Raw genomic sequence first — 144179 nt, 5'->3', positions numbered from 1 at the left:
TTCCTTACAAGGTCTCACTAGCGATAAGCACAGTTTATGTGAAAACATTTCAGGAAGTTTGGGGCCCTAAAAATGTAGGATATCTGAGATTCCTACTGTGACCCTTTAAAGTGCCCTTGAGCCATTTATTCCCAAGGGCCATGATCCCTTTGTGACTTGCCTCTATGCCACGTTTCCCATCCCGATGACACCTGCTTACTTGTTCCAGGGCCAAAAATATCTTTAAAAGGACCTGTTGTATTAATATAGTGTTTTCAAGTTTTGAAAACACTTTTACACATACCATTTCATTTAATCCTCATAATACCACTTTGAAATAGGCAGAGCAAATATTACTTATTATTATTTTAGGGATGAGGGAACTGAGGCTCAGAGTCCAGGAGTGTTTCCCTTCTTTTGACCTCTCCCAGCTCCCTAGCTTCTCTCTCTGCTTCTCCTGAAGTTCACATGTCATCCTCTGTGCCTTCCAGGTTAGCGCCTAGAAGCTTAGATTGGTCTCCCTCACTTCTCAAACACCCTCCTGCCCAAGACAGATGTACTCTCTTGCTCCTTTAGATCTCAGGTTTTCTACAATTCTTTATCTGGGAGAAAAAGAAAAATCCCAGTCTTTCTGCGAGCATATTTATTTCCTGCCTACCCTAGGCCAGGTACTCTGCCTATTCTCATCCTTCCTCCCTTCCTTGTTACTCTCTATCACTATGAAAATAATTTATTCAGCAAATATTCCCTGAGTTCCTACTTTTTTTCAGGCACTATTTAGATATTTAGTAGCGAAGGTAGCAGGTACATGCAAGATGCTCACAGTTGGTGGGGGCAACTGTATTTGCATTTTTAAGTGGTGTGTCTATTTTATGACTTCCCTGTGTTCCTCGACATTTGTATTTTCAGTCTTGGATTGTAAATTACATGAGGATGGGTCCCTGCATTTTGTTTCTTTTTTTAAAAAATTTTATTGAAGTATAGTTGATTTACAATGTTGTGTCAGTTTCTGTTATACAGCAAAGTGATTCAGTATTTTATATATATACACATATTCAGTTATATATATGTGTATATATTCTTTTTCATATTCTTTTCCATTATGGTTTATCACAGGATATTGAATATATTTCCCTGTGCTATACAATAGGACCTTGTTGTTTATCCATCCTATATATAACAATAGTTTGTTACTGCTGATCCCAAACTCCCAGTCTTTTCCTCTCCCACCCCACTTTCCCCTTGGCAACCACAAGTCTGTCCTCTATGTCTGTGAGTCAGTTTCCGTTTCATAAATGTGTTCATTTGTGTCATATTTTAGATTCCATGTATAAGTGATATCATATGGTATTTGTCTTTCTCTTTCTGACTTACTTTGTTTAGTATGATGATCTCTAGGTCCATCTGTGTTGCTGCAAATGGCATTATTTCATTCTTTTTTTATGGCTGAGTAATATTCCATTGTGTGTGTGTGTGTGTGTGTGTGTGTGTGTGTGTGTGTATATATTCCACATCTTCTTTATCCATTCATCTATTCATGGACATTTAGGTTGCTTCCATGTCCTGGCTATTGTAAATAGTACTGCAATGAACATTGGGATGCATGTATCTTTTCAAATTATGGTATTTTCTGGGTATATGCCCGGGAGTGGGATTGCTGGGTCATATGGTAGTTCTATTTTTCATTTTTTGAGTAACCTCCATACTGTTTTCCATAGTGGCTGCACCAATTTACATTCCCATCAACAGTGTAAGAGGGTTCCCTTTTCTCCACACCCTCTCCAATATTTGTTATTTGTAGACTTTTTAATGATGGCCATTCTGACCAATGTGAGGTGGTACCTCATTGCAGTTTTGATTTGCATCTTTAATAATTAGCGATGATGAGCATCTTTTCATGTGCCTGTTGGCCATCTGTATGCCTTCTTTGGAGAAATGTCTGTTTAGGTCTTCTGCCCATTTTTCAATTGGGTTGTTTATTTTTTTGTTATTGAATTGTAGGAGCTGCTTGTATACTTCAGAAATTAAGCCCTGTCTGTCGCATAGTTTACAAATATTTTCTCCCAGTCTGTAAGTTGTCGTTTCGTTTTGTTTATGGTTTCCTTTGCTGTGCAAAAGCTTATAAGTTTGATTAGGTCCCATTTGTTTATTTTTGCTTTTATTTCTATTGCCTCGGGAGACTGACTTAAGAAAACATTGGTACGATTTATGTCAAAGAATGTTTTGCCTATGTTCTCTTCTATGAGTTTTATGGTGTCATGTCTTATATCTGTGTGTTTAAGCCATTTTGAATTTATTTATTTATTTATTTATTTTTGCGGTACACGGGCCTCTCACTGTTGTGGCCTCTCCCGTTGCGGAGCACAGGCTCCAGACGCGCAGGCTCAGCGGCCATGGCTCACGGGCCTAGCCGCTCCGCGGCATGTGGGAACTTCCCAGACCGGGGCACGAACCTGTGTCCCCTGCATCGGCAGGTGGACTCTCAACCACTGCGCCACCAGGGAAGCCCTGAATTTATTTTTGAGTCGGGCATGAGGGCGGGTTCTAAGTTCACTGATTTACAGGCAGGTGTCCAGCTTTCCCAACACTACTTGCTGAAGAGACTGTCTTTTCCCTATTGTATATTCTTGCCTCCTTTGTCAAAGATCAATTGACCATAGTTGTGTGGCTTTATTTCAGGTCACTCTATTCTGTTCCATTGATCCATTTTGAACTTACCTCTATTTGATGTATGGAGAGAGATACTTCAACAGGGCATTTTTGTTTACTTCAGTGACTTCCACCAATACCAAAACTCAGGACTGGCAGAAACATGACAAAACAAAACAAAACAGTTTGTCCAAAAAGAAATAGCTGAAGAAATGGTGGCAAAAACAAGATCATTTTAATTATTGAATGGGGTACGTTCTTTAATCATTACTCGTAAGACTACAGAGATTCTCCTATACCCAGCTGCTGGGTTAATGGAAGTTTTCTATAAAGAACTAGCTATGTTTACAAATGCTTATTTGTGCATCTGCTACATGAACCCTGTAGTAAAGTGTAAGTTCAAAACCTTCTTAATTCATTAGTTGGTAACTTATTGATTCTGAAAGCTACAGACCCTGTGCCTTATCATCATTTTTGTAAAGCATTCGTCAGGGTGGTATTCACTGTAAAATATTGAGCTAATTAAGAATTTTGGGACCCCTGATTAACTTGCACAGCAAAAGCTATGTTAAGTAAATTAGGTCCCAAATAAATCTAAAATGATCGTGGAAAGCCATCAGCTAAATAAAGATGCCGACAGCTCACATAACAAGATGTGAAGCAATGGTAATTAAGAAAAATAATCACCTTTGCTGCTGAGAGGACAGGTTTGACCCCCAGTGAAGTAACTCGCAAGGCATCTGTTTGCTAAAAGAACTCTCGCTGTTTTGTTCTGCTGTGAAAGGCAAGAGGGGCAAGAGACACTCTTCTGTATTCCAATATTCACTACATACTCTAATGGAGAGAATTATGTTTAAGGAGTAATCCTGTTTGAGGCAGAAGGACAGAGTCACAGAATTACCCAACGTCTCTTTTAACCCGAGGTGTGGTAGACTCACAGCTCCCTTCTCCCTGCTCTCCTCTATTGAAGAGGCAAGAAAACTAAAACTTCACCTTTTACAGGTAGGAATTGTCATGTGACCCAGTTCAGCCACTGAAATGTGAATGGGAATTGCTGGATACATGTTCTGCGGAAGCTTTTCCAAAGGGACGGTTGTGACTGACTTGCCCATTCTGTCTTGTGCTCCCTTCCTCCTGCTTGGAAGGTGACCAGGATGCCCACCTGGAGTAACCGTGCTTGAAGGACGGCAGAAGAGGAAGCCAAAAGGAGCCCAGGTTGTTTACTCCTGGGCGCTTTCTCACTTGAGAGAACTCCTATCTGTTTAAGCCATTTTCAGCAGGACTTTTGTTGTTTGCAGTCAAGGTACATGCCTAATTTTAGGATCTTTCAGCTCAGAGGATAATTCCTCAGTGGTACTGTTGGGTTTAGTAGAAGTAAAACAACAACGATATTGTATTCATCAAGGTAACAATTTACGTTAGGAATTTTCAGACAATGACATGAACTCTGGAGAACTCAGGGCCAGACCCACAAATACAGGCCCGGTGAAAGCACTGTTCCCATGGGGCCCTTAAATCTCTCAATCTGGTGACAATACTCTTCCTATGAGATAAATTTCCATCAATTCCAGTGGACTCATTTGAAAAGCAGGATTATATCTTCCTTACTGACTTCTTGGAACATTGCATCTATGTTTGCTCTCTTAGGATCTAGTATTTAAACCCTTCCTGCTCCAAGGAATGCTTCTAAAGGTACAAAGATAAGGTGCGGTTTCCTGACTATATCACTCCACCTACCATACTTGAGTTCTTTCACATAATCCCAGAAAATGAAGCAATGAGGACAAAGACAAATTCAGACATAAAAGAGAGGAAAAAAGGGAGAATGGGAGGATGATGAGCATTAACTCCTATATAATATGATCTCCTAGGTCACGATCTGTTTGTCGTGCCCCTCCACATATACATTGGACACTCCTTGAACATTCAAGTAACAGGATGACAGTGGTCAACTGGTAAAGTGAATCATAATACTTCTGCTTGCTTCCTCTTTGTATTAGGTGTCTATACAGAAGAAATAGGATTAAGAGCCCACTTTTCTCCCTGCCAATAGCCTCGTTGTATATTGTATACATTTTAGGAGATTTTTTATACTTAATTAAGGGGCACACTGGGGATTTGGTTATATTCCTTCTTGAGATATTATTTCTTTACTTTCCTCAACAAATATTTATTGAACACTATATTAATTATCTATTACTCCATGACACAATATCCCCAAACTTAAAACAAAAAAATAAGCATTTATTATCTCACACAGTGTTTGAGTGTGAAGAATTCAGGAGCAACTTAGCCCAGTGATTACGGTTGTAGTCAAGATATCAATGGGGCTGCAGTCATCCAAAGGCTTGACTGAGGCTGAAGGATCCACTTCCAAGATTGCTCACTCACGTGACTATTGGCAGGAAGCCTCAGTTTGTCACAGGCTGTTCATAGGAGACCTCACTAGATAGTGCCATTCCTTCCCAGAATGATTCTCAGTGACTCTTAGCTCCACCCTCTGAGTCATCTTTCCTTTTCCATAAAAGGTAACTCATGTGAGCAGCTGTATAGTTTTCTCAGCTTGTTTCTTCGTGTAGAAGTTTGAGTCGAGAGGCTGCTTTTGCTCTTATACTATCTCTGTCTCTTTTACTGAAAGCTGGCTATGTTTTTGAAAATACAGTCTGTGGGTCTGATAAAACTTTGTAGGTTTGCAGTCTTATTGAGGTTCACTCCATTAGCAACATCCACAAATTGCTTCAAGATAAGCCCTTCTTTTTTTGAGCTTCTCTGAGACTGTAGAGGGACAACATCCTTAAACTTCTTAGAAGCCCTGTTGACTTAATAGTTCTCCAAGCACAACCTTGGATCTTTCTGAGATCTTAAAGAATTTAATAGTCAGTTCCTTGGCTTCATCTTTAGACCATATGTTTCTAAGAGTACCCTCAAAAGAGTTTCCTAGAAGGGCAAACCGGGAAACTTTAAATATAACACTTCCTGAGCTTTTTGTGTTTATCAGCCCTTCCTTTAGCTTATCTCTCTCCTCTTAAATTTTACCATAAGCAGCAAGAAGAAACCAGGTGGCAGCTTCAACACTCTGACTGGAAATCTCCTTAGATAGCCAGTTCATCAGATGTATTTTCTAATTTCTATTATGTTGCTGAACACTTTGCCACTTCATAAGAAGGATCAACTTTCCTCTAATTTCCAATAGCTTTTTACTTTCTTTCCTTTAAGCCTCGCCTGCAGCCTCCTCAAAGGCTATCAAGCTTCTACTGTCAGAACCTTCAGGGCTCTTCAGGCTTCTCTAATAGTTTTTTCTAAGTCCGTGCAACTTCTGCCTGCTTCCCTGTTTCAAAGCCATACCCATGTTTCAGATTTTTATTATAGCAGCACTATTGCACTTTTGGGTACTAAAATCTGAATTAACTATCGTTGTGTAACAATTACTCAAAAACTTAACATCTTAAAACAAAAAACATGTATTACACACAGTTTCTGTGGGTAGGAATTTGGTAACAGCTAGCTGGGAGGTAATGGTGCAGGTTCTCTCAATATTGCAGTCAAGATGTCAGCTAGGGCTGCAGTCATTGGAGGGCTTGACTGGAGCTGGAGGATCCATTTCTAAGAGAGCTCACTTGGCTGTTGGCAGGAGACTTCAGTCATAGGGCTGCTTGAGTATTCTCATGGCACGGCAGCAGGCTTCTCCTAGAGTGAATGATCTTGCAAGAGAAAGCAAGGCAAAGCCATAATGTCTTTCATGACCAAACCTCAAAAGTCACAAACCATAATTTCCTCAGTAACCTTTTGGTGGCATAGGTCAGCTCTATTCAATATGGGAAGAGACCGCACATGGGCACGACTACCAGAAGGTGAGGATCTCTGGGGCCGTTGCAGAAGCTGACTACCACAAACATTTATCAGGGCCAAGGGTCTATGCAGGGCACAACTGGGGACAGAAGAAAAGGTCCCTTTCCTCAAGGAACTTTTATTCTAACTTCGGTGATTAGACATATACACAAAATAATGTGAAAAAAATCATTGAATTTTATAACCAAATTTCTGGGACTGTAAGGAAAAAGCACTCACTTGATGCATTTCTGTACTTATTTCTTCTACTAGTTTATAAGTTCCTGGCAGGGCCTCACTCACCTTTATTCCCCACAGGGCTCAGCTCAGGGCCTTGCCAAATAGATGTTTAGTAAATAGTTCTTGAGTGAGCAAAACCCTATAGCCAGGTCAAGGAAAACTAAAAACTGAGAATAGGCCATTGGGTCTAATGATTAAATCTCTTTTGTTTTAATTATTTAGAAAAATGATTTCAGGAGGCAATTGGAATAAAATTGAGATTACAAGGAGTTAAGGAGGTGATGAGGATAGATCAAGTTTGGCAGTAAAAGGAAGGGTAGAGATGGGGTTTAGTTTGAAAGGAGTTGGCCAAAAGGTTATGTTCTAAGTTTAAGGGAAATTTGGGCATTTTTCTAGGCAAGAGAGGAGTCAGAAAGAAGAGAAGGGAAAATGGATGAGACAGGAACTTTGATAATTGATGGAACAATGTCCTAGGAAGGATTCACAAGCACAAACAGAAACTTGGAAAAGAAAAGGGACATTTCTTCCTTTGAAAAAGGGATAGATGATAAAGAGGCATTTTAGAGTGATGAAAAGGGAAGTTTTGTTAGGTCATGTTGAATGGCCTTGATTATTTTTCAGTGAAGTTGGGACACTGGAAGGGGGAAGAGCTGTTGGAAGGAGCTTGAGAAGGAGTGACCTCGATACTCCTGGATGGTAGTGAGCAGCCAGCTGAGGTTGGGTCATCTGGGTCTCTAGGAGAACCAGCGTGAATGGTGGCATGATGCCCTCTGGCTTCACTCAGCAGGCCGTGAGGAAAAGGGCAGGGAATGGATAGAAAATAACAGCTGTTGATAAAAATGGCCATGGTGGGGAATCTCGGGAGACCTGGTGCATCTGATTTCCACCCTGACTGATTGTTCCTGTTACATGGTGTGATTTCTTTCCTTTGAAAATCACTATAAACCTTAGGCTGAGAAGGAATGGCATAATCTGTCACTTAAATGTGTGATGTGTGATGGGGAAAATACGGAAAGGCTTTAAATCTTTTTAACAATTCTTAGCACGAGCAATTTAAGATTCAGTCACTGATTAGCAGTGCTTCAGATCAAGTAAATAATGTCAATATCCTCTTTATAATTCAGCCCCTAGGAAATAAACACTGAGTTTTCATGATCTTCCATAGGTCCTATAATGAAATACATAAAGCCAACTGCATTTTATGGAAAATATTCTCAAAGATATAGGAAATAGTACTGGACCAGGACTTAGAAGACCTGGGTTCCAGTCCAGCTCTGCCGCTATCTGTCTGACTCTGGGGAAGCCACTTAATCACTGCTGGGCCTTAATCCCTCAGTTGTAAAATAAGAAACTGGATTAGATGCTCTCTAATGCCTTCCAGCTCTAGCATTTCATGGTTCTATGGTTTCTAGCCCATCAAATCACCTAGATTTTCCTCTGTGAGTGCCATGAAAGTTGGACACTAGGGGTCACATTTAGATAACCACTCACACATTTGTCTGAGTCTGGTAAACATGCCCCATTTCCTTCAATAGATGGCTCTCAGCGGCTAGATGATGATTGGTCTCGTTTCTCACTTAAAATGTTCTTAAATGGGATTGTGTTGTCTCCCTTTCTGGGGGGCTGAGGATTCTGGGGGTAAGTGAGGAACTTTCTCGATTCAGGCCTTTCCCTTTGGGTTCATGCTATTTTTTTCTTTCACACAGGACCCCAAATTAGGCCTGTTTTTCATTCAGAGGGCAGATAAATTCTTCTTGAAGCTTTCATATTTTTCCTCATCAATACTCTTTCTTGGCAGGGTGGGTGGTACCCCCAAAGTAGTCACTTTTAAAAAATCAGAGTCGCCTTCATAGAAAACCATTTTTGAGAGCTCCTCATTGAATGATCCGAATTTCTTCCACAACCTGTTTTCATGATCTATTTTGCTTTCAGGAGAAGTCACCTAGAGATGGGCTTCTTCCCCAGTTTCTTTGCTAGAAGGTCTCTGCAATCTTTATTTATCATGTTCCAATTTCAGCATTCCTCTGTCCAGCCTAAGTCACATTTCCCCTACCTTAATGTTCAATTCTCAGGGAAGGTGGGGAATTAAAATTATTAGTCAACACAGGGAAGGAAAATGTTATAAACCATTCCCACACTTAATAGCAATGCTTCCTTGCATCACAGTTTTCCAAGTGTTTTTACATATATTAATTCCTTTGAGTATCACTTGTGTTCCTTACACACACACACACACACACACACACACACACACACACACACCCCTGTATCTCCTTTGCTAAGAAATAAAACCTAAGAAGGACACAGGAAGGAAGGTAAACCAGTAAAGGCAGCCAGCCTGGAAAAGTGGGCAAAACTGTAGTCTTGGCAACCTGGATTAAGTCCTGACTCTGTGCATCTCTGGGCGAGTCACGCTCACTCTCTGAGCCTGGATTTCCTCATCTGAAAATTATGGATATGAATCCTCCCACTCTACCCAGGGGCTCTGGGCTATCAGGAAGATGGTCATTTCTTACCTTCCTGCAACCAGTTTGCCCTGCTCAACTTCCTGAATGAGAGTTTAAAGGAAATGCCAGTCAGAGGTCTACTATTTACTCCTGGCTTCCCCCTCCCCCTAATCCTGGTACTCTGAGCTATGAAGACAACCTGGAAGAAAATCAGAAGGACCTTTCCTTCCTTCCTTCAGGCCTAGAGACAGCAGGGGGACAGGGATCCCTGCATCCTCTCCTTAAAGGACAAAGACAGTCCTCTCCTCTTTCCTCCTGCTCTTGTTCCCCCAAGAGCCTCAGTGCCTGCACGTTACCATCATCTCACTACTCCAAACTCCTCAGATCAGAGGACTCCGGGGGTGAAGCTTGGGTGCCACGACGGACCAAGACTTGCACACCCCTTGCTTTTTCCGCTAATGCTTTGCTCCTACTGCAGTTTTGTGGTAACTCTCCCAGGGTAGGAAGTTGTTTAATTTCCTCCACCTCTTTTCCAGACTTAGAACACTCTCCTTTATAGCAAAACATGCTGGAAAGTATTGGTGTTAGAGTCAGAAAGATCCACGTTCCCCGGGCAACTAGCTGGGCAGGTTATTTAACCTCCCTGAGCCCTGGTTTTCTGCCAGTGCAGGATATGGCACAGTATGGGAGCTTGGGATGCTGTGTGGGACTTTTCCTGTTGTCCCAGGATTTTGGAGAAAGCACAAGTGAGCACAGTAGGCACCAAGCACTCTGCATTTCAAGTTCCACGAACGGCCAGTATGCTTAGGAAGAAAAGAGAAGGAACCTCCACCCCATCTATGGGCTGGAAGGATGCGGAAGTGGATCCTTGTGTCCCTAAAGAGGAGCTCAGAGGGTAGTGGAGAGGCAGGAGGTGTGGGGCCGCCAGGTGGCCTCAGGGTTACGTGATGGGATGCCCAACCCAGCAGAAGTCCCAAGGGAGATACAGATGCCCCTCTGGGGAAAGAGGTTCAACAATGGAGGGGCTGGAGTGAAGCAGAACCCCACCCTAGGAAAACCTGGAGTGCCATCTGTGCGTAGAGCACCCCTTAGCAGAGGCCACCAGCAGTAGGCAAGAGTTTGGCCCAGAGTCAGAAAGGTGGAGAAGGAGAAGGTTCAAAAGCAGAAAAAGAGAGAAAACAGTGTGAAGAACAGATTTCATTTACTCTCATCCCAGAGCTGAGGGGAGAGGAAGAGCTGAGATTGGAATGAAGTTTTAAAGTAAGTAAGATTGAGACTTAAATATCAAACTGAGACGGCTGCAAACACTATAGGTGGTTAAGAGTGTTAGCAGAGAGAAGCTGGCAAAGGGGTATTTATGGACCAGTTACCATAAATAGGAAAGGAGGGTGTCCAGAGAGCCTATTTAGGAGTAATTAGGAAAACTAAAAAAAAAATAATAATAATTAATGTTCATGCCTCGGTGAGCTGAGTTCTCTCCTCAGCAGTCCAGTTATATCAGTAATTGGTAGTTTATTGTTTGGGTGGCACTTAAACCCTTTCTAGCTGCTGCTGCTTTCCCCATCAGAGAGATTCTCTTTTTAAAAATATTTTTTCATTATTTGCCTTTCTGTTTGGCTCCCTTTCAAATCTCTGTGCTCTCTTCTTCAGAATGCCCCATTTTGCCTAATGAGTTCTATTTCTTTTCTCATCTTGATGAATATTTTAAACATATTTGCTTGAAAATCACTTTCAGATTAATCTAATAGGTGTAGTTCTCTGGGTATAATTTCTCCTGTTTTTGCACTGTTGATTAGCTCTGAGCAGACTGCATTTCCTTATTTGCTTCAGCTTATGTACAGTGGAAATCATCTTCTTCAATGTCCTGTGCATACCTGAGTCATGGAGACAGCCCTTCAGCTCTGTTTTGTGATCACCTCTGACAGGGTCCTAAGATGTTTGCCAGTTTCTCAACTCTGTGCTTCTCTCTTTGTGTCTATGTCTGTCTCTCTCTGTGTGTGTGCAGGGAAAGGTCTGGCCATACAGCTGCACGCACAGCAGTCCGGGGGCTCTGGTTTTTCATGGCTGACTCTTCTACCAGTAACAGGGATTGGCAGTTGCTTCCAAGCCAAGCCTATGAACTGCAGACAAAGATTTCCTCAACCTCCAGCTTTGTCCAGGGAGTCAATTCAATTTCCCCACTTGCGCAGGGCCTGTGGCCTCTGTGATGGTTAATCTTATTTGTCAGCTTGGCTAGGCTGTGGTGCCCAAGCATTTCATCAAATACCAGTCCAGATGTTGCTCTGAAGGTATTTTTAAATGTGATTAACATTTAAATCAGTAGACTTTGTGTAAAGCAGATTCTCCATAATGTGGGTGGGCCTTATCCAATCAGTTGAAGGCCTTCAGAGCAAAGACCAAGGCTTCCTGAAGAAGAGGGAATGCCTCCAGATCGTAGCACAGAAATTCTGCCTGAGTTTCTAACTTTGGCCTCAAGACTGCAACATTACCTTTCTTTTCCCCCCCAATTTAAAAAATTGGAGTAAAATGAATATAACATAAAATTTACCATCTTAACCAGTTTAAGTGTACAGTTTAGTGGTATTAAATACACTCATAATGTTGTACAGCCATCACCACCATAGTATTACCACAACTCTTTTCATCTTGTAAAACTGAAACTCAGTACCCATTAAACAATAACTCTTAAGTGCCCCCTTCCCAGAGATCCTAGAAAACCCTTTCTATCTCTATGATTGTTGACTACTCTAAGTACTTCATATAAGTATTTGTCTTTTTTGTGACTGGCTTATTTCACTTAGCATAATGTCCTCAAGTTTCATCCATAGTTTACCACATGTCAGAATTTCCTTCCTTTTTAAGGCTGGATAATAGTCAATTGTATGTATATATTATGAATGTATATACCACATATTGATTATCCATTCATCCATCTATGGATTCTTGGGTTGCTTTCACATTTTAGCTATTTTGAATAACGCTGCTATGAGCATGTGCGTACAAAGATTTCTTTAAGACCCTGCTTTGAATTCCTTTGGATATATACCCAGAAATGCAATTGATAGATTGTATGGTAATTCAATTTTTAATTGTTTGATGAACCCAACATCCTGTTTTCCACAGTGACTGTACCTTTTTGCACAAAGGTTCTAAACTTTGCCAACACTTGTTATTTTCTGGTTTTGTTGTTGTTTGGGTGTTTTGTTTTGTTTTTTGTGGTACATGGGCCTCTCACTGTTGTGGCCTCTCCCGTTGCAGAGCACAGGCTCCGGACACGCAGGCTCAGCGGCCATGGCTCACGGGCCCGGCCGCTCCGCGCCATGTGGGATCTTCCCGGACCGGGACACGAACCCGTGTCCCCTGCATCGGCAGGCGGACTCTCAACCACTGCGCCACCAGGGAAGCCCTGTTTTGGTTTTTATAGTAGCCATCCTAATGGGTATGAGGTGGTGTTGGTGCTGACTTGCAATATGGATTTTGGACTTGCCAGTCCCTATAATCATGTGAGACAATTCTTTAAAATAAATATCTCTCTCTGTCTCTGTGTGTGTGTGTGTATATATATATATATATATATATATATATATTCTCCTATTGGTTCTGTTTCTCTGGAGAACCCTGGCTAATAATCCACACCCCGCCACCACCCCATGATGGTTCTCTCTAGAGAGCAGTCAAAGGGAGCTCCTTAAAATGAAAATCAGCAAGTCACTATTCTGATCAAAAAAATGCTCCAACAGCTTCCCATTTCAAACAGTGCAAAAGCCAAAGTATTTACAATGGCCTGCAAGGCCCTAGGAGCTCTGGCCTGCCTATTCCTTTTCTTTTTTTTTTAAAATAAATTTATTTTATTTATTTATTTATTTTTGGCGGACTTGGCTCTTCATTGCTGCATGTGGGCTTTCTCTAGTTGCAGTGAGCGGGGGCTACTCTTCGTTGCGGTGCACGGGCTTCTCATTGCAGTAGCTTCTCTTGTTGCGGATCGTGGGCTCTAGGCGTGCGGGCTTCGGTAGTTGTGGCTCGTGGGCTCTAGAGCACAGGCTCAGTAGTTGTGGTGCACGGGTTTAGTTGCTTTGCAGCATGTGGGATCTTCCCGGACCAGGGATCGAACCCGCGTCCCCTGCACTGGCAGGCGGATTCTTAATCATGGCCCCACCAGGGAAGCCCCCTGCCTATTCCTTTTCTAATGTCGTCTCCTTCTATTCTCCCTTTCAGGCTGGTTCAAGTTAAAGAGTGTTGTTGTAAAGATAAAGTGGGTAATACTGTGGACATACGTGGACAATACAAAGACAGGAAACAAATGACATGTCAGAGATCTAACGGAGTCAGAACTGGGAACTGGTAAATTGAGGATCAAGGCTACTGTTCTGTCTACCAGGGGTTCATAGTCTCTCTTTGCTCTGCTCCACACACCCGCTCCACCCATGTGTGTTCCTTTCTCTGCCCTCTGTTCACTCATCTTGCACACGGCCTCCAAGTGCCCCAAGTCATCCTAACATGTAGCAGGCACTTATCTAGGCCCTCTGGACAAAGCAGTGAGGAAACTAACAAAAGTGATGGTCTTTCTAGAGCTTATGTTCTAGTGGGGTGGAGCAGGGGTAGGGGATAGGGGAAAAATATAAAATAAGATGTATATACAAAGTGTATGTTACACCACAGGGCTAAAAGTGCTGAAACACCACAGGAAAGAAGAATACAGAAAATTGGAGAGGTGTGATGCTAAACAAGGTGGTAGGGGAAAGGATCATTGAGGTGATGATTAGAAAAATCTGTGGGAAGTAAGGAACCAGGCAGAGAGAGGGGTGGATGGGGAGAGCAGGAGTGAGGTCAGATTGCTGCGGGGTAGAATGCCGATTAGGAAGAGCCCTGAAGACCACGAAGGTTTTGGCTTTTACTTTGGGTGAGATGGGGAATTTTGAGTAGAGGAATTCTCTGATCTGGCTCCTATTTTAACAAGATCACTCTGACTGCTATGTTGAGACTAGACTGTAGGGAGACAAGGAAAGAAGAAGGGAATCCCTTTAAAAGGTTATTCCAGTGATCTGGGAGAGTGATCTGGTAGCTTGGACCTGAGTGGAAGCAGCTAGAGCCTTTTACTACCCTGGTATGGTTTGGGGTCAATTCTTTTTAAAGGGCTAGCGGGATGGATGGGGCAGAGACCAAAACACGATCAAAAATGATTAAAGTCCCCTTTTAATAATCCTACAGATGGTTGCCACACCATCTGTGAGCAGATAATCACCAAATTTGATCACCAAAGCCTCATTTGTCACTCCCCTTGCCATCTCCTTGAGGTGTTGGATAGCACTTGTTCTAAATGTGGAAACTACATTTTAAGAAAATTTGTTCAGTGAATAATTTAATTAGAAAGGAGCCTTTGCATATTTCACAGGCTTTTATCTCTATTCTGAGATTAGTTGATAACTCCTTCCTGGAGACCTGTAGTCATCCCGTTGATATTAAACAGATCACAATTGCCCTGATGGGATTCCAGAGCAAGATTATGCTACAAGGTATTAACCTCTGCAGACCTCACCATTTATCTAGTTGGTGCATAGGGCCTTGAAGTAATTTTAAAACTTTTTTCCATCTCATCTTAAGAAGATAAATGAAATGAATTGAAGCACTGGGAAACTTATTAAGATAGTTTGAGGATCACTCTAAGTGGAAAAGTCAGATTACATCCAGAAATCTCACTTTGGAGGACTCATTCCTTCCCTTAACTCAGGGGGCCACCTCCTTTTGTGCACAGTGGGCCCTCCAGGGACAGAGGGAGGGAGAAGCTCTCCCAGGTAACATATTTCTTTCTGGTCTTCAATGGTGACTGTGCGACTTCTGCTCAGGGTCCATAAAGAATGGAAGGAACCAGGCATGGCCCCGAACCCAGATGTCCTGGAAGCCTGTACCTGATTCTCAAAGTCTCCCCCAATATGCCTCAGAGTTTGGAGTTTCCGAGAAGGAAGACAAGGCCCGAACAGGGGCTTGGGAACCATGTGAGATCTAGCTTTGTCATCCCCGGGCACAGGCCAGCGATGGGCAATATGCAGGGAGAAAGTGGCCCATTGTCTTTTCCATAGTGCCCACAGTGCCTTTCAGAATGAAAGATCTGAATGTTGTCTCCATATCGCTGCTTCTCAGACTTATGAATATTAACATTTGGTGTCTAAAAGGCCATGGCGGGGCTTCCCTGGTGGCGCAGTGGTTAAGAATCCACCTGCCAATGCAGGGGACGTGGGTTCGAGCCCTGGCCCATGAAGAGCCCACATGCTGCGGAGCAACTAAGCCTGTGCACCACAGCTACTGAGCCTGTGCTCTAGAGCCCGTGAGCCACAACTACTGAGCCCGCAAGCCACAACTACTGAAGCCCGCATGCCTAGAGCCCATGCTTGGCAACAAGAGAAGCCACCTCAATGAGAAGCCCGTGCACCGCATCGAAGAGCAGCCCCCACTCGCCGCAACTAGAGGAAAGCCCATGTGCAGCAACAAAGACCCAATGCAGCCAAAAATAAATAAATTAATAAATACATAAATGTAAATAAAAATATGTTTAAAAAAAGAATCCCGTGGCAAATTTCCTTTGGCTTTATCCTATTCATTAAAGAAACTAAGTTGAAAGAATACACACCCCGACAGGAATCCATGAAGCCATGCTCACTTTGAATGAAATAGAGGGTAGGTTGTAAAGATATACTATAACTTTCCTGAACTGAACTTTGAACAAAAAACTATTGCTCACCCTGGGCTGAAACAAAGGCCCTGAAGATGAGTAAGGAGATTCATGACAGCCCAGGGCTGACGTGGGGCATAAGGCTGCCTGCCTGTCTTGGGCGTCTGTCTGTGGCAGGGAGGGTGCCCAGGCCCATCTCTGGTCTAGATGGGGGGCTGGTTGAGATTCCAGTTTCATCTTCAATGACGGCTTGTGTACACTGTGTGTAAAATGACTGTCAGCTGAGCTGAAGGGACTCTGCCATGGTGATGTGTCCTACACGAAGAGATGTCAAACCTAAAGGCCTTAGATGACTAGGAAAGGAGTATTGGAGACCACTGGGGCAGTGTTTACCACAACTGGTGGCAACCTCCTGGTTTGGGTGAGAAAGATAGAAAATGGGAAGGAGAACTCCAGGCTGGGTTCAAGCCCTGTGGCCCCAACCCCAGCTTTCCCTTTTGGGGTGAATAGCCAGGCTGAGCCTAAGAGGAGGAGGAGAAAAGCTTGACTTTCTCCTGCAGTGGGTTAGGAGGCCAAGGTTTGGTGACCACAGTAAGTCCCCAGGATGCTCTGGAACTGATAATAAGGCTACAGATCAAATTATTCATGCCTCTGTCACCCTCAAGGAGAGATTTCCTTTCCCTGAAGACACAGGCAGAAGCCACCTCTGGTTCTGGGGGCTGTCTTCTGAAAGGTATCTGGTCTGCCTCAGCAGAAAGAAGCCAGAATGTCCCAAGGTGGCTGTGGTTCCTGGCGCTTGAGAGACCTTTCTGGCACTGTGTTAGAGTTGGAATCCTGGGGCCAGGCCCAGAGGAGTACATTTGGACAAATTCAGAGCAAGCAGACCTGAGGCGTGTATGGGAGCAAGCTGGAGATGTCCAAAACCTGGAGGAGGCAAGAGCAAAAAGTGTGAGCAGGCAGGTGCGGCAGGTACTGGGCCAGCAGGCAGGTGCAGCAAGTTCCCAAGAGCCCAGCTAAGTGTGCAGGCAGTCTGGTTAAAAACCTGGGACCAAACGAACAGAGAGCTCTTATTCCTCACACAGTAGAGTGAGGTGTTGAGAAGCCTTACCAGTCTCAGTGTCTCTTTACTCACCCCCTCAGGAAAGCGAGGCCAGTACCATGTTTCTAAAGTCTGAAAGGCCCTCACATAACAGCCTGTGCCGAAAAACACCCCCCTACGCCCCCAGCTCCCCCCCCACCCCAGCCCAACATACACATATACCTCTGGGATGGGAAGTAAAGAGCTTTCATGTTTTCAGGCCCCTTGAGGAAGTTTAAACTGGGTACTCCCTCTGGAGGAGTTAAGGTTGATAGAGGATAGGTCTTGAGTCAGGGATGTAGAAGTGGCTGGACCCAAAAGGGATTGCTGAGGGAATTCCCTGAGCCTGGGAAGATGGAGAAGAAGCAGACAGGGGACCACAGCATGAGAAAGTGGACTGGATTTGCACTTGATCACGTGATCAGCCAGCCAGCCCTCCTCCCCTTACCGAGGCGTCCACATTCCATTCCTCAATAACCTTTCTCTGACCTCTCACCCAGTATTCTGTCTCCTCAATTCAGAACTTAGTGAAATGGCCATGATCTCAGGAACACAGAGGCTTAAAACAATCTTCTAACCATTGCTTTGTCCAGACTATGCAAATTCTGCTTTGGCATCTAAGTGTCAAGACCCAAGAACCCTTTTAAAAGGTAGCCATCCTTTGGAATTAAACCTCTCTTAACTTTTTAAATTGAAGATAGATTCCAGGGTCAACATAAAAAACAACCAGAGGGGCTTCCCTGGTGGCGCAGTGGTTGAGAGTCCGCCTGCCGATGCAGGGGACACGGGTTCGCGCCCCGGTCCGGGAAGATCCCACATGCCACAGAGCGGCTGGGCCCGTGAGCCATGGCCGCTGAGCCTGCACGTCCGGAGCCTGTGCTCCGCAACGGGAGAGGCCACAGCAGTGAGAGGCCCGCGTACCGCAAAAAAAAAAAAAACAACCAGAGAAAAGCCTAATCCCCATTGTTTAGCATTTTTCCAAAGTTCTCTTCCTTTTTTTGCCTTTGCACTATATATGTGTGTTTATGTACCCAGAAATAGTCTACATTAAATTATGGATTAAGTTTGTTTTCAGCAATAATGCAAATGTCTGAAAGTCTTCAGACTCTCCAACAGCTAACGTCTTTCTTTTTGCTATTCATACATAAAAAAGTAAATTTTACTTAATGCTGTTTTGAGTCCTCATCATAAGAACTGTGCTCTCAGTTGATGGGCTAAGGTGGAAAACTAAATGTTTGTTGATTTTCAAAACAAGGTTTTGAGTTCGCTTTGTTCACATGTGATCCCTTGCTTGCTGTGTACTTATATCCAAAAAGAAAATCTCTACTCATTGGATTAACTCTAAAAGATAATGTGTAGCCATAGTAACCTCCTAGACATCACTTTATTAGCCACAAAGCTTAGAATAATTGTTTCTGCATCTATTTATTAAGTGTACACCTCTACTTCCACAAAGGATCTGAAGCAGCCCATTGGAATATCAATAAACATCTATCTCCAGGTCACACATATAACAATAGCTCACAGTAGTACTTATATGTTTTCATTTTTAAAATATTTAAATGATTTTGTCAAAAGCTTAAAAATAATATATTTTTATATTTTTTATATTATTTAAGATAACTGTAATTTTGTACATTTCCGTGTTCCTGAATAATGTAACCCTATGGAACTTGAAATTCACGTTATCACGAACAAGTCAACCGTGGCTCAGTTATTACGTGAAGGCCAGCCAGAAGACCCAAGGTCCCCACACTTCTCCCTGTTGTCTTGAACCAGCAGCAGGTGCCATACTGGTTCTCACTCATCAGTATCAAGTATTGGGGAGAATCTTATCAGTTCTCTTTTTACTCAGCTAGTTGGCATGATTCCTTCTTTAATTGAAACTCCATTATTGCATATTCTGTAAACCACCTTTCTTTCTTATCCCCCTTCCCTTTCTTGGGTATCTGCCTCAAACTTATCTTTAGCCCAACTATCTCTTTCTGTGACAAAAATGAAATTTTGTCACAGTTTTCCACCGTAGCTTCCAAGGTCATTTGAAACCTGGGTGCTAGTAACAATTACCAGTCTGCTGTCATGCTAGAGCAAAGGCAGAAATTGTAATTCATTTTATACTGGCTTTTCTCAAACTATATTCCACAGAACACTAGTTCATCCAAATGTCAACGTACGTTATGAGAAAAGGCTCCATGGTGGGTATGGTTTGTGAAACACTGGTGGTTATAACACACATTAGCATTTTAAAGACTCCAAGAAGTCCTACAGTCAAGAAATTTGCTTAATTTGACTCTTCCCACATTTACTTGCCACAGACACCCCCACTAATACCACTTTTGTGAAATACAATTTGGGACGTAAATACTCACGGTTCTTACAGACTACCAGGGTAGACAGTAATTATCCAGATGACGCAGAGGAAGATATATTTACAAACTGAGATAATTACTCTTAAGACCCTGACTTAGGCTGGAGGTTGGAGAATATCTTTTCAAGGATGTCACTCTTTGCTCAAGACCTGATTGGTGAGTAGGAGCTAGCGAGGAGCCTTCCTCAGGTCATGTGGTCCATTCGTCTGTCTCAGTGGAATGACTCTTAGGCTTCTAGGTCAGCTCAGAAGACACAGGCTGGGAAAAGATATTTCATTCTCTGTGACATGTGGCCATCCATTTTAGTCCCTGATTGAGATTTAGTTGAGATTCCCTTAGAGAGGGAAAGGGAAAGAACAGAGAAGCCACAGAAGCTTTTTGGGGAAACAAGAACCCTCATAGGATTAGGAGACAGCTGGGATGTGGGAGTGGTAGCTGGAGGGAGGAAAGAGGGAGATGCCAAAGATAGCATCCATTTTTATAAGACTTAAGTTATTTTTACAAATGATCGTACAGACCGTTCAACTGTGGTCTGTGAAACATAGACTGTCACTCGTCAGTAGTTACAGGATATTGTGTAGTACAAACCTCAAGTGTTTAGCATATTTTCCATTGTACACTTGTTACTTGAATGCTGAAATTATCCACCTTTACTGACAAATGGACTAAATTTAGTATTTAAAGGATTGAGACCAAGTGCAGGAGGCATTCACAATTAGGGAAGCAATTATGGGTTTATTTAAAGACCATAAAGTTGAGAATTCTTTCTTTGATTTTTTTTTTTCCAGGGAAGATGATCTGAACATTCTGCTCCCTCTGACAGGGTATCTAGTTTTGAGAAATTTGATATTCACCTACTTCTAGTCTCCCCTAAATGCAATACAGTACAGTAAGGCAGACCTTAGTGCAACGTTAAACAGATAGATGGTGGTGGCCTGTCAGGAGTAATGAGGTTCTTGATGACTGACCAACAGAGGACTATTGATACATGATTTACCTTAGCAGGTAAGTTCTGGCCTGGGAGATCAGATGGTCAGAAATCCAGGAATCTAGCAGAGAGTGACAGAGAGAAAGAGAGAGAGAGAATGAGAAGAAACAAAACACTTAGACCAAATAGGGAGTGCAAGTAGGACAGATTTTCATGAAAGGATAGGGTCTCCAAGGGGTGAAGCTTAGGGGAGGGGCAAGAAACTAAGAGTGTTAGGAAGGGACTGTATTGCTCTCAAGCAGTACAAACCTACTGTGCAACATGAGATTTAAGCCTGCCTCAATGGTGCACACTCAGTGTTGTGAGAACTCCTCTTCTGGCAGCAAATCCAGAGCTACTAGACTGGCCCTGAGGGTTTAGGGAACAGAATCAGAACAGAACAGGGTAAAGAGTTGTGGTGCCAGAGGCAGCCCTTAGAAATGAACTCTTCCAGCCGCATTTTGATTTTTGGGTTGGTGGCATTGTAAAGTTAGCATGTGGCTGTGGGTAGTAAAAACACAAAGTGAGAAGCCCTCTCTACAAGCTTCCTCTGGAGGAAACCTCACCAGTTTGTAGTTGAAGTCCAGAGAAATCTGTCTGTCATTTAATTGTCAATGTTATGTGTTCTTCAGAGTGTGGGTTCTGGAATCAAACGGACTGAACCTCAAATCCTCACTTAGCCACTCAGTAACTGCTGTATCAGTCAGGGTCCCTTCAGGAAAACAGAGCCGTGCCAGTTACCAGATGAGACTTAATACAGAAAACAAATTACAAATGGAATGAAAGAAATAAAAAGCTAAACAGGAGACAATGAGAACACCCAAAGAACAGCAAAAGTAGGAGCCTAAAGAGTCAAAGGGATGATGGGAGCTGGGAACACGGAAGAAAGGCACTCTTGTGGGATCTGGGACATGAAGAAGTTGCAGTTATTGCCAGAGATGCTACCCAAAGCACGGGGGGAAAATATCCTGGCTTCTCCTTTCCTTCAGCTCTTCAATTTCTTGCCAGTGAACCTCTTTGTGAGCCAGAAGCCAGTTGGTAAGGGAACCTAGGAAATACAGTTGCACAGCCAGCAAAGCAGAGGAAGGCCAGGAAATAAGTATGAGAGCAAACAGGCAAATGACCAGCCCAGGAGCTATGTGATCCATCTGCTTAATGTTTATAGCCTCAGTTTCCTCATTTGTAAAATGGGAATATTATTCCTACCTCTTACGGTGTTGGGGTGATTACATGACTTAACATATGTTTCGGTTGAGTTTTCTTGGTTGTAAGGAATAGTCTCACACACAGAACTTCAAGTAGTTGGAGGGACAGAAGGGAGACAGCTGAAAGCTATGCATGAAAGCAGGGAAGTAGAGGTCCAAGCCCGGGGCCAAGCTTCATAGTAACCAAGGTGGAGCCAAAGAAGCAGCCTCTGGGAGAAAGGGCAGAAATGACTGCAGAGCTGTGTCTCCTGGAGGCTGAAATCAGAAAGACCTTGGCAATCGCCAGCACTCCTCTGGATCTCTGTGGTGCGAGTTGTAGAATTTTGCTTTCTTTCCTACATTATCATGACTCCAAATTTCTCTATGGGTTTGGTCTCCTCTTTCAGCTATCAAGTTGCATCTTCATCTTCCACTCTAAAGCTTGTAAGTTTTGTGATCGCAGGGTTTCTACTTCCTTATGATTTTGGCTTGATTGTGATCCATCAGAGCCCTTTTGTCTCCTCTCTGTCTCAGGATCTTTCAGCTTTAGTTCGCACTGAAAATTGTTTACCTCTTCACGTATTTCCCAATTTAACTTCATTGGATCAAGAATCTTATAGGGCCAGTTCCTTTTCGTTTTGTGAAACTTTTCATTCCATGGCCCCTCATAGGAGCCCTATGGCTTGGATGCCTTTGGGTAAGGAGCCCACCATTGGTCCAGTCAGCAGTTTTGGAGGGAGGAGGGCAGGGTGATATGGTCCAAAATACGGCTTCCTAGCACTGTCCCTTTAGAAGGGGCTGTGGATTGGTAACCAGCAGGGGGCCTCGCTTCTGTCCCTGTGTTCTCGGGTATTTTGGTTCCTGTTATCCCACAGGAGCTAGAACTCCTGACCACTTCTGCTCACTTATGGTTCAGACCTCAGTGGTCCCACTTTCCACTTTTTCTCCTCTGATTATAGCTCATAGAGATAATTATCTTGTTTGGAACATGGCCACGCTTTTTTTTTTTTTTTAATTAATTAATTATTTATTTATGGCTGCGTTGGGTCTTCGTTGCCGCACACTGGCTTTCTCTAGTTGCGTTGAGCAGGGGCAGCGCATGGGTTTCTCATCAGCGTGGCTTCTGTTGTTGTGGAGCACGGGCTCTAGGCGCGAGGGCTTCAGTAGCTGCAGCACGTGGGCTCAGTAGTTGTAGATTGTGGACTTAGTTGCTCTGCGGCATGTGGGATCTTTCTGGACCAGGGCTTGAACCGTGTCCCCTGCATTGGCAGGCGGATTCTTAACCACTGTGCCACCAGGGAAGTCCCGGCCATGCTTTTCTATTTCCTTTTTTTCTATTTTATGTATCACAACAATGCCTTTGGAGCAAAACAAAGCCTCAGATTTTGAACTTACAACACCATCTTGACAGAGTTCATGCCAATAATTTCTAAAATTTATGACTAATACAAAGCTGGAAGTTATCAAAATTAAGTTCTTATGAGAAACTCTTTTAAGAAGAATGGGTGACCAAGTGGAGAAAAGAAGAAAGAGATAAAGATAATCTTAGCTCACAGATTGAGGGAACACAATGTTGATACCAGTGAAGGTACCTAAAAAACTAGAGTATTGTGAAGAATATAACTTCAGGCATAGGCAGTTTTGGAGACTGAGGTCTCCTTATCTTAAAATCAGTAACTCTCTTACATTAACAAAACAAAAACAAAAACCCATAAACAACAATAAAATCAACAAACAACAGAAAGACTGGTATTGGTGAGTGGATGACTCCAGTGATAAAGGGAAAATGAGCTCAAAGACAATTTTAGAGATTGAGATGAGGGTGAGACACTTTGTCTTAAAAGTCATCAAATCCTCCTTGCCTCCTCCCAACACACTGGCCCAAAATCCCAAACCAACCAATAAAAAATCAAGAATAGACTGGGACTAGACAATATATGAAACCATGTGAAAAAAGTGAATGGCCCATGGGGTTTGTTGTTGAGTGAACAGAGTTTCTAGGGAGAAAAGGACTATAGCAAAGGATTTCTCAGCCCATCTCAGTTTCTGCCATACAGGTGGACAGAAAGGAGGGGAAGGCAGAACTAACCAGTTCAACTCTGTCCGCCAAACTCCAGGGTCTGTGTGGGTCCAGGGCACTGCCCCAGACTGGCTGTGAATGAGGACTCTGTCTTTCCTCAACTTCTGTATGGCCTGTCAGGACCTACACCTATTGTTTTCTTCACCAAAGCATTTGGGGGAGTCCTCTCACCTTCTGGAGTCGGGGGTAGGGCAAAAGAGGACTAAGAATGTTCTGGCCTTGGCATCTCAGGGAGAGAAAAGCAAGGCTTTCTGAGGATCAGGATGTACACTGTGGGGCTTTTCACTGCCTTTCAGACTTACAGAGTGAACCCAGGTTGATTAAGGAGTGAAAGAACTGTCTTCAGAGATGGGACACTTCCTGGTTGGAAATTTTCTGGCTGGACTTACTGATTGGAGAAAGGAAGGCTCATTTAGTGCTGCCAGAAAAGAAAGGTCTGGCTGACAACTGCGGGGTTGTTCTTGTCTTCAGAGTACACTGGATATTGACTAGCTGCCTCCTGGATGATTGTATTGGGGCTGAAAAGTGGATCAAGCCCTGGAGAGTCAGAGGGGGTAAGTCCAAAGTGAGATGAATCTGACATGGAGGAGTGGAGGGTTAGCAGGGGAGTCGAGCGACCTGAGACCCCTTCTGGTTCCTGAGACCCTCTCACAGTGTCGTCTGGACTTTTCTTTCCTCTTCAACAAAAAGGAGGATTGCACAAGATTATTTTCAAAGTCCCTCCAGCTCTAATACTCATTCATATAGGTTGGGTAGGGGGATGAGGGCACACAGGGCATAGAGAATGGTTCAGTTGGAAGCCGAGGGTACAGTTTGCCTTTAAACATCAAAATGGCAAAAATGGTAAAGAGAAGAAAGGACCCAGTTTCTCTCCTCTCAGAAAGATCAGGAGATTTTAGATTTGATTTCATCGAAGTTTTTTCTTTTTTCTCTAAAAAAAAAAAAGATCATACTGTATTTTACACATAATCCCTTCTAATGACTTCAGTACTTCACGAGCCTCTGTGTAGCTACTGGTTTTCACATTTAAGGTGGGAGATCTTCATTTAAGGATCTTAAAAGTTTGGATATGAAGCTCACTCATGGCCACACTCTGGGAAATTACAGAGGTTGTGTCTAATGTTTTTGTTCCTTTACTGTTTATTCAGGTCCATCCCTCACCTTTTCTTCCAGATAGAAGAGTCCAGAGGAAATGCGTCTTTAGATTCATTCACTATTTATCCAATATTTGTTGAGAGCTGCTAGGTGTTGAGACCTAGCCCTGAGATAGATGCTGGTGACAAAGGATGAAACAAGACAGATGTGATCCCTGGCTTCTTGGTAGCTTCAGACAGGTGTGCATGTGGAGGGGCACAGCCTGGAAACAAGAAAGCAGAAAATAAGTTATGTGATTATGTACTGTGATGAGAGCTATGAAGTACACAAAGGGCTGAGGGAGGGGAAATGGTCGGGTGAAGGTGAAGCCATCTGGGTGTGGGGCAGGGGTAAGAGGAACTCTTCTGTATGGGCAGAGGTGTCTTTGCAGAGGTTACATTTCCTCTAAAAGTTGATAAGGAAAAGCAGTTGTGCCAAGAATGCAGACCTGATTCTGGGCAGAGCAAAACTGTAGTGGCCTCTGGCACGCAAGAGTGACTAGTGAAAGGAATTGATGGATCCCCAGAGCACTGGGAAGTGAATGCACTTGCTCTTTTCTACACACTATCATATATGGAATTTTAATTTGTAAGGTTTAGTTTAGCTATCAAGAATACCTTCGTAAGTTTACATGTATGAAACCCTGGCAAAGGCTCTTTAAGATGAGTCTGGAACTGCTCAGCAGGCCTGAACTTCTTCAGCACAGGACCTGTCAGAAGTGGGCTCAGCATGTTGTCACTTTCCGTGTGAAGACCAAACAGGGATACTTGTTTGCAAAGTTTGGGAGTGGAAAAATCTCCACTTTTTTTTTCTTTTAAATTGTTCCATCAGTGGAAGCCCAAAGAAAGGAAAATGAATTCAAATGATAATAGTTAACCTTGGGCTTCCCTGGTGGCGCAGTGGTTGAGGGTCCGCCTGCCGGTGCAGGGGACGCGGGTTTGTGCCCCGGTCCAGGAAGACCCCACATGCACGCGGAGTGGCTGGGCCCGTGAGCCATGGCCGCTGGGCCTGCGCGTCCGGAGCCTGTGCTCCGCAACGGGAGAGGCCACAACAGCGAGAGGCCCGCATACCGCAAAAAAAAAAAAAAAAAAATAGTTAACCTTTATTGAACCTAATCTTTGCCAAACTCTTAGTAATTGTCTTACATGTTTATTTTAAGCTTCATCTTTATGAGGTAAGAGTTATCATTATCCCAGTTTTACACATAAAGGCAAGTACAAAGAGGTCCATCTGACCGAAGACCCCAAGGCAGTAGGACTCCAGACCCTACTCCCTTAACCATTAGGCCACACTGCTCGAGGCGTCAGTTTCCCATAAGGAATTTGGCTTACACAACATTAGAAAGGAGGTGTGGAGTTTCTCTCTGTTTCTAGAGTTCTTTAAAAGAATGTCAGTTTTCCATCCAAGAGTGAGATTTGTGGAACTCAGGAATTTGTGCTTTTAGATTGTTGTCTAGTTGATTCTAAATGCTATCGGCTAATGTTTGAAAAGCACACACAGGGACATTCACAAGTATGGAGCCAAGATGCTGGATGGACTCTGAATTCCTTCAATAATAACAGTAACAGTAATAATAGTAGTAGCATTAAGCAGTAGTAGTAGTAGTAGTAGTAGTAGTAGTAGTAGTAGTAGTAATGTCATTTCTTGAGTGCCTTCTCTGGGCCAGACATTATATGTGTTTCCATGTGTGATTTTATTTAATCTTGATAACTCTGCAAGGAGCATATGATTTTACAAATGAGGAAATCAACTCAGAGACAAGTAACTTGTCTAAAGCCATGCAGACAGTGAGTTGCAAAACTGATGTTCAAACCCCATCTGCCTGTTCATGTTCCACAACATCATACTTGGTATCTATCATTCTGTAGGGTCATTTTTAGAATCCTGGGTGGCCAGATCAATCTCATTTTTTTTCTTGTCTCATCTCAAAGCATAGCCAAATAATTAAATGAAATCTTTCTAGATACCTGGCCTTTGGCAAATTGTTTAGCCTCTGATTACCTTATTTGCAAAATGGGAAACAAAAATGTAGTGCCTGCCTCATATATTTGTTGTAAGGATTAAATGAGATAGTCTATGTAAAGCATTTAAAGAAGTACCCAGCATTCAGTAAACACTTGATGAATATAAGCTACTATTACTATTACTGCCATTATACCGACCAGATCTTCCTCAAATGAATTTGTACAGTTGTCCCATGATCAGAATTTCTGACAACCAAGATTGATTGCTGGTTTCCTCTTGGCCCTCGTGAACCAGCAAAAATCAGCCTACTCCTTAAAAAGCAAAAGCAAAGAGTCCTCAGATGTCTTTGACCATCCCTCACAAGATATAAATCATGGCATAACATTTCTCAGCTCAGTACCCTCCAATGGAACTGGAGCTCTAGTTGTGCCTCTGCAAGTTCATCTTCTCGTTCCTGCTGCTTTCCCTTTGTCAGGTAAACTTATACTTTTCACTAATCATTAACATCCTCATTAACATCCATCCATCCATCCATCCGCCAACCCATCCATCCATCCATCTAGCAAATAATTGTTGAGGACCCAATCTACACCATGCACTCACTCTTCCAGGCACTGTAGATGCCGCAGTGAACAAAACAAAGATCCCTGCCGTCTTGGAGCTTACACTCTAGTGGGGGCTGAGAGATTAACATAAACAAATAAGGCAAGTATAAAATATGATAGAAGCTGATAAGTTCTATGGAGGAAACTAAAGCAGGGAAAGGGTATAAGGAATGCCAGGGGGTGCAGTTGCTTTTTGAAGAGTGTTTTCAAGGAAGTCTTCACCAAGAAGGCATATTTCAGCAAAGGCTTAAAGGAGATGAGGGAGTGAGTCATGTGGATTTCTGGGGGAAGAACTTTCCAGGGAGAATTTCAGCAAGTGAACAGTCCTTGAGGCAAGCATATTTGAGTGGGAGAGACCGTAATGACAGTATAGTCAGAGGGGCCACGTAGAACATTTTAGGCCACTCTAAGTCTTTGGCTTTTACTCTGAGTGACAGGGGATGCCACTGGAGGGTTCTGAGCTGAGAAATATTATGGTTGACGTTTTCATGAGAACTCTAGCTCCTCCATTGAGAATAGGTTACAGAGGGGCAAGGATTGAGGTAGAGTGGCAATTACATGACTGCAGTAATGTAAGGTCATTTAAGGAAAAAGAAAAATTTTATTAAAAGAATATTGGGTAGCTTATCAAATATCTGAGAGGTCTAAAAGCCAGCTCTGTCATAGTGTAGAACTGGCCCTGTGATGTCTCTCCACCGCCAGCACTGCAGCCTCAATGTTGTAGCCTGTGCTTCAAATGCCATTGAGGCTGGACCCGTCTTCTAAAAACCACTGCCTGATGTCATCATATGTCACTTCTGATCACTGGGCTTCTAATTCTAGGTCTGGAGGTTACCTGTGATTGGTGGGGCCTGGGTCAGGTAGCTATGCCCATGCTCTAGCTACAAGGGCAGGAAGCAAAATAAGAGTCTGACACTCTCAACTTCTATAGTGGGAGATGGCTGATTCCCAACCACAGGGACACGGATTTAAAATGTTAATTGGCCATAAACGAATGACAAGGATCCACAACTGGTGGGTTCCTTCTGTTCCTTAGCCCTTGCACTTCTGCCTGGTTGTGTGCCCAACGGCAGTTTGAGGTAAGTCTTCTCATGGTTTTTCCACAACCGCAGCAGCAGTAGAATACAATTGTTCTCATAGTTATCCACGCAGCTATCCACACCGCACCTTCACAATGTTGGTGATTCAGGTACCCGATGTGAGTCATGCTGAGACGTTGCTTCCGTTGTTCTATAGCATTTTACCTCTTCCCTCATTGAAGGCATATTGATCCCCTCCTCCTGCTCCCTTCATACCACTGTAATTGACAGTTCAGCCTGGTGAATACACAGGGAAATCTATCGAAAAGAGATATGTGAAGTCAGGGATGAGTAATGAACACTCTGGTATCCTCACAGCTGTCAAGATATTTGTCTCAATCACTTTGTCAAAAGGTGGCTTGAGGGCCTCGCTGGTGGCGCAGTGGTTGAGAGTCCGCTTGCTGATGCAGGGAACACGGGTCCGTGCCCCGGTCCGGGAAGATCCCACATGCTGCGGAGCGGCTGGGCCCGTGAGCCATGGCCTCTGGGCCTGCATGTCCTGAGCCTGTGCTCCGCAACGGGAGAGGCCACAACAGTGAGAGGCCCGCGTACTGCAAAAAAAAAAAAACGTGGCTTCTTATTGAATGAACCAAACATTTGAGATAAACAGAATTTACAATCTGCCATTCCTCACTTATCTTAGACTAGACAACCAGGCATTGTGTCACATCCTGTAAAAAGACTCCTTCTCTCCCCCTGCCCATTTTCTATTTAAATTCAATATTAATAGGTACACAACGACCAAGAAGAATTCACATTTCAAACCCAGAAGCTGAAATTGTCCCTACTTGCAAAATTGTTAACTCAAATGTTAATATTTGTTAGTTGTTAGAGACTGGGAGTATATTACCCTCTTCCACTCTTGTTTGATCTTATGCTTTCAATTTTTACTCCTTGCTTAAAACTTTCAGTGTTATTAAGTAAAACCTTGACGGGATTTTAGAAGACAGTTCCCCTGCTGAAGTAAACTGGGGAGCTGTTAAAAATGCCTATATCTGGGCTCACTCATGACTAATTAAATCAGACTCTCCAAGGCCCAGCCTCCCACCCTCCTTCATTCTGTAGACAGCAGCTGAAAACCACTGGTCTAGGCCTTGGAAGCATTTGAATTTGAATCAAAGAACATCCAGGTGGTGGCCCAGCTGGTAACAGAACTTGACTCAGACTAGACAAGGCAGTGTAGCAGGTAGTCTAAAGATAGTGTAGGCTTTATAACAGGGAGGGATAAGGTACTAACTTAGGGCTGTGAGGGGGTAAAGTGGTGAGGTTGCAGGAAAAACTGGTGCTTCCTGCCAAGGTCACACTGTTCTATTCTTGAAGAATTTGAATTTCATCCAAGGGTAGAATCAGCCTTAACAACAAGATGGAGGAAAATGGGTTGGAGAGGGTGGGCCTTGCCAGGACCAGAGAGAGATCTTCAGGAATGATAACAGAGGGAACAAGAGACTTTGGTTTGGAAGGCATGGCTGCAGCAAAGGCGGTATCCTGAAAAGTGTAGCTCTCAGAAGCAGCGAGGTCAGAAGCCTTAATGAGGCACTGCAGGCTTCGGACTAGTCAAGCAATGGGGCTTGGGCATCTCCCGGGAGCACTGGTAGTGTTATTTGGGAAGCCTTCCCGGTTTCATTGCCTCCAGGCCTTCCTAGAGATTGTGGTCCCTCTGCATGTCTTAATAAACTGCTGCTGTGATTAAGGCAACTGGGGTAAGCCCGTGTTTCAATGAAGAACTCTGAATGATACACAAACATGCTTACTTAAGATTCGCTCAAATCAACAAGACAGAAGATATTATTCCTACTGAATAGAAAGAAAGTGGGAATCAGAGAAGTTAAGAAGCTTCTCCAAGGCCAGACAGCCAAAAAAAGAGCAAAACTGAAGTCAAGTTCCCATGTGATTATCGCAGAGCCATGCCTTGTGCTCTGTGCATAGCCTGGAAAGGGGCCACATAGGCTGTTGGGGGGAAGTTTGAGTATCTTTGGCTTGGCATCCTTCTTCTTCATGGTTCAGCTGAGGGCAATGACATGGGGCTCAAGGTTGCCTAAAGTTTGCTAACAATTGTTTGGCTTCTATCAAAGTTATTCAAAGAATGTGGGCTCTGACTGGATGCTTCCATGGTTTTGTGTTTTTGTACCTCATGATTTCCTAGCAAAAAGCCTTTCTGAAAAATTTCTTCCTTTTCAGCATAGAACTTACAGGAGAAGGGATTTTTCCTACCCCCTCCGTCAGTATCAAAGGGTCTCATGCGTATGGCCTGGGGACCGCATTTTAGAAGAGCTGGGTAGGTAGTGAGTGGCCAGGAGAGAAGAAGCCAGGAGTCACTGTGGGTTCCTCTTCCTGGTGGCCACTCACAGATGCCACCCACCCGTAACCTCCAGAAACCAAACATTTGGACCCCAAACCACTGTAGCCAGAGCAGCTCTATCTGGTAAACCAACTCTAGTTCTCCTTGGGAAGTCCATGAATTTAAAAGCTGGAAGGGACCTTAAAAATCTCATTTTGCACATGAGAAAACCATTCCAGAAGGATTTTCCTGCAGTCACACAATTAGAGGCCTGTGAGGGCCATTGCTTTGGGTTGAGCACAACAGGAACTAGAGAAGCACTTTATAATCGGAAAAAAAGAAAGCTTAAGAAAAAAAGAGCATATGGCTGTTTATGTGTTTTATAATTTAACTGGGGAGACATATAACATACTGAGAGATGAATGACCGTGTGAACTGTGAAAACGCTGCAGGAATTCAGGGACGGGGGAGCCACGAAGGGCGGGGTGGGCAGACCAGCGTATGCGGAGGGGCCGCCGGGGTGAGCAAGGCAGCCGGCCAGCCGGCCGAGGCACGGAGAAGGGCGGAGAGCGCAGCGGCGCCTCTGCGGCCGGGTCCAGCCAGGGGAGCCCGCGCCCCCATCCAGCCCGCTCTAGCGCCCTGGGTCCCGGAGCAAAACTGGGAAAAGCCTCGGAGACGCCTCTGCAGAGTGAGTCCTCGCCTTGCCAGCGAGGGCAGAGAGCCCTCGGGTAGTGAGCGGCTTTGCCATCCCCGGCTCCCCGCGGCCTCTCCATCCGCTTCCTTGGTCGCCTGCTGCCGCTTTAAGCCGCGACGACCCACCGCGGGCGGCACAGCACACCCGGCCTTTTCCAGCTAACTGGGGTGGGGACACGTGCGGAGCCGGCGCTCCCCTCTTCTCCCCCCTCCGCCCCCTGCCTCTGCCCTCGCCCTGCACTCCGAGGCCTGGGACCACATCCCTGCGCGCAGCCCCACCAGCCTCCGCTCTGCAATCCGTCCTCTTAAGAACGAGACCCTGCAACTGAAGGTGCAGCTTTCAAATCCCGGTTTCAATATATTTGTGTTTCCCGTCTACCGAATCCCACTAACTGCTAGTCATGCTTCGCGGGGTGGGGGGGGCGTTTCTTCAATGTATTTCTTCAATGTATTTATTCACAGTAGCCATGATGTGGAAAGAACAGGCACGCAGTATAAAATCCAGGAATAGGGCTGTCAAGAGAATGGGAGCAAGACAAGCAGGTAACACAGCCACTATTCCAGAAAGCGGGAAAGACCTTGCCCTCCCTTCGCTGCCTTGACCTCCTCTGCAAGGGAGAAGGGGAGAGGGGCTGCGGGACACCCTCCTCCACCCCATCTTTGCTTTCCTGTTTGCAAGAAAGAGTCGCAGTCAGTTGTCCAAGTTTTGGTTGATTTTGCTTTTTGGAGCCCTCGCTAAGGGCCACAAGGTCCTTCCAGGATCGATAGAAAGCTTTTTCCTCTGAAGTTTTCATTCATTCATTCCACAAATATTTACTGAGTGCCTAATACGTGCCAGGCACGGCCCCAATGAACAAACCTAACACCTTTGCCCTCATAAGAATTTACATTCTCATGGAGGAAAAAGAAAATAAAGAACATACCTAATAAATAAGTGAATTACATGTTAGAAGATATTTTAAAAACGTAAATCACAGGGGGGAATCAGAGTGTGATAGGTTCCTATATAAAATCAAGTGGCCTAGGTAAGCCTGGGTAGGACCACACGATGGAAAGGTGCCAGGAAGGAATGAGGCCATCTGCAGATTAGTTACCCCTGCCCCAGGGCAGTCCCTTAGGAGTGCTTCTTTGTGTCCACAGATTTGCATTGAGCAAGACCCTTGAAGTGGGGGGCTGTCTTTCACTTCTAGAATAGGATGGGAGGTGAAGCATCAATAATTCATATTTTAATAGAGCATTATAGCTCTGACTTCCCCAGCTTCCATTCCTAACCTCTGGAGAACTGGGAAAAGGGTTGTGATTCTTGAAAACAGGTAGGAAGCTGGGGGAGGGGAAAGATAATAAAATCCAAGGAGTTTTGTGCTCCGAGTCCTGGCAACAGGAGTCCTGTGGTTGGCTTCTGAGAAAGCTAGTGCAAGGTGGTTCCAGCTTTAGGGTAGGAAACAGCTATACATGGCATGAAGTCAAAGGCCATATTTTAATAATAATGACAATAATTAAAATAGCTGGTGTTTATTGAGAGCTTACTATGGCATTGTGCACAGGTTTCACAGGTAGCCTCTTAGTCTCTGTCTTTTCTTCAACTGGGATGTCTTCAACTCTGCTGCGGGCCTTACAGTGAGATGCCGTGGAGGTTTTAGGCCCTTTATATTCTTCAGAGAGTGGCAAACATAATGATATACCTTTTTATTCTTATAGTTAACTGTTCTGCAAATGACTCTAGGCCTTCTTAGAGTGCTTTTTCTTCTCTTTACCATGCTTACCACGGGTAGGGGAAGAAAAGGTGAAACAGAAACTGTGCCCCCTTAAGAAACAGAAACTGATGGTGAAGAGGAATCCTTGAGCTTGTCTTGCAGAGCAACAGATAGGGGAACAGTTTGTTGAAACCCCTCTGCTTGTAACCTGATTAAGCTCACTTAAGTTATTTTGTTTTTCTTTCTCTTCTCTTTAACTGCATTCCCTCCCAGCTTCACATAGACCAGTAGTTTTACAGGAATACGGAATCAGCTCCTGCCCAGTGTGAGCTGGCTAAGGCTGCTTGGGGCCACCCACCCTCAAACTGGGCCTGTACAGGTGTCCAGGTGAATGGCCTTTTGACGTCAGAGGGCTGGAAAACTCCACCCTCAGATCGTGCTAAGCGTCTCCATTGTGAATAAACGGAGCGTGTAACCCAGAGGTGCCTGCGCAGAACACCGATGACTGCACTTTTTCCCTACCTCCCTACCTGCCCTGCTTATCCCATAAATACCCCAGCCCTCTGACCTTCGCGGAGGTGGATCTGAGACCTATTCTCTCATCTTCTTGCTTGGCTGCCTTGTGGGTAAACTCATTTTTGGCTGTAAACCTCAGCTTCTCAGCATTTGGCAAGCTGCTCATCTGGCAAACAGACCAGGTTTGGTTAACAAAGGGAGAGGATGGAGGGGAAAGAAAACCTTATCTTGCCATTTATCCATTACCTCATTTAGTTCTTACAACACCTATTTTACAGAAGAAGAACTGAGACAAGTACAGTAGTTGCCAAGGCCTTATGGCAAGTTAATGCCAAGGAGCTTTGGACTCCAGAGCTGTGCCCTTAACCTGTCACAGTAGCTGGGAGGACAGAGAACACATGTCATTATTTGGATTGTCTCCACTGTCCTGCTTACCCCACCTCCAGGGGTAGGGCAGTATTTAGGGCAGTTTCCTTGCTCTTTAAGGGACTCTTGAAAAGCATGCCAAATCCTTTAACAATTAATTCAAAGCAAGAGACTATGTTATTTTATTTCTTGGAACCAACAGTGAACTGGGTTGAGTTCACTATTACTTATGCTTGGCTCAGTGCTTGAAGAGTATTCGGCCTCCTCAAGATAACTTAGGAGCAGGGTTTATGTTATCACCTTTGGCCTGTTTACCTCCTCTGAGGTTGTCAAGGAACAAGGGTCCATTAATACCTGTTATGTACTTGGTGCTAAGCAAGTCACTGAGTGGGGAGCAGCGGGAAGGATGAACATTGCAGCAGAAATCCTCCTACCCAATCTGACTGTAGTGATGCTTGACAGTTACTGTGGAAAATAATTAAAAAATGATACTACCGAAAATTTTTTATTTTAATTGTATGTATACATGTAAATTAGTAGATGCACACATGAATTCATATAAATACCTATAAATGTAAATTCACTTGCCATCTTTTCATGTAAAGCTAAGACCTTTGCTTTGATTATGGATTGGCTGATTGGAGTTCTGTATTGTCTTTCTGGAATAAATGACACCCATGGTGAGTCATCTACCATTTCCAGTTTGGGTTTCTTTCAAGTGAATCAACAACCTAAAGACAATTTTCAAGTAAGCTGAGTACAGAACACTTCTAGATTTTTGGGATATTTCTCTCTAAACTTTTTTTTTTTTTGAGGTATGCGGGCCTCTCACCGTTGTGGCCTCTCCCGTTGTGGAGCACAGGCTCCGGACACGCAGGCTCAGCGGCCATGGCTCACGGGCCCAGCCACTCCGCGGCATGTGGGATCTTCCCGGACCGGGGCACAAACCCGTGTCCCCTGTATCGGCAGGCAGACTCTCAACCACTGCGCCACTAGGGAAGCCCCTCCCTAATCTTTTAGACTTGTCTTTATCACAATCTAATTTGATAGCGAGGTTTCTGTGTGTGTGAGATTCAACTTTATGAGTCTTTTCAAAGCATTCAAATTAGTTTTTGTAGAAACAGTTCTTTTTTTTTCTTTTTACATTCCTTGAGTTTACCTATCAATTAATTAAATTATGTAATTATAATAATAACGCTCCTGGTATAGACGGATATGGGAACAGACATATACTTGGCAGGCTGATCTTTGGCAAACTGAGTGACATAAACGTTGGGGCTGAAGACTCCATGAAGGTCTGTAAGTAAGCTCAGCTATAAGGAAGCAGTAACCATGAAGAAGCAGATAAAAGGTTAACTGAGGGAGGGTTAAGGAGCCTATATGCAGAGAGAAGCAGGGTCTCTGGGGATACTGTGATCCAGGAAGAGCGGGGAATAGCCAACTGCTTGAGCCATCTTACTTCCTGATGGCATTCCGGTTCTAAATTGGATTGTTTCAGTACCTTCCTTTTTTTCTGGGCTCATCAGTGGATCTCTGTTCCTTGAAGCTCAAAGGACAGAAATGGAGCAAGGACCCTGACTGAATATTATGTACAGGCCCTGATGGCAGGGGGGCCAACACTGAAGGTTTCCAGTCTGCTCGGCTCTTTGGGCTGCTACTGTTTTTCCTATGTTGTCTTCTGGGTTTCCCTAAGTCCCTTCTCCTCACCCTTGGGGACTCTCTTTCTTCCTGAATCATCAACATTTCTAGCTTTGCTCTGGCTTCTCTTTTTTGCCACTTGCTTCTCATTTTTCATCACGTTTTTCTGCTAATTCTGTTTTGCTCCCACTTCTGTTTTTCTCCCACTTAACTCTCCTGGGCTTTTGAGTTTTGACATTTCCGTGGCTGACTTTTATAACCTTCAGAGGTCCTTGTCTCCTGGGTGTGCTCTATTGTCTGGGGGAAGAACTGATTGTCTTATGTCTTCTGTAACCTTCAAGGTTTGAATCTTCCCAGAGTGCTCACTCCCAGAGGCTTTTGGAAATATTTTCAGGTTTGCAGCTGTAGTGGAGAATAGGGGGTGCCAGATGTCAGAGTAATATCAGTTGGCTCAATGCATTATTATTATTATTATTATTATTATTATTATTATTAGCAGCAGCAAAGTCTTCCCTTTGGAGTCCTTTGCTTATTTTAAAGTTAGTTTGCATTCCACTGGCTCAAACTAGTTGAGCACCGGAGGGCAAATGAGCCAAGGTTTTTGTTGTGCTAAATTTCAGGAAAACATCAACCTGAATTAAAAACTGACCTCGGTAATGAACGCAATAAATATTGTTATATAATTAAGAACTGATGATACTGCTGATTTTAATACTATCTAGAAAACACCTGAACATAGTAAGCAAATATCCTATCAGGAAACCTCTGAGTCCATTTTCTTAAGAGATTGGAAAACCTATCCTTTGACTAGTTTGTGAAGTCCCATGGGTCTTTTACGTCTCCGATAAAGCTGGAAATAGGGATCACAGCTTGGCCTAATACCAAGAGAAAGTAAAATGATCCACCATCTTTAAAACACCACTTTCTCCTCTGCATGATTATAGAAAGAAAATACGAAACAAATTGGTTCAGAGCACAGCTTTCCCCCTTTCCCTTGTCCCACTTTAAAGGGTAGAAAAACAGATTTCTCATCCACCCTGGACCTTACTGTGGAGCATTATTACCCTGGAGTGTAAAAGCCTTCTGAGCACCAAACAAATAAACATCCAATAATGCATCCCTTCTGAGAGAGTCACATGAAAGCAAAGCAAAGGGAGCTTTGGGAGGAAATACTGAAGATGTGGCACTTTGTTTCATTCAGGGGAAAAGGTCATGGTGAGTTTCCAAGGCTCCACCCATGCCTTCATCCCTCCCTCCACCCCTCCCTCCACCCCTCCCTCCATCCATCCGTACATGTAGTTTAGGATTAAAGTTTAGATGTAATTTTTGCCAAGGGATGTGTGTTAACATATTTATTTGAAATGATAAAAATTTAAAAATACAGAAAGCCATATCTGAATGAAAGTAAATCTGACTTTGCTAATTAATTTTGAATGAAGACAGCTTTGCCAATTATGTAACATGGTGGACCATTTTCTATAAATTGTATGAGCTAAGCTTGTAGTTTTTTTTTTTTTTTTGGCAGAACAACCTGTTTATTGACAATAATGATTCTTCCAGGGAATATATTGGAATAACTAAGGTTCAAGGCAGTATTCCACACATTCTAGAATGAATTCCATGGAGGAATAAATTGCATCTCACTGACTCAGAACCTATAAATATTTTTCAAGTAATATCTACACAGGACATTGATTACAAAGAACTTTTGAAAACCACTAATCATTCACATTCTTCCCCAAATGTCACAGAGTAAAACTGACGGATCTTTTGTGACCTGATGACATTTGTCTCCATTTCTGTAGGTATTATAATGGAAATGTAATCTTCTATCATCCTGCTACAGTTGGTTTAAATCCACTAGATACTTTTTGTTTCCTGCATTTTATTTATTTTAAGCTTGTAGTTTTAAAATTTTAAAAAGTTAAAATATTGATTTAAAACATGGTGGAAATTCTACTCTTTACATTTATTTAAACTGATGATAAATTTTTTAGATGCCAGCTTAAAAATGTGTGAATGGGTATAGAGTTTTCCAAAAATATTTTACCCGGGGGATATCAAAGCCAAAGAAGAGAGTACAATTGCTGTAGAGAATTGTTAAGGGAGCAATGATATTTTAGTTAGAGAAGATGAAGAGAGGCGAGAATTGCTGCTGGTGTGTGTGGGGGGGGATTGTTCTCAAAGAATTCAGTGCAGTTGAACAAATGTTGTAGTGACTTGCCCTGCGCAGGACAAGGTGCAATGGGCACACAGAAGTGAGTAAATGCTGATGACATTGCTATGTCCTTAAACTAGGTTAATTCTTATTTTAAAAATTCTATACAGTACACCATTTGGGGAGGAAGTAGATGCCCTAATGAAATAAAAATAGGGTATCATAACTCCAAAAATGTTGTGAATCTTGAGAGTGAACCATCTTCCTGGTAGAAAGGGTCAGAGCAACAGTAGGCAGCACTGCATCAAACTTTTAAAATATGATCTGGCATGTGCAGGATGTTCATGGCAACACTCTGCATGCCATGGCAAACCTGACTAAGTCAAATGTCCTCTCCCGTAGACTGGATATACGCATCCTGTACGTTTAAGCAACCGAATACTTTTACAACAACCATCGAAAAAGTCAACAAACTACAACTACACACAGCAAGATCGAATCTCACAAACACAAGGTTGAGTAACAAAAATGACAATGAAGAGGATGCAGTGTATGACTCTTAAGTCCAGAAAAAGGCAAAATGAAGCCTCATGGTCAGAAGTCAGTCAGGGTCATGGTTATCCCTGAGGAGGCAGTTGCTGAAAGGGACTTGAGGAGGCTTCTGGGTGCGGACCATGTTCTATCTCTGGACCTGGCTGGGTATAAAAGCTGACTACTTATGATCTGGGTGTTTTTGTGTATAAATGTTAGGCTTAAAAAATTAGATAAACAAACAAGAAACAATAGTAGTCTGGTGTTAAATCAGTCTTGGATTGAATGGCCAGGCTTGCTAGTCTGAAAAATTGGACCTGAAATAGGAAATAGAAATAAAGTTACCCCAGATGGTGGGCAGCCATTTGAATGAGTTTAGGATTTGGGGGTGCACATTCAGAGTTCTGCTGGTACTGCTTCCACCCCATCAATTGTGAACCATAGTCCTTCTCCTCCTTACTGCATCCCAGCTCAAGGCTCTCAGACCTCTGGCTCTTATTTAAACTGTAAATCGCACACAACGTGGAGCTCACCTGCTAGGTCAGAGGCCCGGCCATAGTCCAATTCTACACAAGCCTTTCCTCAGTTGTCTGCAGTACAAACATCCATTCCCTTCACTTTCCTTCAGAATCTGAATAAATCATGAGATGGCTGGAGAGGAAGCTTCACCAGCCTGAGTGACCTGATGAGAAATCTCTCCCGTGAAACCCAATGGGAGGGACTTAGGAATTTCAGCTTCTAGACACCCAGTGGGTGATTTTACAAGTAGTAGGGGATCATCTTCGTATGATTGGCAGAGCAGGGAAAGAGGGAGAAGCCCGTTCTATGAATCTCACAGGAGGGTTACAACGAGCTATATGAATGGAACAGCTGGGCACAGGCAGGGCTGAGAATCCCTTTTGAAAAACCGTGGCTGACTTACCTAAGACCCATGCTGCTTCCCAGTATTTTGAAAACACTAGAAATCACCTTCCAGCTTTTCCAGAGGTGAAGTCACAAGCTCCCAGCTGGATGCAGCTCCACGACATCAAAGCCGTCCAGCTCGGATGGCACATGTCCCCATCCAGGCTGTCCTTGGGCGGGTCAGCTGGCTTGGAGAAAACAACACGCTTCAACGTGACAGTCCCCACATTCTGCAGACTTGAAAGGGAAATCCTCTGGATTCTGACTGGGCTCCTGGGGCTCAGCCCTGGCTCTGCCCCGAGGCTGCAAGAGGAATATGAACAAGGAAAGGGCTGCGTGTTGCTGTCATCGCTTCTCCAGGTGATCAGAGACATATGCAGCCCGAGCTTCTTTGGTCGTCACGTCCCCTCTTTGCCTCCGCTGACTGGTGCCTCAGACACCCAGCCCAGCATTTCCCCCCTTCTCCTCACTCACCCTCACCTCCCTCCCACCTACTTCCACTTTTTATTGTACATTTCAGCAGAGCGCTTCTTAAACCTCACAGTTACTCAAAGGTTTGCCCCCAGTGTCGCTGTTGCTCTACAAGAATCGATTCCTATCCCTCCCCCATGCCATTCTTTCATGGCGTTCGCTTGCTTTCGCAGATTTTCATTTTCGTGTTCTTTTCCATTTCTACAAAGGCAGGATATAGAGGAAGGCCAGCAGAGGGCAAAGAGCACTGGAGCTGAATCAGGAGACAGATGAGCATTCTGGTTTTAGTCGCTGTGTGTGTGACTTCGGGCAAACAGTACAGAGCCTTCTCTGGGCGTTAGTTTTTTCATCTGTAGGTGGGGTTGGATCACCCATGGCAGAAATCCAATGCCATGTGTTGTGTCAGTATTGGTGCCACGGGGATGCAAAGAATAAAACTCTGTCCTGGCTCTTACAAACTTACTGAATAGCATTACATTTTTTCTGATACACACACACACACACACACACACACACACACACAGCTAGAGACTGAATCATAGTAGCTCCTTGCTGTCAGGTGTAACTTAACACCACATTTTATTTTTCAAACTTTGGTGAAATGGAGACAATTCAAGGCTGGTTTACTTTTGCTGCCACAGATGTCCACATCATTGCTGAATCCTCTTAGTGGAGAAAATGGTCTTTGTCCTTACTCAAGGCAGACAAGGACATGACAGCCAAATCCAGAGAGATGGAGTAGACAAAGCAAATCACAGCTTTGTAGAGCGGAGTCTGGCAGAACCAGAAATAGAATTATACTAGGGAATAGCACTGGGTTATATCTGAATTTTTGCAGAATCCACTTAACCCACTTCCTACTTGATTCCTTATAGCTTCCACTAACCCTTGTCCTCAAAGGGGCAATCTTCTTTTGATTAACCAAACCCAGATTCTTCCTGTATTTGCACCGACTCTGATAATGATGTGAACATATTTTGATTACCTTCGAATATCAAGGATTAATTAGAATAAATATTTCTCACTTTCTAAACAATTTACATGGAGATGGGGTTTTGTTTGGGACTAGGGAATGAATGTACACGGGGATTTCTCTATGAATACTCAAAACCTAAGCCAAAGAGACTGTCAAGTTTATTCTGGACTCAATACTGCTATATGACCTAAGGATTAAATTTCTATCAGAATATGAAACATGTTGCTTTCCATTAGGAAGGAGAAGAAAATAAATATATCTCAGTGCCTGCTGTGTGCTAGGCACTTTATATTGATATATGTTAATTTATTTGATCCTGACCATAAATCTCCAAGGAGATATTTTATTCTCTTTTACAAATGAATAAACTTGAAGAGCACACACAGCAGCTATAGAGCCAAAGCCAGAATTGTAACCCACAGTCCAAAGCCACTGTTCCATGTGGTCTTGTCAAATCACATCTCTGCTATCTTCTTTCACCACATTCAATTTAGTTTTAATTCATTTTGTTCCCGGTACTTTGCTAGTGGTGTGGCAAATACAATAGAACAAGATGAACCCTTTTTTGGAGAGGTTACTAATTTGAGAGAAATTAGAGCCACAGAAATGAAGTGATTAGAGCATATTATGTATATAATCAACTTGTAGGAAGATGTTGCGTTAATGAGTAAATGAAATTCAACCGAGTGAAAGTAGATGGATGTTAAATGAGGTCCTATTAGGGAATCCATCCTAGAAGAGATATAAAAGGTGTCATGGGAGAGGTGGCACTAGGCACTGAAAGATAAAGTTGACAAGATGAGCAAGGAGGTGTGGGCTTACTGGTTTGGGTTAAGAAATTCAATCCTCTGCCGTGTTGTGTAAGTTGTTTTTTCCTTTGGCTAGACTGTCAGAGATTGAAAGCAAGAATTGAGGCATCTTCTGGTAATTACCATAGTCCAGCACTGGTCACACAGTAAGAATAATTGAATACTAGTTAGTTGGTTCACTCATGCAATGTATGAAAGTATATATACACCTGCAGGTCCTTTAAACTTAAATAAGAACTCGAAGAAGGAAACGTAAGTCGCAGGTCATCTCCACCATGACTTTCTCGCTTACTCAGATGATTTTGCAACCGTGTCAGGCTGTATAGTTTATAAAGCATCCTCAAATGTGATGCTTATTTCATCCTCACAGTAGACTTTTGAGTATAGAAGGCAGGGATTAGATCTCCATTTCACAGCCGAGGAAACCAAGGGAAAGGAATTTCCACATGGTTATAGGGTAGCATGTTGTGGAGCCAGAACTAGAGCGTAAGCCTTTCAAATCAATTTTCTTCCATAAAGATCTTACTACATCCAGTGCTGTGTATAAAACTGGAGTTTGGTTTAAAGTAAATTTAACATATATTCTTGAGCATTATCACCTTCCACTTTTATGACCAGCCTTAAATAAGCCCGGCAAAGTTGGCAATGTTAGCTTCTTTTCCTTAATGCTTTAGATACTGTTGTCAGCCTGCCCAGACCTCACCACTGAAGCTCTATAAGTTTCAGTTTGCCCAACTCTAAGATTGAGATAATAATTATACCTACCTCATAAGCTCTTTGCCAAGGTCGAATGAGGAAACATATAGCAAAGAATGAGCATAGTGCCTCTTTAAATATTAGCAGTAGTACTTCACTACTCCTTTGTAATTTTTTCTTTTTGCCTTTCTTGGAAATCATTTGCTAGTTTTGAAACTTTATTGGTTTAACTCTTTTTTTAAAAAAAACTTTATTGAGATATAATTTACATATAATAAAATGTACCCGCCAGCAAGATGTCAGAGTTTTAGCTGCTCCATATCCTTACCAATCCTCCTCCTCTTCATTTTAGCTGTTCTAGAGGTTTTGTAATTATATCTCATTGTGGCATTTCCCTGATGATCAGTGATGTTGAGCATCTTTTCCTGTGCTTTTTTGCCATTTGTATGTCTTTTGTGAAGTGAATGCCCAAATCTGTCTATTTTTAATTGATTACTTGTCTTATTATTGAGTTGTAAGAGTTCTCTATATATTCTGGTACTCCATCAGATATATGTATCATGAATATTTTTTCCCAGTCTGTGTCTTGTCTTTTCATTTTCTTAATGGTATTTTCCAAGGAATTTAAAGTTTTAATTTTGATGAAGTCCAATTTGATAAATTTTTCCTTTATGGTTTGTGTTTTTGTGTCCTATCTAAGGAATCTTTACTTACTCCAAGGTCGCAAAGGCTTTTGCCTAGGGATATCCAATTGTTTCACTGACATTTATGGAAAAGATTATCCTTTCCTCATCAAACTGCTGTGGCACCTTTTATTTTTTAAACTTTTTACTTTATATTGGAGTACAGCCGATTAACAATGTTGTGATAGTTTCAGGTGCACAGCAAAGGGACTCAGCCATACATATACATGTATCCGTTCTCCCTCAAACTCCCCTCCCATCCAGCTGTGGCACCTTTTACAAAAAATCTACTGTCTATATGTGTGGGCCTATTTCTGGACTCTCCATTGATCTCTACATATGCTTATTGTTCCACTGATACCAGACAGTCTTGATTACTCTAGTGTTATAGTAAATCTTGAAATAAGGCAGTGTAAATCCTCCAGCTGTGTTCTTTTTCAAAATTCTTTCGGTTCATCTAGGTTCTTTGTATTCTCATATACGTTACAGAACCAGCTTGTCAATTTCTATCAAAAAAAAAGCCTGCTGAAAGTTTGAAAGGACTTGCATTGAATCTATATATCAATTTGGGGAGAATTCACATCTTAATATCTAGTTTCTCAATATAGAGTAGAGCATATTGCTACATTTATTTAGGTCTTTAATTTTTCTCAGCAATATTTTCTAGATTTCAGTGTAGGAGTATTGCAAAAACTTCGTTAAATTTACCCCATTTCGTGTTTTTAGATGAACTTATAAATTGAATTTTTAAAATTTAATTAGCTAATTCTTAATTGTAATATATGAGTACAGATGATTTTTTTTTACCTTATATGGCCTTGCTAAATTCACTTATTAATTTGTAGATTTCTTAGGAATTTCCGTTTACAGCTATGTTTTCTGCAAATGAAGCCAAATTTACTTTTCCCTTTCCAATCATTTATTTATTTATTTATTTTTGCGGTACGCGGGCCTCTCACTGTTGTGGCCTCTCCCGTTGCGGAGTACAGGCTCCGGACGCGCAGGCTCAGCGGCCATGGCTCACGGGCCCAGCCGCTCCGCGGCATGTGGGATCTTCCCAGACCGGGGCACGAACCCGTGTCCCCTGCATCGGCAGGCGGACTCTCAACCACTGCGCCACCAGGGAAGCCACAATCATTTATTTTTATTGTGCGTATTTGTTTGTGTATTATGTATTGTGTAGTTTGTTCCTTTTGTTGTTGAGTATTCTATTGTATGGAAATACCTCAAGTTTTTCATCCAGTTACCTAGTAATTGATATTTGGGTTATTTTCAGTTTTGAGGTATTACAAATAAAGCTACTATGATCATTTGTTTACAATTCTCAGTGTGGAAATGGGCTTTAATTTCTCTTTGGTAAATACCAAGGAGTAGAATGGCTGGCTCATGTTATAGGTATACACTTACCTTTGTGAGAAAATGCCAGACTACTTTCCAAAGTAATTGTACTATTTTACATTTTCACTAGCAGAAAATTCTATGAATTTCTTTATTGGTATGTGTTTCCTGTCTGGCAAGCTAAGACTCAGCTCTCATTTTGTCACTTTATGTAACGGACATTTTCTTCCTTTTAATACATTACGTCTTTAAATGCCTCTCTATGCTCCAGCCACATGGTCCCCTCTAAGGGGCTTAAACACATAGAACTACTTCCTGCCTTATAACCTCTGTACAAGTTGCTTCCTCTCCTTTGAACACTCGTCCTTTGGCTCTTCATGCATGGTCAATTTCTTGTTGTTGAGGTCTCATGTTGTCTATCACTGCCTCTGAGAGACCTTTCCTAACTGCTCTATCTAGTTAGCCTCCCATCCCACACCATTCGTCTCTATTGCTTCTTTTTTTGTAGCACTACTTGAAATTATATTATTATTTGTTTATTTACCTGGTTGTGTCTGCTTCTCTCACTAAATAATAAGTTCAGTGAGAGCAGTCTTATCTATCATATATTTGCTAGTGCTTAGATTAGAATGTAGTAAGTGCTCAATTAATGTTTGTCAAGTGAATAAATGAGCTCCTCCCCTGGGAGAACCTCAGAGTCCTTGCCATATCCATGGCCTCTGTTCTACACTTGATTGACAGGCTTTTGCCGCCTGCCACCCTTGTTGACTCACAATGCACACTCCCATGTTGAAGGCTCTGAAAGGCCTTGGCAGAAAAAACAGATCTGTTTAACTCGGTATTTCTCAAAAGTATCTAATCATTAAACCCTTTCTTTGTGACTTATGTTTTGACCTCCTATACAAAGTGTACTCTAGAATCTTTATTTGGGAAATGCTAGTTAAATTCATAGTTAAGACCCAACTCAGTTAAGCAGAATTGAGTATATGGAATAATGGTCATCACAACTGACTTAAAAAGTTACCCTCAAAAGTTAGCTCTAGGAAAATGCCGTTAAATCTGCCATATCTCTGAGGCTTTCTAGTTTTAACTGGGGAGATGGTTTAAAGAAGATGGAACTCTTTCACTATTTCTACTCCAAGTACTTGTTTTCCTTTATAATAATTAGTGGCATATGGTTTTATTAAAAAGGATTGAAACTGCGCACATCACAAATAAGACTCAGTAATGGTTAATACTGGGATGCATACATGGCGTTTTGATATGGCCTAGAGAAAAAGATTAAACTTTCAGCTTTAAAAATAATTCAGGTAATTTGTTCATTTGTCTCCAGTTTTATTCCTGAATTAATAATTAAGCTTTCTATGCTTTTTAAACCATTTTTAAAAATTAAGTCTAGTTAATTTACAGTGTTGTGTAGTTTCAGGTATACAGCAAAGTGATTCAGATATATGTGTGTGTGTGTATATATATATATATATATATATATATATATATATATATGACTCTCCTATTAATGATTGCTGGAAGACAGTTGTTTGAAAACACAGTTTAACTCTGTGAACAGGATTAAACAAGGAAGGTTCTTATATTTCTATAAAAAAGAAGCTTAGAGAGTTTAGGAAAGGCAATCCAGTTAGAAGATTGATGCCAGGGGGGCGTGTCTTAAAGCTGCACTTGCCAGAGAGTTGACTGATTTAGGGGGATCTTAGGGAGGTGACAATGGAGATTATGCAGATGCTAAAAAAATCCTCAACTTTCATCAGTGCCCCATATTCCCTTAATTTTCCACCCTTCTCTGGAAAAGATAGCTCTTTTTAAAAAAAATTTTATTGAGGTATAGTTAATATATTGCAATGTTGTGTTAGTTTCAAGTGTACAGCAAACTGATTCAGTTATACATATATATGTGTATATATATATGTTCAGTTATACATATACATATATATGTATAACTATATGTATATAAATATATGAATGTTCTTTTTCAAGTTCTTTTCCATTATAGGTTATTACAAAATATTGAATATAGTTCTCTGTGCTATACAGTAGGTCCTTGTTTTTTATCTATTTTATATATAGTAGTGTGAATATGTTAATCCCAAACTCCTAATTTATCTCTCCCTCCAACCTCCCACCATCCCAGTGCTGCAATTTATGTCAAAGAGTGTTCTTCCTATGTTTTCCTCTAAGAGTTTTATAGTGTCTGGTCTTACATTTAGGTCTCTAATCCATTTTGAGTTTATTTTTGTATATGGTGTTAGGGAGTGTTCTAATTTCATTCTTTTACATGTAGCTGTCCAATTTTCCCAGCATCACTTATTGAAGACATTTTCTTTTCTCCATTATATATACTTGCCTCTTTGTCATAGATTAGTTGACCATAGGTGCGTGGGTTTATCTCTGGGCTTTCTATCCTGTTCCATTGATCTATATCTCTGTTTTTGTGCCAGTACCATACAGTTTTGATTACTGTAGCTTTGTAGTATAGTCTGAAGTCCGGGAGTCTGATTCCTCCAACTCCATTTTTTTCCCCCAAGGTTACTTTGGCTATTCGGGGTCTTTTGTGTCTCCATACAAATTTTAAGATTTTTTGTTCTAGTTCTGTAAAAAAATGCCATTGGTAATTTGATAGGGATTGCATTGCATCTGTAGATTGCTTTGGGTAGTATAATCATTTTCACAATATTGATTCTTCCAATCCAAGAACATGGTATATCTCTCCATCTGTTTGTATCATCTTTAATTTCTTTTATCAGTGTCTTATAGTTTTCTGCATACAGATCTTTTGTCTCCCTAGGTAGGTTTATTCCTAGGTATTTTATTCTTTTTGTTGCAGTGGTAAATGGGAGTGTTTCCTTAATTTCTCTTTCATATTTTTCATCATTAGTGTATAGGAATGCAAGAGATTTCTGTGCATTAATTTTGTATCCTGCTACTTTACCAAATTCATTGATTAGCTCTAGTGGTTTTCTGGTAGCATCTTTAGGATTCTCTATGTATAGTATCATGTCACCTGCAAACAGTGACAGCTTTACTTCTTCTTTTCCAATTTGTATTCCTTTTATTTCTTTTTCTTCTCTGATTGCCGTGGCTAGGACTTCCAAAACTATGTTGAATAATAGGGGTGAGAGTGGACATCCTTGTCTCGTTCCTGATCTTAGAGGAAATGCTTTCAGTTTTTCACCATTGAGAAGGATGTTTGCTGTGGGTTTGTTGTATATGGCCTTTATTATATTGAGGTAGGTTCCCTCTGTGCTCACTTTCTGGAGAGTTTTTATCATTAATGCGTGTTGAATTTTGTCAAAAGTTTTTCTGCATCTATTGAGATGATCATATGGTTTTTCTTCTTCAATTTGTTAATATGGTGTATCACATTGATTGATTTGCGTATAGTGAAGAATCCTTGCATCCCTGGGATAAATCCCACTTGATCATGGTGTATGATCCTTTTAATGTGTTTTTGGATTCTGTTTGCTAGTATTTTGTTGAGGATTTTTGCATCTATATTCATCAGTGATATCAGTCTGTAACTTTCTTTTTTTTGTGATATCGTTGTCTGGCTTTGGTATCAGGGTGATGGTCGCCTCATACAATGAGTTTGGGAGTATTCTTTCCTCTGCAAATTTTTGGACGAGTTTGAGAAGGATGGGTGTTAGGTCTTCTCTAAATGTTTGATAGAATTCACCTGTGAAGCCATCTGGTCCTGGACTTTTGTTTGTTGGAAGATTTTTAATCACAGTCTCAATTTCATTACTTGTGATTGGCCTGTTCATATTTTCTATTTCTTCCTGGTTCACTGTTGGAAGGTTATACCTTTCTAAGAATCTGTCCATTTCTTACAGGCTGTCCATTTTATTGGCATACAGTTGTTTGTAGTAGTCTCTTAGGATGCTTTGTATTTCTGCAGTGTCTGTTGTAACTGCTCCTTTTTCATTTCTAATTTTATTGATTTGAGTCCTCTCCCTCTTTTTCTTGATGAGTCTGGCTAATGGTTTATCTATTTTGTTTATCTTCTCAAAGAACCAGCTTTTAGTTTTATTGATCTTTGCTCTTGTTTTCTTTGTTTCTATTTCATTTATTTCTGCTCTGATCTTTATGATTTCTTTCCTTCTGCTAACTTTGGGTTTAGTTTGTTCTTCTTTCTCTAGTTTCTTTAGGTGTAAGGTTAGATTGTTTACTTGTGATTTTTCTTGTTTCTTGAGGTAGGCTTTTATTGCTATAAACTTCCCTCTTAGAACTGCTTTTGCTGCATCCCATAGGTTTTGGATCGTTTTGTTTTCACTGTAATTTGTCTCTAGGTATCTTTTGATTTCCTCTTTGATTTCTTCAGTGATCTCTTGGTTATTTAGTAACATATTGTTTAGCCTCCATGTGTTTGTGTTTTTCACGGTTTTTTCCCTGTAATTGATTCTAATCTCATAGCGTTGTTGTCAGAAAAGATACTTGATATGATTTCAATTTTCTTAAATTTACCAAGGCTTGATTTGTGAGCCAAGGTGTGATCTATCCTGGAGAATGTTCCTTGTGCACTTGAGAAGAAAGTGTAATCTGCTGGTTTTGGATAGAATGTCCTATAAATATCAATTAAATCTATCTGGTCTATTGTGTCATTTAAAGCTTGTGTTTCCTTATTAATTTTCTGTCTGGATGATCTGTCCATTGGTGTAAGTGAGGTGTTAAAGTCCCCCACTATCACTGTGTTACTGTTGATTTCCTCTTTTATAGCTGTTAGCAGTTGCCTTAGGTATTGAGGTGCTCCTATGTTGTGTGCATATATACTTATAATAGTTATATCTTCTTCTTGGATTGATCTCTTGATCATTATGTAGTGTCCTGCCTTGTCTCTTGTAACATTCTTTATTTTGAAATCTATTTTTTCTGATATGAGTATTGCTACTCCAGCTTTCTTTTGATTTCCATTTGCATGGAATATCTTTTTCCATCCCCTCACTTTCAGTCTGTATGTGTCCCTAGGTCTGAAATGAGTCTCTTGTAGACAACATATATATGGATCTTGTTTTTGTATCCATTCAGTGAGCCTGTGTCTTTTGGTTGGAGCATTTAATCCATTCACATTTAAGGTAATTACTGATATGTATATTCATATGACCATTTCCTTAATTTTTGGGGCTTTGTTTTTGTAGGTCCTTTTCTTCTCTTGTGTTTCTCACTTAGAGAAGTTCCTTTAGCATTTGTTGTAGAGCTGGTTTGGTGGTGCTGAATTCTCTTAGCTTTTGCTTGTCTGTAAAGCTTTTGATTTCTCCATTGAATCTGAATGAGATCCTTGCTGGGTAGAGTAATCTTGGTTGTAGGTTCTTCCCTTTCATCACTTTAAATATATCCTGCCACTCCCTTCTGGCTTGTAGAGTTTCTGCTGAGAAATCAACTGTTAGCCTTATGGGAGTTCCCTTGTATGTTATTTGTCATTTCTCCCTTGTTTCTTTCAATAATATTTTCTTTGTCTTTAATTTTTGTCAGTTTGATTACTATGTGTCTCGGCATATTTCTCCTTGGATTTATCCTGCCTGGGACTCTCTGTGCTTCCTGGACTTGGGTGGGTATTTCCTTTCCTGTGTTAGGAAAGTTTTGGACTATAATTTCTTCAAATACTTTCTCACGTCCTTTCTCTCTCTCTTGTCCTTCTGGGACACCTATAATGTGAATGTTGTTGCATTTAATGTTGTCCCAGAGGTCTCTTAAGCTGTCTTTATTTCTTTTCATTCTTTTTTCTTTATTCTGTTCCGTGGCAGTGAATTCCACTATTCTGTCTTCCAGGTCACTTATCCATTCCTCTGCCTCAGTTATTCTGCTATTGATTCCTTCTAGTGTATTTTTCATTTCAGTTATTGTATTGTTCACCTCTATTTGTTTGTTCTTTAATTCTTCTAGGTGTTTGTTCTTTAATTCTTCTAGGTCTTTGTTAAACATTTCTTGCATCTTTTTGATCTTTGCTTCCATTCTTTATCTGAGGTCCTGGATCATCTTCACTATCATTATTCTGAATTCTTTTTCTGGACGGTTTCCTATCTCCACTTCATTTAGTTGTTTTTCTTGGGTTTTAGCTTGTTCCTTCATCTGGTACATAGCCCTCTGCCTTTTCATCTTGTCTGTCTTTCTTTGAATGTGGTTTTTGTTCCATGGGCTGCAGGATTGTAGTTCTTCTTGCTTCTGCTGTCTGCCTTCTGGTGGATGAGGCTATCTAGGAGGCTTGTGCAAGTTTCCTGATGGGAGGGACTTGTGGTGGGTAGAACTGGGTGTTGCTCTGGTGAACAGAGCTCAGTAAAACTTTAATCTGCTTGTCTGCTGATCTGTGGGGCTGGGTTCCCTCCCTGTTGGTTGTTTGGCCTGGGGTGACTCAACACTGGAGCCTACCTGGCTCTTTGGTGGGGCTAATGGCGGACTCTGGGAGGGCTCACTCCAAGGAGTACTTCCTAGAACTTCTGCTGCCAGCATCCTTGTCTTCACACTGAGACACAACCACCCCCTGCCTCTTCAGGAGACCCTCCAACACTAGCAGGTAGGTCTGGTTCCGTCTCCTATGGGGTCACTGCTCCTTCCCCTGGGTCCCCATGCCCACACTACTTTGTGTGTGCCCTCCAAGAGTGGAGTCTCTGTTTCCCCCAGTCCTGTCGAAATCCTGCAATCAAATCCCACTAGCCTTCAAAGTCTGATTCTCTAGTAATTCCTCCTCCCGTTGCCAGACCCCCAGGTTGGGAAGCCTGACGTGGGGCTCAGAACTTTCATGCCAGTGGGTGGACTTCTGTGGTATAAGTGTTCTCCAGTTTGTGAGTCACCCACCCAGCAGTTATGGGAATTGATTTTATTGTGATTGCCCCCCTCCTACCGTCTCACTGTGGCTTCTCCTTTGTCTTTGGATGTGGGGTACCTTCTTTGGTGAGTTCCAGTGTCTTCCTGTCGATGATTGTTCAGCAGTTAGTTGTGATTCTGGTGCTCTTGCAATAGGGAGTGAGCACACATCCTTCTACTCTGCCATCTTGAACTAATTTCATGTGAAATAATTTTTTATCCTATCCTTGACATTATGAGCAAATGTTATAGGGAATCTTGATTCTGTTATGTTTCTCCAAAGAGCATAGATTTTTTTTTTTTAAGCAGGAAGAACCCGAGTCTAAAACATCAGTTCAGTGCTTTAGTCTTAGCAGCTGGGCTGCTTGGAGTTGGCCCTGCACATGAACAATTCAGAGGTCAGCCAGAAACGTAAGCAGAGTTTATAAGCAGTTTATAAGGGCTTCTCTTCTCTGACTCTGTCTCTGGAATTTCTCCTCTCCCTTTCAAGATGCTACAGTTGCCCTGAACTCGGCCCCCTGGTTCTTCAAGCATAAGATTACAGGTTTCTATGAGCTGCAGATTGGGGACTGGGTCTGCCCTCAGGCTAAAATTTGTAAAACAAAACAAAACAAAACAAAAGGGACTTCCCTCGTGGCTCAGTGGTTAAGAATCCGCCTGCCAGTGCAGGGAATATGGGTTCGAGCTCTGGTCCAGGAAGATCCCACATGCCACAGAGCAACTAAGCCTGTGCACCACAACTACTGAGCCGGTTCTCTTCAACAAGAGAAACCACTGCAACAAGAAGCACGCACACCGCAACGAAGAGTAGCCCCTGCTCGCCGTAGCTAGAGAAAGCCCGCATGCAGCAATGAAGATCCAGCACAGCCAAAAATAAAAATAACTAAATTAATTAATTAAAAATCAAGACAAAACGAAAAATAGGATGCTCACCCAGTGGCCTTCCCTTCTTCCAGATTTTATACCCTCTCCAACATCTGCCTGCTTTTTCTTACTCTTCAATGCTTTTAGGTAGTGGGTTCTTAATACCCTGTTACGCGTTTATAGTTATTATTTTCAGGGAGGTTGATTCAATAAGAGTGCCTCAGATATTGCTGGAAGTGAGCCCTGTCCTTGTGGGAGGTGTCCAGTTCCTATAACAATTCAAAGAAGATCAAAGAGGAGAAGAGATATAAATATAGGCTTTCTTATAGATCATATGATAACTTGTGGTAACTCATGTATATGTGAGTCTCTAGAATGGCTTTCCCTGGGTTTTTTTTTTTTTTTTTTTTTGTAAGACTGCCTTACATTTAAACAAGTTAAAGTTAATTTCCTCTCAGAGCCATTTGCCAGGACTTCTTGCCTACTTGCAGGAGAGTGCTCACAGAATCCTCCCACAGGCTAGGACTGGGTATGGAGAGTCAGCCTCCAGAACAACAGTCCTTTAGAAATGTGTCCCCGGAGGCAAACACAGACCAGGGACCTGCCTCCTCTATGTGCTGGACTGGACTCTCCAGTGGCTGCCCCGCTCCCCGGGAATCCTGCCTCTCTGGGCACATTTTGAGTGACTGATAATTGGTTCACCCAGCATCCGAAGTCACTCCGAGTGGCAGGAGTTCAAAACAGCTCTCCTGCTCAAGGAATGTTACCAGGCATCACAGACCCAGATAGGGACAGGAAGGACAAAGCGAATAGAGCCAATAGTGCTACTCCCTAGGAGCACATGTTTTTCTCAGAACCCTGTACACAACTTGGTGACTGGTTCTTATGCACAATATCATTAGACTGGAAAGAACCCTACTGGCATCTTTCCACCCACACTGAACAGTGTAACACTTTCTTCTCCCCACCTTCTCCTCTGTTCTGCTGCAGGAGTATTACTTGGTTTTTCCAAAGGTCAGGCCTCAGCAAGTACACGGAGGGATGTTATCCCCATTCCCAGCATGTAATCCCCAATCCTTCCACCCCTACCACAAAGGAAAGACCCATCATGATTTACTCTTTGAAGCACAGGGCCAAAATGAGGGTTCTATTGGAAAACAAGAAGTGGGAAGAATTGTTGAGCAAACAGTCAACAGCACCAACTTCACCTGGATATTTTGTATTAAACCTATTTAATGTTTTGAAGTCGTTGTTAAAAGGGACACCATGAATTTCATAATTTACTTGTTCTCAAACCTCACCGCACAAAGCGATCACGTAAGGGAGCTTTAGAAAATGCGATGCCAGGGTCCTTCCTCCAGAGATTCTGGGTTAATTGGTCTGGGGCACAGCCTGGGCATGGGAATTTTTAAAAGCTCTCCAGGTGATTCTAAAAACAGGAAAATCTGAGAAACATCATCGTAGTACATCATTATTTTACACATTCTACATAAAAAACAGAACTAGATATGTAGTTGAAGTAAAAAGCTAATGTCAATAACTACAGACGGTCAATATCTGGTGTTTCTTATCTGCTGTAATTGTATGGATTGCCATGTGTATAAACAAGGTTAAAACTCAATTTTAGTGTTCAGAATAATCATGTGAGCCTCCCCACACCACCCCCCAACCAGCACTAATTCATAGGAAACCCTACATCCCTCTCTAGACCTCCCCCTCATTCTGACCTTGGAATTGTCCAAGAAAACCTCTGCAGCTTACTCAGTCCAAAGGGCCATTCTGATTCTAAGCATCTCACAGAGAAAGAGATGTAGAATTTGTTCCCTTCTCCAGCAGGTCCTCTATCTTTTCCTGCCGTTACTTCTGTTACTGCCACGTGACACCCATTATTTAAGATAGGTTGATGCACTATCTTTGGCTACCTTTGCTGGAAGCAACCAGCTATAGCTCTTCAACTATTAGAAAAATAATAAAGTTACACTTCATCAGGCACCTACTGTGTCTATTTATCTACACTTCCAAATCTCTAACTGAAAGAAAACATGAAAGGTTTTTTTGTTTGTTTTTTCAGTTTTGTTTTGTTAGCTGCTTAGATGGAACTTGAGCAGAAATGCTTCCTTTTAAAAGTAGCTACTGATTTCTTTGCCTGCCTGGGACTTAAGTGTCCCCTCTCAATTATCCAAACATAAGATGAATTGGGACTTAATGCCCTGGAAGGTAAAATGACATTTATGGCCTAAAAAACAAGTTTCTGCCCACCCCAGTGGCCTAAAAAACAAGTTTCTGCCCACCCCAGTGGCCCTTGTTATGAAGAGGTGGCCCATAAAGAGTTAAAAAAAAATTGTAAGGAGGGAGATGAAGAAACTTACTGGGAAGAGAGATGTAAGATCTCTTCTGTTTTGAAGTCCAGTGTGATCCTGACTGAAGTACACACCAGCAGGAAAAGACATCGAGGGCTCTCTCAGGAAAGCCCACAGGGAAGGAGGAGGGTCTGGTTGGTGACCTGGGCTGAGTATCAGGCCTGGATGTCCTTGTGAAGAGACCTGGTCCAGGTCAGCACGTGGTTGAAGTTAGAACACATCCCCAACTTCCCAGGTATAATGGACTCAACCAAAATGCTTATCTCGGGAGCCCCAGCAGGGGTCCCCACTTAGTCCATTTCCAATCCTGAATGCCCCAGTGAGAGAGTCAACCCAGTCCCCAGCGCAGCCTGCTGGAGAACCTAGATCAGCAGCCACTAGTCACACATGGCTTTTTTTTTTTTTTTAATTTATTCTATTGAAGTATAGCTGATTTACAATGTTGTATTTCTTCTGCACAGCAAAGTGATTCAGTTATGCCTCTATACATTCTTTTTCATATTCTTTTCCATTATGATGGCTTTTGAACTCTTAAAATGTGGGTAGTCTGAATAAAGATATGTGCTATAAGTGTAAAATGCAAACTGGATTTTGAAGACAATACAAAAAAAGATTGTAAGATATCTCAATAATTTTTATGTTGACTACATGCAGAAATGATAAATTTTTACATACATTAGGTTAAAAATACATTATTGAAGTTAATTTCATCCTAATGTGGCCACTAAAAAATGTTCAATGACATACATGGCCCATACTTGTGGCTTGCATTGTATTCAATGTTTCTATTGGGCAGTGCTTGTCTAGATGATCCTGTTCTCAAGGCTGGAGCCATTTGGAAGCAGAGATTATCAGTTAGGATGCTTCAGTGTTCAAGTAGTAGCAACCTCAACTCAAAGTGATGTAAATAATAATGAGAAAACAGTCCGGGGCTGGGAAGCGCTGGGGTTGATTGTTGTTTTTCTTTTTCCTAAATTTATTTATTTTTATTTTTGGCTGCGTTGGGCCTTCGTTGCTGTGCGCGGGCTTTCTCTAGTTGCAGCGAGTGGGGGCTACTCTTCATTGCAGTGCACGGGCTTCTCACCACCATGGCTCCTCTTGTTGCAGAGCACGGGCTCTAGGCATGCGGGCTTCAGTAGTTGTAGCACGTGAGCTCAGCAGTTGTGGCTCACAGGCTCTAGAGCGCAGGCTTAGTAGTTGTGGCGCACAGGCTTAGTTGCTCCGCGGCATGTGGGATCTTTCTGGACCAGGGCTTGAACCCGTGTCCCCTGCATTGGCAGGTGGATTCTTAACCACTGTGCCGCCAGGGAAGCCCCAGCACTGGGATTGCTAACACAGTAGCTCAGTGGCATCATTAGGACCTGGTGCTTCTCACTTTTCCACTTTACTCTGATCTGGCTCAGCTCAAGGGGAATATATCTATGGAAGTCCCAAAAGTCACATGCAGACATTTTTAATGTCCAGAGGAAGCAAAAGGGGAGGGGGGTGGTTACCTGTCTTAACTCTCTTCTTAGGAGTGAGGAAGTCTTCTCCAGATGTGCCCTCCCTTCCCACCTCCCCCCTTGCCCTCTTATCTAATGGGCCAGAATTGGGTCACATAGTTCAGCTAAGCCACTCACCAGCTCAGTAATCGGATACTGCATGGCTTGAAGTAATCTGGAGTGAGACATCTGTTGGAAAGAGAACCAGGACCATGACAGGAAGAATGGCTATTTTGGACTAAACAACCCCTGACATTCTTGGACAATTCAGGGAGAGGGCACATGTCTCACAAGGGTCATTACACATTCTGCTATCCCAGCTGAGCTGATTTAGCTTGAAATACAATAGAACTGCTATTTTATTTGATCCCCAGGCTACTGAAGCTTAATAAATATGTTTACGTAAATAGACCAACAAAGCAAATAAAATCCCATAGCTCAATGTGGTGGAAAGGAGAGAGCACTGTATCCTAATCAAGAGACCTGACTTTAGAAAGAAAAAGACAAATACCGTATGCTAACACATATATATGGAATTTAAGGGGAAAAAAAATGTCATGAAGAACCTAGGGGTAAGACAGGAATAAAGACGCAGACCTACTGGAGAACGGACTTGAGGATATGGGGAGGGGGAGGGGTGAGCTTTGACAGGGCGAGAGAGAGTCATGGACATATACACACTAACAAACGTAGTAAGGTAGATAGCTAGGGGGAAGCAGCCGCAAGGCACAGGGATATTAGCTCGGTGCTTTGTGACAGCCTGGAGGGGTGGGATAGGGAGAGTGGGAGGGAGGGAGACGCAAGAGGGAAGACATATGGGAACATATGTATATGTATAACTGATTCACTTTGTTATAAAGCAGAAACTAACACACCATTTAAAGCAATTATACCCCAATAAAGATGTTTAAAAAAAACAAAAACAAAAACAAAAACAAACAAAAAAAAAATTAAAGTTTTTCATCTTAAAAAAAAAAAAAAAAAAAAAAAAGAGACCTGACTTTAATAACACCTTGCTGTGGCACCTGTGAAAGCTCAACAACCCTGTCTGGGCTTCAGCTTGTTAACCTTCCAAATCAATGTTCAAAGATTTTGAGTCAAGATAGCAAAATAATCACATGAATATTTCTCCCTACTTTAATACATAGGAATGGTGATATAAATGGAATACAAAACATTAAAAAATATGTCATACCAGAACATTCAGGACCCAATTTTAATGTGGAGGGGGACACAGGGGATGGTTTCCACACACCACCAGGCAGTTTTGGGGACACCAGCTTAGTGTCCTGCACTCAATTCTGACACTGTGTACCTGAAGATAGCGTCAGATCCCGCCAGTTAAGGGCTCAGTCCCACAAGACTGTCCACACCCCACTCGTGTCAGACACCACCTGAAAGTCCGAGTTGTCACCTGCGCTTCTGACCAAACTGCTAAGGCTCAGAGGTTCCCACCACTCCCTATTCAGGTTCCACTGATTTGCTAGAGTGACTCACAGAACTCAGGAAACCAGTTTACTTACTAGATTACCGGTTTATTATAAAAGGGCCTAAATCAGGAACAGCCAGATGGAAGAGACACATAGGACAAAGGTATGGGAAAAGTTTGAGGAGCTTCCCTGAATCTCAATGTGCTCCTCAACTCGGAAGCTCTCCAAACCCTGGACTTCTGGGTTTTTATGGAGGCTTTATTACATAGGTATGATTGTTTAAGTCATTGGCCATTGGTGACTGATTCAACCTCCAGTGTCTTCCCTCCCTGGGAATGGGACTGAAAGTTCCAGCCCTCTAACCACATGGTTGGCTTTACTGGCAACCAGCCCCCATCCTTAGGTGCCTCCAAAAGTCAAATCCTTAACATAACAAAAGACACCTTTCCGCTCACACCACTTCAGAAATTCCAAGGGTTTTAGGAGCTCTGTGTCAGAAACAGTGGAGGAAGACCAAATATACATATTCCTTATTACAAATCACAATATCACTCATACTCAGAAACTAAAGGAAAAATCTCATTTTAAAATTAAAAATAGCAAATGTTTGGAAAGTTGAAGTCATGGAGCACGTGGAAAGTAGGTTCTGTCAGAGTTCCGCTGGAAATGGGGCTAAGTGGACTGTATGCATCATGGTGGACCAGGTTTTCTGAGTTAAGCTGGGTGCTGAGACAGCACATCCACAAGGGAACTGGGACTGAAATAACCGTGCCTGACCACCCAGCAATGGCTAGACATGTTCCACTTGCCTAGAGGACCCAGACTGGAACTGGAGTCTCTGTGTGGCTTCAGAGCCACTACACCACAGTGCTCACCCCTTCTGGTCGAAGGACCTGTGGCTACTCAGTTCCCAGGTAGCCCTAGGATTCATGTCATTCTCAAGGTCAGCCCCAGGGATCTGGGTTTTAACTAGCCCTGGGGTCTCCAGATTTCTCTGTGTAGTGCCCACTCCCTACCCCCACCCCACCTCCAAAATGTCTGTTTACTAATTATACACACAAGCAATCATATTAGCTTAGTATAAAACAAATGCAAAAGAAAGTTTAAAAGGATGGGAAAAATTGTAATAAATCATACTTTAAGGTTTCCTGCTCACTGCAGTGGCCCTGTTCGATCATGAGCGGCTATCAGCTGATATTAGTTGAGGTTTCTTTATTGACGTAAGGTATAAATCTGTATTTCAAAAAGCTTTCTTGATAGTATTTTCAGCAGGCCTCTTTGCAGATCTGAATAATTATTTTGTTTTTACTTTGTAATGTGGATGAAGGCGCAGGAAAAAGGTCAGCTCTGCCATTTTCTTGCTCTTTGCTTAAGCTTGTACTATTAATATTCTATTCAGTTTGTAATTTTTTTGGCAGGAATATTTTTAAGCCAATTGTTCAAATTGTTAGTTGGCAACATACAAGCTGTATTATGTTACAATACACCGAAAGCCGATGAAGGAATGATGGTATTCGGGTGAACCCCTTTCCGTTGTGGATTTCCCAGTTTTCCTCAGGATAACTCCAGCTCTGTTTGTGACCTGTGACAATCTTACATATGAACCAAGTGAGGGCACCAGTGTGATTAGGTATACTAAATGTTGATAAATCTAAATTTCTTATGGAGGAGGATGAATATAAGTTTCTTTGGGAGTTCTGCCCAGCCTTCTTTAGAGACCAATGAGTTGCATCGTTCATTTGCTAACTCAAGTTGGAGATTCTGGCAAGAGTATGAACAGTCATTTAAAGGGTGTTTAAATATACCATTTCCGTATGCCATCTCAGATATCTTCTTGCCCAGTAGCTGACAAGGACTTAAGAGAATTCAATTTTATCTCAGCAGAGGGCGTCCCTTCCTTCTAGGAATGTAGCAAGCCCTTAGCAACAGGAGGCTGTCTTAAGACCTAGGACCTATGAAAAGGTCATGAGAGCAGTCTCTACATCTGTAAGGGCTGAATGAAGCTCACTCTCTATTCATTATTCATTTCTTGGGAGAACCGAAGTCCAGAGAACTGCTCAGAATTCCATGGCTAGCTGATAACTAAACCAGCACCTGAATTCAAGCTTCCCACACTCTGCCCAGTGCACTCTCTAATATTCTTCACAGCCCTCTTATGTGTACTTGTTAAGCAATAGTAATGCCAGCCCATTTTCATTTAATGTAATTACTGATATATTTGAGTTTTAATCTATCATCTTATTTCATGATTTCACTATGTCCAACCTCTTCTATGATTCTCTGTCTTTTGTTTTCTGACTCCTTTTGGATTGACTAAGATTTATTATTATTTTTTCTTATTTACTATTTTGGAAGATTTACACTAGTTACCTCTTCTTTCAGTGTTAAAAGCTTAGAAACTACTTTTTTAATATTTATTATTTTATTTTTAACCTTGCATTGTTAACTTATAGTATAGTTAAATATTGATCTTTATCACTGGCCTATACAATTCAGAAACATAAGCACACTTTAACCCCATTTACCCACATCCCAACTCATTTGCTATTGTTGTCAAAATTTTAAATTCTATATAATTTTAAACTCCATAGATACTTTAATTGTTTTTTTGTTCTTCGTATTTTTCTGTATCCCAAACTTTCCATCTGGATCATTTTTTAGAATTCTAACATACATCTTTTAGAATTTCCCAAACTCTCTCTTTTAAAAAAGTCTTCATTCATCTTTATTATTGAGTGCTCCCTCTCTCTCTCTCTCTCTCTCTCTCTCTCTCTCTCTATATATATATATATATATATATATGAAATAGAATGCTAAGCAGGCTATTGTTTTCTTTCTGCCTGTTGATGATTCCATTTTACTATCTTGTGACTTCCATTATTGATTTTCAGAAGTCAGCTGTCAATTTAACTTTACATCTTTGAAGGCATTATGTCCTTTTCGCTATGGCTACTTTTAATGTATGGTATATATACAGTTCCGTTTCTTTGGCTTGCTATGGTTTTACTCTGATGTGTCTGGAAGTGCTGAGTGGATACAATGTGTAGAAACAATTAGGCTTCTTGAATCTATGGATTGATGTCTTTCATCAGTTCTGAATATTCTCAGTTATTATATCTTAAAAAATTATTACCTTTGGCTCTCTCTCTTCCTCAAGCATAAAACCTTCTTTAAACAAAAGTCTCCCTCTTGCTCTCTTCTTCAAACATAGCAAGGTGGTTTTATAGTTTGTGGCTAATGATTTCAACAGATATTAACTCCAGTGCTTATGAGCCTATTTTAATTTCCTGTTGTTTCTGCTGGTTCTTGCTCAATGTATTTTGTTTCCCTGTATGACTATTGATTTTTGATAGTGGTTGGACCTTGTACTTCAAAAAACATTTGTAAGAATAATTTGAGGCTTAGTATTATAGCACCTTCTTCCAAAGAGGATTTTCATTTGCCTCTGCCAGACACCTGAGGTCCTACCAGTCTGGATACATCTCAAACCAAGTTCAAGGCTTGAGGTTCCTTGGACCACCCAGATAACATGAAGCCAGAAGGAAATTATGTGCAAGGATTGGTTTACTCATGATTCACCTTACCTGAAGCTGCAACTCTTTGGGACCCCAGTTTAAAGTGGAGGTAGTTTATTAGAATTTCTACCTCTGGTAGGTTGCATGTCTTGCCTTTTGCTCCCTGGCCCCAGAAATTTGTCAAAAGTATAGCTCAGTTTTGCAGCTGTTTCTTTAGGACTGGCAAATGCTCTTAGGGAGAAATTAGATTTGAATATCAGTCCTGTTCTCTGAGTTCTTAACTTCCAGATTTTGCCTTTTAAGCTCCGCACTACTTGGTTAACATTTTGATGCTTTTAAGTAAACATTTTTTATACTTTATACAGTATTTTAGGTTTCCTTAGAGGGAGGGTTGGTCTAAATTTCCTAGTCATCAATTATAGGGAGTAAAAGTTACAATTTATATATTCATCAGAGGAAAGAAAAATTTTCATAGTCTTCTATCTCTACTTCATGCTTACCAATTTGTTAGTTCCTATAAAGCACTTTACACATGCCAAGGATGTAATATATTCTGTAGAACCAAAATTACAATGTAGGACTCATCAAATCCTTTAAAAGAACCCAATCTGGTATGAAATAAAATCGTTCATAAAACAATTTGACTACTTCTGGCCTTTGAAATTCTGTATGATAAACTTGTGCCCCACCAACTCATAAGAATATAATGGAAGATCCAGTGATCCATATATAACATATGCACAAAATATATACTTATTGAGGGCACTTGATCTTCCCACTGAATGAAAATCTTTCCCCCTTACCTTGCCTCTTTCAGATATTTCCTCTATCCTCACCTTCTCAATGAAGCCTTCCCTAAACATCTCATTTGAAATTGCAAACTCCCCCCATTCCCACACTTCTTTTTTTTAAATATAAATTTATTTATTTATTTTTGGCTGTGTTGGGTCTTTGTTGCTGCGCGTGGGCTTTCTTTAGTTGTTGCAAAGGGGGCTACTCTTTCGTTGCAGTGGGTGGGCTTCTCATTGCGGTGGTTTCTCTTGTTGTGGAGCACAGGCTCCAGGTGTGTGGGCTTCAGTAGTTGTGGCACGCGGGCTCAGTAGTTGTGGTGCACGGGCTTAGTTGCTCTGCGGCATGTGGGATCTTTCCAGACCAGGGCTCGAACCTGCGTCCCCTGCAATGGCAGGCAGATTCTTAACCACTGTGCCACCAGGGAAGTCCCTATTCCCACCCTTCTTAATCTCTTCCTGTCCTATTCTTCTCTCTATCACCCTCCACCATATTACATACTATATATTATATATCCTGGCTCTATTTATCACTGCCTCTACAATCTTGATAAATCTGCTTAACCTCTCAATTCTTTGATTTTTATAGATGTAAAATTGAACTAAGAAAATTATCTCACCATTCTTCATATGGATGTTTCACAGATGAGTATGGTGATAGATCAGAAAATGATTCTTAAAAAAGTATTTAAAAAAATGAAAATTCTAGAACTGAAAATTGCAATATCCAAAATAAAAATTTACTGGTTGTGCTTAACAGTAAATTAGAGAGAAAAGAAAAAAAATCAGTGCACTTTAAAAATAGTTCAATAGAAATGATCCAATATGAAGAACAGACAGAAGAGAGATTAAAAAAAAAAAGAGCAGATCCACAGGGACCTGTGGACAGTATCAAAAGGTCTAATATATGTGCAATTGGAGTCTCTGAGGGAGAACAGAAAAAAAATGGTACAGCAAAGAATATTTAAAAAAAAAAGAATAGATAAAAAATGTACAAATTTGGAGAACGAGATGAATTTATGGACTTAGGAAGGAGAGCAGACTCCTCACAGGATAGATTTAAAAACACACACACACATGCCCAGGCCTATCAGAGTCAAACTGCTAAAAACCAAAGTTTAGGAGAAAAATCTTGAAGAACCCAAAGGATTTTGTTACACACTCATTCCACACCAAGTAAAATACTGCAGCTAAAGTTTAGTGGACTTGGAGTACTGAGGGTAATATTTCAGGGGAGGAGAAATTGCTGCTTTTCTCTACAGCACATCCTTTATGTGAGAAGTTCATTGACGATGAGTGCCAGGTAGGATGGAGGTTGGTGGCTGGAAAAGAGATTAGCAGCCCTTCATTTCGATTTTGGTTGGGTAAAGTCTTCTGGAGGGAGCAGGATGCTGCAAGCTCTCTGGAAGACATAAAGATTTTGACCCAAATGACTCTAAAATCAGGGAAAGAGAAGTGAGATCCTCATGGTAAACTTGTGAATGGTCTGAACAGAAAGCCTAGAGCTTCTTGGAGCCAGGGGAATTTTTGAAGTGGAATCAGAGAAAAGAAATTTGGGGGAAATGGGAAAGACCCAGAAGATTTTGATTATTTGACAGCATTTGTTCCCTTAGCATGATTTTCTTCCTTTCTCTCACAATTTAGTCTAACCCTTCTTGGGGCGGGTAGGTCTCATGAGCAAGCGCTTTGAAAATACAAAGGCAGATTCTTTCCCTTCCCTTTCACAAATAAATCATGCAGTTCTGGAGGTAGCTGTAGAGAAATCAGTTTTCTGGGGCAGAATTTTGGCCCTGTTTTGGCAAATGTGACCTCTTTAGTTCATGAAGGATGACTTTAATGACTGAAAACAAATAAGACCCCCAAATGTAAACCCAAGGTTTGCTGCTTGTTATAATTGTATTTTCCATACTAGACTGGAAATAAAGTCATGGTGTTTTTGTTTGTAATGTAAGCCTCTTTTTCTCTTTTTGTTCCCCTTTTCCGGTCCTATCGGCCATCCCTCACTGTCTCTGTGCTTTAGGATCAATATCTGAGGGAAGGGAGGAATAGGCGACGTTCAAGAAATAGCTGAAGGCGGGTTGCCTGATGTGGAGGCAAGGACCCAGTGTCGGTCCCGGGGCTGTGCATGGCGGGGAAGGTGCATCTCCGCAGCATCGTGGCAAGTCTTCCAGACCTGTCTGCAGCTCTTCCTGTAACCAAGAGGCCTTTTCCTGTGTTTGAACTCACCACCAATGGCTGTCCTACCAAAGGTAAACAGCTGCTCTTTTTCCAAAAGAAAGCTTTTAACTTTTCTTCTGGAGGAGACAGAAGGGGGTTGTTTGAGGACTGGGCGGAGGAGGAGCATGGGGCGGGGAGGCGGGGGCGGTGGTGAGACCAGAGGAAGCCCAAGTGACCCCAAGCCCTGCCCTGCCTGTTTTTCTTTGTTTCTTCCTTTCTTTCTTCCTCCCTTTCTTTCTTTCTTTCTCTCTCTCTCTTTCTTTCTTTCTTTCTTTCTCTTTCTTTCCTTCTTTCTTTCTTTCTTTCTTTCTCTCTCTTTCTTTCTTTCTCTCTCTCTCTTTCTTTCTTTCTTTCTCTCCCCTCTCTCTGTCTCTCTCTCTCTCTTTCTTTCTTTCTCTCTCTCTCTCTCTCGCTCTCTTTCTTTCTTTCTCTTTCTTTCCTTCTTTCCTTCTTTCTTTTTTCTCTTCACCTCCCTCATTATTTTTGGCTAGCTCCTTTGTGCAGGCCGCCTTCTGTTCACCGACAGCTGCTTTGAACGTCAGTCAGAGCAGCTCATCTGCCAAGCTGTGCGCCTCTGGTCACATCGCTCTGAGGCCTCCTGTTTGTCAGCTTCAAAGTGCCTCACAAGTGGTGACTTGCCTCCTTCTGGGTGAATGTTAAAAGAAGGGGAAGCCTGGACATACTCATGACACCGCTGGAATTAAGGCTGGAAGCTTCTATCTCATTTTGCAGAAGAAGCAATCAGGACCAAAGAAGAGCGGTTGAAAACCACTGCCGGGCCTTGTGGCCAGTAAGTGGAAGAACGGGGGGCCCAGGTCTGCTCGCGTTTAGTTCCAAGGGGCTCTTGCCAGGCCTCACATTTAGAACTGTGTTTCTCAGGCAGTCAGCCTGCCTCAAAAGCGCCTCAGTGATGGTAACGTTTGAGAGGGGATGGGGGAAGGGAGGAGAATACTTACTGGATGGAACTACACCCTCCTCCTTCAATGGAGTCTCTTCTCTTTGGTCTCATCCACTCATTCACTCATTCATTCATTTAACAAATGTCTGTTGAGCAGCTTCCATGTGCCAGAGACTTCCAGACACTGGAGATACAGCAAGGAACCAGCAAAGCCTGGGTTCCCACGAAACTTATATTCTGTTTTCTGTATTAGTTTCTAAGTAAGATTACTTTTTGGTCAAAGTGTTCTGTCCATTTTTTTTTTCTTTTAAAGCAAATAAAATCTTTCCAATATCTAGCTTTCAAAGCATTAACTGGGACCTATCAAACACTCACAACATTAAGTAGAGATTTTGCCACTACATAAAACAAATCAGCTGCTCATCTTCCAGACTCTGACAGCTTAAACTCTACCAAGAAAAGACACCTAAAAAGAAAACTTGCCCAGACAGTATCACTCACTGACAAATGTGAGAGTGAAACAAAGAAACAAACTGATGGTATAGATGTTGAGCTGAACTCTCATAGTCCATTATATTGGTACCAGGGGTCACTAGTACATTCTCTTCTCAGGAATTCCATGTAGAATAGGATAAGCATATGATCCTTTAAAGTTGACCCCCTTTGTTTGGTGGTGAGTGGAGGCGGATGTAACAGTTAACAGCCTTGTTGAGTTTCAGAGTCAAACTGTGATTGCCACCAGCAAATATTCCTACCAGGGAGTTTTGGTTTGAAAAGATTAAGGCCAAAAGTCGTAAACTAAGCAGCTTCCTGATGTTAATGTATTCATTATCTTTTGGGGTATAACAAATTACTCCAAAGCCTAGTGGCTTAAAAAAACAAATGTGTATTATCTCACAGTTTCTATGGGTCAGGAGTTGAGGGACAGCTTAGCTGGGTGGTTTGGCTTAGGATCTCCGGTGAGGTTGCTGTCGGAATGTGGCAGGGCCTTCAGTCATCTGAAGGCTCGATTGGACTGGATGATCCATTGCTGAGATCACAGCAGGAGGCCTCAGTCCCTGTCCATGTGGCCCTTTCCACAGGTTGCTTAAGGGTCTTCATGGCATGGCAGCTGACCTCCCCCAGAGCAAGTAATCTGAGAGTGAGGGAAAAGAAAACCTTAGTGCCTTTTGTGCCCTGGTCTTCTAAGTCACTCCACACCACTTCTGCCTTATTCTAGTGTTGGGAACAAATCACGAAGTCTAAGTAGTTAGAATAAGACTCTGTCTTTCAAAGAGAAGAGTAAAGAATTTGTGGGCATAGTTTAAAACCGTCAAATTTAGACTCCCTTCAGATTTAAATTTTACTTTTTCATGTAGAGTCTTAAACAAATCACATTTCATTTGTGAATACTTCACTATATAGTTAAAAAGCAAGCCACCACACCATTATCACACCCCAAATGATGAATAATAATTCCTTAATTTCTTTTAAAAATAGTCTCTTTTCAATTCTAAAATTTTAAAATCAAGAAATTCCACGTTAGAAGTTCAGATGTTCAGCTTATTTTTTAAAAAATAAGATGGTCTGGGTCACACTAGGCCTATGTTCTCACATGGTCACAAACAACTCTAGGTGGGATATGAACTCTTCGATTTGCCTTGATCCCCACCACACCCTATTGCATTACACATGGGGCACTGGTTAAATGAACCTGCTTGGTTCATTTAACATTTGAGTTTACCCCTGGTCTAGGTCCAAGGAGGCTGAAACGTGTGGCAATGGGGTTGAAGAAGGGGGTAGCTTGACCCCTGGTGTGAGTTGGATCCCAGAAGATTAGGAAAGAAGACACGTTGCAGCAACCTTGGGTCTCATCTATGTAGGGCTGTAAAGATGACAAGGATAACCATAGAGATCTGGTCAATATGGCCTCGGAAGTTTGGGTGGACGTTCCTGTGACTGCACTTGGCACTGAGGGTGTAGAGGCACGAGCAGAGCCAGCCACCTCTGAGGGGACCATGAATCAGCCAACATGGATCAAGCCTCAGTGCTATTTTCTTAGGGCTGTGAAAGTCCTGGGTCTGGTACAACCTAAGGAAGAGTGTGAGAGTCATGAAAAATAATGGTATAGAACTGTTAGCCAACTTTACCAAGGAGGGGGAACTTTAATCACACTTCATGTAATGTATAAAAATAAAGTTATTTCTTGTCTCTTGTGTGTCACTGAAACATAGGATCTTAGGGTGCTTGGAGAGAGCCTGTAAGTAGAAGAAAAGGCCTTTATGACCACTCTGGAGGAAGACTGTGGAAAAATGAGCCCTACTGAATAATGGAAGTGAGTACTGGAGGAGGATGCTTGCTCACCTCTGGCCTGACAAGAAACCCACAGGTGCTTTTTAATACAACTACTGCCATTCCCCAACTTAAAAATCCTCATTTGCTTCTATCAGATACTTGGAGCTCAGAGTGCATTTTCCTGTAGAAACCATGTGTTCCTTGGTGATTAAGTCCACAGGCCAGTTCTTAAGATTTAGTCCTGTAACTAAATCATAACCCTATCCATCTACCAACCACATTTAACAGACTTTCCTTAGAGAATTTCAGCCCGGGTCCTAACATGGAATACCTAGAGTACATTTTCCCCAACCCTACTAGTTCAAACCCTGAGTTCTGCTCTATCCCTCAGACTCATCCCTCCTGGGCCAGCTTTGAGAACGCTACCAGCTTTTCAGGAGCAGCATGGGTGTGTGCTGGAGAAAAGGGAGCTCTGTTGGGTGAATATTAAGAAATGCAGGCACAGGATACGCGTGAGGACAGTGACAGTAAGGCAAGCCGACCAAGAGGCTAGGGTGGAGCAAAGGCGGGTAGGTACTCAGGTTTGGAATCTCTGGAGATTGGGGGTGGGGGTGGGTACATGGTAGAAGGTGCTGCTGTTCAAAAGTGTGAATCTTTCATGAACCAGCTGTTTGCGTGCCAGGCACTGCCTATATTCACTCTCCAGTAAACCCTTGCCACACAGTGTATGAGGGTGGCACTCAGACTTTACCACCCACGACCTCTCTAGGCACCAACACGTCCACGTGCAGCTCCTGACGGCCCTTCTCGACACAACCAGATTTAGGCTAGACTTTACAACTCTTCATCTGCTTCCACTCTTGCCCCTCCACAAGCCATTCTTTGCACAGTGACCAACACAGTCTTTCTGAAATGCAAATCTGATCATGTCCTTCTTCTGTGTAAAATCTTTAATGATTTCCCAACCGTCTTAGGATCAAGTTCAGAATCTGAACTCGGACCCCCCAGCTGCCCGTTGCAGGAGCTGCTGCCTCCCCTCCTTGCCTGACACATGCCTGCTCATTCTTCAGGTCTCAGTTTATGTTTCATTTTCTTAAGAAGACTTTACCTGACCTTTTGTACAGATTTGGTACCTGACTACACGCTCTCCTAACTCTTAGGTTTCCTTCTCAGAGCAGTGACTGCAATTGTAATTGTTCAGATACCCAAGCATGATTTATTTAATTGAAAGTGTCTCTCTCTGCCAGGAAGTAAAATTCATAAGTGCATTGCCCACTCCTAGCATGGAGCCGTCTGGTCCATAAGACATGCTCACTAAATGGTTGCAGAATGCGCCTCTGTGCTGTACATTTTTACCTTTTATATTATACAACATGTTCTCCAATTCTAGGGACCAGTTTTTACTGTGTGACAGGCAGTGTTTGTTAGCTTTTGGTTGAAATAGAGCTCTGAGCCAGAATTCCCTTGGTTTGGCATCTTACTAATTGTGTGATACCGGGAAGTAGTGTAACGTCTCCATGCTTCAGTTTCCTCATCTATTAAAAAAGAGGAGGAGATAAAGGGCAACAAGAGCACCTACTTCAGAGGACTGTTGTGACATGTATTATGGTTACAACAGTGCCTCACACATGGTAAGTGTATGAAAGATTTTAGCTCCTCTTCTTCTTTACTCCTAAGAATATGAAAAATAGGTGTTATGTTATTATCCCCACTTGTCAGACGAGGAAACTAGATGCATAAAACAGGCTTTCTTTAGTAACTTGTTTATAATCCTTCATATCATTTTTTCATGCTTAAAAAAAAAAAACTAAAAAGAAAGAAAGAAATGAATGTTCTCACGTTTTGGGAGTTGGGACTTGGAGGATATTAGGGCCTGGCAAGATGAAGAGAATAAATCAAAGAAACAAAGGAAGTTTCAAAGCTGTTTCAGGCCCGGGACTTGGCCCTCTCCTCGCACGTTAGTCTAATGCGTGAGAAGCCTACACGAGGGAGGGGAGACCCAACTGGCACAGAGTCTGGAAGGGAGATGGCGAGTCCATGGAGAGTGACTCAGAGCAGCAGGGACCAGCATCTCCAGGTCATAGCAGGAAGTGAGAGCTGTGGCTCGCAATCCGTTCTGAAACGACTCAGGAACTCTGCCAGGGTCTCCAAAGGCATCACCATGTCCTCAAACCAAATCCACTTGAATTAAAGAAAAAAGAAACTATGCCATGCGTCCCATGTGAGAGGAAGTAGGTGCAAAGAAACCAAACAAAAGGTTGTGAATCACTGGAGTGGACAATCTTCCTGGAGAGAGGGGAGTCCTGCACCAGGCTTTAAAAAGACATCTGGCAGCGACAGGAATATTCCTGGCAGACTGTTGTTAATGGCCCCGAAATAGAAACAACCCAAATATCATCTTCAGCAGAGTGGATATGTAAATTGTGGTACAGTCACAGAATGAAGTATTCTCCAGCGATGACAGTGATTGAGCCATAAGTACACTCAACAGTAGGGGCGAATCTCACAAATATAACACAAAACAGAAAGTACAATTTGATGCCATTTGTTATGGAAACCAGGTAATATCATCTACGTCAGGTTTGAGAATTTAGGGCCACGTGACCCTTCAGGAGAGGTAGAAGGCTGGAGGGCCACAGGGTGTCTCCTCTTAGGTTTCTGTTATTCAGATGTGTTGGTTTTATAAAAATTCACTGACGTATACACTTACTTTTTTGTGCATTGCTCTGAACATATGTTAGATTTCAATTCATTCTTCACTTCCCCGCCCTCCATGGCCAGGGGTCAAATTAGTCCTGGGTGAACACATAGCCCTAGAGCTCTGGATATTCGGAAGTTGGAGACATACCAGTTAGGATGCTTCAGAAGTGGGAAGCGTTCTGAGTAGAGCTAATGTTTCTGCAGTGCTGGTTCTGAGTCTTGGGTCACTGCTTTTGCCTCACTGGATTTTAACCTTGGTGTTTCTCCTTGTCCCCTGATCTTGTAGCCCTCTCTTTCTAATCAAATGATCTCTATAATATCGAGTGCAATGTGGAGCTCACCTGTTGGGTCAGAGGCCCGGCCATAGTCCAATTCTACACGAGCCTTTCCTCAGTTGTCTGCAGTACAAACATCCATTCCCTTCACTTGCCTTCAGAATCTGAATAAATCATGAGATGGCTGGAGAGGAAGCTTCACCAGCCTGAGTGACCTGATGAGAAATCTCTCCCGTGAAACCCAATGGGAGGGACTTAGGAATTTCAGCTTCTAGACACCCAGTGGGTGATTTTACAAGTAGTAGGGGATCATCTTCGTATGATTGGCAGAGCAGGGAAAGAGGGAGAAGCCCGTTCTATGAGTCTCACAGGAGGGTTACAACGAGCTATATGAATGGAACAGCTGGGCACAGGCAGGGCTGAGAATCCCTTTTGAAAAACCGTGGCTGACTTACCTAAGACCCATGCTGCTTCCCAGTATTTTGAAAACACTAGAAATCACCTTCCAGCTTTTCCAGAGGTGAAGTCACAAGCTCCCAGCTGGATGCAGCTCCACGACATCAAAGCCGTCCAGCTCGGATGGCACATGTCCCCATCCAGGCTGTCCTTGGGCGGGTCAGCTGGCTTCGAGAAAACAACACGCCTCAACGTGACAGTCCCCACATTCTGCAGACTTGAAAGGGAAATCCTCTGGATTCTGACTGGGCTCCTGGGGCTCAGCCCTGGCTCTGCCCCGAGGCTGCAAGAGGAATACGAACAAGGAAAGGGCTGCGTGTTGCTGTCATCGCTTCTCCAGGTGATCAGACACGTTTGCAGCCCGATCTTCTTTGGTCTTCACGTCCCCTCTTTGACTCCGCTGACTGGTGCCTCAGACACCCAGCCCAGCATTTCCCCCCTTCTCCTCACTCACCCTCACCTCCCTCCCACCTACTTCCACTTTTTATTGTACATTTCAACAGAGCGCTTCTTAAACCTCGCAGTTACTCAAAGGTTTGCCCCCAGTATCGCTGTTGCTCTACAAGAATCGATTCCTATCCCTCCTCCACTCCATTCTTTCATGGTGTTCTCTTGCTTTCGCAGATTTTCATATTCGTGTTCTTTTCCATTTCTACAAAGGCAGGATATAGAGGAAGGCCAGCAGAGGGCAAAGAGCACCGGAGCTGAATCAGGAGACAGATGAGCATTTTGGTTTTAGTCACTGTGTGTGTGACTTCGGGCAAACAGTACAGAGTCTTCTCTGGACGTTAGTTTTTTCATCTGTAGATGGGGTTGGATCACCCATGGCAGAAATCCAATGCCATGTGTTGTGCCAGTATTGGTGCCACGGGAATGCAAAGAATAAGACTGTTCTGGCTCTTACAGACTTACCGAATGACATTATATTCTCTATGATACACACACAGACACATACATATGCATACACACACATATTCAGGTAGAGAGATAAATTGATAGATAACTACTGGTGGAAGAAAACTGGATAAATGAATGATCTTATAGTCCATTGAATACCATAACAGTCTTACAGAGAGACTGAATCAGAATCATTCTTTTCCCGAACTCCCTTGACTTGCACCTCGTGCTCAGGTGTGACTCTCCACCCCATTTCTTCATAATTGGTTGAAATAAGGAAGTACTTAAAGCTGTTTCTTCTTTTGCTGCAACAAAGATCTGCATAACTGCTGGTTCCTGTTCGTGGTGAAAAATGGTCTTAACCAGTTGAATGAAGGGCATAAGACACAACAACACAAATCAGAGAATTTTAAACCATGCTTATTCCTAAACGAAACAAACCCTAAACAGAGCTCATGCCTGCCCACTGAACTCCTAGGGCCCCTAACTTGGTAAAGGATATTCCCTCCATTTTCTAGCTCTTTGTATTCAGCCTCCCTATCCGTTTTCAAAAACTGTGGCTCATAGCACAGGGAGATCAGCTCGGTGCTTTGTGTCCACCTAGAGGGGTGGGATAGGGAGGGTGGGAGGGAGGGAGACGCAAGAGGGAGGAGATATGGAGATGTATGTATATGTATAGCTGATTCACTTTGTTATAAAGCAGAAACTAACTGTAAAGCAATTATACTCCAATAAAGATGTTAAAAAATAAATAAAAAAAAAAAATAAATGTTAAAAAATCTACATATTGCTGAAAAAACCCCACAAACTGTGGCTGACTTATCTAAGACCTGTGCAATATTTAGAAAACAAATTAGAAATCACCTTCCAGTTTTTCCAGAGGGGACCAAATCCAAGAAACATTAAGAATGTAAAGGATAGGACAATGTAAACAACAGTTCTGAGATAACTATGTCCAACAGCAGTGTGGCAAGTTTTTTGTTTTTTTTTTTTCTTTTTCATCCACCAGCAGAGATGGAAGCTTGTTTTAGTCTATTGTCTTGGTCCGTGGCAGGGACCAGTGCATAAATCTGTTATTTGATCTGGGAAGAACTATAAGGCTCTAGAGTCAGGCTGAAGAACTGCAGCAACGATGGTGTTTCAAAGAGCCTAGGAAGAGCCATGCATTCTGGCTGACCTGCACGCTGCCTGGCCTCACAGGCTGCCGCTTTGCCTCAGTTAGCATGACAGACCAAACTTTGCCTTGCTCAGAGTGGACAAGACATGATTTGTCCCCCTTTGGCTGTGTCAGTTCTGCAAACTAGATACCAGAGGCTGCAAGCTCAGGAGAGCCTGACTTTCTGGAACACCATTTGTTTGGACAGGCCAAGCCAGTAAGGCTTTTCATCTCTTTAAAGCTCCCAGGGCAGAGAGCATATTTGAGGAATTCCTTTTTTCAAAGTTTTTTTTTTTTTTTTTTTTTTGCCCCTTCCAACATTTTGTTTAAGAGAAAATGAGATGTCTATCTTCTGTTTCCTTATTTTTTTTCAGGAAAGCAAAGGGTTGTTGACTTCCTCCCTCTCCCCTCCCTTCCTTCCTTCTTCCCGAAGGTACTCATCTGAGAAAAAGAGAACGAAGTATTGTTCCTGTTCTCTTTCTTAAGTCATTTGAACACTGTCCCTGCGAGTTCTTTAAGTTCCCTGCAATCTGTACACAAGACAAGGAGGGAGAGAGAGAGGGAGAGAGACAGAGAGGCAAGGGATCAGGTAAAGCACGGGGGCTGCTGCAGCCATTGAGACTCAGGAGCTGGTAAGTTACCCATGCAATCCTTTCTACCTCCATTTCAATGTCCCTGGGATGGATATTGCTGTGGGCATCTTCAACAGAAAATGCTTTACTGGGTGTAATCCTTAATCAAAGTGTACGACTGAAGGATGGCCCAGCATTTAAGCTTATATATTTTTTTAAGAGAATACTGATGTTTTGCAGAGCTGAGGCTGGCAGAACTGGGCATAGAATTGCATTGGGCTAAGGAGGACATTGTGTTAAATCTGAATTTTGGCACAGATAAGATGGCTGGGTTAACCAGGAGCCACTGGAGTATGTGATGTGTCTCACTGGGGAATTCACTCTTCCTCAGCGCTGTGTCCTGAGAACCTTATCAGGGTGTCTGCTAAGAACTGAGGTTTGCTGTGGGGATTTTGTTACCCATTGTCTAGATTGAGGTGCCTTCTCTTGTTCCTTTCTTTTCATTCAGCATCCCCCGCAAAGAGAACTGTTAATTTATGATTGTTATTCTGCATCACTGAGGTAGGAGGAAAAAAAGAAGGGAATGTCACTTCGAATTGTACTTCATGGCGGGGGGGTGGGGGCTTATGTGTTCAGGTTCCACGTGTGGGTTGATGTAAATTTATTATCCACTGTCAGTGGAAGATGTCATCTGCCACACAAAAGAAGGCAAAGATTTTGGGGCATGTAGCTTTAGTTTTGGAAAACAACATGCCACTAACAGGAAGATTGAGATTGAGCTCTTGTGATCAGGAGTGAAAAATCAAGCTAAATGTTGAAAAATACTTACCCCGCGCCTGGCTTTCGAAGCACCAAATAGAATACAGCAAACTAGTCAAGATTACACACACAACTAGTTTTTAAAAGTCTAACTTACTTCAATTAAATTCGGCAGAAAGTATAATGTTTTGAAGAACTCATCATGGCAAGCCACAAGGAAGCCAAGATCACATTGTCAGAAACAGGCCAGCAAGGTCACTCTGAAAGACTGTGTATATTTACTAATATTAATCATTCAACTCAGAGAGGTGTTGAATGGGTGAAAGACAAAGGACAGGCAGAGGTTTTCTCATATATTCACTTCTATGAAATTTACTGATTGAAGTCATCTGGGATGTGAAGAGTGTGATAAAAATAGCTGTTCTCTCATTTATAAATTAACTTGGCCAGACTATGCATTAACCACAATCAAGTAATTAATCTTTATTCGAAACCGAGCCATCATCTTAATAAGAATAAGAAAATATGATAGAACTGGACTGTTATGTGGGTTTTGTTCCATTAGTCAGACTTCTTTTTTCTTCTCCTTTTTTTCAAGAGGCTTTCCTTAGGAGCACTATAAAACGAGCAATGGAAAAGAGATGTGATTAGCGTTTGCCTGCTGAGGAGGCAAAATCATGCTAATAACAGTTGAAAGTGTTCTCCAGCTCCCCTACCACTTACCCAGCCACCCCATTTCATAGATCTTCAGGTCAAAAGGGAGCCGGGACTGATCAGCTTGGGCACTTCTTTTATTTTGCATCTGTTATCAGCAAATGTGACCCCAGTAGAAAACTCAGGGCTGCGAGTTTTCTTGCTTCTTTCAGTTTCATTTTTCCTTGATAATGTATTTGATTTTATGTCCAATTAGAACAACATCAGAGAACACTCTCTCATTTGGGTTATTGAATAAAAGCATCAGATGCAACACAGTATGAAAAAAAGGACAGCAGAGTCACACTGACCAAAGACAAGTAAGGCAAAAGGTGGGATGCCAATGGCGCAGAAAACAGCCTCGAGCGTGTGTCTCCACTATGGCCCAAGATTAAGGAGCTCAGGATAGATTCTTTTCTTTAAAAGAAAAAAATATGTATTCAGTATTTCCATTTGAGTCGTTAAGTCATTGCCATGAGAATATTTGTTGGATACTGGGGGGAAAAAATCAGCTCCCTAAAGAAGAAAGCCATTGACTTGTTTAGGCTACTTGCTACCAATCTGTCCTCACTCAACTCCAAGGAGTGAGTTGGCATTTGTGGAAACTTCCAGTGTGTGATTCTTCTTTGGGGTCATCAGAGGCTCTTCTGTGATAACATTAGGGGAACTCCAGCTTGGAATGAGCCATAATTTGACACACAGAGGTTGTGTTAATTAATTTGTGCCCAAACTGTACATATAACTAAATTATAAATTTGTCATATAAATGTTAAATTATGTTAGGATGTGTCCTATAGGTCTGTGTGCTGGGACGTGAATCAAAGGAGAGCAAGCAGAACATCAAAAGCACAGGCTTTGTTGTTATACAAATCTGGGTTTGAATTCCAGCTTTGTTGCTTACTGTGTGACACTTACTTCGGCCAGGTAATTAACCTCTCTAAGCCTCAGTTTCCCCTAATGTAAAATTGCATCTACGTTATAATAGAGTTGTTGTGAGGATTAAATAAGATTATTTATGTAACACGATTAACACAAAGCATGGCAAGTAATAGGAGTCAACCAATGTCAGTTGTAATTTTTTTAAGTTTTATGTTAATACTTAAGGGTACTGTCTCTTTGGAATGTAGAGAGTAGACTATATCCCCATAATTTGTGACATTATCCTTGATCAATACTATACCAAGGGTCTGTCAGAACAAAAATCATGCCTCATAGCTTTGGAGTTCGGCACACACTGAGTGAAGCTCAATTCTTTTAAAACAAAGGAAAGCAGAGCTTAATATTTTGATGTTCATCTTCACTAAATGGCAGAAACCCCAGATTTAGCCTCATTAAAATGCCGCTGTGTTCAATAGAGGGGCGAGTAGGGAAGAGTTTGTCTTGGGATAAAAGTCTCGAACTTAGATGAATGTTTGAAGAGACTACATGATATTGTAGATGTTTCATTCTTCCTTTCACCCACTTCCCCAAGCTCTCGAGCTCTGTGCTCTTGGTGACCTTTTCCCTAGCAGTGGAGGGCTGGAGACTTTTTTTTTGGAGACCATGGTGGCAGTGACTCAGCCAAAGAGAAAAGGACTTGAAGTGACATGTTCTCCCCACAGTGAAGGCTAACAGATCCCTCTCCTCAAATATTGTAGCAGCAAGCCACTTACTTTATCACTGATGAATAGAATACCAGTATCACCTCTTTGTGTGTGTGTGTGTGTGTGTGTGTGTGTGTGTGTGTGATCCAACTGCTATTTTTCTCTCACTCTAACCTTTAAAACCTACATCCTGGTTAGTCTGTTAAGTAATAATGATACTTTAACTTAGGTCTTAGTTAAACTTCCCTCTCCATCTTCCAAAAGCAAAACACACAACCAGAGCAACAACCAAAATCTACCACAAATAACCCAAAACTCTGAGGTTCTTTTGTTAGAATAAGAGGCTCTGATACAATAGAGACTTGTTTGGACAGCTTAACCCTCAGAGAGCAAACTGAAGCTGGGGTTTTCTACCCTAATGTGCAAAAACTGTGTCTTCTAGGGTGGCTTAGGGCAGGGGGACAAAGACCGGTTTGGGAGTGAGAACATTTCTGCTCTGTTTTGTCCAACCTCTGCTGCCCCCTATACGTGCGACCTGATAGGTTTCTGCACTTGCTTGGACCTCAGTTTTCTCTGTAAAATGATGAGGTTGGACCAAATCAGTGACTCTCAAAGTGGCCTGTGTGAGTGCGTATCAGAATTCACCTGGGCCTTGTTTACACTCTTCTCCCCTGCCCACTGCACTAGATGACCTATGAGATTCTTATGCTGACATCCTGTGATTCTCTAAAACAGATGGTCACTGTCTTGCTCTGTCTTCTTCAGGATTGCATTGACATTAAACTAAAACGTATGTTTTAAGAGCCATACTTTTAAGCATAATTCCTATTCAGCATTTGATGTTCTCTCCAGAAATTAGTTTGGACGTATCAATTGTTATTCTAGAAGCTGTTAGCATTATGGAGTAAGGAATATGCAACCAATCGGATGAGATTGATGAATGTTCTATAACAACATATGTATCATAAAAGAGCAATGACTTAGAATTATGAATATTGTAATTCTGTATGAATAGCACTCTTCGATTTATGCATTTATATATTATTTGCATCTTACATTAAGATACAAATGCATTCTTTCTTTAATCAAGGAAAACACAGATACTATTTTTTTCTGTTCACTTAAAAAAATATTTGTAGATTCAATCTCATAAGTATTTTGGTTTTGTTTTTACCTTTTTACAGTGTGTGTTGTGCTGAGCCTATTTTAGAAGTTAGATCCTTGTCCCTAAGTTAATACTGACATAGAAAGGCAAAAGATTGATAATGGTGTTTGAAAAACTGGCACCCACAAGTCTTGTTAAGTCTGCTTTAATCATAAGAAAAATCTGTAGTTTAGAGAAAAATTTCTGATTTCTCTAACTTCATTTCTACCCAAATCTCTTGAATATTTTTCTCACATGTTTATATGGCTAATAAGTAGAGCAGCAGTGGACACAGGTCTCCACCTGATAGAAGCAGAGAGGCAGCAAATATTTGGATGTGCACTCTCAGAAACAGCTAGTCTAATGATGGCTGTTCTTTTTAACCATTCAAATATCAAATACATTTAGTTAAAACAGTGACATATAGATAAAAGAATAAGAACATGTCTTCATCAGAAGTTATGTATAATACATAAATTCACTAGACAGTAAGCACCATGAGGACAGGGCCTTTGTTCGTTCACTGCTATACGCCTAGGGCCTAGAATAGTGCATGGCATAAAATAGATGCACAATAAATATTTGTGGACTAGATGACAATAAATAAGTGGGCTGTAGAGTGAAATATGCTATCTTAATATAATGCTAAATACAGCAGTTAGTAAGTTGAAAATTAGTCAAAGTTTCTGGGGTTCTGGACAGTGCCAAACTGCCAGCTTGACATGTTTATTCCCACCTGAATTGACTGGAATTATGGCTTGTTCCACCATTACATGCATGGGGCTGTTACATGTATATTAATGTGTCATCTTGGCAAGGAGCCCACCCACTTGCTTCTGGGAGATAAACATTTATCAGATACACAGAAAAGACTTTGGTTGCATTTCATTTTCCATTCGTTTTCTGGACAGATGATGGGTTAGCACATTGTTTTTGGCGAGGGAGAGAGACAGAGAGAGAGTGGTCATTTGTTTCTCCTTGACTAAAAGAGTTGTGAGCCAGGATTTAGCCTTGTAGGAAATGCTCAGTGCTATCAGGTTTTTTTATAGGCAGGGCTGTAAATCCAAGTTAAAGGGATGCCACTGAGTTTACACAAACACGAAGGAGTGAATTCAGGGAGGGAAATGTGATATCCTTGTGGCACACAATACCTTTTCCTTTATATAATTAGGCACTGGAGACAGCCAAAATGAACAAATCCTGGATTGAGGCAGCTTCGCACTTATTTGGCAAATTTAAAGTGGTAAATATAAGTATGAATATAACAACATTGGGGTCTTAGGTTTCCATTATCCATAGTAGGAACGGAAAAACCTCTCTTTGTTCACATTGATAAGGCCTGTCTCTTTAGTGCCAAATACCAGGGCCACACAAAGGAATTCTGACCCCTTCTCCAATTTTCCTATGATCTGCTACGGCCCCGCTTTGACCTCATTCTGTGACGGCCACTGGTATTAATGGGAGAATGAGATAACCACAGGATCACCACCACTCGCAACATTTATGGAGGAGTCATGACGAAGTTTGGGGACCGCCAAGAACTTTACATACATTATTTCACTTAACCCTCCCATTCTAAGAAGTAGGTGCTTTATTCTCCCCATTTCAGAGATGAGGAAAGGCAACCACCTTGTTTAACAGATAGGCTGGAAAAAGTTAAGTGATTTTCTCAAGGTCACTGAATTGATGTTCCTTGTTTTCAGGTTTCTCATTAAGGAGGAAGCAGCTAATAATTATTATTTTTTAATTAAGTATCCCTTAAGGCAGTGTTCCTCAAGTGTAGTCCAAGAACCAACAGCATGGCATCACCTGGGAGTCTGTTAGAAAAGCGGAATCTCAGGCTGCACCCCAGACCCCCTGAATCAGAATCAGCATTTTAACATAATCTCCATATGATTCAGGAGCACATTCAAGTTTGAGCAACACTGCCTTAGGGTTTTGATCTGTTGTATACACAGATTGATTTCAGAATGTAGGCCCCTGTTCTACAGAGCCCTTTTGTAAACTTTGAACTTGTCCAAGACAACATAACTCCCTCTTGGATAATGGTGTTACTGGACAAGCCTCAAGTCTATTCAGCTCTGAGCAGCATTAGGCATGATTTTTGTGGTCTCACCTAGCAAGTTAACGCGGTACCAAGGTACCCTAATAATCTCAGAGAGTAAAGGTCTGGGGTATTGTTTTTCAAGTGTCTTTTGAGAACCAAACATCAGAATCACCTGGGGCCTATTACTCGGCCTTTCCCAGCTCTAATGAATCTGGGGAGGGGCCTAAGGCTCTGACTGTCCCACAGGCTACTGGCTCAAGGTAAGGAAGACCCAGCAGGGGCAGTGACAAGTTTTGGGAACATCATTCCAAAAAGGTGTACAGCTTTTTCGGCGGTTTGAAAAAATATTTAAAAGCAACAGTATGAGAGAGTATCTCAGCCCTTCTGGGAAGAAGAGGTACGCTGCCAGCTTCTCCCTTTGAATGCTGGAGAATGGGGACAAGAAACCCTGCTACCTGCCTCTGGGAGAAGGTTGGGGGGCGGGTCCCCAGCATCACCGCCAAGGAGCAGATGCCAGCACACACCCCTCACTCTTCCCAGTTCGAAAGAATCCTTAGAGCTTCCTTTGCACTGGGGACTCACCGTTCTCACTTAGAACAGAAATCAAGAGGGGCTATTGTTGGAGGGGTGGGGGAAAGGAAGCAGGGCCGGAAGAGAGTGAGGGAGAGGACCGGAATAACCTCTGGTTTGCTTCAGCCTGGACACAAGGCCTTTGCCTGGATGGAGACGGTGGCTTCTCCCCCTTAATGGAGGCCCTCTGGCCTTCCTCACGGGAAGTGCAGGGAGAGAAAGAACTCTGTGTTTTCAACGTTGTTTTATAGAACACCCACCACAAAAGCCACTGCTTGTCTCTTACTGTTTTTCTAATTCAGGCAGTTTTCTTCCCCACAGCATAGTGGAGCTCCCTCCCCTCCCCTCCCCCCCCCATAGCTTTTTCAGTTAAAAAAATGTACGAAAGGGGATCTTTCAGCATTATCCTGAAAAATGTATACATTGAAGACTTTTAAGGTGCGAAGGAGCACTGTACTTAATCCACCAAGGTGGGGTTCCTGAACTATTAGAACTTGAAATCTTAGGGTGAAGAACATGCAAAAAGTTCTACAAGGTTACTCCTAGGTATATCCAGAATCCTGCCTCCCACCGGATTTTTTGAGTTTGGGGGAATTCCCTGACGGTCCAGTGGTTAGGACTCTGCGCTCTCATGCAGAACAGCCAAAAAAAAAAAAAAAAAAAAGAGAGAGAGCTGGGCAAGCACCATCCATCTTTCTTAACACTCAGGAGATACTCAGTATGCAGGGATGGAGAGTTCTTATCTCCTAGCTGTAGCCTGAGTCGTGAGTCTTAAAGAGGATGTTGGAGAAGGAGTGGAGAGCCTAGTGTTTGGAAAAGAAGGCGCAGCTCAATATTACATCATTTTGGTTTGTCTTTACAACCTTTAAGTGCTCAGACATTCCACACTTTACACTGGCTCCTTGGGCTCTTTCTGAGCCTCCTAGGAGAGGGATTTCGGCATCGCATATTCGGTACCTGCAGTTAGGAAGGACGTTCTGCTGTGAGCAGATCCTATCCCAGAAGGATTAGGACATAAAGTGCTAAATTTATTTGCTTTTCAACCAATATGGATTTGGGGGGAGGGGGAGTTGGTTTACTTAATAAAGTGCTATCTCTCCTGTACGTGGCACATGTGCCTTACACACGTGTGTATAAACACACACACACAGACTATCCAAAATCATTGGCTCTTATGGAAGGAAACTGTGGATTAGCCCCAAACTGTTTATTTGACTCAAGAATGTAGTATCTGATTCTCAGTCCCCTATACTTTCAAACAGGTTTACCATCGTAATTATATTTTTCTTAGATATAATAAAAAAAAGAGCTTGAATTTTGTTAGCTAGTGGCAGTAGGGGAGAAGGTGAGAGAGGACTTAAGTGTTATTGCAAGAAATTCATAAAGGGTTCCATTCACTTATTGTGTGTTGTTTTGAAAATGTAAGTAATGCAGAAGAGAAGGCTAAACTTGGAGTCAGAGATAGAGGCTTGAGTGTGCTTGCTGACACATGAATAGAAGGCAAGTCAGTGAACCCAAAAGCATATGGAAATTTAGTATATGACAAAAATAGCATTGCATATCAGAGAGGAAAGTTGGATTATGTAGTTAATGGTGTTGGCATACCTAGGTAGCTATTTGGGAAAAACAAACATATCTCTTCCTTATTTCTTAAGTTAAAATTCCAGATAGATCAAAGATTTAAAATGTTAAAAATAAAAGCATAAAAATAATAGGAAAATGGCAGATTTATTTTTTTTTGAATCTCAGGGTAGGAAAAGTCTTTCTAGTTTTATCTAGAAGCCTTAACATTTATTATACATTAAAATTAAAAAGCTTCTATAGGGCCCAAACTCAATAAGCAAGGTGAAAAAGGCAAACAAAAAGCTGGGGGAAACATTTTAAACCTGTATCACAAAGAACTTAATATGACCAGAAAATGGACAAATGACATGAAACACATTTCACATAAAATGAAATATATTTGGTTCTTAAACATGTAAAAAATAAAAGATACTCAACCTACTTCATAAAAATGGATGCAAATTAAAACTATGAGATACCATTTTTTACCTACTTGATGAAACAAAAGATAAAACATTTATTAACATATTTGTTTCTGGGTATCTGGAGAGTACTGTCATATATCGATGGTAGAATAGTGAATTAGTAAAACTTTAGAGAGCAATTTGTGAGTGTCTATCAAAATGTAAAAGCGACTCCTCTTGGAAATTATATTACAGATATACTTGTAAGATGTAAAAAGACATACCTACAATGCAAGACAAGAAAAAACAGATTAGGTATAGCATAATTGTCCAATAAGGGATTGGCTCAATTAAGTACAGTACATATATATAATGAAAATGCCTCTGATTTTATGTTCCATGCTCTGATAATTTCTTTAAGGATGATCATTTCACATCCATCTACATTCCTCTTGTCCTTTCCCTGCCCGCATGTCACTAAATGCCACATACAAAGCCACAACCAAAGGCTCTGTTCCTTCTTCAGTTGACTCTCAAATCGTAGGGTCCCCATTCCCTTGGCAACGTGTAAAATATGGGTGTCAACCAGGGTGAGAAAGCAGGCCAGGAAGCCGAGTTTGAGAGGGGAGTGGCAAGGCAGTATAGAGGAGTGGTTACAACCCATGTTCTGGGGGCAGCTGCTTGAGATCAAGTCCCCGCCCACCTGCTTGCCAGCGGTGTGGTCATGAGTGGTTTAATTTCTTCATGTGCATGACAGGTATAAAAGGGCACCATCCTCTTAGGGTTTGTTGTGAGGATTAAGAGTGATAATGCACGCAACTGCCTTATAGTAATATTCAATAAATATTAGCCCTTTTAGTTATTTATCTGAACTCTCCCTGCCCATGGGATCTGGAGCTTTCCTGGGGAAGTGGGGAAGAGAGGCATCTAAGTCCTCAGGCTGTGTGCTCATTAGCACCATGAACTGAGAGTCCTGGGCTGATTCAAAGGCTTTTTTTTTCCCAATCCAACAACACAAAGGGAGAGACTGGAGGAATGTCTGCTGCCCCCAAGCTAGTATCATTCAGGGAAACTACTTCCACAATTCTATCCCCTGGAGTCAATTATATCCTGAAAATGTGATAAATGCAGGCTGGAAAATTGCAAGATTGTGACATTATGCGGGGGGTTGTGCCAGTTAAGTTAAGCAGCAAGTTTCCATTTGCATGAAAAATGTTCCTTAAATCACATTTGGATCAAAATATCATTAAATATTAATATTAGGGCCATTGTATAACTTCCTCCCCATGGTAGTCATTTAATAAATATGAGTTGCAGCTTCAAACCAAACCAAACCAGGCCAAAAATCTTCCATCGCCATGACGTGCATATGCCCGTGTTTCCCAGCTTCAGTCTCGGTGCAGCCCAGCAAGGGATGTATCTGTGCGCCCCTGTAACTTCAAGTGTCTCAGCCACGGATAGCAGCCCTCCAGCAAAAACAATAAAAAATATTTGACGGCTTTTAAGTGAATTGAATTTTCCCTCTGTGTGTAAGGTGATAGTGAACCCTCTTTACATACACTCACTGCCTTATATATTATCAGATCACATTCTAGAACTAGATTCCAGAAGGCATAGTTTAGCTTAGTGGGTTGCCCTGCCTACTAATTCTTTCACGTGTGTCTGTTCTCCCTAACTACATTGGAACCATATTTGTCAGAGGCTGTTTTTAACTATTTTTATACTCTCTCAGACAAGAGCCCTCCAAATTCTTGTTGGTCTCACATTAAAGCTCTTATTGTCCCCACTTTAGAGATGAGTAAACCGAGACTCAGAGAAGATAGGCGATTCGGCAGAAGTCATAAGTTCTGTGAATCTCCAGGGTCTGTGGAGTTATTGCAAGGAGTCAAGGTCTGTATTTGGATGTCAAGTACCTACTGTTTGCACACTGACTAAATAATGTTTTGAAAGTACGCGTACCTCTGCTTTCAAATCTTGTTATATAGTGGTAATGAATAAAATATAAATTAATTTCAAATGTTGCTGAATTAAAAATAGCTTTTGGTTATTTTGTATTTTTTCAAACTTTCTGGGGATTTGCAAAATGGGTTTATTTATTTATTTATTTATGAAATTTACAAAGGGCATAATGCTGAAAAACCTGGGAACCACTGTCTGTAGAGCAAAGCTGGTGTTCACTAATAAATTACAGGGCGGTATTTTGAATAATCTAGGTCTTCTGGTGGCAGTGAGATTTTCTACTCTTAAACTGCTACCTATACCTATATTTGATAGAAAGTGTCTGGAAGTAGTCATCATTATTGTTTAATTTCTTCCTTCGTCTAACAGCTGTCTCCCTAAAAATTCCCTTCTGACCTGTGTGACATTGGGCAATCTGCTTAACCTATTTGCGTACTAGTTTCCTTATTGGCAAAATGGGGAAAAGGGTAGAGCCTACCTCATAGGGTGCTGTGACGGTCACGTGAGTGAATGCACGTGATGCCTTAACACATTCTTGTCACATAGGAAAGAGCAAATGTGGTCTTGTTGTGTTAGGCACCACTTGCTGCACCACTTTTTGTCACATAGTTGGAACTTGATAGACATTTGGGGGATAAATTTATGAATAAGTGAAAATGTGGAATAGGAAGAAAGGGCAATTCTAGATATGTAATTCCTCATCTACGTTTCCTTAGTCACAGGCGGGCAGTTAGGACAGCGGCTTTTATGCAGATACTGTGTTTGGGAGTATTTGCTTCAATGAGCTCGAGCTAGAGAGACGATGCTGTTTCTATATATTCTGGTCCAGTAGCTGTTACAAATCTATCAACTTTATGTCATCAAAATATGCATTTAGTAGATCAGGCAGGAAGAGTTTGGGCTTGGAGCAGATGTCAAGGCTTTACTCCTCCTTAGAAACCATGAGAGGAAACAAGACCAGTAAACCATCTAGATAGGAGGAGAGAAGCAATGCTTTCTTGCCACAAACCAAAATGCTGAGGATCACAGTTATGAGAGGGTCAAAGGAAGTCAGAATGACCTTTCACAGCAGGCTCAATGTTTATGTAGCTTAAAATTTCACTTCCAGATCATCCCATGGATAGTTGTTTAGCTTTATGCCATGAACAACCTTTGAGCCCGATAGAAACTTTTTTTTTTTTTCAGTGTTTGCAAAGTGAGTTGTTTAAGGTAGGAAAAAAGAACCTGTTGCTAGACTTTTAAAAATGGGCTGCCCTGAGTGTCACTACTGCCTGACATAATTGTTTCTAACAAAGGTCTCAGGCTGATGGGCCAATGAAGAGATAATCAGCTTCTCCAAACTGGCTGCTTTTCCCAAGACCAGGCGGTAATAATCGTAGCAGCTACTCATCGTTGGCTATACCACGTGGGCAAGGCTCTGTGCTGGTGCTGTGGGCACTACATGAATAAAACCCAGTTCAAGCTTTCCAGAAGTTTCCAGTAGATTAATGGTTATACTGAATGGAGGTGAATATGCTTCCCTGTCACCTCCATCCATTGACACTGTTTCTACTCACTGGGACCACACAGAACAAATCCAGTCCTTCCAAGTATCGGCCCTTTGAAGTATTCATGTAGAAGCTATCAAATCCCCAGACCTCCAACACACCTCCTTCTTAACACTCCAGGTTCCGTCAGCCATCTCAGTAAGGTGTGGTTTTGCATCTCCTCACCAGCAGGTTGCACTCCTCTGTGTGCTCTCCAGTGTGTCCCTGTCCGTAAGGTTTGATCCAGAATGCCCCCCACCCCACCCCGCATCCCAATGGTTTGGCCAGTGCACAGTAGAGAGAGGGGCTCTCTGAGGCCCATTTTCAGAGCTGCAGCAATTGCTGAGATTTCCCCTCAAAAGGTCCAGATGAAAAGGCCTGCAGTAACAAACTAGGAACTTGGAATGAGCATTATTGACTTGTCTTGTTATTTTTCTAGATCTCTAGCCCTGATCTTGTTTCAGGTCTTCCTCCTTCCTCTTTAGAACCACGAGAATCTCTTCTTACTAGTACTGTTAGGAAGCCAAAAATACTAGTATATTTATTGAGTGCTTTTTTTTCTGTCAAGTGTTTTGTATACCTTATTTTATGAAGTCTCATAATTAACCCCGTGAGGTGGTTTTCTTTTTTTTTGTTTGTTTCAAGATGAGGAACCTGAGGCTCGGAGATTAAGTAACTGGTCACAGTTGGTAGGTGAGAGACCTACAATTTAAACCCTGGGCTGCCTAACTTCTCAGTTTATGCTCCTTCTACCTGATTCAGCCTCTCTGTGATATAGCACATTGGAACATTCCTAGTGCTTTATCTGACCATACTAGGTGCTCAATAAATGTTAGTTTCTCTTTCTCTTATCAGCCTTTCTCGTCCTCCAACTAATGCAACCTAAAAATGAGGAAGAAGGTTGTGAGTTGCCAAAAGTATGTGCCAGGCCCCTGAGGTGGCCGTGCAACATCAGTACCAACATGATGTGCCTTTAGCCCTCTAAGCTCCTTCCAAGGAGCTGTGGGCCAGCTCTAAAGGGCCCCTGTTAATCTACTAGCCGACTAGCTTACTATTGAGGGATGTCTAGCGGTTCTTGCTAACCAATCCGCACCCCTTATAGCTTCCTCCTCTTCAAATAATTCTATTCATTCCCGAAACTTCAAGTAAATTCAGAGTATCTTCAGAGCCACCAGCACCTCAAACCTAGTCCTGCCTCCTTTGGAACTTCGGATCTGTAAACCAGGGCAAGATGTAGAGAGCAAGTGCCATCTCAGGGTGAGCTTCTCTTTGGCTCCTCCTCTCACTGGGGTCCTTTATGCCCCTTTGAGAGCTCTCTAATGTAGCACCGTCAACAACTATCATACTCAAGCTCAGTAGTCCTCAACTGGGGACAGTAGAGTCTGCCCCGGAGGCATTTGGAAACAGGGAGATTATCACAATGACCAGGGGGCACTATTGGCATCTAGTGGTTGGGGGTGGGCAGGGATGATAAAGTTCTACCGTGAACCCACACAAAATAGCAATAGTGTCCTCTCCCCTTGAGAAAGTCAGGACCATGACTTTTCTCACCATTGTCCATCCATGCCCAGCACAGCACCTATCCTTCCACAGATGCTTAATACAAATCTCTGAATGAACGTTCTCCTTTGTCACCTTTCCTATTTTTCTGCATGTCTCTTCTCTCACTGGAGGTTCTGGAAGATTTTCATTCTTCTCAAATTGAAAACAACCATCTGAAGAGCAGCATAGCTCAGGGCTGATAAGGAAGGGCTGGGAAGGATCACAAAGCAGAGAAATTTAGTAAGGGAGGAAAGAACTAGCATTTATTTAGCACTTGCTATGCACCATGCAGGTACATAGCAATAGTAACAACTATTAGGTATCTCGTTTTAATCTTTCCCCAGATCCATGAAGTAGTGTATTAGTCAGGATAGACTAGGTAACGTTTCAGTGACAAGCACACTCTAAATCCCCACAGCTTAAAAAAATAAAGAAAAAAGAAAGAAAACAAGGATTTATATCTCCCTTCCATTACATATCCATTTTGTAAATCATCAGTGGCTTTGACCCAGGTCACCTTAGCTTTAGGACCGAGGCTGACAGAACAGCTATACTGGAAATGTTTCAGGTTGCTATGGTAGAGGGAAAGAAAATTATGGGAACCATGGACTGATTCTCAAAGATTCCACAAGGAAATGACACGTCACTTGTGCTCGCATTTTGTTGGCCAAAGCAAGTCACACGGCCATGCCTACAAGTAAAGGGAATAGGGCAGTGCAATCTGACTATGTGCTCAGAAGAAGAGCTAGAAATATTTGATAAAGTGTTATTATCCTGTTATTACGGTTAAGAAAAGGGAGGCTTAGGAAAGTTAGTAGGTCGGGGAGCTGGGATTCTGACTCTGTGTCCTGAGCTCTTTGCTCTTCTATAACAAGTGCATTCTACAGGCACGTTACATGCATGGCTCTATACCTTATCTCCACATGCTGTGATGAGCTTAAGTATCCTTGGGGCTTGAGGTTATGTGCACCTCAGTGTGGACAGGTTAAAGCCAAATCCAAGTAATCGTGGCTTAGCTTTTATTTCACATATTTCCATTCTCTTTAAAGGTCTTCAACACATTCAGTGTGAAATCAGTTTGTAATAGAAATTTCATCCTTGAACACATGCCAGATTTTTCTTTTTAATCATAGTCTCAGGTATGATAGGTTTCCTTGCGTATTTCTTTTATTTGTTGAATAATGAGAAAAAGGCCACTCTGCCCTCAGTTTGGTAAGGCTGCTGCCTGGTGGATGTTCAAGATCCAGAGGAAAGGATGCCCCAGCTTCCCTCCATTACCTTCAAGACAGTCCCCAGAAAAAGCATTCCTTGTTCAAAGGCACAATACAATAACAAGACTGATTCTACCAGCCCTTAGAAAATCAATTCTGATATTTCACCTCCATGGAGCTCAGAGGAAGTGCCGTGTTATATCAGTTCTTCTTAGACTTTTCTAATCCAAGTACTGCTAATGGGAGAGAAAAATCTAGAAAAGAAATCCTAAGTAATCTGCTTAGGTAGAAATTCAGCCTTTAGCCTGTCCTAGTGTTTGCATTCCGCTCCATAACATATCCATATTTGTTTGCATTTAAAATGCTTTAAATTACTCACCACTAAAACTGATAAGCCAGGAAGATATTATACAACTTATTCTTTGGTTTTCTCCACCCTTTGGAACTTGACTTCAAGCCTTCGTAATCTATTAATGACAATATGCTTATCTCCTGAAAGTAGGTCCCAGAGAAACAGGGATAAGGGTAACTGTCAGGTTGGGGATATGGTGGGTTCCTCCTGGCAGCTAGAGTATCCCAGACCCAACAGAGAATAAAGATGAGGAAGAGGAGGAAGGGTAGGGGTTGGGGACAAAGAAGAAGAGGAACATGGAATTGTATCTGGAGACATGGAGGAGCTAGTACAGCCAAGAAAGAACTCCAAACAGGGCCTTAAAAAAACAAACAGAAAGAACTCAAAACTAATTTACTGATCATGACAGTTGCTAAATAACTACAACTTGTATTAGTTATATTTTCCTTATCTGTTAAAGAAGACAAAGTACTTTGTCCAAAGCACAGCTAGCTGTGGCCTTAGGCAAATTAACCTTGCTGGGTTCTCAGCCACAAAGCATGAATGCTGCTCAGCTTAATAGAGTGTAAAGTTTGCAAAACCCTTTGAAGGCAGAGAGTGCAATTTAAGTATTACATATTATTAAATAAAATGCCTATTTAGGAAAGGAACTCTCTATTAGCGTTACCTTAACTAGTAGTCAACACCCAGGAGAGCTCCTTGTCAAAATTTTTATGACAGAAGGGATCCAGGTGTCCATCACTTAAAATGGAAAATCCAAGAACAAAGAAACAAGCCCAGGCAGTAATGAATGGAATGCACCATTAAGGCATTGGCTGGGTTCAGAGATAGATTCCTGAGCTAAAGAAGGCCTCATTTACTGGAATGGAAAAATATAGGGCCAGGAAATTGCTCAGAGGTCTCCTGTCTTTTCCTGTGCACATGGAGATGCACTGTGTGTTGGCTACTGTTTTGGATCAGAATCTCAGTTTTAGAAATAGCCTGAGTTGTGTCCTTGGAAAGGGAGACGGTTGTGTGGTATATTTGTGTGTGGTGGGGATGGAGGAGGGGGAGGTGGGGAGGATGTTGGGGGGAGCCATTTAGATGCCCTCTGGAACCATATTTCTTCCTTGGCCTCACAGACAGTTACCAGAACTGAGCTAGGACATTGGGCAGCTGACCTGGGCTTAGAGAGCCTCCAAGTCTCCTGAGCTAGCTCTGAGGTAGAGCCAAGCTGGCCCTGCTGACAACACAGGCCAGTTCTGCCTGGTCACGCTGGATGGCTGGTTGCAAGCCTGCCTGTTTTTCAGCAGACATTTATCCGGCAGCAACCTCTTGATAGACAGTGTTTTAGGCACCTCTTGATAGACAGTGTTTTAGGCACTTTAGAGAGGTCTGATGGACAGATCTCTCTAAATGTAGAGATCTGAGAGGTATTTTGAAGGTAGAACTTGCTTTTAGATCGGCCATGAGTTAGGGGATATAACAGGAAACAGAAGACAAACATCCCTGTCCTCATGGAGCCTGCATTCTAGCAGAGGGAAGTGGACAATGAATAAAATAAATAAGTTATACAATATGTTAGAAGATATGGAGAAAAATAAAACAAGGGGGCTTCCCTGGTGGCGCAGTGGTTAAGAATCTGCCTGGCAATGCAGGGGACATGGGTTCAAGCCCTGGACCGGGAAGATTCTACGTGCCGCAGAGCAACTAAGCCCATGTGCCACAAGAGCCTGTGCTCTAGAGCCCATGCTCCACAAGAGAAGCCACCGCAATGAGAAGCCCACACACCGCAACTAAGAGTAGCCCCTACTCTCCACAACTAGAGAAAGCCTGCGTGCAGCAACGAAGACCCAACACAGCCAAAAAATAAATAAATTAAGGAAGGAGAAAGAAGAGGGAGTGCAGGGGTGGGGAGCAGGGCGGGGTTAGGGTGGCCTCGTTGAAAAGGTGATATTGAACAAAAACTTAAAGGAGGCAAAGAGAGAATCATGTAGGTATCCAGAGGAAGGGCTGTCCAGGCAGAAAGGGCAGCAGGTGCAAAGGCCCTGAGGTGGGAGAAAGCCTGGTGTGTGTGAGAAAAACCAGAGGTCATTGGGATTGGAGTGGAGTAAGCCAGGGAGAGTGTGGTAGGGTATGAGGTCAGCGGGGTAACGACATCATGGAGATACTTGCAGACCACAGGGTGGACTCTGGCTGTACCCTAAAATAGAAGATTGTTGGAGAGTTTTAGGCAGGAGAGTAAGAAGATCTGACTTACACTTTAATATGATCAGTTTGACTATTGTGTTGCGTACACAGGAGTGTACAAGGAGCCAGATGTGGAAGTAAGGAGAAGAGTTAAGAGGCTATTAAACAATTTTCCATTATTTCAGAGTAAAGGTCAAAGTTCCTAGAAGAAACCTGTGGCTTAGACCACGGTAGAAGCAGTGGAGGTGGTGAGAAGTGGCTGGATTATGGATAGACACTGAATATAGAGCCCATAGAATTTGCTAATCCATAACTGGGGTACTCAGGTAGTCTGTCCAGGAATAAGTTAACGAGCTGTGAAGGAATGGTGATGAGGGGTGTTCCTCTCCACTCAAGAGTAGTAAAGAAAGAAGAGCCAGGATTCTTTTTTTTTTTTTTTAAATTTATTTATTTTTGGCTACGTTGGGTCTTTGTTGCTGTGCGTGGGCTTTCTCTAGTTGCGGCGAGCAGGGGCTACCTTTCATTGTGGCGCACGGGCTTCTCATTGCAGTGGCTTCTCTTGTTGTGGAGCACAGGCTCTAGGTGCACAGGCTTCAGTAGTTGTAGCATGCGGGCTTCAGTAGTTGTGGCTCATGGGCTCTTGAGCGCAGGCTCAGTAGTTATGGTGCATGGGCTTAGTTGCTTCACGGCATGTGGGATCTTCCTGGCCCAGGGCTCGAACCCGTGTCCCCTACATTGGCAGGCGGCTTCTCAACCACTGAGCCACCAGGGAAGCCCAAGACAGGATTCTTGTTGGTACAACCACCTCGCCTTTCTTCCTTTGTCCTTCCCGTTAATTGAGGGCCTATTACGTGCCAGGAACTGTGCTGGGATACAATAGTGAATGTGAACTAATGGGCTCACTGCAATTATGGAGCAAACAATTTACAAAGGGAGTTAGACATTAAGTGAATAATCACACAAATAAGTGAAAATGGCCACTCTGATCCGTGCTGAGTGTTGAAATTAGTATACCTGCTCTGGTCAGGAAGTGCTGAGGAAGGGATGCTTTGAGCTGGATCTGAATAAATATGTATTGATTAGACAGAGGTAGATGGAGGGAGGGGAAGAGTTTTCAGGCAATAGGAATGACATGTATGGAGATTCTGAAAGGAGGGGCAGCACGGTATGGATGAGGAACTGAGAGAAGGCCAATGTGAGTAAACTGCAGAGAGCTTGGGGAACGTGGTCAAGATGCAGCCGAAGAAATGGATCAGACCATGTTGGGCTTGAAGGCCACGTTCAGATTTTGAATTTTATCCCGGAATAAATGGGGAGCTACTGGAGGCCTTCAAGGAGGGGAATGACATGGTCATGTGTGCTCTCTGAGAAGCCACTGCACTGCTTCGTGGAGAATGGATTACAAGAGTGGAGTAAGAATGGTGTGGAAGACTAATTATGAGACAAACGCCGCAGCTAAGGTGAGATCGTTGTTGCTTGGACCATGCGGTTGGTTGGGGAGGTCACGACGAGGATAAACGTAGAGATCTGAGAGGTATTTTGAAAGTAGAACTTGCTTTTAGATTGGCCATGAGGGTTGATGGAGGGAGAGTTCAAGAATAATTCCTAGTGCTTTGTTTAAAATACTTGCACAAGTAGATGTATGACTCTCCTACTTGTAGAACTCACCTACTTATATTAGGCAAAGCCATGGGAAGTTAGAAGTCTTATTTTTCTACAAATATTTAAAAATAAGATTTACTGTAGGGTGGTTTAGTTAGTTTCCAGCCTTAGTGATAAGAGACGGGTAGGATAGATAACCTCCCCCAGCCCTCTCCAGCCCCAAGGCCTGGTTGTGTAATGAGTTGATGGAATCCTGCCTGGATCAAAAACACAATCTCTAAACCAGCATTGTCCAACAGAAACATAATAGAATGTAAGACACAAATGTAATTTTATATTTTCTGGTAGCCATACTCAAAAAGTAAAAAGAAACAGGTGAACTTAATTTGAACAAATCTATTTTATTTAACCCAGTAACTCAAAAATGTTATTTTAACATTAATCAATAAAATAACAATTAATGAGATATTTTACTTTTCCTTCGCCAAATTTTTGAAATCCAGCATATATTTTACATGCATAGCATGTCTCAAATCAGATTAGTCATATTTCATGTGCTCATGAGCCACGTATGGCTGGTTAGCACTGAATAGGACAGCACAGCTCTAAACTATCAAAACAGCCACACAGACCTTAAATCCATGCACAAGGCCCTGGAAATAGAGGTCCTTCTAAAACAACTTTATAAACAAAATAAGTAATACCTTAAATAGAGCCTCTTAAATTTTAAAATTGAATACTTTGTCGTTAATTCGCTGTGTGAATTTGAGGAAGTCAGTTTACTCCTCTGTGCCTCAGCTTACAACAAGGAAGTGTGGTGGAGCTGGATAATGTGTAACAACCTTTTCAGTCACAACACTCATTGACACTGGGTTAAGGAAGTCCAAGTAGTTCTTCCTTCTCTTTATCTTCATTATCAGAGCTCCCAAAAGGAGCTTTCTTTTCAACCTTTCAAACTCTTCTATGATATCTGAGAGGTGGAAAACTGGCTAGTTTACTAGTAAACTGACACAATTCCAAGAATGTTTTTCATTCCAAGGCAAAAAACTGGATTTTCTAGTGAAATTTGAATACTGATTGGATATTTAATGCTTAAGGAAACTACTGATTTATTTTAGATATTACATATAGTAGTGTAGCTATGTTTTAAGAAAAAAGTGCTTATGTTTAAGAGATACATCCTAAAATAGGTATAGATGGAATAATAAGATGTCATGGATCTACTTCAAAATCATCCTAGTTGGGAGGTAAGGGAGTGAATGGGTATAGGTGGAATAAGCTTGGTCATAATGGAAACTTGGTATGAGACATGGGGATTCATTATATTATTCTCTTTACTTTTATAGTTTGAATTTTTCCACAATAAAAAGTTTTTTTTAAAGATAGATTTCCAGACTTTCTTAGGTTCTACTACTGGTAGGATTTTCAAATGTTCCCCTTAAATACTATGTATCCTTTACAGTACAGATGTAAAAGCCTGCTTCAGCTTTGAGAACACACCATTCTTATTTAATACTGCAGCACAACGAAGCCCCAGGCACAGAATTCCCATCATAGTTCAAATATGTCTGGTGGCTTCAGTAGTAATGTGACCTTGTCCTCTTGTCCTTCCCTTTAGTATGGGTTTTGGATAAATATTTATAAACAAAAGGCTGTGCCCCCTGTGTGTCAGGGAGAGCCCCAGACTCTGCCCAAGCCATAGAGGGGCCCAGGGAGCATAGTGATGTAAATACATAGGCAAAGCACATTGCAAATCGAGAGCAGTGCAGATGCTTGAAACATAGGCATAAAGATTTACTTCTTGTTGGCACCATGGAGGCCATATGCTGCAGAGGCATGTAGGGGCAGAGGAGCAACTCAGAGGGAGTGTGACCTCAAAGGTCACAAGGCCCACCAGCTGGGACGCACAAGGGAATGTGTGAGTATGGGTCACTTGTTGCCCTGGGTTGCCAGAGCATTGTCTAAATTTCTGGTGTCATGCCCTCTCTAAGTTCAGTGAAAGATTTCTGGGCCCCTCCTCTCCCCCTTGCCCTCTTGAACATAATGATGGTGGATGAGTCTGGAGTCTACCTCCAAGTTTCTGCCAAGGTATTGTCTGGAGCTGAATAGTAAACGGAGAACACAGGACTATCTTACAGGGCCAATACCTGGAGGTTCCCTTGCCTTACAAGCTGGACCTTCTGGCTTCCATGCCTTTGGGTGTTTGACCTCTCACCAAGAATTACAGAGCAGGCACTCATCATTCTCTCCCAAAGATAATTGCTAATGTCTACATAAAACATTGTCTACAAAGAAAGAGAACAGCACTCAGTCTGAGAATGTTTTCCTTTTGCGTTTTCATCAGCCAAAGTAGTATTGATTTTAGGGCACCAACATATGGCATGAATGTTAATTTTAAGGAAAATCTGGTACACTCAACGTGCTAAACCGTGCTACATTCTATACACAGGATACTTGGCTTCCGTGGTGGCAATACAGCACCAGATTTTCTTAAATGTCAGGCATTTTGAGAAGTGGTTCCTCCGAATTTAAAGTTACACACACACAAAATAAACGGAAATGCTATGGAGATGTTTTTAAATAAAGTAAATTTGACCCCTGGGGGAAAACAAAGCAACAACTGACCAGAGACCACGATAGACCATTGGTTGGTCATCAGACATCAGCAGAGTGCTGTTTTAACTTCTACGCAGTCTGTTGTAATCCACACTGATTTAGGCAGATGATAACCTGTAAAGAATGTCCAAATATTTGGGGTGGAAGGAGGCTTGATGTTTCTTCTTGAGGATTCTTCCTCTCTGTTGACAAAACTCACCTATGCTACTTAAATCACGTGAGCAGGTGAGAATTACTAGCGGACACAGCTCCCTCTGAGCCTCTGCATACTCCAGCTCTCAGCAGTCCTCATGGCCAGAACAGTACAGTACTAAAATAGGTGGAGCTTGGAGCTCTAAACTTGTTCTCACTAAGTTTCCCTTGCCCACTTTGGTTTATCAAGTTCACCCCAAGTTCAGACCTCTCTCAAGTCCGTTGGCTCATCTTCATCTACATACTCTTGGGGATACTCTTCTAGGTCATCATCCACATCATAGATAAAGTGTTTGTTTCAAGTGTGCTCTGTCTCTGCTTATGAGTCTCAGTCCAGATTTCCAATTATTTGCATATCCCTATAATAAGGAGAGATTGAATGGTGTAGTTCCCAATGCATTGATAAAACAGTGCAGGGGGAGGAGGAAATTGGGAGTGCCACAAAGCCTTACATGGACCAGTATAAAGTCAAGGTCATCCAGTGGGAAAGTGATATATGAACTGAGATTCCAAACACTTAGGCTCTAGAACTTTAAAAGTCTCATATCCTCCCTGTGTCTTTGTCAGATGGAAACATTAATAAAATCTGGACAAGATAATGCCTGAAACCCTCTCCCAAAGCTTAAAACATTCTCTAATTAATTCTATTCACCTCATGGGATTTTTTGCGGGGACTAAATGTAATAACAGGTATGAAAGTATTTGAGAAAGTTGAGAATTATCTCAGTATAAGTTACAACAAAATCACAAAATAGTTCTCTCAATAAACCTGGATTTGTTTTTTATTCCTATTACAATATTGAGCCAAGTTTAGGAGATTATTTAATTTCAAGGGGAAAATAAAAGGCTCCATAGAAGGTAAAAAGATGCATTTAAAGAAATGGATAATTTAAGAATAAGTTAGGTTGACCTTCCCAGAAATCAATTTAGTGATACGTGTTAAGACCTGAAAATTCATATCTTTTTTTTATTGGAATATAGTTGCTTTACAACGTTGTGTTAGTTTCTGCTGTACAACGAAGTGAATCAGCTATATGTATACATATACCCCCCAATCTTGGGCCTCCCTGCCCCCCATCCCACCCATCTAGGTCACCACAGAGCACTGAGCTGAGCTCCCTGTGCTATACAGCTGGTTCCCACTAGCTAGCTATTTTACACGTGGTAGTGTATATATGTCAATGCTACTCTCCCAATTCGTCCCACCCTCCCCTTCCCCCCGTGTCCACATGTCCGAAATTCATATCTTTTGACTCCGTAATTCTATTTCTAGAGAATTTAATCTAAGGAAGTGACAGACACTCAACCAAGATTTACATACAGACTTGTCTACTACAGAGTTAATTGTATATTGCATAGAGGTATATAGTAAATAATCGGTGTTGTAAAAGAAAATGTATTCATGCATAGTAAAAGACTTGAAAGAAACAAACCAAAATATTAACACAGTTACTCTTGGTGGTGGTATTATTGATTATTTTCATTTTCTTCTTTTTTTTTTAAATTTATTTAGTTTTGGCTGCGTTGGGTCTTGCTGCGCGCGGGCTTTCTCTAGTTGCGGCGAGTGGACTTCTCATTGTGGTGGCTTCTCTTGTTTCAGGGCACCATGGGCTCTAGGCGCACAGGCTTAGTTGTGGCTCTCGGGCTGTAGAGCACAGGCTCAGTAGCTGTGGCACACGGGCTTAGCTGCTCTGCGGCATGTGGGATCTTCCTGGAACAGGGATCGAACCCGTGTCCCCTGCATTGGCAGGCAGATTCTTAACCACTGCGCCACCAGGGTTAAGAATTTAAACATTGCAGTATTAAATTTAAAAATGGTAATGAGGGCTTCCCTGGTGGCGCAGTGGTTGAGAGTCTGCCTGCCAATGCAGGGGACACGGGTTTGTGCCCCGGTCTGGGAAGATCCCACATGCCGCGGAGCGGCTGGGCCCGTGAGCCATGGCCGCTGGGCCTGCGTGTCCAGAGCCTGTGCTCCGCGGCGGGAGAGGCCACAACAGTGAGAGGCCTGCGTACCGCAAAAAAAAAAAAAAAAAAAAAATGGTAATGAATTTATATTATTTAAAGGTCATTAAAAATAAAGTGTGTAGAGTTGCTCATCTTAATCTATTTCTGGTGCCAACTCATTTTGTCTTTTAATCCATCTTGATCAATAGCCAGTTTATCTCAACTGCTTTCATGACTTTCTTCCAGTTTTTCTGCTAAGCACGACACTGTATGGGCTTTGTATTATGCCTGTCATTTGCCAGCAGCCTAGATAGCGCCAAGAGAGCTGAGTCACCTGTCAATTTTAAGGTGTCCACATATGGTGCTCACTCCTTCTTTGAATATCCCACACACTCTTCACATGAAGTTCAGAAAACATGAATTGGCCCAGGACTCATTTCTTCTAGAATAAGATATACCAAGGGTCACTCTTACATTGTGGTTTGCTTGATTCTCCCTAAGAAGTTCTAAGGCAGGAATGTTCTCTCATGTTGAATTTCCCGTCAATCCTTACAGAATAGCTGAAACTCAAAGATTTTCAAAATATAGGCAATCCCCTAACCTCTAGATTGGATTTGTTCATATTTTTATCATTAAATGGACCCAAATGAGCTACCTCTTACCAGGTGAGACCCTCAGTAGAAAGGTGCTTACTTCTGTCTTAAGTTAGCCTCACCAGTTCTTCAACCAGGACAAATGAAGATGAACACTTTGAAAGGGGCCATTTCTCAAGTGCCCCATTAAATGATGTTATCAAATGCACTCTTTTTATAAGAAAGAGAAAGTTAATGATCTAATAGAATCAGCCTGTTATTGGAGGGGGCAAGGGGAGTCAGCCTGTTGGTGGTAATGGAGGGAGAGAGAGAGAGAGAGAGAGAGAGAGAGAGAGAATGAGAGAGAGCGATTGAGATCATCAAAACCAATCATTCCCAACCATTCAAAGTGAAAAAGCTCCAAAGGACAGAAAATAGGCTTTGGGAAAGCACTTAAAAGAACTCTTTCTTTTGCTAACCCTTCCAAGGAAACATCTTTACCCAGAATCTTCTAGATTCGGTCTTGTAGCATTCAGATTCTCTTGACAGGCCCATCAGTACCTTAACTGGCTTTTCCTCACCACCTCATCGATTTGTCACACAATTCTTATTCAATTTAGATCCAGCTATTTCTGCACACTTTTACATTGATTTAGAAAATGTCCTTCACACTAGTTTCAGTCTCTACTCATGAAATGTCACTTACATTAGGATGACTTAGCTTCATGAATGGATTTTTCTCCAGTATGATTTTGCCTTAGATGGAGCCTCAGGCCTTATATACTTCATTCCAGACACTGTTGCAAAACAAGAGTTTATGAGGCTGCTTCCTCCCTAAACATATCTGCTTTTTTCTCCCTTTGTCAAAATTCTCAGAGTTGAAATCCTGGCTATGTTTGTATATGTGGTTTTCATAAGTTTTAAATCTGACATTCAGTCCAATCATCGTCTCCAATATCACTCTCTCCAGTTATCCAAATTGGCTCAGGCAGGTGTAGGTTTATACAGAGAGATTACACACACCCATGTGAGTGCACACACACACACACACACACACACACGCACACAATTTAAATATGCCGGTGTAATCCTGTATGTTTTGTCTAAACGTTTCCTTTATTGATGCTTCCATAAGAATTGGATATCTGGTGTTACTTCAAACTAGGCAAAAAGTTTTTTTAATTTTTCTTTAGAATTGGTCTTGTGCATTGCCTTTTGATGGCTTTTTCCCACTTTGAGTAGTCACTTTTGTGATTGATTTGTAGAAGATCTTAGATACCGAGTAATACTAGTTCTGTGTCCTGTGTTGCAAATATTTTTCCAGTTTGCCATTTCCTTTTGAATGTTATGTGATTTTTGACATACAGACATTTTTTTCCTTATATAATCAAGCTATTCCACTTTTCTAGCTTCTAACTTTCAGCCAAGAGTTTTGAAACGTCACAGCTTTGAGGCAAAGACCCATGAAAGCCGTCTCACACCGCGTTCCTTACCACGTAGTTGAAACAACTAGGCAGGGGTTAGAGCTGGGAGAAAGGGTTGGATTTATACGTATCCTGAAGAGAAAGAGCCCTTTTTGAGACTAGAAGAATAGAAGTAGGAGGAAGGTCCCTTGGGAGGAAGGCGGTGTGGGGAGAGATGGTGATGACACTTATGAGTGCCTTCGTAAGAGTCATTTATGTGAATAGAAATTGGATGACAATTCTGTTACGTTTTCCAAGTTCCTGAGCTTTGGGCTGACTTCAGGGGATTTTAGGGGGCCAATTCCTCTCCAGACTTGGGCAATCTGAATGATTCAGTGGCCCAGGGTCCCCTGGGGGCAGGGGAACCCTTTCAGTAGCCAGCAGTGTGGTGAGGGGGTGAAAGCTGCTGCCTCACGGCAACTCTGACCAGTTCTCTGGCACATGCCACCGTGGCACCTTGGCAGAGTTCCACACTTTGCAAGGATCTTTCATGTACTCTACCTCGCTTGACTATCTTAGCAACTATGTCAAGCGAGTAGGATACACCAAGGTTTCCTATCCTCATTTTTACAGAGTGGAAGCAAACAGAATTTCAGATTGAACTGACTTTCCAAACTCATTCAATGATTGAGTTATGAAGTAAGGTGAGGCGTGCAGTCCACTACAAAGGGGAATTGTAGCCAATCGGAAGGTGTGCAGGCAAAGAAACTGGGCACATCTGGGGTGAAATGCTCAGCCACTTACTCGCTCTCTGACCTCAGGCAAGTAACTTCCCTTCTGAGCTTCTATTTCTCACCTATAAAATGGAATAATGGTGCCTGTCTTGCAGGATTGATGTGGGGATTAAATGATACAGTACTCCATCTTCTTCAGTTCTTTTATCTTGTTGGTGTTGTGTGTTTTTGAGGGCCTCCTTGAAGCCTGTATGGAAAGAGTGGTATACAGACATTCTGAGGACATGGAGAGCATGAAGAGCCTCTGCACAGGGCCTGGCACAGAGCGGATGCTGCAAAACCCAGCTCCTCTCCCACCGTGCCAGCTTACAAGCTCCTGAGAGCTAAGATGCACACGGAGGCTTTCCTCTGAAGAGTCCTGGTTGGCTTATAATCCCACTCATCCAGAAGCTCTTTCCTATAACATTTGGAGTGTTGCTGGCATTAAAGAATGTGACTTATTAAAAAATCACAATTATTTGCTCAGTAGGTCATCGTGTAAGTAGGCTCAATGGCTCATACGTAAATGTAAAAGATCTTGAAAGAGGATTATTGAAATAAAAGAGTCCAGCAACAGACCTCAAAACAGAGCTTAGCATCTTGGCTAAAGGCAGGAGTTAGCAAACTACTGCCCCAGGGCCAAATCCAGCCCACCACCTGCTTATTTATTTATTCTTTTTTAACATCTTTACTGGAGTATAATTGCTTTACAATGGTGTGTTAGTTTCTGCTTTATAACAAAGTGAATCAGCTATACATATACATATATCCCCATATCTCTTCCCTCTTGCGTCTCCCTCCCACCCTACCTATCCCACCTCTCTAGGTGGTCACAAAGCACGGAGCTGATCTCCCTGTGCTATGCGACTGCTTCCCGCTAGCTATCTATTTTACATTTGGTAATGTATATATGTGCATGCCACTTTGTCCCAGCTTACCCTTCCCACTCCCCACGTCCTCAAGTCCATTCTCTACGTGTGCGTCGTTATTCCTGTCCTGCCCCTAGGTTCTTCAGAACCTTTTTTTTTAGGGTCCATATATATGTGTTAGCATACGGTATTTGTTTTTCTCTTTCTGACTTAAGTACTTCACTCTGTATGACAGACTCTAGGTCCATCCACCTCACTACAAATAGCTCAATTTCGTTTATGTTTATGGCTGAGTAATATTCCATTGTATATATGTGCCACATCTTCTTTATCCATTCATTTGTCGATGGACACTTAGGTTGCTTCCATGTCCTGGCCATTGTAAACAGAGCTGCAATGAACATTGTGGTACATGACTCTTTTTTTAAATTTTTATTTATTTATTTTTGGCTGCATTGGCTTTTTGTTGCTGTGCGTGGGCTTTCTCTAGTTGCGGCGAGCGGGGGTTACTCTTCCTTGCAGTGCATGGTCTTCTCATCACGGTGGCTTCTCTTATTGCAGAGCACGGGCTCTAGGCACACGGGCTTCAGTAGTTGTGGCTCACAGGCTTTAGTAGTTGTGGCTCACGGGCTTTAGAGCGCACACTCAGTAGTTGTGGCACATGGGCTTAGTTGCTCCACGGCATGTGGGATCTTCCCGAACCAGGGCTTGAACCCGTGTCCCCTGCGTTGGCAGGTGGATTCTTAACCACGGTGCCACCAGGGAAGTCCAACTCTTTTTGAATTACAGTTTTCTCAGGGTATATGCCCAGTAGTGGGATTGCTGGGTTGTATGGTAGTTCTATTTGTAGTTTTTTAAGGAACCTCCTTACTGTTCTCCATAGTGGCTGTATCAATTTACATTCCCACCAACAGTGTATGAGGGTTCCCTTTTCTCCACACCCTCTCCAGCATTTATTGTTTGTACATTTTTTGATGATGGCCATTCTGACTGGTGTGAGGTGATACCTCATTGTAGTTTTGATTTGCATTTCTCTAATGATTAATGATGTTGAGCATCCTTTCATGCGTTTGTTGGCAATCTGTATATCTTCTTTGGAGAAATGTCTATTTAGGTCTTTTGCCCATTTTTGGATTGGGTTGTTTGTTTTTTTGATGTTGAGTTGCATGAGCTGCTTGTAAATTTTGGAGATTAATCCTTTGTCAGTTGCTTCATCTGCAAATATTTTCTCCCATTCTGAGGGTTGTCTTTTCATCTTGTTTATGTTTTCCTTTGCTATGCAAAAGCTTTTAAGTTTCACTAGGTCCCATTTATTTTTGTTTTATTTACATTTCTCTAGGAGGTGGGTCAAAGAGGATATTGCTGTGATTTATGTCATAGAGTGTTCTGCCTATGTTTTCCTCTAAGAGTTTTATAGTGTCTGGCCTTAGATTTAGGTCTTTAATCTATTTTGAGTTTATTTTTGTATATGGTGTTAGGGAGTGTTCTAATTTCATTCTTTTACATGTAGCTGTCCAGTTTTCCCAGCACCACTTATTGAAGAGGCTGTCTTTTATCCATTGTATATTCTTGCCTCCTTTATCAAAAATAAGGTGACCATATGTGCATGGGTTTATCTCTGGGCTTTCTATCCTGTTCCACGGATCTATATTTCTGTTTTTGTGCCAGTACCATACTGTTTTGATTACTGTAGCTTTGTAGTATAGTCTGAAGTCAGGGATCCTGATTTCTCCAGCTCCGTTTTTCTCTCTCAAGATTGCCTTGGCTATCCAGTGTCTTTTTTGTTTCCATACAAATTGTGAAACTTTTTGTTCTAGTTATGTGAAAAATGCCAGTGGTAGTTTGATACGGATTGCACTGAATCTGTAGATTACTTTGGGTAGTATAGTCATTTTCACAATATTGATTCTTCCAATCCAAGAACATGGTATATCTCTCCATTTGTTTGTATCATCTTTAATTTCTTTTACCAGTGTCTTATAGTTTTCTGCATACAGGTCTTTTGTCTCCTTAAGTAGGTTTATTCCTAGGTATTTTATTCTTTTTGTTGCAGTGGTAAATGGGAGTGTTTTCTTAATTTCTCTTTCATATTTTTCATCATTAGTGTATAGGAATGCAAGAGATTTCTGTGCATTAATTTTGTATCCTGATACTTTACCAAATTCATTGATTAGCTCTAGTGGTTTTCTGGTAGCATCTTTAGGAGTCTTTATGTATAGTATCATGTCATCTGTAAACAGTGACAGCTTTAATTCTTCTTTTCCAATTTGTATTCCTTTTATTTCTTTTTCTTCTCTCATTGCTGTGGCTAAAACTTCCAAAACTATGTTGAATACTAGTGGTGAGAGTGGACATCCTTGTCTCGTTCCTGATCTTAGAGGAAATGGTTTCAGCTTTTCACCATTGAGAATGATGTAGGCTGCCACTACCTGCTTTTGTTTTAAAGGATTTTTTTCAAATATACAGTACAGTAGCCTTTAAAATTTAATTTCATAATTTTAAATTTTATTTATTTTTTTAACTTTTCTTCCAGTTTTATTGAGATATAGTTCTCTCTCTCTCTCTCTCTCTCTCTCTCTCTCTCTCTCTCTCTCCCATTTATATACCTATCTCCAGTAAAGTTTTTTGCATTTTTTTTTGCGGTACGCAGGCCTCTCACTGTTTTGGCCTCTCCCGTTGTGGAGCACAGGCTCCAGATGTGCAGGCTCAGCGGCCATGGCTCACGGGCGCAGCCGCTCCGTGACATGTGGGATCTTCCCGGACCAGGGCACGAACCCGTGTCCCCTGCATCGGCAGGCAGACTCTCAACCACTGCACCACCAGGGAAGCCCGCCAGTAAAGTTTTACTGGAACGCAGCCACTCCCATTTATTCACATGGTGACTATAGCTGCTTTCGTTACAACAGCAGGGTTGAGTAGTTGCAATGGAGTCTGTAGGCTTCACAAAGCCAAAAAAGTTTACTCTTTGACCCTTTACAGTAGAAGTGTGCCAACCCCTGGCTACGAGCTACTTATTCCAGGCTATGTGATCTTAGACAAATTATTTATACTCATTATGCCTCAAATTCCTTATCTATAAAGTAGGGATAATTAAAGTAGTGATTGAACAAGATAATCTATGTAAAAGCCTTGCACACAGTGAGTCCTCAGTTAACAATACCTATTATTATTAATACTTAAACCATTGATTTACAGGAAAGCTCCTTGGGTAAAACACTCACCCAGACTCAGGAACAAAAACCTGTGTGTTTACTCTAGTTTCAAAGGTTCCCCATGCAGATATCAACAGCAGCTAAAATAGTCACCCTTTCTTGCCACAATCATGTTTTCTTAAGATCAGACATTTCAATGCCATTAGCTCAGCTTCCAGGATATTAAAAGCATACTCTACCTTTTCTCCACACTTAATGTGGACATTTGGATCAGTGTCATTGAATATTTTCCAATTGCCTGTGTACCCTATCTGGGAGAGGGGGAATTGAATGAGGCATTTTGTTGGAATTAAACGTCGAGTACCAGCTGCTTCCTTCTGAAATTATGAGCTAGATATTCCAAAAGGTGTGAACCACCAATCAAAGTACAAGGGAAGATTTTACATCTAGTTGTTTATTGTTAGAAAATTAAAAAAAAATTTTTTTAAAGTAAATCAGCCTTGACAAATAGCATTGAAAGCCATTAAGGAAGCTGAAAAATTAGCAGTTCCACTTGTCTCCTAAATATAGTGGGAAATGCTTTCTCAGTGTAAAGAAGAAGTCTTATCCTACAGTCCAGTCAGCATATGGAGGTGATTTCCAGGAGAGAAGTGAAAAAAAAAAAAAATCCCACAGCTCAACCTTTCAGAAGTATCATAATCATGTAGGGAGAACATCTTCTCGTACCTCTTCCTTATTGTCAACCTTTGCAGGTTAAAAGAGCCAAGAAGAGCCATCTCTGTGGTGGGGCGTTGAGGGTGGGTGCAAATCTCCAGCTCAGCTTCTTGCAAGGTGGCTAGGCAGGGCCCTGGGGTGGGTTGGAGGCCTGGGAGGAGGAAAAGGGTCAGGAGGCTTCTCCAGTCTAGGACTTGTATGTGTGCAAATAGTGCACTGTGGTGCCCTTCCTCTCACCAGGTACAGCATGACCTCTCCAGGATGCTTTCCTTTGTGGATTACCTGGACCCCAAAGTGGCCACTGCCATGGGCTATGCTGCATCAACTCAGCCTTGGCATAGAGAAGAATCTTCTCCTCACCCTCACACCCCATCACTAGGAGCCTGGGTAGGAGGCGGAAAGGCAGGGATGACTGCAAGTCACAGGGATTCTTCCATCAGAATCCCTCCTTTACCGCCACCCTCATGCCCGCTCGTGCTTCCCTAATTGTGTAGGCTCTGTATCGAGCACCTCCCTAATGTAGTTCTTAACCTTGAATGGCCATGAGGATCAACTACAGAGCTCTTAAAAAACACCAGTGCCTTACCTGGAGCCCCACCCCCAGAGATCCTGATGTAATACAGGTCTGGGGAGGGGTCTAGGCATTGCATTTATTTTAGGTGTGTGTGTGGGGGGGTGTTACATGTTTAAGACTCCCCAAATGATCCTAATGTGTTGACCTACTATGTGCCAGGCACTCTTCTAGGTGGGTAAAACAGTGAAGAACATAGGCAAGGTACCTGGTCTCACAAAATTTATGGCCCAGTGGGGCAAGACAGACAATAAATAAATGAATGGCCAAGATATATTCTAATCGCTCTGCCAGGAAAGTAAAGCTGGGGCTGTGAAAGAGAGGTGGAAGGTGGGGAGATCTGTAACGTTAGATTACATAACTTTAGATTGACTTAGGTTGTTTTCATACCTTGGCTATTGTGAATTATGCTGCGACAAACATGGGAGTACAGATACCTCTTTGAGATAATAGTTTTGTTTTCTTTGGATACGTACCCAGCAGTGGAACTGCTGAATTGTATGGTAGTTCTACTTTTAATTTCTTAGGGAATCTCCAGGGTTCCATGAGATGATGCAGTAGGATTTATCTTCTTGGGAGAGATAATTGGGCATAAGAGTAGGGAAAAAAGTTTCCAGAAAGAAGCTGAATCTAAGTTCAGTCTGGAAGAAGAGGTGGGTCAATAGAAAGAATATTCCTGGATGACCAACCAATCTAAGTAAGGGCAAAGAGGTAGGAATTAGTTTGCCCCATGTAGAGAATAGTGAAGGCCTGGTCTCACTGGGGTTGAGAGAATTTTAGAGAAAAAGGGAATTGAGCTGGACCTGCTTATAAAGGACTTGGAAGGTCAGGGAGAGATATTTACATTTGATTTGCTCTGTGCATCAGATGGGGAATGTGTTTAGTTACAAACCGCAGAAATCTGAATACATTTTCTTAAGCAAGTAAAGGATTCATTTTCTCAGAAAGCAAGAAGACTAGCACCAAGTGGGTTCAAGAGTTCCACAATGACACTTTCCCTCTTCCCCTCTGCCATGATTTGTGGAAGGCATTGTCATTAACTTTACTGCTTCACGGTTCCAATATGGCTGCTCCACCTCCAGCCTTATAACCACATTTCAGGCAGAAAAAAGAGACAGGAAAGGATAAAGTGGGTGGTTTCTGTATTAGGAATGCAAAGGCTTTCTCAGGAATTCCTAGCAGCCTTCTGCTTACATCTGTATTGGCCAGAACTGTGGCACTAGGTACCCTAACTGAAAGAATGTCTGGGAAGGTTAGTGTTTTTGCTGGGCACATTGTCACCACAAGCAAAATCAGGGTTCCATTTCTCAAGGAAGGGGGAATGGATATTGGAGCAGCAATTAGCAATCTCTACACATGATTGTTGTAGGATCCTGAACAGAGAGTTGTCTTAGGAAAAATGATGAATTTTCAGGGAATTCCCTGGCGGTCCAGTGGTTAGGACCCTGAGCTCCTACTGCAAGGGGCCTTGGTTCAACCCCTGGTCAGGGAACTAAGATCCTGCAAGGGTGCAGTGCAGCCAAAAAAATATTGAAAATTAATGAATTTTCAGACGATGGAATTGGCATTGGTATTCAAGAGATTTGGAAGGAAGGAGAAGGAAGATCTGGAAGAGTGGATGGAAACTGTTGAAAGTAACCCTACAGTGATGTGGTGGGCACTTGAACTAGAAGACTAGGTATGGGAATGGGAAGAAGGTGAGAAGCTAATAGTCATGTACAAGGAACAATGAACAGGATTTTGTAAAGACCACCCAAGAATGAATGGTCAGGATGGAAGGTGTTGGCAAACTGACTTCTTGGTCCTTTTTTCTATGTAGAAAGTTAACATTTGGGGTGGATGAGACAGAACTTATTAGAAAGGAGAAATTGATAAAGAAAAATCCCAGAATCAGAGACATGCTGAAACAATAACAAGTCCTAGAGTATCTTACATTATATATTATTACATATAAAAACAGAATGAAATCATTTTAAGACTAGAAAATTATTGCGATTTGAAAATGTATCACTTAAAAATGTTAGTAAGTACCAGTCATTGTACAAGTCAGCGAAGACACAGAAAAGTCTGGGAATTAGTCCCGACTGCAAGGGGACCACAGTGTGTTGCAGAGGCAGATGGCTGCAATACTCCGGGCGGAGGCTACATCAGGGGCGTGGGTACAGACTCGGGGGCTGAGAGGAAGGAGGGGCTAATCCCATTTGAGGGCTGGAGCATGCTTTGCGCTTTGACATTTCATGATTCTGCAGTGGCATAAATACGATCATACTTTTATCCTTAACTACCTTGAGGCCCGGGGGGAGGACCTGACATTGCCCCCAATCCAACAATCTCATCCTTAGCATCTTAGTGTTCCCTCTCAGCATTGGGGAAGGAGCCAAGGAAAAACTCAGGGGTGGGTAGAATGGAGAAACCGGATTAGTCATATTTGCAGTGTGATTCTGTAATTATTGTGAATCTTCAAGTCAGACTCATCTTTATCTTAACTTCCAAGGTTGAATGTAGTTTATTTGTGACTTATACACACCTGACTTTCTTCATGTGGTCTTTGTGGCTGCTTATACTTATTTCCTTGTTGATATAAGCCTGGGTCATAAAGCTGCATGCCCAAAGTATAAACCATATACATAAAGGGTAAACTCTGCCAGGGGCAGAAAAATGGAGAGTCCAAAGAAACGCTTCAAGAGAATTGTTCAGCATTCAAAAGGAAGGGGATTTCAAGACTAATTTTGTCTGAATGTTTGCTGTTTGAAAGACAATATGCATTTTTATATTTTAAATGCAAGTATGTGAATAGCTAAGGCAGTTACAGTGTACAAAAATATAAGTTGAAAGGGTATACATTTAAAAGTCTCCTCTCTGCCCAGGGAGCTGTACAACTGAGCGGCACCTTCCTACAGACTCTGATGGGACTGGTCCCTCCTAAAGTGGGTAACCTGGCTGCTAGATAGACTCCCAAGCCTTCCACCCCGAGCCACACCGTTTTTCTCCCCAGAGGCAACTAATATTACAAGATTCCTGTGTTTCTTGCCAAAGATAGGTTATGGGTACAAGTACATGAGGAGATAAGTCTATATATTTTGTAAGTATATATATTTTCCAAGAATGATTTTAGTGAGCAGAATCAATAGAAAAGTCAACAGAAAGCAGATCAGTGAGAAGATTTTGAACTAAAAAATATAAGGGAAAAAAAGAAGAGTAATTGTTCATCAGAAGGCAGAAAAAGAACAGGAATCCTACGCATGTAAAAATAAAAAGAAAGGGTGAGGTCACAGATCCACTTGCCCATTAGGATGGGTGTTTCCACAAAGCTAATGAGCATTTGCCAGGAGAGCATGGGGCACTTGGAGTTGTCGAGTAAGTGAGAGAAATGGTGGTGGCCTGCCCTCCTGGGATATTGTTTGCTAGAAAGTGGGCATGTTGTACTCTACGGTGACACGTTCCCTGGGAGACTCAGTGGCATTTGATCACTGTGCCCTTCGGCATTTCCAGAGCCCTCCCACAATCATTCATATTACTTCAGTGTAATAAGACATTCCATCTTCCAGGTCAAAGGAATGCAGCACATACTGGCCAAAGATTCTGAGCCAGGATAAAGCAGAGGGGGCCATGTTTTCTGAAAAGCACAACCCTAGTCATTGCTACACCTTCACTAAACCCCTCTCCTCACTGGAGATGTTCTTGGCAGTTTATTGATGTGAAGTTGGCTCAGGATGAATTGGGACAGGCCAGGTAAAGCAGTTATTCCTTCTTTCATGTAACACAAAATTCTGCTTGGGATCACGGAGCAAGAGCAAGCTAGAACATGGCATTTGTCAAATAAATTCCCAAGTAATGATTAGATCCCAACAATATATAAGGCAACAGGAAAGTTTCTGACTTTCTACCGGATTCTGTTAGAAATATAAGCTACCCACCCACACAGAAAGGTGACTAGCAGCACAGGACCCAGTCAAGGAGTGGAACATCAAACAAATGTGATAGACTTCAGAGAAGTGAGGAATTTTCTTCCAGTTCTGGTGGAATGGAAAGTTTCACCTCTTAGTCTCCATAAAGCCACCAGTAGGTGAGGTTCTTTCCACCTCCTGCCCTGTAGAAACTTGGGACAGTCTGGCTAATATATTCAGTGAAAGGTATCAGAGAAGGAAGGCAGCTGGCTGCTCAGGTAGACTACATGGGGTAGCAGCTCCTGGTGGGGCTGACATGACTCAGGATTTGGTCAGTGGGTTTGGAGATTCATGAGTTCCATTTTGTAAGAGCACTCAGTTAATCAATCTCAGGGTAAATGATTCATTCATAAGAGTGATCTATGGACCTAACTGTCAATATCAACCTATTAATTGACAAGGGGTAGGAGTATATTTTCTAGTCACCAGAATGATCTTATCCACTAATAGCAGACTACTTTACGTTCAAAGAGTGTTGGACTATTTGCTGAACATCCAAGAAGGGCCAAAGATTAGAAGACCTTGAAGTATAACTTAATGCACAATCCCTGCCTCACAATGTTCTTATTGAATAGAATACATGCAAAAAAAAAAAAAAAAAAAGCTAGTATCTGCCATATATAAAGTCTCCCCTTTGGATAGAGCAGGAATTTAGATCATCAAATTTTTAAAACCCATGACCCCTCTTTATATACCATATGCATATTATTGGATGCATTCCAAAGATATGAATTGATTAGAGAGTAGAATCTGGTCACCTTAACTGTTGTTGGATATTTCCCACATATCCTCAATTACTCCTTTTATAATGTACAGAGTAACATTTGTTGTATGTTTCTTTTATATTTTTTAACTTATTTGAGTTTATATACAGTAAAATTCATTTTTTGTGTTCTATTTGAGTTGTGTAACCACTACCACAATCATGATACAAAACAGTTTTTTACTCCCCTCCCCACAAAAATATTGCCTTGAGTGACATTTTTAAATAGGTTCCTTCCACAGATGGCTAACCTCATCTATTATGTGTTGATTCTTACTACTTTTGCTTGCCAGACGTCATATTTTCTGGTATTATCTACCAATTCTAAGGCCCACCAGACGGTATATGCAGTCATCCTCAGAGACAGACAAAATGAAGCTTTTGAATATGCGTGTGTCTATTTGCTTGGCTAGGAGTGGGTGTATCAAGTTTACTTGATCTGTGAACATAAAACAACAACAAAATTGAGATATATTCTAAGGACATTACTCCAAAGAAATTAGGAGAAAAATTCTAACATTCCAGTTGAAGCTCCATCCCCAAGAGATATATTAGCTCTGAGAGATGGGAGAGAGAACTGTTAAGTCATATCTCCAATTCATTTCCTTCCTTTAAATAGGTCGTGAGGGCAGTGATAACCCCAACATGCTGGCAACTGTTCCAGGGCTCAAGTAATTATATTTATCCCTGCTTTTCAGACACTAGACCTAGGCATTAAGCACTTTCCTAAATGAAACCCATATCCATTTAACCTATGCAAGTTAGCAGCTGAATTTCTTGTTGCTGTCTTAATAGGGCTCTTTACAAAATATATCTATATGTAAATGGTACATATGCATGCTCATTATGGACAATTTAAACAATGGAAAACTAAACTTGACTTTATGTTATGTCTTGGCGGTATTTAGGAACTTAAAAAAAATAATATATGAGTTCAATGGACTATTTCACATGTGAACAGGTCTCATCACCAAGTAATATTTTCTGACCAACCTAGAAAACTCAGCTCATGCCATGGCTGACAGATTACATTTTATAACAAAACGCAAGGAATTCAGGTTTATACATTAAACAGGGGCCACAGGGGCATCCAGAAGGGCTCTGAGATCTGGCTACCAGGCTTCTGGTTCCCTCTTCTTGACTCTGCCTCTAACCCAGGGAGTGACAAGGCAGACCATTTATCTCTTTAGAACATATTGCTCTACCTGCCAGATGCATATGGAGATCCTTCTATTCCTGCCAATATCAGGAATGCAATCATTACTTGCCAAACACCTGCAGATGAAGAACTCGACAGTACAACTACATATATATTAAAACAATTATGCTGAATCATTAGAATGTTTAACTCTACGACTCAAAGTCTCTTTCTATAGTCACAAATTCAGAAAGAACCAGGTGATCCAATAAAATCCCACTTTGGAGGAGCCTTATAACAGGATCCCTTTGTACGAACAGAGAGAGGTTGGCAATTAGTCCGTACATTTCCCGTCCTGCCCTTCTGTTATCCTCCCACAACTGTCCACCCTTTGCTGCTCTCAGCACTGCTTCTTATTCCTAAGCTTCTCCTCCACTTGCACCTCCTCACTGCCTCCGTCTTTGTTGAGGGCAGAGCTCCAGGGCTGACCACATAAGTAAAGTGCTATTCTCTCAAAGTAAAAGGGAAGTCAGTGTCTCCAGTAGTAAAACGTAATGTTTTCCAATGAAACACTGGAAACGTTCAAGGAATAAAGAACGTGAGAGAATATATTCTTTCATGAATTTCAGAATGAATAGAAATCAGTGTTGTAGAGTAGGGATAAATAGATCTGCCCCTGGGATGCTGACTCACAGTGACTCTTCTAATAGCATTTACTGGACTGACCTCCGATTCCAATGAGAACCACAAAATACCAGTAATTTTATCTGGGGAATATTTATATTTTGGTGCAGTAGGTGAATTCCCAATTAAAGGGCATTATTAGAAGAATTTTCTCCCTAAACCAGAAGTAGTTTCATCTTGGTTAAGCCTTGCATTTCTAATTGGTATTGATGGTTCAAAGAGATTTTGTTTTTGTTTTTAAAATCCATTCATTCCCCATTTCCTCATAACTAACTCTTATGGATAATACCTGTTACAGAAGACATCCTGAGTCCCTTTTTCCCTTAACACGGATCAACCGAATATTTTCCTCCTCAAACCATTTGCTTCCTGACTTACAGCCTATTGGGTTTGGCGATTGAGTATATATGGAAGAAAGCCAGGAACCCTAGAACATTGTCTGACTCTAGCAATGAAGATGCATGATTATTCAGAGGCCTCTCCCTCTCCACCCCACATTAGTACAAGGGGTAGATGCTACCAACTTCCCAAACATTTCCTTGGGGTGGAAGAGTGCAGGGTGACCACCCACTCTTGGTTTATGTTTCAGTTTCAGTCCAGGGGTCTTTCTATCTTCTGCCTATTGGACTTTTCAGGCATCTGTTTTCTGACTGAGTTGCAGAATCTTATATCCTAGCATTAGTATAGCCAGGATTTAGGGCTTACCCTAAACCTGAGGGTCTATTCAGAGAGTGGTAACCTTGGGAACGGAGCCAAGCAAGAGCACACACAAGGTGTGTAAATCAGGTTCTTCCCACAATAACGACCCGAGAATATGTGAGTGTGCTCATGATCTGATTAGGGATGTCGCTCAAAAGTCACCTGCAGTCTAGATAATGTAAGATAAAATTAAACATTTAAAGTTCCATATGGAGACTTTAAAAACAAGAACCATTCATTCCTTCTCTCATCCCACAGCAGTTTACTGAGCATCTACTTTGCATCAGGCATCATGCTGGGGACTGGAAACCCAGCAGTGAATCAAACAGACCCAGTCTCTGCCCTCACAGTCCCACAGGCATTGCAAGAGCTGGTTTGCCAGTGTTGACCCAGCATTGCCCCAGTGTCTGAAACTTTGGGTTTGACAAACAGGTCCTCTTGTCTCTTGGAAGGTGACCTCTGATATTAAAATAGGAACAATTCCTCAGCTTCCCACAGACTGGCTAAAATAGCTCATGAGACCACCCAGTCCCCTTTGTCCCCACCCAACCCCCAATCCCTTTTGTAACCAAAGTCATCTGTTACTAATGCAGGCTCAAAGATATGTCCGTAAGAGGAAAGAGCCATAGAGAAGGGATGGGGGAGTATTCTTATACTAGAAGGTTGATCTCCACACTGAATAAATAAACTTATCCTGGCTTTACCCATTGGCCTTTTGTAGTGTGGTTCACATTCACTGCTGGGATAAGACCAGCTCGGGCTAAATGGGTAAAGCCTTGGTTTTGAGGAGGCCCAGATGCCAGTCACTGTTGACCAAGAGCTTCAGCTTGGAAAACAGAGATGAGGTCAGCCAGCTTCAATCCACTGGTCATCACCCCAACCCTCCTCTCGTGTCTATTCTTTCTTACCACTCAAGAGCACTACCACATTGTCCAGTGTTAATAAACTTTCACATACACATTCTATTTTAAGTCTCCAACAACCCCATGGGGATAGTCCAACCCCTATTTCATGGATGAGAAAATCAAACCTCCAAATTAATTTGCTCATGTTCCCACAGCTGCTAACACAAAGCCAGCATTCAAACCCAGATCCTCAGGCTCCAAACCAATGCTCTTTGCACTCTCCTATAGCTGTCTACTTTGACAATTTCAGTTCTTTATTTTTGCACATTATTTCAGCACAGCCTGGTGAGGAGTGGTCTTCTAACCTGCTGGTTTTCTGGGAGCAGCCACAGATTACTGGCCAGGGGAGGGGCTGCGGTTCCTCCACCCCCTACGCTGCCCCCAAGACTCTCTTGCCTCCTACATAAGAATCCCGCATCTGTCCTGGATGCCTGCCGAGCTATTTTTAGAGACAGAGGGGAGCGTGCGGTGGCACACATTCAGGTTTTCTAGGAATCTGTTAATATTTTTGCAGAGGCCGTTCAGAGTTTTAAGTTGACTGATAAATGACCTCCAGAGGAAGACATCCTTTCCCTGCTCGTCCCTTCAACACTCCCCATCCCTGATATGGATTTGTTTTGGGGGTGTAATTCTTTTACCCACCCCCCAGGGCTCTCCTTGGCACCCTGGACTCAAAAGACAGCGATATGAATAACTAGCAGCAGCTACAGCTGGCTTATGTCTCAAGAAGGTCGCAAGGAAGCGGATCTAGTTCTCCTTGACCTCTGTAGGGACTGGCAGTGCTCCTTCAGATCTTTATGCAGAAAGGGGCTGCTGTTTACAGGTCTGGGAAAATGTCCATGGATGGATCTCAATGCTTTCTGAAACCTCCTGAGTTACTGGTTTTATTCTAGAGCAGGCAGACTACTATTTTAGAGGCGGGGTATGTATATGCACACGTCAGAAACTGGGTAAAAATGTTTACCATATTAAAATAGGGAGGAAATTAAAAGTACATATGTAAAATCTCTGGATTTGGGAGACATAATTCTGCCGTTTATGTTAAAAATCACATCAGCTCTGTTCAACAATGTTTCTTTGCTTTACTAGGTCAATGGTGACAAAATAAAAATGTAAACACTGAAAATAAATATGCTTTTGAACTTACCATTATATTAGAATTGTCATTCCTAATATATTAAAATGAGTGAATTAGTAGACTATGTCACAACTAAAAACAAAAGTATTAAACAAAGACCATAATAATGTGTACAAACCAAAATAACTTCAGTTTCAAAATTAGTGATAACACTCCTTTCCAAGTAAGTAACATTCTGGTATGATACAGCACATTAGCCATGCACTTTCAAAGAGCTTTTTAACGATAAAATACACAAAAAACTCAATAAGTTAAGGCCCATGTTCTGATATGTGTCTATTTTACCAATTCTCCAATCAAGCTCTCTAATATGACATAGGAACCATTGCCACTTTTAACCAGATAAGAATAAAACAGAACCCGTTTGCATTTGGATAGGCTCTGCTGTGGATTGCCCTAGTCACTGCAGCCTGGAACAGTTCTCTCCAGTCTGAGCAGCCTTTTTGCAAATAGGATCTCCTATACAACCAACTGTGGCCAAAATGAAATTCCAGAGAAAGGAGCTGCCACTTTTCCCCCTCTGTTTCAATGGGACATATTAGCTTTGTCTGAAAGCCAATTATTTTCATAGATGCAACAAGTTCGTGGGCCAGGGCCACCCCCTCGTTAGCTGTGTGTGAATCCAGGGCTCCGGACCTGATGAATTAGGCAAGAGATGATCTAGGAAATGATCCAAGAGCCTCTGCCCTCTCCATCCTTGTCCTGGTCCTTTCACAGCAGCTGCACTACTCCCCTCATTTTGATGGCGTCCCCACACCCCCGCTGGACTCACGAAGCTTGACACTGCGTTCTCGTACTGCTCCCATCACTTCCCACAAGTACGTGGTCCTTGAGGCCGCAGTGGTAGGAGACCTAGCACTTCAGTAAGAATTTTAGGAAGAAGCAATAAAAGGATGGGGCACAGGCTGGACAGTCAAACTCCCCCTCTTAATTACTAAGCCCCAAACCCACAGAAAGAAGACAAGTCAGGGCTATCTTCCCACTCACAGAAACACAAAGCAAAGACTAATTGAAATTATGCTTTAGTTCTCTAACACTTTCGCATAACAGTTTTAAAGAATGTCCAAATATTCATATAATAAGGGCACATATTTTTTCCCTCAGTTGGATTTCTGTGTATGAATTGGTAATCCAACATAAAAAGACCCATTTCTGTTCTAATTGTGCTGTGGTTCTCAAACCTCTCATAAAGACACACATGTGATTTGGGAATATCCAGGTACTTGTAAAAACTGCATTTGCCTCACCAGGGACTACAGAAAATCACTGGTCCTTTCACCCCTGGAACCCTCACCCTGCACTGCTCGGCATGTAGTCATTCCCGGGGCCAGAGACCTGAGTTAGTCCAGAACCTATCCCAGCCCTGTCTTCAGTGGCTTGAGGTCAGACCTGACACCTGACCAGGCTGACTGGTTCTGTGGGAGCCTCTGCTGAGCAAAGGGGACCAATCCCATTCAAGCTCAGAGGATCTAGGTAGAAAGGGCTTCACTGGAAATGTGAAGTCAGCCACTTGGCTCTTTCCACTTGTATCCAAGTGAGGAGGATAGAAAACTGGCAAGGAGACGTGTGAAAGGAAGCATGGCCCCCTGGTTTAGATTCTGGCCCTACGGGCTCTCCTAGACATAGCTGATGCTGTCACCAGGACACAGTAACTGGTTCAGCAGGGAAATGACAGGCACCACAGGAGTCACCAACACCAAAGGCCAAGCTTTATTCTGAATGACACCAACGTGAAGGAAGAGACACAAGTGCAGTTTTAGAGACTCACGATCTTGGAATTTTTTCCCTGAAGTTGCTTCAGGTGGAGGATTAGAATTCATGAATTGCCAGGATGACTCTGTAACATTGGATTATATGCTTTTCTTAATCACATTGATTTCATCTGCTCGATATATCCCAGCAGCACACTTTGCTGGGGGTGGATACTCAGAAAGCCTGACATCTGAGTTAAGCAGTAAAGTCCCTTCTCCTGTGTGGCCTTCAATATCCCCACCCTCCAGAAGCCAAGGCCCCTAGACAGGGAGAGGCAGTGGAAATCAATTCACTTAGAGAAGAACTGCCCCTAAAAGACATTTAAAGTGCCATCTGGCAGATGCAATTCCATCTCAGGCTGAAAAGTCGCAGAAGAATGAGTTCCAGTTCTGACTCCTGCCCTGAGTGGCTGTGGGACTCAAGCATGTTGCTTCATCTCTCTGGGCCTTGGTACCCTCATCTCAGATGGGGACAATGGCCAGATGAGTTCTCAGGTTTCCTCCCAATCCAGCCCACTCTCATACCTCCCCTCCTCCACCCCCAGCTATGGTTTTGTGGCTGTGATTTACACAGGAGCCCTAGGGTCCCACTCCAGGAGGTCAGTGCTTTCCATATTAGTAACCGGGTTTGCAAGGGGGAAAATATGATATTTTAAACAGCCTTCGGATAAATGGGGAGCGGTATTAAACAAACATTACTCTTCATAAATTAGTACCGACATCTAGCCACAACTCTTTATGGAAAAAGGGATTTTTTTTTCTTTTTAACGATAAGTTTCTTTCTCTTTAAAGGAAAATTGCCAAGGATGCAGAAGGAAATGAAGATGGTCAAAGACGAGGGTGTGCATTTCAGTTTGGGTGCGAAGAGGGCCCCCTCCTTCCCCCACAGCCTGCACCCAGTGGTTTCCAGAGGAAGAGCTCCTCCAAGACACCCCTTCCCGGAAGCTCTCCGGGGGCCATTTTCCCAGTTCCGGTATGAGCCTCCTCCAGGAGACCTAGACGGATTCCCGGGCGTCTTTGAAGGAGGAGGGTCTCGCAAACGGAAGAGCATGCCCACCAAGATGCCCTATAACCACCCCTCGGAAGAAGCCGCTCTTGCCCTGCACCCGGAGGAGAGCAAGAACCCCGGGCCCCCGGAACTACGCCTGCTCTTCCCGCCGCCGCCGCCGCCGCCACCGCCGCCGCCACGGCCCAAGTACGACTCGCGGATGATCGACCTGTGCAACGTGGGCTTTCAGTTCTACCGCAGCCTGGAGCACCTGGGGGGCAAGGCCGTCAAGCAGGAGCCCGTGAAGCCCAGCGCCACGTGGGCCGCGCCCTCTCCGTTCCTGCCCACGCCGTACCCCTATTACCCCAAAGTGCCCCCGGGCCTCGTGTTCCCCTTCTTCGTGCCCTCGGCCTCGCCCTTCCCCTTCAGCCGGCACACCTTCCTGCCCAAGCGGCCCCCGGAGCCAATGCTGCCCCGCAAAGCCGAGCCGCGGGAGAGCGAGGAGACCAAGCAGAAGGTGGAGAGGGTGGACGTGAACGTGCAGATCGACGACAGCTACTACGTGGACGTGGGTGGCGCGCAGAAGCGCTGGCAGTGCCCCACCTGTGAGAAGTCCTACACCTCCAAGTACAACCTGGTGACCCACATCCTGGGCCACAGCGGCATCAAGCCGCACGCGTGCAGCCGCTGCGGGAAGCTCTTCAAGCAGCTCAGCCACCTGCACACGCACATGCTGACCCACCAGGGCACGCGGCCCCACAAATGCCAGGTGTGCCACAAGGCCTTTACCCAGACCAGCCACCTGAAGCGCCACATGATGCAGCACAGCGAGGTGAAGCCGCACAACTGCCGCGTGTGCGGCCGGGGCTTCGCCTACCCCAGCGAGCTCAAGGCCCACGAGGCCAAGCACGCCAGTGGGCGGGAAAACATCTGCGTGGAGTGCGGCCTCGACTTCCCCACGCTGGCCCAGCTGAAGAGGCACCTCACCACGCACCGCGGCCCCATCCAGTACAGCTGCTCCGAATGCGACAAGACCTTCCAGTACCCGAGTCAGCTTCAGAACCACATGATGAAGCACAAGGACATCCGGCCCTACATCTGCTCCGAGTGCGGCATGGAGTTCGTGCAGCCCCACCACCTCAAGCAGCACTCCCTCACGCACAAGGTACTGCGGGGCCCCAGGGGAGAGGGGCGAGTCCCGGGCCAAGGGCCCGGGAGACCCGCGCTGCTTCCCGCCCCTGACACGTGTCACCCTGGGCAGGAGGCGTCCCTTACCTGAGCCCAGACGTTCTTCTTCCTCGCCTTGAAACGGGGGAGAATGAGGAGACTAGCCATCAAGCCCTTTCCCGTCTCGACTTCTGGAGTCTCAGGCGGTCCTAGAAAGAAAGAATGCAGTTTGGAGAGGAGGGTGCGGAAGGATGAAGGAAGCAGCTGGTGTTTGGGCTGGTGCTTGTTCGCCTCCCAGAATCCCTAAAATTTTATTTCTGGAAACTTCATCCGGGGCGCTAGCATGAGGGTGCGTCAGTCCCTATCTACCCAAGACCAGCTTTGTGCCTGGGATACACGAATCGGAGCCTTCTAGAAAACTCTAGAACATTCTCTTGGTCTTTTTCTGCTAAAGTTGCGGCTAGTTGTGGCTTTTGCTTTATTTTCTCCCTCAACTGCTTCATTTGCAGGTGGCTTTGAGGGGAGCAGAGCCTGGCCTGGGTCCAGCCGGGTCTGTGCTTCCTCCATTGAGCTTCTGCCTAGTTGGTGGCAGTGCTCTGTGGTTTGTATTATAGGAGGCATGAGAGAGCATTCTTCTCTGTTGGGTTTGGTTTTACCTTCCCCAGCCTCAGGTCTTCAAGGAGAAATATTGGCCTGCATGTCTAAGTTCAGCCTAGTTTGCAGACAAAGCCCTGGAGTCATTCAGGATGAACTAAAACAAGGCCCCAGTGCGTTCCTGAAATCTTACCCAGCCAAGCTAACTTGGGTCTGCTTTGAGCTTCCAAGAGGGGAAGTTTGCCCCACTGAACTCTACTCTCACACCCTTGACCTCAAGTGGTTTTCTTGGCAGAAGAGACTTCTAGCAAGCCAGAGTTTCTAAAACATTCTTTCATTCTGAAAGGTCAGTGGAGGACTTTGCTCAGCCAAGATAATATTTCTGCTCTGGCATTGTGGGTTTCATTTGATAGGTTAGGACCAAATATGGACAAAATGCATGACTGCCTCGTGGGCTCTGCACAAACAGCTGCCCTGCAAAAGGCACCTTAGATGCATCCAGAGAGGAGGTGCCTGCCTAGTGCAGGAGCCATCAACAAGGAGCCTGAACTGAGAGTCAGCCACCAGGGGGGCCATGTGCTAATTCCAGGGACTCCTACATGTGTGGAAGAGGAATCAGAAATGCATTTTAGAACACATAAAAATTCTGTAAGATGGTAGAAGATGAACTCAAAATGGAGGAAACAGCCTAGTATCTGAAATAGGTCTTGTTTGAATTAGGAAGCAAAATGCATTTTAATTAAAAGAGTCAGCAAACAGTGAGAGGTAGTATTTACTGAGCACTTGCTAAGTGCCAGGTACTGTACATCTCATTTAATCCTCTTCAACAACTGTAAGAGCTACTATGGGCATCGTGACTCCAGATTTGCAGATGAAGATACCAAGCCATGGGAAGTCACCCAGCATCTCTGTCTCTAGCACCTGAGCTCTTGAACACAACTATCAAGACTACTCCCTCTTTCCCTTCACCCAGCAGCTCTGCAGGTCCCCTCTCTGAGATTTCATTGATCTTATTAAAGACACAGCAGCTTCCTTTGTTCCCTAAGCTGTGTCCAGTCTCTCATTTACTTGAGGTCTAGGCCAGCCCACATGTGAATTTTACTTTGTTCACAGAATTCTCTTTAGAGAATGCCAAAAACAGTGATAAGTAGGTGCTAACTAGATCATAACCAAGTATAGGGACAATCTTGAGAAGAAAGATGCTGAAGTAAATTTTAAACCCATCAAGAAAATAGTTTTTATTAATTTAATACTTTTAAAGTCACTGTTTGAATATGCAACACATTTTAAAAATTCATCTTCTTAGGAGGACATTAAAATTTAGATCTCTTCATTAGCATAAGTCCGTAGTCATCTGCAATCATCTAGACTAGACAGTATTCCAGTCAGAAAGAGCCCCTGGGTTCTCATGCCCCAGCACTTCAACTTGAGATGAGGAAGCCTTCACCAGGAAAGGCTGCGGGACTCATCTAAGGTTATGCAGCCAGTAAGCAGCTGGGCAGAGACCCAAACTCACCCTTTAGTGCCATGGGCTCACCTAAACTGAGGAGTGGTACTCTCTTACCATGTCCCAAATTAAAGAAATGAAAATATAGGCAGAGGGAACCTTGGAGCCCCTCCTGCCTTAGGTCACTATGAATATCAGGCCATATGGGTTTTATAAGATACAGTTGTTAGCTAAATGACTTGTTCTAAACCTGTAATAACCTAGTTTTAATACCATGGTTCTGGGTCCTTCCAAAAAGTCATTCTGGGTCAAGATTTCTTGCAACGGCCGTTTCAGACAAGCACTGGTTAGTCAGGATTAGGTAATACTCTACTCACGCCGAGAGTCCCCAGAAGTGCTTTCAGTTGAGGGCATTGATGCTTAAGTATTAAAACACTTCACAAACAGCAAGGGAACTAGAAAATCTTCTTCTTTCCCCTTTTCTAATTCAGAAAGCTTTCCTCTGCCAAATTGCTCTATCAGACAGAAGCCAGCTTGGAGGCTCCATAGCCAAATCACACAGAGGCCACTGTGGCCCGTGGGAGCCCAGGGGACCATCTCTAGAGGCGATTATCGAGTTGTAATTTTTTGAAGTGTGGATGTGAGTTGTTCTTCTTGGATTTTCAAATCCATTAATGAGAACTCAAGAGAACATTGGTTTTCATATGGGAAATGATATTATCAGTTTAGGGGGTTTTGTTTTTTCATTATCACGAAAGCCGGATTAGACTCATTTCACATACCATTCATTCCATGGTGCTCTTACCAAAGTCTTATTAATCCCTGAGAACTGTTACCATAGAATTAACCCCAGCAGCAGCAGGAACAACAAAACCAGTAGCTTTCTTTTCCTCTAGCAGTCTGGCTAGTTTATGGTTTTTAGAAGAAAAAAAGGATTACGTAATCAACACTTTTCAAGAAAATAGTGGTTTAACAAGGCTACAGGCACACCATTTGGAACTCAACATCTTTCACCAAATCCTTCGTGGATTTATGTGGCAGAGAGAAAAGCAAAGACTACTGTCCTGATGAAAGTCTGCTACCTGCTAACCACGGTTCTTTTGCGTCTTGACCCCTCCCAGGGCGTGAAGGAGCACAAATGCGGGATCTGCGGGCGGGAGTTCACTCTGCTGGCCAACATGAAGAGACACGTGCTAATCCACACCAACATCCGCGCCTACCAGTGTCACCTGTGCTACAAGAGTTTCGTGCAGAAACAGACCCTCAAGGCGCACATGATCGTCCACTCGGATGTGAAGCCCTTCAAATGCAAGGTGGGCGGCTGCCCGGGAGGAGCATGGAGAGGGAGGGCTCAGAGGGGCTGTGCAGGTGCGCAGGAAGAATCTCCAGGGAACCTTCTACTCAGTCTCATCAGAGGGACCTCTGCGGCTCAGAGAGGTCTGCGGCCAAGCCCAGGCCTGTCTGCTGCTGTGTGCCTCTCTCCACCGCAGCTGTGCTGAGCTGAGCCCTAGGAGCTGCCCTGTGTGTCTCGCTGTGTAATCGGTGCACAGGGCATGGAGACAGCCAGTGCAGGGAGCGCTGAGGGTGGAAGGCCCATTTGGGGAATGAGGTCGTTAAAAGATGAAGGCGGTGTGAGAGCTGGTGCTCTAGAAAGCAGCAGTCAGGTGTAGCCCTCTTCCCCTTACAAGCCAGTGAGTAGAACACAGAGAGGAGTCAGAGAAGCTTCCAGCACTGTCCCCTTCCTTCCCACTCCCCGCCCCCCCCCCCCCCCCCACCGCTCCTGCCCTCCGCACACTTGGACTGAGCACTGTAATTTAAAGGCAGGTCTCCCGGAGGGGATGGAAGAGATTCCAAGGCTAGCCCCTCAGGTGACCTCAGAGATGCTTGCGTGGGCAGAGGAACAACTGAGGTGCTTCTCGTTTATTCCTGAATATGATGGAGCATCTTCGTTACAATCTCTGTGTCACATTAACTTGGTGGGGTTTTTATTTCATGCGCTAAGGTAAAGTGTGAGCTGGAGATGTGTAAAGCCCAAGGCGCTGACGGGTACGACGCAGAAATGCTTAGGCTTCCCAGGCTGGCTCCCCTCCCCTCATTGTTTCTCTCCTCCACTTCTAAGATGAGAAGGAATCTTGCTCAGGATTGGGCAGTTTAATTCAAGGAAGGTACTGGCAAGTGACACCTCAGTCACAGGAGAGGGCTGAGGGGGAAGCAGAGGGAAATCGCCACGTTCAGATATCGTTAGAGCCTTTCTGTTTGAAATGGATTTGCCTTCTCTCTGTCCTGCGTGTCTGATGGGGTCCAAATGATATTCTTTGTCAATCCCTGTTCCTGGAGTAGGGTTCCCTGCTTCCAGGGGCTGTTCCTGCCTTAATCCCTCAGCAGCATGTCCCCCCACTTGAAGGAACCCCCTGTGAAGCTGACTTCTTTCCTGTGCTGGCCACTCCTGGACGGGGTGAGAGGGGTCAGGAGCCAGAGCTTCCCTAGACCTGTGTGGGCATTCTCCGGAGGTGGGGGAGGGAGGGGTCTCCCTCCAGCCCTTTTCCTGCCACCCACTTGTGTTTCCCCTCCTTTCCTTCAAGTTCCCAGTGGTTTGAAAGTCAATTTATGTCCATCTTGAGTGATCTGAGCTGAAGGGGGAGGAAGCTGCATGCAGGATGGTGTACGTAATTTGCAGGGCCTGGTGGAAAATGAACACTGGGCCCCCTTGTTCAGATGCTATGCAGAATTTCAAGATGATGAAAGCAGAGCGTAAACACCAAACCCGGGACACTTCTGAGTTCAGGGCCTTGTGTGACCACATAGGCCACATACCCGTCAAGCCAGGCCTGACTGCGGGACCCTGTGGACTCTACAGACCAGCTCTTCTGTCTCCCTTTAGACACGCCTTTGGTTTCCCTTCCGCCTCGCTGAGTCCCTTGAACACTTCACTTTTTACAGAGCTGTTCCCGCCTGCCAGGGATTTACTGTCTCCTACAGTAGAGGTGCTTGTCAGCGGCTCATCGTCCCTCTTCATTCCTTGTGTTGAGTTTACTCTTGGGCTTCGAGCATGAACTGTATTTTTATGAGCTGGTGGTGGGGCACATAAAGTCGTTAAAATACTCAGGAGCCATTACATAGTTCGTAGTCCCCCCAAAATCCACGTCCATCCAGACCAGCCAGCTCCCTCCTCCACCTCACCAATTCAGAGCCAGCAGTAGTGGTTAAACCAGGCAGAAAACATCCCTGAAACAGAGGGATACGTCAGGGCAGAGCCAGTGCAGGAAAAGGGCTTGCCAGCTGTGTGTGATTTGGGGGCACCGAGGCAGTTCTGTTTCTCTACCTCAAGGGCCTCAGAGGGGCCTGGAGGATCTGGGACCAAGTGGTCCTTGAGGATTTAGAGTGTTCTCTCTGGTACCAGTGCATAGAGACGGGACATGATGGGACATGATGGGCCCAATGATGCCAGGCCTCCCTTCACCCCAATGACAGCGCACCACACATGGTTCAAAGGGTGTCTGCTGGTCAACTATACAGTTCAGAAACTCAATCTGACGTCTCCTTGAGGGTGGATAAAGGCTCCAGATATCTGGTCACACCATCAAACCCCATAAGAGAGGGGCTTGTAGCATGAAATGCCAGCTGTGATAGAATAGTTTAACTCTCCAGTGGGAGTTGGGCCTGGCACAGGAATTGGACTGGTCACCTGCACAGGTCATTTCTTCCTGATGAGCAGGTTCTCTCAGGAGACCACGGGAGGTCAGAGGCTGCCTAGAAGGCAGTATGTATCATTTGAACAAAAAGAACTGGATGTTAAAGTGTATGTTTGTCAAACTTAGGTGGCCCTTCTCCATTCTTAGACATTCCTGAAATAAGAACAGGTGTCAGTCACCTCGATCAAGAGCCTCTGTCCCCTGGCGAGTGCCAGAACATACTGCCAGGTTCTTCCTCTCTTCGTCCCCGTCTCCTTGCACAGTGCCACCTGCTTGGTGTCCTCTTCATACCATCGCCCTTCTTCATTTCAAAGGAATTTCAGAGCATGTCTGAATTTGCAGAGTATGTAATGGGGCCCTGTGTATTTATAAACTAGCTCCAGGTCCCACTGTGGGATAGGCCATCTCCAGATGGTGTCCTGTGGACTTTGCTTCTTTCTCACGTTGTGCTGTATCCTTGGAAATCTGGCCCTGGGTAGGGGTTGCTGGGGTCTGAGAGTTGGGAGAGGAACAGAGGGCCATTTGCCCATCACCATGCAGTTCACAGCCCTCAGAGAAGAGTGGATGGCTGGCTACACAGTGATGCTGGAGAACGGGCCCAGACAACTAAACCTGAGCTCTATTGCGGTAACGGGGAAGGGTTATTCCATTTATGGGACCGACATGGCTGGAAAAAAGAGGCAGACCTTGCTCCAGCCATATTCCAAGAGTTGGCTCCATCTCCTTTACCCCAAAACTTGCCAAAAAAAAAAAAGGGAGACTCTTTAAGTAACAGATTCTAATTTCCTGGGATTCTCACCACTAAAAATTCTTCCTAACATAAATCCCTCCCGCTGTGGCCACATGAACTGGTTCTCTCTGGCCCTGGCTCAGTGGAAACAGCTGTCCACAGCAAACAGAAACATTCGCTTACTGCGGGATTAGGCATTAACAATAGGATGGAAAATTCGAGGAGGAAAGGTTTCTGGTTTTTTTTCTTCTTATAAAAAAAATACTGCCCTTCTGGGTTCTTTTGCTATTGGCTCGACTTCTGGACTCCTTGCTTCTTGGAGCCAGCTGGAGGTTCTCCAGAGACCTGCGCCTGTAGACTTAAGCCACGTTTCAGAAATACGCTTCCCAGATTCTGTGCAAGCACGCAGGGGTTGACTTGGATGCTCTCCTCGTAGCAGCCACACTCCATAATAGCAAAGAACCAGCTGCTGTCTTTGGGAAACCTGTCCAGGAAAAGCAGTCATCCAGAATTTCCGGGACAAATTCTCCTTTGAGATGGGTGAAGCCGGGAGCTGCCGATGTTATGAATCACCAGGTCATCTGCAGCCTGGCCTAAAGCAGAGGGCTGAAGGCTGAGGCAAGAACACATAGAAAAGGATGAGGTCTCCCTGAAAAGGGTCCCCGCCGCCTCCGCCAAACTGGCTCCATCTCCCCCTCCAGCTCTTGGATGCTCCATCGGGGGAGAAACCCAGTGGGGACTTACAGGGGCCCAGTGCTTGGGATCAGGGTTCTCAGGCTGGCATCGAGGGGGTTAAGGCAGTGACCAGATAGCAGCCTTTTGGCAGCAAAGCCCTCCTCAGCAGAAGGAAGGATATAGCTGTATGAACTGCCTGCTCAACAATGCCCCGCATGTCCCCAGGGGCCCGCCTGCAAATAGATTTCATCTTGCTTTCTCTTGTACTTTTCAAAGCTTCCTGTTTTCTCACGGTCCTTTTGGACAGTTTACAGTCTCTCTCTCCCTCCCTCCCTCTCTCTCCCTTTGAGGAAAGGAACACCCTTCTTATTAAAAGAGAGAGAGAGAGAGAAGGATGTAAGGGAAGGGCAGTTTAGCGGAGGCCATTCTCCGAGGCTGCAGGCTGCAGCTCTTTGACCTTTCCTCTCAGAATAGGGAAACACAGGCTTCCTGGTGCGTCGCAGTCTCAGTAGTGTGCCTCTTTTTGGCTTTGTGGGCCTCTGGCCCCAGCCCAGTGGTTGCCCACTGCCATCACTCTGCCTCTGTGCACAGCGACTTCTCTGTGACTCTGGCTGTCAGCGCTGTCTCTGGGACTCACGGGAAGTTGCCTGGACTCGGGAGGGAAGGGGCGTCAGGAGGACAGAATTAGGAGCTTCTATGAAGATGAGGGGACAGGGCCTCTGCCGGCTGTTTAAAGGGCTGACGGAGGATCAGAGAGCCAGATAATAGGCTCTCCAAAGCCTGCAATCTAGGATGAATCTTCTCTTTCCATCCACATTCCCAGGGCTGCCTCAGCCACACCTGCTTACATTTCTCTTATGCCTCAAGTAACCTGGCAGGTATTTACTCAATACCTTAATATTGAGGTCCTTCCTTAATATTCCTTCCACATAATTTGGTTTAAAAAGACAGTACCCTTATCCACAAAGAACTTACCATTTCTAGAATGTAAAATGTACATGATAATGACAGTAATAAGAGCTAGTATTTATTGAGCTCTCGCTATTTACCAATCCCTTTACCTGAATCAAAAACCTTCATGGGAGGGGCTTCCCTGGTGGCTCAGTGGTTAAGAATCCGTCTGCCAATGCAGGGGACACGGGATCGAGCCCTGGTCCGGGAAGATCCCACATGCCGCGGAGCAACTAAGCCCATGAGCCACAACTACTGAGCCTGTGCTCTAGAGCCCACGAGCCACAACTACTGAAGCCCGCGTGCCTAGAGCCTGTGCTCCACAACAAGAGAAGCCACTGCAGTGAGAAGCCCACGCACCGCAATGAAGAGTAGCCCCCTCTCACTGAAACTAGAGAAAGCCCGTGTACAGCAATGGGAAGACCCAATGCAGCCAGAAATAAATAAATAAAATAAATCAATTTATTTTTTTGAAAAAAAGCCTTCATGGGAAACTAAGATTATCATCGACATTTTACAGAAGAGAAAATGGAGCAAGTTCTGTATCCCTCTGGGGTTTCACCACTGCCTCTCTGTTCTGCCATCTCAAAGCCTAATGATCCATGCAACCCATTTTTAAAGGACAGTTCAAAACATTTGTTCCAATTTTCTATTACATTTTGAGGTCCATCTCTCTCTCTCTCTCTATTTATTTATTTATTTTGGGCTGCATTGGGTCTTTGTTGCTGTGTGTGGGCTTTCTTTAGTTATGGTAAGCAGGGGCTACTCTTTGTTGTGGTGCACGGGCTTCTCATTGCGGTGGCTTCTCGTTGCGGAGCACAGGCTCTAGGCACAGGGGCTTCAGTAATTGTGGCGCACGGGCTCAGTAGTTGTGGCTTGCGAACTCTAGAGTACAGGCTCAGTAGTTGTGGCACATGGGCTTAGTTGCTCCGCGGCATGTGGGATCTTCCCGGACCAGGGGTCAATCCCGGGTCCCCTGCATTGGCAGGCATATTCTTAACCACTGTGCCACCAGGGAAGTAAGCAACAGACTTCCACCTCTCTCTTTAAAAGTAGGTATAAAAGTGGGTATTGGTGGAAAAACTGATATTTAATGTCAGAAGCACACTAATACTGCTCGTTAGAGCAACTGAGAGTTCAAAAGGGCTGGACTGGTTGAGATGACCACCTGCAAGATGACATCTGACTCCTTATCACTTCAGCAGCTTCCTGTACCAATACCGTGCCTTTAATCTCCACAGACCTTGGCAGCAGGTGATTCAGCAAGTCTTGACTTGGGCAAGCTCTTAGCCTCATGTCTCATGATGAAAGCGGGCCTTGTAGATGACAGCTTTTCCCAGGAGAGGAAACTAGAGTTTTGATGCTCCCTCCCAACTTTTCTTCCTTCCCGTTCCTCTCCTCTACTACAAGGATTCTGCTTAGAGCTCACTCACACTCAAACCCCACCTGAGGATGCCATCTTTAATTGCCCCAATCCTCCTTCTGTGGCCCCTCTTCACTCATGGTGACTGAGAGACCTCTCCAAATTTCACAGACACAAAATATATCCATTCATTTGTGTATAGTTATGTGAGGACAGTCCTCTGAGAAGGATGAAGAGGCCAGGTGTTCTGGATAAGGACCGAAGGGCTTTGTGGAAGGGTCAGAGGCTGAGAGGAAGAAGCTAAGGGTCCCAACCGCTGAGATGTGAGTGGTGTCCAAGTACTTCAGGTCCTGAGTTAATTGTTTCTGTCCTTCTGCCACTGAGGATTTTGGTTTGCAAACTAATGTGTATAGCTTTAAAGGGGGCACGAGAGAGAGTTGGCGATGGCTGCTTTGTGGAATTTTTGCATAAGGACGTGATATTTTTCCTGACTTGGTTGTTTATTTCCTAACCATATACTTAGATATTCATTAAGTGTTACTACGTGTGTAGCCCTGTGCTTGATACTGGGGTTGGCCTCAGAGAAGAGGAAGGTAGTTCTTATGTTTCTGAATACTACCTGGGACAACTTTTAGTGCCCTAAACATCTTTCAGAGTTGACACATTATTGCTTAGCCCTGGGAAAGCTCTCCATTGGCTATCAGTAGGCTATCATAAACCATGAAGGGTAACTCTGGTATATAAAAATTAAATTTTATCCACAGCAACAAAATTAGTCTTCTTTACCAATCACACATCAGATAATATAGCTGATCAGCCACGTTCCACAGTGCATCTTCTTCCCTGAGGCTGTAGGCCTTGACTTCAGGAGACAATATCATTTATTAAAATGATAAAACATCCTAATGTCCCCATATACCACTAAAATGTCCCAGGAAGCTCAGTACTGAATGAATTGATCCAGAAAAGCATTAGAGTAGAAAACACACACTCAGCTATGATGATCATAAAAGGTTGCTTTTCTGAGGCTGCGGAAGAATCTGGAAAATACCCAGCAGTAGCCCTCTTTATGTGTGCACATGTGTGTTGGGTGGAGGTAGGGTGACGGGGGAAGGGAGCTGCGACCTCAGGCAGGTGAATTACAGGATCTGCTCTAACCCCGGAGTTACAGCAGTTGCAGCAGCAACAAGCAGTGGATCATTGTCACAATAGTAATAGTTACTGTGCCTGTAGTTTAAAGTTGATTGAAGTGTCTGAATATTTAATGAGGAGACTTTATTCTTGTGTCAAAACAAAAACAAAAGGCATGCCACATATTCTTCAAGGTTAGACTAAAATTTCTTCTCCTTTATAAAACCCATTCAGACCAGTCCAGCTTCTAATACTTCAGCAACCACAGATGATAAGTAAAAGTGGAATATCACCCTCCATGGAAGTCATTGAAGGAAAGAGGAACCCATTTCTTCCTTCAGTTCTCTCCGTCTGGCCTATAGGACCATGAGACCCATCCAGGCTTGGACTACTGCAGTGGCCTAATTGACCTTCCAATCTCTATCTCCCCTCCACCTACATGCCTTGTGCTTAACTACCCATGGCTTTGGCTGTTTTCAGATCTTCTGCTGCAATGTGCCTCACCCCTTCACTCACTCAACAGAGGCTTACTAAGGAACTATCATGTGTCAAGCCTGGTGCTAGGCAGGGATTATAACCAAAAGGCAGGCAGAGCCTTCAGAGATGCTGCAGTCTAATGAAGGACAGTTCAGCTCAGCAAGTCCAGCAGCAGCATTGCCCCAAACAATCAGAACTGTCCCATGAACCAAATGAGATATATCTGTTCTAGAATGACCCATGACTGGAAATACCTAATGTAGAAGCTCTAGATTCAATTTTTTTTTTCTTAGCCAGGATGGAGAACTGGATAAACTAAGCTAATAAAGAGAACTCTCACACATGGGCAAAACTGAGCCACAGGCTGATATATCTTTATAAATTGTCTCGGTTGAGAATAAAGAGAAAGCATGTATCCATACTTTCCCCTAAATTAGACCCACTCTCTCAGCTTTTCCCCTCTTGGGTCACCTTTTCCAAATGAATGTGGTGAGGGGCGCTCTGAATACTGAGTGTGGGGTACCAGTATGCTGAGTTCATTCTCGCTAGTAAGGAAGTAAAAAGGAAAAAAGTACGTAAAACCCCCAAATAGGAATCATTTAAAAATACAGAACCAACCGTTTATTATTCATGCATGGATTATCTGTGACAAATCTGTAATCCCAGGATGGCTTCCTCTTCCTGCCCCACATTCTTTTAGGCTAATCTCCCAAGGTCACAGTTGTTAGGTGTACCCATTCTTCCAAGGCCAGCTCAGCTCTCACCTCCATAGCCACCTGAAGAAAACACTGTCTTCATTAATAAAAGTTCACCCCAGAACCTCCACAATGGCCCTGAAAACATCTCTCGGTGAGAAAGGAAGACCGGTGTCAGCTTCGGAGGATGCCGTACCCCGCATCCTCTCTCTGGGCACCTCTTGCTTCATATCACTACCCTCACGACATGGGCCTCTGAGGGTGGGAAGGGAAAAGGGAAGGAGAATGTTCCTCCCTTAATGCTCTGGTCCCAGCACAGACGCAGAATCCTTCTTTGCACTCCTCACAGCACAGTCAAGGAAGGGCTGGAGCTTCCAAACCCTGCTGTGCTGAAGCTTGGGGACAAGAAAAGCAAGGAAAGCACCCCAGAACAACTGCTTCTGTCTTACGCCATCTGCATCTGCACACATTGCCTTTGAAAAGGCAGTTCTGTTCTTCCCAAAGGAGCTGGAGAACTGCTGTGGTCCATCATGTATTTGCAATTTGATGGAAATAGAAATTTTAAAAAGTGAATAAAATATGTTTGCTTTTTGTATACCTAGGATGATATTTTCAGTACTTCAGATCTCTACCCAGAGAAAAGACACACTCCTTCCTTTTAACTCTGAAATCCATCCCCAAAGTTAGCAAATTGAAAAATTAGAAAAGCATTGCCTGATACAGCCTAACAGAAGAGTTATACTGGGGGGACACAGTATGATGTGGTGATTGACGGTGTGGCCTCTGGTGTCTGAGGACCTGAGTTTATTATCCCAGCTCCAGCTGTGAGCCTTGGCCAGTCTTTACTCTTAATCCCTCAGTTTGTCCATCTGTAAAATAGGGATGAGAACAGCACCCATCTCATAGGACTGATGTGGGTTAAATGAGATATTCCATGGCAGACTTGGGACAGTGCCTTCCATATTGTAAACACTCCATAAATATTAAACAAGTCACCGTATCCTTATCATTCAAGTGAAGCACACTTTGAGCAATTGCTTTCAGAGTAGCTTTTCTCCTTTCCAAAAGGTTGCGTTCAAAAGAAGCTTTAATAGCTTTGCAATTTTTACCTTGAGTTTAAAAATCCCAATACAACAGGAGTAAAATCTCGTGAACCCAACCCTACCTGTTCTACCTCTGAGCCTGGGCTCGATCCAGCCCCTCCTTGACTTCCATGGGGACAGTTTCTTTGGAAGCAGCTTAAAAATGCCAAGATCCAGACAAAGTAGCGACACATCCGTCCTCACACAGGCCTGGGTGTGGTCACCTGGGCAGGGTCCCCGCCTTTGAGTAACCTGTGTTCTCTTCGTCACTGTCTTCACAGCTGTGTGGGAAGGAATTCAACCGGATGCACAACCTAATGGGCCACATGCACCTGCACTCTGACAGCAAACCCTTCAAGTGCCTCTACTGCCCCAGCAAGTTCACCCTGAAGGGGAACCTGACACGCCACATGAAAGTGAAGCATGGGGTCATGGAGCGGGGCCTCCACTCTCAAGGTAATCACCCTTCCAGGCCAGTGAGGAACAAATGGGAGCTGAACTTGTCTTTAGGGAGCTTTACTTTGGGGAGTTATTCTTACTGTCATAAAAGGGAGCATAATTCTCAAGACCACAGCAGAGTAGCGGGAGCAGGTTGGCAGTGTTGCTGTAACACACGTAAAGCTGGTATCTGAAGGTAGTAAGTAAAAGTGAATTTTAGGAGGTAGATTAGAATATCATAATGATGCCACTCGGTACCACTATTAGTTCTTTTTTCCAGACCCTGCAGCAGGTGCTTGGTCTCTGTGAATCTTTATAGTAACTCCAGGGTGGAGGAACTTCTGTTATGAGGCTTTGAAATATTAACTTGCTCAACTGTAAAGTAGCAGACCAAGAATTTGAACACAGACCTTTCTGACTCTAAAGCCTTATTGTATCGTCTTTATCGCACTGCCGTTAAGGGGCAGGTCTGCAAGTTCTGCTGTCAGCAGAAGTGTGTCTGTAGCAGGCTAGGTCTCGTCTATCTGTTCACAACCAGAAACTCGCAAGGACCGTTTTCCTGCTTGGTAGGGCTGATTGGCCCATAGGCAGAGTAGTGAGTCTCCCTAGCTGAGCCCTAACTGAACTGATGAAAGTTTCTGCCTCCTTCATCTTCTCGGTCCCTTCCTTAGCAGTGAGGAGTTTATGTTCCACATGTACTGGGTTCAGTAGGTTGTCCTTCAATAAATGGGCAGTAAATGCTCTCTGTCCAATGCAGTGTGCTATATGCCATGGCAGATACGAGGGGAATGAGACTATCTTCATTCGCCCTCTGGGAGGTCTGTGTGTGGGGAGAGAAGGCACACATATATGTAACTTACAATATCATGCTAACTGGCTGATATGTTCTGATTCACATATGATCCAAGCACAGGGTGATGCACTTAGATTTTATTGCTCGTCCCCAATATTCCACAAAGTAGGCTGTGTAATTCTCATTTTATGTAAATGGAGACCAAGGCCAAGAGGTGTTACATAAACTGCTCAAGGTCAAACAGCAAGCCTGAAGGCAGAACTGAGATTCTAACTCAAGAATTTCTGGCTCAAGCCAGTGCTTACTGCACTGGGTAAAAACATGGGGGGGGGGTTGTTCACGTTTGCTGCTTCTCCCACCCCTACAAAAGAGGTGGTCAACTAGGCACCCGTATTCATGAATAGGATGCACGCGTGCACACCCAGCATGAAACAAAATGATGGTAGCTTTCAGATTTCTCAAACACCCGCTGAGTTTATGGTGACTCCTGGTTGAGAGGAAACTGTGATCATCATAAAACAAGGCCTGGAGTTTGTACAAAAGCCCTGAAAAAGTTCTGGTTAAAAAACAAAAGCACTTTATTTCCCTGAGAATGTTCTTTTTCTGAATCATTCTTTGCATCTCTGGTTGCCTGAGCTACTTCCCAAGCTAGGCCTGGATTCTTCCAGAATAGGTGAAGTATGCTCAGTCACCAGGGCTAGAGACATAGGAGGTGATGAGGAGACAGTCCTCCGTCTGAAAACCTGACTTGGTCACCAGGACGTACCCCATATGGATACTCATATCCTAACAGGCAAACTAAAGACTGTCATTCTTCTGGACAAATCAAGAGCATCACCATATATCAGAGAGTTGCTTTGAAAGTTTTTAACAGACTTTCAACAATTTTAATGTTTTCAACTACAAAAGGTGTTAGCATTTCTTCACTCTAGGTTTTGAAATGGCTCAAAAATCAAGACCCAGATTAAAAAGATCCTCCCTGTGCCCCTGACAAGATTAAAGCTACAGACAGCTTCATCGCCTGACCACACCATAAAGCAGGCAGCATTGGACCTCGGCTTCCTTTGTGCATCCCCACCCCAGAAGCCTGCTTCCCCCTGTGCAGCAGGGTCTGGCCGCACCCCAGTCCCCTCCCTCCTATCCCTCTCTTCAGTCCTCCCCACCTGGTCCTCAGGGCCTGGCTGCTGGCTTACCATGGGCAGACACCTCCAAGATCAAATCAGGTGGAGCCCTACCACATGCCTGTTGGCTGCTGAAAAGTCCATCCCTACAAGGGCCTTCAAACTGAAACTAAAAATGAGACCCTCTTACATCACTGTGCCCAACAGCAAGGACCCTTGTGGTGGGACACAAGGGCTTTTGAGCTCCTCAGAGGACCTTCCTGCGCCCTCCCTACCTACTCTGTCTGTGCTCAGGGGGCCCAGTTATGGGGTGGCCCCCTTGGTCCCAAATGGAATATCTGGGGTTTTTTTCAAGTTGAAAATATCTCTATTATTGTTTTATTTTTTTTCTTATGGTAAAATGTGTGCTCACTGTTAAAATAAAAAGAAATATATTTGAAGTGAAAAGGAAAATGTAAAAATCACCTCATAGTTAATCATTTTTGAGATTTTGGCATATGTCCTTCCAGATATTTTTTGATATATAAAATAGAATCTACACTATTAATATATATGCTAAATAATATATATGCTAAATATATATTTCTTTTACTTAAAGTATATAGAGAATACCTTTTATGATCAGTAATAGGTCTCTACATCTTCTACACATAGAAGTACCTTCTACACACATAATACCTTCATTGTATGGAGGTACTATTACTATTTAAACAAACCTCTGTCGTTAAATTGATAATTGTTTTCACAGTCTCACTATTAGAAGCGTGGTGATGAGCATCCTTACATATACATTTTGTGCACCTGCCAGACTATTTTCATAGTTTAAATTCTCAGTGGTGTAACTGCTGAGTCAAAGGTGTGCTTATTTTTAAAGCTTTTCTTGCATGTTGCCAAATTCCCCTGAAAGGAGTCGTACCGATGTAGACTCCATCTGTGACAAGGCCCATCTCTCTACAGCCTTCCTGGGGATTTCTCTGTTTTTCAAATGCAAAAGCAAGCTACACTAACCGGCCCTGGGTTCCGCCCAGCGACCTGAATGTTTCCCGGGGCCTGAACGTGCCTTTGCTCCGGCAGGTTTTGGAAGGGGGAGAGTTGCCGGGGCGCAGACGGCGGGGGGCCTGAGGAGCCTGCAGCAGGAGGAACCCTTTGACCTGTCCCAGAGGCGCCGGGCCAAGGGCCCGGCCTTCCAGCCGGACGCGGAGAGCGCCAGGGGCAGCTCCTGCCACGAGGAGGACGACGACGACAACTCTTGCGAGGCGGGGCGGGACAGCCCGGGCCTCGGCCGCCGCAGCCCGCCGCTCTGCGTGCCGCAGGACCTGTCCGCCAAGGCCGACCCGGGCCCCAGGGCGGAGGCGCAGGCGGGGGAGGACGCGCCGCAAGGGGACCTCCAGCCGAAGAGCCGGGCCAGCCCCGGGCCCGAGGGCGTCCGGGAGAGAGAGTTTGCCCGCAGAGACGAGTGTCCCGGCCTCCTCCGGGCCCTGCAGAGAGCTCGGCGGGGCCCCTCCTTTTCTGATTACTTGTACTTCAAGCACAGAGATGAGCGTTTAAAAGAATTACTGGAGAGGAAAATGGAAAACCAAGCAGTGCTTTTAGGGATCTAAGTGGACGGTTTAAAAATTACACTTGGAAAATGAGCACTAGGCTGTGCAAGTACAGCTTTCCGCATGAGCTCTCATTTGCTGGAGGCCGGAGGAGGGCACGAATCTTTACAAATGGCTCAGACTAAGTGAGCAGGGACGTCCTCACTCATGTAAATGCTTCTCAGGTCATTCATTGGGCCCTTGATTTTTAACACACATGCAAGGTCTTCTTCAATGTTATTTCGTGGATCTCCAGTGTAATAAACTGTACATATTCTTCTAGACATCTAACTGTAAGCTGATGCTGAGGTGCTTTTAGAAATTATATCTTCCATTGACTAATACGGTAAATTTCTTTCTAGTTGCAAAAATATGGTGCTTGACATGTTACCTTATTAATGACTCTTTAGTTGAATGTGTAAAAGGTATAATATTTTTCCAGATAGATGAAAATATGAATAGTTGTATATAATTTAAAATTTGCTATATTAAATAATCAAAAAACGCCAGAAATGACACAGGAGGGTGAGTTATTGAAGAGGACGTTCTCAAGTAGTTGCTGCAGATATAAGATAACATTTCAAGAGAAGAAGAATAGTTTTGACTAAGGAAAAAACAGCAGTGCTTAGATTCCTGCCTGGGTCTGCCTCATTTGGCTTCTGCTGCCTTCATCAGATGTGGCATTTGGAGCATATTCTCAGATAGCCCGACAGTGCTCAGCGCCTGCAGGCTACCTCCTGAAGACCTTGCTCGAGGCTTCATGCCTCATAAAGCAGCTGCAGGAAGAGTTGTCACCCCATGAGCAGTGGATTCCTCCTCAGTGCTGGAGCTGGGTGTGTGTGTGGGGGAGGAATTCTCCCTGAAATTTAAGCTCTAACTTATTTAGAGTATTAGAATAACCATAGGCTAATCACTGGTAAAGGATTTTCTGGGCTGTATTCTCAATGCTACCTGAACATTAGAATCATCTCAGGGAGCCTTTTAAAAAATACCAATGCTGGGGCCTGCCCCCCTGAGGTCCTGATTTAATTGGTCTAGGGTGGAGCTCTAGCACTGGTTATTTTCCAAGTTGCCCCAGATGACTCTTATGTGCAGCCAGGGTTGAGAAAGATTGACTAGGCTAAAATAGTGGCTCCCAAGACCCCCTCCCAGGCACTCCATAAATATTTCAGCTTCTGGCTTTAGACTCATTAAGATAGAAAGCAGGAAACCTTGAAATCATACTGCTGACTTAGACGTTTTTACCTGTTCTGTAAGAGCCTCACGAGAGGAAACACACACACACACACAAACTGTATAAACACACACTTTTTGTACTAGAAATGATGCCTGTGTTGCTTATGGTCACTTAATGTTTAAAAATACATAGCCAGCCTACAGTGACTAATTATTTCTTCCTAGATGTGTGAATCGTGAGTCCAGTGAGTGGTAGTGACTGTAAAGGGTGGGTCGAGCCCCACAGGTAGGCTTCCCTTAGGCACCGGCGTCTGACAAATAAAGCAGTGCTGACAGGATGTCACATATGTGTGCCTGACCATAAGCAGTGACCCTCTGGTACTGTGTCTGTGTTTATGTAAAAACTGTCCCTTGGTAGTTTCAACTCGTATTTGTAGAGCTAGGTACTGTTTATTATTTGCTTCTTCTCCTCCCAAAGTTACCAGTACATTTCTTTAGACGATCTGGCCCATCTCTGCCTGTGGGATGCTGGCTTTTTCTCTTGGCCAAGGTGCTTCCCCATCAGCCTCATCTAGTCCCCATCAGTCACATGTGAGCTTTGTCAATCCCTGATGCGTTCCTCCCGCTGCCTTGCTTAAGCCTCCTTCGCCCAGCCTCACCACCACTACAGCGTGCCAAAGCTGCTTGTGTTGGCTACTGCCATCTATGCCCCAAGGTCAGAGCACCTGCAAAGGGGATGGTGAAGGGAAGGGTGTGGTTTTCTGTGGTTACCAGCACAACTCTGGGCCAAGAATCCATCCAGATCTTCATAGGGGCAATTTGCCTTCCATCCATTATTTTTAATACAGCTCATCAGTGCCTCTGACGACATCCCTCAGAGGCTGGCAGAGTGTTCTGTGAGGCCTCCCCCTAGGGTCCTGTTACATATTCATTCTTTCAGCAGCAAGGTGTTGAGGACCTGCTACAAAGGCTGCAGCTTTCCAGTTTGTTCTGGGTGTGCAGAGCTGGAATAGGAACTAGAAAATCTAGAATAGCAAGCTGTAGACTTTTCCACCCAAAACGAATCATGTGGGGGTGTTTGAGGCACAAGTTAATGTTGAGATGGAAAGAGCATGGTCTAGAATGCTGGTTTCCACATTGTGTGCTGAGAAGCAAGCGGTCCCTCTTAGGCCCTTCTAGAGCTGCCAGGGGAGGGAAAACTCTCAACCCATACTCCCACTTCACTCAGAGCAGCTCAGATTCCATCTGTTTTATGTGTTAGCCTTCCAAGTAAAATTTCATTTGGAGGAAGAGAAAAGGGTCTAGGAAAAGTCATAAAAAATTGTTATGGAATGTATTCTAAAGCCTGTTTTTCATTCTTGACTCTGGATATGAGAGACTTAATTACATATAACCCACTGGTTCATATGCACTGACCTTCTGAGAACCAAGGCTAAAACCTTGGTTTTGTATGTAACCAACATCCTGGTTGGCCTGGGACAACCCGGGCTTATACCTGTTGTCCCCAGGTAGTTACTAAGAGTGTCACCTTAACTCTCAAAAGTGTTCCAGTTTGGGGGCTTCCCTGGTGGCGCAGTGGTTGAGAGTCCACCTGCCGATGCAGGGGACACGGGTTCGTGCCCTGGTCCGAGAAGATCCCACGTGCCGCGGAGCGGCTGGGCCCGTGAGCCATGGCCGCTGAGCCTGCGCATCCGGAGCCTGTGCTCCGCAACGGGAGAGGCCACAACAGTGACAGGCCCGCGTACCGCAAAAAAAAAAAAAAAAGGCACCCTATGCATTAAGTGCAGAGCTAAGGGAAGGGTTGGCCAAACTTGCCTAGAGCTAATTAACCAGGATGCAAGTGTGAAAGAGAAGCCATGAGGCCATCCTCAAGAGAATTAAGGGAGGAAACCATCCAAGGTCATCAGCAATCCCAGGACCAGGATAGCATGAAATCCATCACATTGTGACACTCTGAAAATAGGTCACTACCAAATGCTTTCCAGGCTTTTGACCACTGTCTTCGAACCAACCAACTGACCCAGCCAACTGGCATATTTTTCTTTTATCCTTCTTATTCCGGCCTATGATTACCCCCTGTTGTTGCCTTTCAACTCATTCTCTCTTTTTAAAAATTTGACTCCCCACTGGCCATGAGACTGAGGCTGACTTTCCATGACCCCAGAAGGGTAACTGGTATATTTGTATATGAGTAGTTACATGAGACAACCCAATGTGCATACTGTATTTATTAAGCCCTGAGGACATTTAATAAAATATTAACATCGTGTTTTGAATTATGATCTTTGTCTGCTTTGCTGGAACAAAATGTAACAGAGCTAACATTTAAAATCCTTCACATATTTGGACAACATTACACCAAATGTTGATTTTGTACAGAATTCTGGCTTGCTATTTAAAAATAAAACTCAAAGTGTGTAGCAACCCAAGTTGTGAATATTGCTTTCTGCTTCAGTGAAAAAGCAGTTTACCTGAAAATAGCATGTAACCTATATTTTGTTAATTTAAGCAAATAAAGACGTGTTGAAAAAACTGAGTTAATTATTTGTGAATACCTGAAATTTTGCAAGGAAGCTGCCACTGTCAATGTCTTACTCCTGCCCTCAGATGATCTTCCAGAGCAGTTCCTACTGGTGGGCATCTTGGCCCCAGGGAGACACAGGTGATGTCTCCCTCCCTTAAGGCTTCAAAAAGGATTAATAAACTTCAGCTCAGCAGCAGGCAGGTGACATCTTCCTCATCCTCTTCTCTCCTATTTAGAAAAATTAGTTCTGGAAGGGTGTCATGGAGAAATGGGAGGTTAGAGGCAGGATTACTTTATTCTGCGTCGAGTTCTTTGTACAATGTATGTTCTCGTGGGCAAGAGCACAGATTCTGGTGCCAGATTCCTGGATTCAAAGCCCAGCTCTCTCACTTCCAGTCTTGGGACCTGAGACGAATTTGTGAGTATCTCTCTGTGCCTCAGTCTCCTCATCTGTAAAATGGGACCCAGAACAGCACCTTCTCACCAGATTGTTTTGTGGGTTAAATGAGTTAATATATGAAGACACTCCTGTGTCTGGCTCACAGTGTATGCCTTGTAAGACTTAGCCATTATTATTACCATCAGTGAATTGGCCAGAAAACTGAACACTCAGCTCTCTCTCTTCACCAGAGCACTCACAAAGCTGTGTCAGCATGGGAAGCTGTCCATTTCTCAGGAAGCCTCCCTTTTAAACGTTATATGCTGTTATTTGCCAAGCACTGTGCCAGGTGACTTGTACACTCGATCTCGTTGCTCAGTCTCCAGATGTGAGCTGTCCAGGAAGAGCGTGACCTCAGGAAGGTGTGACCCTGCAGCAGGGCCAGACCCTGAGGGGGTCAGGGAGCTGCTGGCTGGAGGCGTCTGCTGACTGCATTGCCCACAGCTTAGCACAAGGCCGTCTTTGAAGAGAGACTGGGTCACTCATCTCTGCGTCTGCCGCAGCCCACCTCTTGCATCACTCCAATCCACTTCTTCACGTACACTCACAGAATATCTTCTCCAGGATTCCAGTGGGCCTCTCTCCCTGAGGGAGAGCTAAGAAAGGGGAGAGTAGTGGATAAACTTCAGCCCCATCCCTGCCATTAGTCTAGGAGACACACTGATGTTCATTTTCTCCTTCCTCCATTACCTGTCTAGATCCCTCTCTGCCAGGCTCAGTGGCTTTCCAGGTGGCTTGACCCAGACCCTCATCTCCAAAGGGTCTGAGCCTTGGTCATCATATTGCCCTGGACTGAATGGCTTTGTCCTCCCCACCCGCCACGCCCCTTAAGCCTTAACCCCTAGTGAGATGGTATTTGGAGGTAGGACTCTTGGGAGATAATTAGGTTTAGATAAATTCATAAGGATGGGACCCCCATGATGGGATCAGTGCTAAGATCAGAGTCTTCTCTCTCTACAATGTAAGGACACAGCAAGAAGGTGGCTATCTGCAAACTAGGAGGAGGGTCCTCACCAGACACACGAGCTGCTGGCACCTCATCTTGGACTTCCCAACCTCCAGAACTGTGAGAAATCAACGTTTGTTGGGTAAGCCACTCAGTCTGTGCCCAAACATACTAAGACAGATGTCCTTCTCAGAATGGAGTTGCTGTACCTGTTCATTTACAGTCACAGGTGGGGAAGGAAATGCCAAATGAACCCTAAGTGGGTTCCGTACGCATTCTTCCCTGACCCCTTGTGTAACAACAGCCTTACTCTCTCCTGCTGATCAGGTGGTTTACCTCTGCCAAGATGGTGACTCCTTTCCTTATCTGCTGGTCCCTGGAAACAAGGAATAAAAAGTGCCCTGGTGACAGACATGGCTTATCATTCAGTGGTTCTCTTGCTATGCCCCAGGTGGAAGTGTACCCTCTTTGAGGAGGAGAATTGCTAACCTTGCAGAGCTCAGTGTCACAGGGACGAGAAATACTAAGTCTCCCAGCATGTCACATGAGTGAAGGGAAGTAGGGCCACTCCTGCTTCCACCCTTCATCCCTGGACCCAGGCATTCTTCCTGTTGAGGACATAGGACCATATAAAAGTCTTTGATTCAATGAATGCACTGGAGGATGACACCCCATCCTTGTGGAGTATCTTCTCCAAGAAGAGCTCTAGGGAGCTAACCACTTCTGGGTGGTGTGTATGTGATATGACCAATAGATCCTGTGGTCATAGGCCCATCTCTCACCTCATTTACTGTAACGTGAATTCTATGGTTTGATGTGATATTATATAGGATTCTGTGCCAATAGAACAAACACTCCATAACCCTACCCCTTGCAAAGTACTGCTGGCTGAGGTCCTACCAGCAGAAAGGGCAAACCTACACCTGAAGTACTGTGCATCTATTCCTGAGGCAAAGAACTACTGGCTCTTCAAGTCAAAAGGGACTCGGTATAGTCAACTTCTCACCAAGTGACTAATTGGTCTTCTTGAGCAATGGTGCCATATTGCAAGCTCAGCATCAGTCTTCATTGCTGGTATGTTGTATATTCAGCGATAGATCAGCCTTGGTAAATGCAATTCATGCTGTTGTGCTCATGTGTAGCCTCCATCTCTGCCACTGTGGCCACTTCATTCATATGCTCTTTGTTACAGCACTGGAGTGGCTGTTGACAGAGGGCTGAAGTCAACTGGCAAGGTCACTTGTCTGCCTCACTATTTAATGTTCATCCATGGTGGATGCTATCTGATGGGTGTTAGCATGTGATACAAAGACTTTCATACTTTGTGTTCACTCCCATATGTCTATCCACACACCTCTACTCTAGATAGACAATAATATTGAATATCTACTTTAATTAGAGTGGTCAGGGAGTGACGTTTAATTTGAGAGCTGAAGGATGGAAAGACCCAGCCATGGAGAAAACAAAGGCAAGAGCATTTCAGGCAGAGCAGACAGCATCTGCAAAGGTCTGTGATTTATGGGGACGTGGCCGAGGAAAGAAGGACAGTGCGGAGAGCACAGCAGGAGCGGGAAGGTGGTGCAAGGTGAGGCTGACACGGCAAGCCACTGAGCATGGGGGTGAAATAATGAGATTTACGTTTTCTAAAGCTCATTCTGACTGTCGTGTGAAGGGTGGGTTGGAAGGAAGCCAGGATGATGCTGGGAGACCATTAAGAGGCAGGCTTTTTTTGCCCATGTCAAAGAGCTTTATTCTTATGTTTTCTTCTAGAAGTTTCATGGTTTCAGGTCTTACATTTAATTCTGTTTTTTTTTTTTAACATCTTTATTGGAGTATAACTGCTTTACAATGGTGTGTTAGTTTCTGCTTTATAACAAAGTGAATCAGTTATACATATACATATATCCCCATATCTCCTCCCTCTTGCGTCTCCCTCCCTCCCACCCTCTCTGTCCCACTCCTCTAGGTGGTCACAAAGCACCGAGCTGATCTCCCTGTGCTATGCGGCTGCTTCCCACTAGCTATGTATTTTACATTTGGTAGTGTATATATGTCCATGCCACTCTGTCACTTCGTCCCAGCTTACCCTTGCCCCTCCCCGTGTCCTCAAGTCCATTCTCTGTGTCTGCGTAAGAGGCAGTTTTAATAGTCTGTAGAAGATAATACTGGCCTGGATTTAAAAGGTAGCAAAGAGGAAGTTAGAAATGGATGGTTCCAAATCTGTTTTGGAGGTCCCATCGACTTGTTCTGCTTAAAGCAAATTTTAATTTTAATAACAAGATAAACACATATTTTTCTAAGTACAAAATAGAATGCCACTTGATATAAAGTCCATCTCCTCACATAATGACAGAAAGGATGAATTAGATTTTTATAGCTATCATAAAACCCACGCTCTTTACTCTCTTGGCAAGAGCTTGTTTTCCAAGTAATATACGTAAAAGTAAGTCCATCTGGTTTCTCTCAATTTTGTTCTGGGTTATGATTGGCGAAAAAGAAAATAGTTGAGACTGAAAAAGACAGTGAACCTTACTACACGGATCCTGGGAAGAAATGGCAGCAGTGAAGAGAAAGGGACACAGAGTTAGAACTCAGTAAACCAAGGGAAGGAGGCTAGAACTCCAAGACTGTAAGGTGAGGCTCAAAGAGTCCTTTTCATCTCCCCAGGCCCTGGGGACATCTCTGATCCAGCCAGTAAAATAATACATGTTCATGATAACGGACTTGCACAGTCAAAGAACAGTTCATCCTCTCTACCATATTTACTAACTAAATGTACTCCAAATCCATTTTCATTTTAAACTATTCAATTCTCAAAGGGTGACAGTCCAGTTATCTGGAAAATTTTATCCAGTGCACACATTATTTTGCAACACTGCAGAATGAACAAGATGTTGTCATATTTTGCGTCCCAAAGTGAATTGGTCCACGGCACCACAGACAGTAAGTACCTTAAGAAGAAATAAAAAACAAAAATGTGTGGCAGGAGTCTGTCCCTGCCCTTAAGGAACACAGAGTTCTTACAGGCCTATGGAGGGTGGCAGGAACACGGTTTTTCAAATCTCCTTATCCAAATCTCCAAAGCCTTAAAGCTAAACACTGTCCTCCTTGTAAAATCCCAGGTGCGAACGCAGCCTGGTCCCCTGAAGCACCATGGCATTTCATTTTTGCACAGCAGCCCTGAGCCAAGAGTAACTTCCAGCCCCATTAGGAACTTGCTCTGCAAGTGGAGAAAGAGGAGCTCATCTGAGAGCTGGGGAGTGACTCTTACAGGGTCTCTGGGGACCCAGTATCAGTGGCGCTCACTGTTTCCTCTTCCCTGGATGCAACAATATATTAAGAGAGAAAAAAAAGGAGGTTGGCTCTTTTCATGATTTTCCTTTTTAATTTTTGTTGAAAATGGAACTGTGTTCTCTTGATCCTTCAAACAAACGAGGGGAAGTGGAAGCCCAAAAGTTTCTCTTAGGTTCCCCGGAGAGGGTGTCTGTGTTTGTAGTGTGATGTGGGAAAAGTCCTTGTGTATCTGCTGCATTGTCACGTCGTACCAGAGTGATTTGCAGTAGGAAGTGTGGGATGAATACCATTTCAATGTAAGAGAAAGTGATGGAGCCACAGTCTTTGAATCAAAGATCTCAATTTGCCCTTCATCTCCAAGACGTACTTCCCCTGACCTCTGCCCCCCATCTTTATTAGATGATGAAAGAAACACAAGAACACTCTCTGAACTTGACCCAAACAATAAGTGCAGCCAGAAATCCTTGCTATTCAGCATGCACGTGGGCAGGGAGGGGGAAAGGGGGAGGGTACTTGGAAGGACATGCCGGAGATCACAGAGGCAATGTGAAGGGGGGGCTATTAGTTTCTGGCAGCGTACCTGAAGAATCATTTTAAATTGATGTTTGAAATATGCATTACAAGTCTCTTCACTGGGCAGATCTTAATAAACAAATGGCCTTTGGAAGGAAAATGGAGAGATACATTAAGAGAAATCTAAAGGGGTTACTTCGTTCGTTTTAGCGATTCATCACATTGAGCATGCCGGAAAATAATTTTATTTCTTCTTCTAGAAAGTAGTAATAATGAAACTGGTCTCCAACCTGTGTGAGATGAGGGAATAGATGAGGTAAAATCTATCAATCATTCTGGACTTGCAGACATGATGGCTGTGTCATTTGCCGCTGTTGAAGGACAGTTTCCCTTCCAACCTGTAGCAAGCCTAGTGAAGAAAACACCTTCACTTTGAGTGGCAGTTTATCCAAGTCAGAATATGATTTAATACCCTCAGCTGTGGTTCTGCAAGACTGCATGTATAGAGCATTGAGTCAGCTACCTCTTCTCACTCTTTAAAAACCAACTAAACATAAAAGAAGTATGAAATCCCCAGCAATAGCCACATCTTTACAGGAAGAGAAAGCACAAATCGAAACAAGGTTATCCAGAGCCTTAGAAACAGATAATGACAATGTCACTCTCCCAGGGGACATTCGATAAACATTCATCA

General features: G+C 43.2%; 1 protein-coding gene and 1 long non-coding RNA gene across 3 annotated transcripts; both read left to right on the top strand.

Annotated features, from left to right (window-relative positions):
* The first annotated feature begins 49172 nt into the window (after positions 1–49172).
* Positions 49173–72434, top strand: LOC149749571 (uncharacterized). Of its 2 annotated transcripts, XR_016392678.1 has the most exons (4): positions 49173–50541; positions 63290–63518; positions 63978–64276; positions 66598–72434. It is a non-coding gene; the product is annotated as an uncharacterized LOC149749571 (long non-coding RNA). The 2 variants fall into 2 exon arrangements; XR_016392677.1 differs by lacking the exon at positions 66598–72434 and having other exon boundaries at positions 49181–50541; positions 63978–64721.
* Positions 72435–72436: 2 nt separating this feature from the next.
* ZNF366 (zinc finger protein 366) lies at positions 72437–138304 on the top strand. The gene is made up of 5 exons (XM_022595437.2): positions 72437–72774; positions 116462–117822; positions 120987–121178; positions 130943–131117; positions 134088–138304. The coding sequence occupies exons 2-5, from the start codon at positions 116476–116478 to the stop codon at positions 134612–134614; spliced, it is 2241 nt and encodes a 746-aa protein (XP_022451145.2). The 5' UTR covers positions 72437–72774; positions 116462–116475; the 3' UTR covers positions 134615–138304.
* The last annotated feature ends 5875 nt before the right edge of the window (positions 138305–144179 follow it).

This window comes from Delphinapterus leucas, chromosome 3, assembly GCF_059928025.1.
Source record: "Delphinapterus leucas isolate spDelLeu-1000000601 "Yukka" chromosome 3, BTC_Dleu_Yukka2, whole genome shotgun sequence".
Classification (NCBI taxonomy): domain Eukaryota; kingdom Metazoa; phylum Chordata; class Mammalia; order Artiodactyla; family Monodontidae; genus Delphinapterus; species Delphinapterus leucas.
Note: the sequence above shows the minus strand (reverse complement) of the source record. Positions and strands in the feature narration are given on the sequence as shown.

Coding starts and splice junctions, on each gene's coding strand:
- ZNF366 (XM_022595437.2), top strand. CDS start 116,476: ATGCAGAAGGAAATGAAGATGGTCAAAGACGAGGGTGTGCATTTCAGT. Junction 121,179..130,942: donor TGAAGCCCTTCAAATGCAAG/GTGGGCGGCTGC, acceptor CTGTCTTCACAG/CTGTGTGGGAAGGAATTCAA. Junction 131,118..134,087: donor GCGGGGCCTCCACTCTCAAG/GTAATCACCCTT, acceptor TTGCTCCGGCAG/GTTTTGGAAGGGGGAGAGTT.